Source organism: Dermochelys coriacea, chromosome 3, assembly GCF_009764565.3.
Source record: "Dermochelys coriacea isolate rDerCor1 chromosome 3, rDerCor1.pri.v4, whole genome shotgun sequence".
Taxonomy (NCBI): Eukaryota; Metazoa; Chordata; order Testudines; family Dermochelyidae; genus Dermochelys; species Dermochelys coriacea.
In genome coordinates, this window is record NC_050070.1 from 154,061,958 (window position 1) to 154,206,136 (window position 144,179).

At 44.1% G+C, this 144,179-nt stretch overlaps 1 protein-coding gene and 2 long non-coding RNA genes across 6 annotated transcripts; all 3 read right to left on the reverse strand.

Moving 5' to 3' along the window:
• Positions 1–4,866: 4,866 nt before the first annotated feature.
• Positions 4,867–21,351, reverse strand: LOC122459471. Its single transcript, XR_006280185.1, has 3 exons — positions 19,338–21,351; positions 9,193–9,198; positions 4,867–4,879 (listed from the first exon to the last, which is right to left on the reverse strand). It is a non-coding gene; the product is annotated as an uncharacterized LOC122459471 (long non-coding RNA).
• A 1,052-nt stretch (positions 21,352–22,403) lies between these two features.
• On the reverse strand, positions 22,404–66,872 carry MOCS1 (molybdenum cofactor synthesis 1). 4 transcript variants are annotated; one of them, XM_038394388.2, is made up of 11 exons: positions 66,506–66,872; positions 57,144–57,276; positions 56,560–56,727; positions 46,190–46,354; positions 38,618–38,679; positions 38,222–38,333; positions 36,775–36,887; positions 35,948–36,058; positions 33,758–33,878; positions 29,752–29,799; positions 22,404–25,001 (listed from the first exon to the last, which is right to left on the reverse strand). In XM_038394388.2, the coding sequence occupies exons 1-11, from the start codon at positions 66,641–66,643 to the stop codon at positions 24,094–24,096; spliced, it is 2,079 nt and encodes a 692-aa protein (XP_038250316.1). In that variant the 5' UTR covers positions 66,644–66,872; the 3' UTR covers positions 22,404–24,093. The 4 variants fall into 4 exon arrangements, with proteins under 4 accessions (XP_038250316.1, XP_043367554.1, XP_038250317.1 ...); XM_043511619.1 differs by lacking the exon at positions 66,506–66,872 and adding an exon at positions 66,024–66,086; XM_038394389.2 differs by lacking the exon at positions 66,506–66,872 and adding an exon at positions 65,645–65,885.
• LOC122459472 lies at positions 54,114–54,818 on the reverse strand. The gene is made up of 2 exons (XR_006280186.1): positions 54,705–54,818; positions 54,114–54,512 (listed from the first exon to the last, which is right to left on the reverse strand). It is a non-coding gene; the product is annotated as an uncharacterized LOC122459472 (long non-coding RNA).
• Positions 66,873–144,179: the final 77,307 nt, after the last annotated feature.

Consider the following 144,179-nt stretch of genomic DNA (forward strand, 5'->3'; position numbering starts at 1 on the left):
AGTCACAGCAACAGTCAGAGGATGGAGAAGGGAGTACAAGGCTTATGATCCAGGCCACGGGATCGCTTGCTTAGGTAAGCATCTTCTTGATGGCAATGACAAAGGCAAGGGAGTGACCCTAGCTAAAAGGACAGGGTCATCCCCAAGGGGGAGGAAGCTTTTCGGGATGGGGGTGGGGAAGACTGTGAGGGCAAGAGGCACAGAGGAGGGGGAGAAGAGAGAGTGGCACAGCAGCAGGGAGGGCAGAGGAAGAGACAAGCTGAATGGTGTGTCCTTCAAGGAGGAAAAAGAGTGAAAGGGGGAATAACTGGAAGATGCAGAAATGGAAAATTTTGAGGCCATTGCTTATAGCCAGAAGCTAGGGTTCTCACACCCTGCAACACTGAGAGCCTCCCTGGGGTTTGAGGGGGGGCATCTAATTTGCATTAAATGATTTCTCCCACTGAAATGCACGTGGCTGTCATTTGTTTGCACATAAACCCCCCTTGCTCTGAGAGGAGGAATGGCTTGTTGGCTAAACTCATCCTGAACGCTCTGGGCTACTTGGTAGGCCCCCTCTTCGTGTTTGGCTCCTTAGCTCTGGATCCATAACATAGTAACACAGTACCTTCCAACAGGAAACCTCAGGTGAGGCCCTGGGGCATTTCAAGCAACACATGGATGCTGGGCCTGCCACATCCAACAGTCAACTCCCTGCTATTGGCTCCTGCAGCTCTGCACCCACGCTGGTGGAAGCAGTTAGGATAATGACCCAGGGCTCCCAGCCAGGAGCAATCAGGAGCTAAAGGTTTCCACCAGGGAGATCTAGAAAAGGTCCACTGAGAGGACGCAGGTTCAGGCAGTGTCGTTAGCAGGGAGCAGACTAGAGCATGCACTCTGGGGCTAGCATTTTATATTCTGCTTGTTAAATGCCCTCTGGATTTCTGTGTTCAACTCACCCTGCCCTACCTGTTTTACAGTTGCAAGTACACAGGCAAGACTCTTTCCCAAGGTCACCCCAGAAGTGAGTGGCAGAGCTGGGACTAGAACCCAGCCTCCATGTCCCCCTTCTCTAACAGCTAGACAAGCCCTCTGTTTAGTTATAAAGGGCAAACCACATCTTTCTACTCAGTGGCCATCAAGCCTAGCAGGGCTTGTGTTCCAGCTGCTTTAGTTAAGTGCAGCATTGTCTATGTTACAGAAAGAGACACACACGTGTCTTGTTCCAACTGTGAGCATGGGCTGAAGCAGTCTGATATCTGGTGTGGGAGGGAAAGGACCTGGCACAGGAGCATCTTCCAGCCTCTTCTCCTTGTGGTGATGTCCCAGTCTCTTCTCTCCAGATCAGTGCAGAGGATGGAGGTAAGTGCTTCTGCCCCACAGGGGCTGTATACTGGAAATGAAATCAGACCCAGGCATGAGCTGTCCCAGTGGTTGTGGAGGAGGGGGTCTGTACACTAGCCAAGGGGCACTGGAATCTGTGCTGTCTTTCATTCTCCCTGCCTTTAGCCCCTGAGTCGCAGGTGGATCCCTTATCTTCAGAAGTGTAGAGGGTGCTATGGAGGTCGCTGGAAGAGACGGCTGAGTTCTTGGGAGCTGAGCTTGGGCCACGAAACAACATGACTAATGACTTTTTAAGGCTTGAACTGTGGTTTGAAGGCTGTTGCGCAAGATGATTTTCTTGTGGCAGTAACCAATGGGCATTTTGAAGTAGCTTTTTGCTGCTTTACTTTGAGATGTTTTTTCTCTGTTAGCCCCAGTTTGGGCAGAGCGATGTTGGGGAGGGAGTTGCTTTCCTTTGGTTGGTCCTGGCTCAATCTCCTCAATGTCTTCCTAGAAGGTAGTGGCAGATGTGAAGGTTGGGCTCTCCTGTGGTGTTATGTGACTATTTGCTGGCACCCATGTTCCTGTCCTGGGTATCTGGGCTGCTTGTCACTCAGTATCACAGCTGATGCCTCGGAGTTGGAGACCACTGGCTAACTGGGTCAGTGCAGGGGATCCCACGCGGGTTCTGTCTGGGCTGGAGCTTGGCTGGGGGAGGTCTGTCTAGAACAACAAAGGACACGGGCATTGAATACTTAAACATTAAAAGAAAAGAGCAGAACGTTTCTCTGGTGGATGTTGTGTTGGGGGGAAGGATGGTCCACTATTTAGGGTGCCAGTTTGGGGGACTTGGGTTCTAATCCACTCTGTCACAGACTGCCTGTGTGACCTTAGGAAAGTCACCTAATCTCTCTGTATTTCAGTTCCCTGTCTGTAAATTGGGGATAACAGCGCTGCCCTGCCTCAGAGGGATGTTGTAATGTATAAAGATGTGAGGTGCTCATACTACTGTCATGGGGGCCATATAGGTACCATAGAGCAGGGGTTCTCAAATGGGGGTTGTGACCCCTCAGGGGATCATGAAGTTATTACATGGGAGGGTCGCAAGCTCTCAGCCTCCACCCCCAAACTCTGCTTCACCTCTAGCATTTATAATAGTGTTAAATATTAAAAAAAAAATGTGTTTTTAATTTATAAGGGGGGGTCGCACTCAGAGGCTTGCTGTGTGAAAGGGGTCACTAATACAAAAGCTTGAGAACCACTGCTTTAGAGAGATGGAGAGCCCTGGAGCAGTGGTTCTCAACTGGAGATCTGGGGCCACGAGCCCTTTTAAGCAGGGCCCCGGAGCCCCGGCATCCCCTGCAGGCCTGAAGCCGGGAACCCATGGGTGGAGTTGGGTGTCATAGGGTGTTGCTCCCCCCTTCAAACTGCAGTGCCTTACCCAATGCTAGGCAGTCCTGCAGGCAGCTCCCCAACCTCCTCTCCCCCTTCCCCCAAGGCCTCGCCCCCTGGCAGCTCTGAGGCAGGAAGCTGGAGCGGGGCAGTGTCGGACAGCTGCTGCTCTGGCTGGTGCCATGGAGCGGGCAGCTGTGACATTCCCCTTCTCCTGCTGGTGCCCGGGGTTGCAGCTGCTTCTCAGCTCCCAGCCCCCTTTGGCTGCTCTCACAGCCAGTAAGAGCTACCAGGGTGGGGGGACCTGGCTTGGGGGCCATCAGAGCCCTTGGGGAGCAGCACAGAGCCCCTAGCTATGCCTCTCCCTGAATTCTGCGCTACCCCTTGCCCCCACACAGCCCCTAGCAACCCTCTACCTTCCCCCTGAGTTTACCCCCATCTGCACACAGCCCCTAGCTACCCCTTCCTGCACGCAGAGCTACCTCTTCCACCGGTGCACAGCCCTGAGCTACCCCTGCCTTGCCCCATGCCTGCTATGCCTGTGCCCCCGCCCCCTCCAGTCCGGAGCCCCGTCATTCCCCCAGCCTGGCCCTGGAGTTTTGATGGCGTGTTTGGGGGGAGCTCAGAAGGAAAAGGTTGAGAACCCCTGCCCTACAGGCTGAAACCCTCTCTGGTTTGTGTTTAATCTGCTATGTCCCTATATGCACAGAACAGGCAGCAGCCCTGCAACTCTTCCTAATGCTGCCCTGGAATGTGGCCAGTGAGGGGAGCTCAGCCTTTTAAACAGGGAGGAATTTAAGCACTATCTCACTGACCCACATGCCTTGAATGAGGCCCCTAGTCAGCCTTTGGGCTTGATTATACAACTCTTGGGTGGGGATGGGCAAGGATCCCATCTCCTGAGGCCCACTTGTTCAAGGCCTGTGGCTGGACATGGACACAGGAAGGAGACAGACCATGCCCCTGTTTCAGAGTCAGCATTACTGAAGTCACTGTCCCCTATTGTTTGCCTTAGGAGACCTCCCACGTAATAGCAAGATCTGGGCTTAACCCCCAGCTCTCCTCCCACCCCCATCCCAAAACACCCTTTTATTTTCAGGGTTTCTTCCAGACAGACGAGCCTGGCCTCTTCCTGCCCATTTTGGGCCAGGTTTCTGCCCAGGGGTTTGTGTGTGCTGGGTGTTAAGTGGAACTGAAAATCAAGCATCATAAATAATCCAACCATGACACTGCCAGCTTTGTCGACACTGGCTCAGCCCCATTCCTAAGCCTCTTTGAAAAGAAACATCAAGCAGGGCCCTCTAAAAGGGCTAGTCTTGCTGTGGTAAGGATAAATATTTGTGCTTCTCTCCCAGGGCCGATTTCTCCATGTGTTTAATTAATAAGGGGAAAGCTTAGCTCCAAAAGACCAGCTCCAAAAGCCCTTTCCAGCCATGATCAAAGGGTGCAACATAACATGAAGACAATGAGTTCCAGCTCACTTCCTGCATCTCCTGCCCAGAGCTGAGGGACCCCTTGCTGGGAGATGACACTGGTAGGGGGCCAATGGGGGCTTGACTTGTGCACTGAGATTCCTGTGCTACTGGAATCACTTAAAGCCGCAGCTGCAGAAAGAGGAGAGCATGAAAAGGCTGCAGGTGACAGCAAAGATGTGAGGCTTCTGGGTTTTCCAACCACACCTCACCTTGTGGGGTAAGGAAATGGGGCTGCACACCCGCCGCTGGCACCGTCATCCTAGGCTCACTAGTGTACCCAAGGGAGCACAGCAGCTCCCCTTCCGCTCCTACCCTACAGGCCTCTGCTTCTAAAGTCATACACTGTAGCATTAAAGTTTCCATGCTCTCTGCAGACATGTAGCTGGAATAAGGTGAGATACCCACCAATGCATGAGCTGGTCCCATTTCATCAACCAGAGGGCACTCTTGTTCACATGCCCCACCATTCTAGCCTGTTGTCTACAATTCAATCTATGGATTGCTGCTATTGTTGAGCAGCTGTATTGTGTTAGTGCCTAAAGCCCCCCTATCAAGCCATTTCTCCTCTCTTGCTCTTTCTCTCCCTACATCTTCTCTTCCCCTTTGGGTGTGGCTAATCTTCATACTAATCAGCAAGAGGGGTAGTTCCCAGGGGATCTGCGATCTCCTTTAGCACAGCTGCTGCAAATATAATGTGAAACAAGAAGTGCCTTGAGAACACTGGGTGAACAGTGCAGCCTGAGTAACGCTGCAGCATCAAATGCATTTAGCAGAAGTCAGTGTCTCCAGGTGGGAAGCAGCGGTTACTTTTTCAGGTATTGCTGATGGAAGAACCCTAGGGAGGGAGGGTGGCATCAGAACTTGTCCTGATTTTTTCCAATAGCTGTGACATCTAGCTATGCCCCCTGAAGACTGAAGTTAACAATGCACAGGCTTTCTTGGGAAACCTGGAGCCTGATCCATGGAATGCTGATGGGTCCCTTTCCTTGAGTGTCTCTGAAGGCCCTGAGCCTGCATGGGCCTACAGACATATAGAGAACTGGACCCTGGCCCTGAAACTAAAAAGAAATAGGGACTAATTTAAAATGAACACAAGGAAATGCCACTGTATTCAGCTGTGGGACTCACTGCTGCAGGATATTATTGAGGCAAATACTTAGAAATTGCTATAATGGATTTGCTATTTATATGAATAAAATAGCATCTCTAAGAATACTAGCTAGGGGAAAAAATCACAGATAAACAAGCCAGGCCCAGGAAGAAATATACTTCACAGCATATTATTATCCAGGTGCATGATATATGGAAGACTTTTATGCTTCCTGTGTGGCATTGAGTAGGGGTCACAGAGGAGTAGGTGGTGCACTGATCTGTCTTAATAGGGCAAATCCTATGCATTGTCTCATCCCTGCCAGGTTTTCAGGAATTGTCAGAGAAAGCATCACCCTGGGAAAGTGCACATAGAGTTGCCATTGGGATCATCCGAGTATATATGGATGCAGGCAGTGAATTACATACACTACACTAAAGCCCATCACTCTGTGGATGTGCATTGAAGAGGGTTGTGCTCTGTCCAGAAACCTGATCCTTGTCCCTATGAAGCTGAGAAAGACACAAGCATGTGCCTCACGATGGGTTTCAGGTGGTCCAAATAGCTTTGGCAACACCAGATTTGACTGGGTAGCAGGGATTTCATTAAAGACAGGGGAGACCTGCTGTCAGTCTGTTAGACATAGACTCTGGCTAGTCAGTAGATGTTGGGTTTGTAGGGACAGGCCCTATATTTTACTTTCCTTACAAATAGCAAAGTTACTGCTCCCCACCAATCCTTGCAATGATGTCATAGGGATAAGGGTGTCATCTGGCACTCCAGCTGTTTCCTGGGTTATTCCTTTCCCATCTCATCCCCACAGCCGTGCTCATACCTTTGGGCACTTTTGTCATTATGTAGCCTTGGGACAAGGGGTCAACATCCAGCTGGCATCTCTCAGCAGTCCTCTTGGCAGCTTACCTTGCAGCGTGATCAGCCGGGGGTGGGGGATGACCTTTGGCTATGACACAGGCTGAAAAAGCAACACGCACGTAGTGATAGGTCACAGCTTCAAACAGACCCGAGGAGCAATCCTAGCCTGGGACCTGTCATGCTCTCAGTGTGAGGGATGAAAATTGGGACCCTACTAAAACCCCAGTGCCATACATGGGGAAATAGTGTGCATTCAGTGATGTCAGTTACTCTTGTGTACATCAATAGAGTGACTCTGTCGTGACTATGGGAGTTAGCCACACTTTGTCCTCAAGGGCAGGTTACTAGGTTCATTCTTCTCAAGCCTCCAGTACTAGCCACTGCTAAAGACGGGATACTGGACTAGATGACCACTTGTCTGATGGTGTTTGGCAAGTCCTACGTTTGCATTACACCGCTATAACTGCGCTCGCAATGTGGCCCAATCTCCCTCTCAGCTCGGTGGGTGTCACATCGTGGTAGAATTTTCCCAATGCACGCAAGGAATGCTCCCATCCTCCTGGGATGGTGACCTCCTCCCTTCTTAGCTCCCCAGTTCCTTTCGAATCAATGAAGATCTCCCGGGCCATTGTGCCCCTGCCTGCCCCGCCCTCCCCCCAGCTTGGAAAGCCAAAGCTACCTCTGGAACCAAAGGGACTATGTAGGGTTTCACCACAAAAGCCATTCTCCAACTGTGCTGATATGAAGTTACAACCACAGCTGATTGTGGTTGCATCCTGGGGCACTTGCTCCATGCCAGCATCTGAGTCTCGGCACAGGGAGGCACCAGGAGGCACGTCCCAGCCTTGCAGTGGGGTCAAAAAGAGAAATTCCAAACCTGCAATCTTAGCCTCTCTCCTAAACAAGACTCCTTCTTTGTGAAGCAGTCACCAGCTCCCCATTAATCCCCATTAATCCCCTCCCAGCCAAGGTCCAGGGAGCCTGTCCAGCACAGCCCAAGCTTGCAGTGGGATGGGGGTGGGGGCAGGACAGGGATTGGGTCTGACATTAAAGCAGCTTTACCCTTTAATTTTTAACCCACCCCAAAGCTCTAAGTTCAAAAAACCCTCCAACCTTAAGTATCAGGAGATTGTACCCAGATCAATCCTGCAAAGCTCAGACCCAGCTCTATTTAGGACAGAAATCACTATAATTATGGTTGAATAGACCAATGAGCAAGTATCTCAGGTCCATACAAAGGGCAGAGCCCTTTCTGAGATGTCGTATGGGGAATGGAAGTTCCGCAGGGATTCTCTTAGTACCATCCTCTGCCTTTCTATGGCATATTCCATCAGCCTTTCAAAGTGCTTTACAAACGTTATTTAAGCTCTGCAGGACAAGCATGGCCATAGTATCTCTGTATCTCACAAACAATAATGGACTAATCTTCAAAATGCCCCAAGGTATTATCCCCATTGAACAGATGGGTAATCGAGGCACAGAAATGTAGACTCAAATTTGCAATCATGTCCTCAGTATTTGGGTGCCTGATATATCCTGCTCGGGGCTTGATTTGTCCAAGGTGCTGAGCCCCTGCCATGGCCGTGGGGAGCACTCCGAACTTCTGGAAATCACATCCTGGCTGTCGAAGGCCGAGCACCCAGGAAAATGAGGGACACTCAGTTAGTAGCTGCCTTCAAAAATGCAGATTTAAGTGAGGCAGGGCGGAACTGCAGTCCAGTTCTGCTGCGTCTCAGGCCAGTGTCTGAACCACAAGGCTCCCCGCCTCTTCCACATTGTGCGGTATCTACAACAAATGAAGCTGTGGACCTACATGCTCGTCTCCTCTACTCCACAGCCCTGATTCCCTCCCAAAGCAGGTCCAGCCTGTGCACTGAATGAGGTTGATGGGCAAAAATAGCACATGCTCAAATAGTTAATGACTGCTCATAACATGTATGCACAAAGGGACCAAGTGAAGGTTGCACAGGCAAGCTTTGCCTGGTATGTCCTATCTTTTGAGTACTTCCCCTGCCTCCAGCCAGTTGGTTCCTTTTTAGACTCTGCCTTATTCTATTCCCACTTTTCTCTTCTCCCCACTTCTCAATCTCTCAGCCCACCTCCCCTTCTCCCCCAGTCTCCATTTTGCCCTCCCTACCACTCACTATCTCTGGCCTATTTGTCATGGTCTCCTTGAAGCTGGATTGAGAACAGGCACTACAGTAGTCTCTAGTGGCTGGTAGTGGGAAGTACAGCTCCCCCATACATACACACACAGCTGGAAGTGTAAGGATCCCACTAGGTTGTGCAGAAGTGTGCCAGGGCTTGTGCAAGTGCCATTTAGGGTGACCAGATGTCCCAATTTTTGGAGCTTTTTCTTGTATAGGCACCTATTATCCTCCGCCCCCTGTCCCGATTTTTCATACTTGCTATCTGGTCACTCTAGTGCCACTGGAGACTTATGAGAGAAGCTGTGGAGTTTTAGCAGCAAGTTTTCCCCCTTCTGTGCATTTTTGTTTGGCAGAGGAAAATACAGCACCATCCCAATTGTCCATCGCTAGGATCATTAATGATCAGGAGGATGGCATGGATTGCACCCTCAGCAAGTTTGTAGATGACACTAAACTGGGAGGAGAGGTAGATATACAGAAGGGTAGGGCTAGGGTACAGAGGGACCTAGACAAATTAGAGGATTGGGCCAAAAGAAATCTGATGAGGTTCAACAAGGACAAGTGCAGAATCCTGCACTTAGGACGGAAGAATCCCATGCACCGCTACAGACTAGGGACCAAATGGCTAGGCAGCAGTTCTGCAGAAAAGGACTGAGGGGTTACAGTGGACGAGAAGCTGGATATGAGTCAACAGTGTGCCCTTGTTGCCAAGAAGGCCAATGACATTTTGGGTTGTATAAGTAGGGGCATTGCCAGCAGATCGAGGACATGATCGTTCCCCTCTATTCGACATTGGTGAGGCCTCATCTGGAGTACTGTGTCCAGTTTTGGGCTGCACACTACAAGAAGGACATGAAAAAATTGGAAAATGTCCAGTGGAGGGCAACAAAAATGATTAGGGGACTGGAACACATGACTTATGAGGAGAGGCTGAGGGAACTGGGATTGTTTAGTCTGCGGAAGAGAAGAATGAGGTGGGATTTGATAGCTGCTTTCAACTACCTGAAAGGGGGTTCCAAAGAGGATGGATCTAGACTGTTCTCAGTGGTAGCAAATGACAGAACGAGGAGTAATGGTCTCAAGTTGCAGTGGGGGAGGTTTAGGTTGGATATTAGGAAAAACTTTTTCACTAGGAGGGTGGTGAAGCACTGGAATGCGTTACGTAGGGAGGTGGTGGAATTTCCTTCCTTTGAAGTTTTTAAGGTCAGGCTTGACAAAGCCCTGGCTGGGATGATTTAGTTGGGGATTGGTCCTGCTTGAGCAGGGGGTTGGACTAGATGACCTCCTGAGGTCCCTCCCAACCCTGATATTCTATGATTCTATGACGTGGGAGTGAGGGGAGTGGCCATCAAATTCCGTCTTGATCCCTGCACAGGTCAGTTTCTGGTCTGAAACATGAAATCCCCTTGTCTGCAGTTGGTTGTAAAGTTCTTGAGCCAAACACTGCAGTGGTGGGGGAGGGCATGACGCCAGACGGTGAAACTGAAGATAAACAAAAGAAAAAAATAGACTGGCTCATTCTCATTGGCTAACAGAAAAATGCCCAAAGTAAACAGCTGGCATAAATGATGAAATGTAAATAAGGATTTTCTAATTATTTTGCTAATACTCATTTGAGGGGTTGTTAGTAACAGTGGAGGGACACTTAATTTCTTTTCTTTTTAAACAGTTAACCTGAAAGTCTCTTTGTAATGTAAATTAGCAAATTCAACTGTGCAACTAACAGAGCTAGATAGAGTCTGCTTTAAGGAAACCTGTATTATGGACATAGGAACTACAGAAAAGCCTTGGCTAGATTAGCTAGGAAACCACTGTCAGAAAAGTGGCATGTCCCGGTGAATTACAGACATGGTTTTTCCTGATTGTACTAAAACTCTGGGTCATCCAGTGCTTCATAAGTAACAGACCCATGGGGGACAAAATCCTCAAATGGTCTGTTGAGAAAGAAGCAATTGCTTCATATGCTTATCCTATGTTGGTTTCGTTACAGCAAGTTGGGATGTTTCTGCTTTTGAGGATGGTACTAACCAAAGCCCAGCTTTCAAAAAGGCTGTCTTTCTAATGCCACTCAGCAATAGAGGGCGTAGAGGGCTTTTCAGTCGGGATCGCCAACGGATTTCTGAGGAGGAGAAAAATTTCAGTGGAGGAGGCAGCAATGCTGCAAGCCTGCTTCCCAGCTCGCTGAGTGGGGCGCTCTGACTTGCTCCCTCCTCATTCCAGCCAGCTGGGTTTAATTTTAGAAACACAGAGCTATCTTGGGGCATCTTTTTCCATGGAATGCAAGTCTTTAAGTAAATAAATAACAGCTTTGTCGAGGTGGAATGGCTGCCGAAACCACATTGCATAACACTCAGCAGTGAGGCAAGCCCTGGTTCGCTTGCATGTGGAACTATTTTATACAGATACTTTGGCTGGACGGCCTTTCTCTCCCTCTCCTTTCACGACCCCTGCCTGCCCTTGTCCACACACACTCCCAAGCGTTCATTAATTAAATCCATAAACAACAGAATAACACCCTAGAGGGAGGGAAGAGAAAATCTGGCCCTCCAGATGGAGCTCTCTGGGGCAGATGTGAAAATCCATGATTCACCTGAGTCCCCATGGGTTGGCTCACTGTTACTGATGATGCTTTTGCAGAGTCTGTCATATCCGAGAATGATGCATTCTGGGGCATCTCTGGTGGACTATAAACATTACCCCAGGTAGTTTTTGTGGAATGTCCCCGCTAGCAGATTGGGTGAGGGCTTTCAGCACATATTCCTGTGCTCAGTTCTATCTGTGTTTCAAGGTACCGAATGTGCCTATCGACGCTTCTGTGTGTGTGTGTGTAGACAAATCCCAATGCAATCCACCATCTGAAGAATGGGAGCCCCCTTCACCCAGCCCGGAGCAAATAGAGGAGCTTTGCAATTCTGGCTTCATCAGATCAGCAGGTCAAGTGAATTGCAGAGCGTGGGGTACTTTTAAAGTGCTCAATCAGAGTGAGATCTAGAAGTGGACCCTCTGCTGAGAATACTGCAACCACGCCTCCTGCTTTCAAATCTGGGTCCTGTTAGTTTGAGTGCCTCATGCCAGATGTTGGGACTGGATGATAGGGGATGGATCACTCAATAATTGCCCTGTTCTCTTCATTCCCTCTCAAGCAGCTAGCATTGGCCACTGTTGGAAGACAGGATACTGGGCTAGAAGGACCATTGGTCTGACCCAGTATGGCCCTTCTTATGTTCTCATCTGATCTTATGTAGTTAAATAACCAACAGGCCAATTCAGTCCTGGAGTAAACTGGTAAAACTCCCATGGACCCTTGGTGGAGCTAGATCAGGGCTGAATTTGGCCCCAAATCTTTATTTGCTTATGTGGAATAACACACTGCAGGCTGCATGCTTAGAGTAAGAGAACTTCATGGCATGCAGGACTTGGACAGCCACGGTTGGACCTCCCCCTGTGCTATTCCTTACAATCACTCAGAGCCTCGCATCCTAGTCCAACCTGAAGCCAAAGATGCACTGCAGATCTCTTCCATCACACTTTCCTCAATGTGGGGATATTGGAGGTGATCATTTGTTACCTAGGCTTTGGGGCCACAACTCTAGATGATTCAGGACAAAGGACAGCAACTCCCTCACCATCAGATGCTTTCCCAGGATGTGGCTCGGCCCTGCTGGTTTAATTCTGTGGGGCCGGGTCCTTAGAGAGACTCCTAAAGTCTGCAGGATAGAAAAAGCCATGCAGAAATAACCAGGTGGGCAAGACTGCTGGCTATTCAGTTTGGTCCTGCTGTAGCACTGTATATGTGATCCCCTGCACTACAGCCACTTGGAAAATGCTACCAATGGCTGAGATCTTGCATGTATCTTTACATCCACAGTGTCCTGCACAACAATTATGCGTTCTTTGCCACGTGACAGGTGGGACAGGCAGCTCACAGGGCCGCCATGACACGTGGAGAGGTGGCTAGACCATCCCTGATCATGGCAGCATGATCAAGCTGTGGGGAAAGAGTCCCCAGAGATCTCCAGCATAGTTCAAATGTTTGTGGCTTGACAAATGTCATGCAATGAGTCTCCCTTCGTGAAGCGGCTGGACTGCTTGAATTGTTGCTGTTCTCGCCTTTATTAGTGTGAAGATTTCAAACTGGTATCTGAGCTCCCACGTTTCCTCTGCTGTGTCCTTTCTGACAGCCCAGAGCAGGACTGCTGCAAGCTATGGGGCCATTACTGAGCTGTTTTTTATCCAATCTGAAAACCAGTGCCAGCCGCCCCTTGGCTTTGCTGGGGGGGGGTCTAGCCTTCCTCCTGCTGGCTCTTGCTATGTGCCGCTGGGACGGGCTTGTCTTTTTCTTGCCCTTTACCTGACTTCATTCTGCCTTTCGCTTGGCTTCCCAGGCTTGCCTTCTCTTCACAGGCAACCAGTCCGCCCCCGCCTGCTCCCTGCCTCAGCGTAAAGCATTTGGCTCTGGCTGAGGCATTTTTCCAAATGTCAGTGACGTCTCCACTGGCTCCTCTCTTCTTTTTCCCAGTGGGACTAAGCCAGCGTTGCCCACGTTCTCTGTAAACTCAGAATCATGGAGGCCTTGGCCGCAGCTTGTCTTTTCCACTGAACCCAATTAAATTTCAGTTTTGGCAGAATGGAGCCTCTCCAACTGCCAGCTGCAATAGGAGAAACTTGGCTTTCAGGGCAGCAGAAATTATTCCCGTCACTCGGCTCTGCTTATTTCTTGGATTCGGCACAGAGGATGGCCCCAGGAGTTGATCTGCACAAGCCAAATGAGCCACACAGAGGTATAGCATTTCTATACAGCGTCACACGCAGGAAGGGGAAGGGCAGCTCACTGCAGGGTCAAGGCCGTGTTTGTGTGCGCACACTTTCTTTAGAAGACAGTAACTGAGGCTTGCATGGGGCTTTGCATCCAGAGAGGCTCGCATTCAAAATAGCTTTCTGGCGTTCAGGACAAGAAAGTGGCATTAATGAAACATTCAAACTGCACAGTTGAAATCACACTGAAGTAAAAGTTGCCTGCCAGGTCCTCAGCTGGTATAAATCTGCACATTGACATCAATGGGGCTATGCTACAGTTTACGCTGGCTAAGGACCTGGCCTATGGCTCCACCAATAGCGATTAATGCTGCGGCATTGCACGTGCTGTATATTTGATGGCACATCCTTTTCCAAACATAATAATACATTTAAGCCAACTCCCTTAAGTCCTTCCACCCAAAAAGTCATGCAGTCAAGCTCCTCTTAGTGTTGGAACCTGAAATTTTGCTTCCTCTAGCTTTGTGTCCTTTCAGTTGTGCACCCAGAAAGCTGTATTAACGTGTGCAGGAGGGAGTGTTTGTGCATGAAGAGGAAAAGAAAAAGATGTTTCTGGTCGTCCAAGGTATTAAGTACTTGTTTACTAACTGTGGCTCTGGGTTTAAGTGGGCACCTGGAAATTCGAGGGTAATCCCGAATGAGCATGTGCAGTAGAAAGAACATCATCTTCATTTGCTTTTCTGTTTTACTTTTGCGCCTCGTATCATGAAGGAGAAGCATCGCTAAAGCCATTAATTGCTAGTTCCCTCAAGGGATCTGAAACTCTTTGTCAAACAGTAATGAATGACGCCTCACAAAACTCCCAGGCAGTGGGAATTGTCCTCATGTCACCCATGAGGAAACAGAGGGTGTGTCGACACTCAACACTACGGCTGGGTCTGTGGGATCCAGGTGTGTGCACTCTGTGTTGCCTAACCTGTGCTTGAGCATCCACACTGCATTGTAAAAGTGGGGTCACAGGTGTTGGACCTAGGTATCTCAGCCATGGTAACGCTTCCATACAGCACTACGGCGACCTTCTGACTTGAGTTTGTGGCTTGACCTTAGGGTTGCTAGGTGTCCGGTTTTCGATTGGAACAACCAATTGAAAAGGGATCCTAGCGGCTCTGGTCAGCACTGCTGACCGGGCCGTTAAAAGTCCGATCGGTGGTGCAGCAGGGCTAAGGCCGTAGCTCCATGCGGCTCCCAGAAGCAGCGGCATGTCCCCTCTCCGGCTCCTACGCAGCCAGGTAGCTGTGTGTGCTGCCCTGTTCAGAGGCGCTGCCTTGCAACTCCTATGGGCTGTGGTTCCCAGCCAACGGGAGCTGCGAAGCTGGCACTTGGGGCAGGGGCATCATACAGAGCTCCCTGGCTGCATCTCCATGTAGGAGCAAGAAGGGGGACATGCCACTGCTTCTGGGAGCTGCTTGAGGTAATCGCTGCCCAGAGCCTGCACCCCTGACTGCCTCCTGTGTCCCTCCTCCCCAGCTCTGATGCTGAGCCTTCACCCCCCTGCACTCCAAATTCCTCATCCCCGTCCCACACCAGAGCCCTCACCGTCCTGCACCCCAACCCCCTGCTCCAGTGTGGAGCCCCCTCCCCTAACTTGAACCCCTCATTTCTGGCCCCACCCCAGAACCTTGCCTCAGCTGAGAGTCTCCTCCAATACTCTGAACCCCCCTCTGCTCCACCACCCCCAGCCCAGAGTCCTCTCCTGCACCCCAAACTCTTCATCTATGGCCCCACTCCAGATCCCGCACCCCAATCCACTGCCTCAGCCTGGAGTCCCCTTCTTCACCCTGAGCTCCTTATTTCTGCCCTCACCCCAACCCCCTGAGACAGCCTGGTGAAAATGAGTGAGAGAGAGGGGGGAGACCGAGTGAGCAGGGATGGAGTGGGCTGGGGGCGGGGCAAGGGAGTTCGGTTTTGTGCAAGTAGAAAGTTGGCAACCCTGCTTGACCTGTGTCTGCACAACAAAATGACAGGGCTTGGATCTGAGTTGCAGTGGGACTTGGGCTGTGACCCACCCCCTTAGCAGGGTCCAAGGACCTGAATGTTTGCTGACCTGAATTGGATTGATTTGTATGTGGACAGAAGGGGGGCTTGGGCTCAAATCTGAGTCAGAGTCCAGCCTTATTGTGCAGTATAGACATACCTAGAGCCCCAGTGAAATTAGGTGATTTGCCTAGGGCCAAGCAGAATGGCAGTGTCAACGTAGAGCCAGGATGTGAATCCAGACCTAAATCCCAGTCATGTTTATCAACTTCCTGATCTAGCTTGTGTAAGGTTTCATTAAGACCACACACGAGCATCCTGCAACTACCAATGCCACAAAACTCCAGTAGGTGGTGGTCTATCACTTACTCCAAACACCATCTTGTGCAACTATAGTCACCCTGTATCACTATCTGCCTTCTGCTTAGGTCCTCAGGATAGGTGTGTGCACAGAACATTAAGACACATCACTATACACTGAACTGAAATGTTTTTAAATGTGGTGCTGCCAGCAGGGAGGGACAGACGGAGGTAGAGTTGGCCAGCTGCTGATCTCAGTCAAAGACAGTAAGATGAGAAGTCTGTCGTGGTACGTGCTGTGCATACGTAGCTCACCAGTTCAACCAAACCCCTTTGCTGTCCCAGCCATGTGCCTCTCTCTAGGGCAGAGATTGCCAGCTATGTCTCGGGTTTGCAATGTGAAGATGATAGACGCACCAATTCCACTTTCATTTGTGACCTAAGGCCAGGCTTTGAACTAGTGTCTCCAGGAGCGGGGAAGATTAGTGTACTAGCCTACTGCAACCAGTAATTCCTCCAGCTACTTTTATGTTCCCTGAAACCTTAAGCCTCTCTTGGAACAAGGTTATGTTAAGTGGAGCGAAGTAAAACTGTTTCCATTTAACTAATTAGCAAGCCTATTTCCTGGCCAAAGCGCACACATCTGCAGCAGTTTCAAAACTGTCACAGGCCTGCATTACAGTCGCTGAGCCAGACAAAGGGAGCCACAAGCTATTTAAAGGCCAATGGTGGGGGTGGGAAGGAAGAGCCAGTTAAAACTAAATCTGGAGTAAAACTGCATTGACTGGAGTGGAGTTACCTCAGACTTACACTGGTGTGACTGAGAGCTGAATTTGGCCCTAAATGGCTTATCAGAGCCAAGATTTTCAAAAGCTACTAGTGATTGTGGGTGCCCGGCTTGAGCTATCGAAAAGGGACCTTATTTGGGGGGCAGAGGGGGAGATCCCCACTCTGAAAGTCAGGCCCCTTTAAGGCGCCTCAAGTTAGGCACCCACAAACAATAGTCACTGATGAAAATTTTGGCCAGTGATTTATAGCTCTCAGCGTCCATGTCACTGTCCAGCAGGAGAATGGTGGCTAGCTGGTTACCTGCCCCAAAGCTAAACCAGTCCTGAACAGAGAATACGACCAACGTGAAACAGAAAAGACAAGCTGGGGCAAGTATGCTCCTGCAACATGCTGTAGTGGACACCAGAGCCACTGCCACAAAACGTTCTCCATTTCCTGTGTCCACAGAAATGTGGGTTACGAGGGCTGCCACGATTCATCAGTTCAGTGAGACTTAAGTGGCATGAAAATCTAAACCCAGGCTAGGAACACACATTTTGGGGGTGGCTGTGGGGTGAGGCTGTGTCAATCTGTCAGCCTCTCAGAAACCTGGTCTTGGCTCATGAAGGAGATTTCAGAAACATTCGAAAGGGCAACCGGGCCACCAGAGAAGGTGTCAGATTGACTGTAAGAGCCTCAGAATTCTGGGAGAACGGTGAATGCTGGAGGGGAAGAGAAGCCAAAATCATGACACCTCCACACCTGCATTTCTGAATTCGATTCTGTAGTCCTCTTTTTTGCTCCTTATTCTCAGGTTCACTCAAGGGTGTGAGAATTGCCTCCTTTACATGATACCTTTTTGCAGGAGGAGCCTTTAGGAGTAAAACTGTGGAATTCCCCTCATTACATTTTCCCCAAGCTGTTCTTGTGAGGGGGAGCAGGCAGAGATTTACACCAACTTCACCCCACCCTCCCCCCCAACTAGCTGGAGCACAGTGCTCACAGGTCACCGACGATCTGCTGGTGGCACTGGACCATTTGGGTGGAGGCTTTGCCTTTTTGCACCACCGCTGGCAACGTGGCTTGGAGGGAGTCAGAGCTTCCCTCGGTCAGGAGATGGTCCCAGAAGCCCCTCACGGGGAAGTTCCCTAGCAGAGGAATTCAGTGCAGACGTTCCTACATCCTGAGGCTGTATTAACATTTGGGTGGATGTGTTGCTGGTGGCTCGGATGCCCATGTGCACCTCATCTGCAGATTCTGAGGGAGTGGCAGGGGGCTCTATGTGGTCTGGGGCAGTGGTGGGCAAGATCCCATCATGGGACTCTTCTGTTTACATGTTTATCCTAAGGGAGTGGTAGGGGCATCTCTAGCACTAAGCTTCGACTGGCTTTTCCCTTCACGCACTCAGCATCCTTATTTCTATTCAGGCCAAGTTCCAAACACTTTGTGCTGGATGCTGAGACCAAGGCAGTTTGGAGTTTACTAGCTTCATTTAAGGACAGGAACTTCACTCAGCCCTTTGTTTCAGTGCCATCCGCACTGTATGCCAGCAGGTCATTAATCAGCAGAGGAGGAAGGAGACTGCAATGGGATCAGATGAGAAAGGAGACTAGGGGAGGCAGAGAGGGTGTTTGCAGTTGTGAGTGAATTTAGTGCAGCTACAAAGGTGACAGAGGGCCAGCTCTGGAGCTTGAAGTCCTGTATTACCCCTCCTCTGTACAACACAGCAGTGTAAAATCCCTATTGCCCTGTCGTGGATGGGACTCTGCTAAGCATCAACCACTACTTAGCCATCTCAGAAGAGTGGTCTACTTGTTCGAGGGCCTATTTGTAAGGGTGATTGCTCTGATATGAGGCACCTGTGGATGTTGCAGGAAATGGACTGAGGCCACACTTGCTTCCCATTGGCCACCAAAACTACATAGCAGTGATTTTTGAAACTATGGATCTGGGCTGCATTATCAGTGAGCTGGAAGTGAATGGTCCTGTATCTCTTTCCAATAACTTTCTCTACCTGACACAGCAAGCTGAGTAGAGGTTCTATTCCCCATGCATGCGGGACTTACAGATTTTGGTGAATTACATGTGTAAGTTACTCACTTAACTCGTCTCCTTGTTTTCAAGGAGAACAGCTCTTCTCTGCTTCTGGGGCAGATGAAAAAGGTGAAGGGTAAATGAACCTCTTTTCAAACAGGAAATAGGAGGTTTGGGTGGGGCACAGAAGGATGGAAGAAATCAAATGACAACTGAAAGAGGTTATGGTGCTAAGGTTATGTGATTGCTCGGTTTTGGAACATCCACTTAGACATGGCTCAATTCTAAATATTTTTGTAAACTGACATTTCTTACAAGCATCGCCTAAGTAAGTTCTACGGGGAGAGATGAATAATTTCTCCGTATAAGGAATCACTGCCAATCACTGTCTGTCCAGTGTACTAACTTGTAACGTGGCACATGGGCAAACTCGGCTTGTTGAGCTAGAGAAAATTCAGAAGCGTCCGCTTCTCTTGAAGAGACCCTAACTGAACATTTTAAAAGGGATTTTAAGCTTAATATTGACAATGTTTGTTCAAAAAATAAACCTACACAAAGAGGCTCATTTCCATGACAATTAGTCTTTATTAAAAATGTATTGGAGCAAAATAAGCCTCTAAAATACTGACTCAGTTTACTTTGTGCGTTGGAGAACAGGTACAAACATCACACATACATTATTACCCAGTGTCCCTTGGCAACACATTCTCATAAAATAAATGAACTCTCATGTACTTAATTCAACATCTTATCTCTATCAGAATAACTGCAGAGTTCCAAGGCTTGGTTATGTAACAAGAAAATGTTATGGCACCACTATAGAGCCGAGCTGTCAATTTGCCCTCACTATTCAGATTAAGAGACAACCTTACAATCTCCCCTTTCTCCCCACCCCCGCTGCAGGAATTCTAGTGAAATTCAAAGTCTGTGTGCGGGGGTCCTGGCTTGTTAAATCAACTATTGCACTGCAGCAGATTTTCAGAAGCCAAGGAGCCATGTGTCCAACTGCACCATCAGTTCAGACTTAAACCTTCTTCTCTCTCACTGAATACAACTCCTCATTCCTCAACCCCTTGAAGCAGCACAGGTGTTTGGTTTTGTTTTTAAAACCTCATAGAACAGGCTGTATTTTTTTTTTTTTAAAAGATGTAAATGTAGGTGAACAAGGAGTCAACTTGGCTACAGCAGCAAAGCCAAAAGCAGAATGCAGGTAGGTGTCCTTTCCCTATTTAGGTCAGCCAATTCACTTCAGTCCTGACATGTAAGAAACCACTCTTTGGTTTTAAGGTTGCCTATCACCATGGTATCTAAGGCAAGATCCTCCTAGGATTTCAGCACCTAACTGCTACTGATGTCCATGGGAGTTAGGTGCCTAAATTCTTTTGAGGATCAGGGCCTAAATGTGGTATCTGTGCTTCCACGCCTCCTCCCCCAGCCCTGTAAGAGGGACTGCACAGGGCATCTTCTGTGCATTAACCAATATTCTTCTTAAACTAGCAGAGATTCTCTGCCACAATGGCAAGTAATCAGTATGGTCTGATGTAGCAATAGGACCTTGTGCAGAATTATCGTATTTGAGCACCCAGAGTGGGTGTTTGTATCTTTTCATTGCCTCAGTGCAGATCGAAGAGTCTCAGTCACATCTCACAGTAACTGTAAGAAAATCAAACAGATTAAATACCTGAAATGCTTTTTGATAAATGCCAATTCCCATACCGTATGGCTTTGCTAAGGAATTTGGTACTGGGGAGTTGCATACAGTATTAAAAAAAAACAAAACAAACAAACATTTGATGAGCTGATCATCTTAGGTGATCACTAGCTCAAAGATGTGAAAAACCCATGCCATTTTTGACTGGTGTGACACACGTGCAGATTGATTTAGTGGGAAGAAAGTTTTTCCTGTAAACACCCAGCTAAATTAAGAGTTTAATGTGAAAAGGGGGCAGTCAGACTGAAGCCACCAGCTCCTTAAATTCAGTGTTTAACCTAAAGCAGGATTATAAACTAGGCCAGCAAAGCAGAACGATAGAGGCCCAGATCAGTGCCAAAGCTTGAGACCTGAGCATTGTTGCTAATATTGGCCAGTGCTTCTCTACGAGGAAGACTCTTCCCCTTCATGGAGGTGTGTGGGATTGAGAGAAGCAGCCAAGGAACTAGCCAGGAATTCAGCACCCACTCAGTAGTTGAAACCCAGTGCAACCTGTAAGGGTCTAGCTCTACTGCACCTGGGAGTGAGCATCCCAGCCCAGGTCTACAGCCATGCTAGTGCACTAAAACTAGCTGAAAAGACATTGCTTTGCTTTGATGTTGCGACTTGGGTTGGAGGTCAGGCTCTCAAGTGTACCCCAGGGCAGAGCTGAGCTGCTGAGGCTACACAGCTCTTTTTAGCGTACTAGCACGAGTCTGTTGAGCCACGCTAGGAGGCTTGCGCCCAAGTGCAGTGTAGACATACCCATGAAGGGCTTAGATTCCCAATTCAACGGTGACCACTTCTTTTACACAGCTATATCACTTATCTACCATTAAGGTGTATTCAGGTAGAATTTTCCAAGAGGTGCTAATTATAAGCAGTCTTTAAATGAAAGGTCTGATCAATATAAACAAACACACTGCCAGATACTTCTATAGCAAAGGGTATTAGAACCAACTTGTGCCATCTGGTTCCACACGGGCACCCTATAAAGTCAACAGGATCCCATAAGCATATCTAGTGGTGGAATTTGGAACTTAGTGGTCATGGCAACGCTACTATTACTGGGATGTTGTGGACAACGGCTCACCAACAGAAAAATATATATTTCAAACTGCTAGCTATACCCAAACACGTAGCACGGCTTAAAATGCACAGCGACTCTATAGTGAACTCCAACGTGCTCCTTGGTGCTGGTGTGATGCTCTACCTGCAACTGAGTTAGTAAAGAAAAGGGGTTGGGAAGCAGAGTGATGGGTAATCAGGTGTATAGGAAAGAGAGGGGGTTAAAGTTTTAAATCTGACCCTGCCTTCCTAGTTTACTGCACTAAATCTGAGCTAATCTCCTTTGAAGGGACTTGAATGTGCTTGATGCTGTCATGTATAGTCTCACCACTGGATAAAATGTTTCTTGAAACAACTTTATTGTTGGTACAGCCTGCTCCCTAATAATCACAAAGCAAAGGAAAGAATTCTTTCAAGTAACTTGCAAAAAGCAAAGGAGTACTTGTGGCACCTTAGAGACTAACAAATTTATTAGAGCATAAGCTTTCGTGAGCTACATCCAATGAAGTGAGCTGTAGCTCACGAAAGCTTATGCTCTAATAAATTTGTTAGTCTCTAAGGTGCCACAAGTACTCCTTTGCTTTTTGCGAATACAGACTAACACGGCTGCTACTCTGAAACCTGTCATTCTTCAAGTAACTTGAAAGTTCTAGTTTAATAGGAAAGCAAGGTTAATAAGGCTGTTTTAAAAACTTCCTCTGTTGTGTGTATCAAAGGGGGGTGGTGACATTGGTATCCAAAGGGCAGGAAACATAAGCCACAGGAGCACACCATAAATTAAAGTTGGGGGCTCCTGGTCTTTGAGGTTTAGGTAAAGCTTTCAGGTTACTGTATAAAACCAAAATACCGCAGTGTGAGCAAGTTAAAACGAAGAGGTGTTAAAGAGTATTTGGGATAGCCACTTATTGGGTTGGTTTAAAGAAAAAAAAACATTACTGCTGAAGTATTCTTCAACACCGTGGATTGTAGGACTTCATTTTTAAACACAAGGTTTATAAACGGAAAGGCTGTTGGTCTGCCAAGATCTGAATTTAGGGTCTTTCTCCAACCATAGCACAGGGTGGCACTAGCCTGGAAGATGGCATAGAGAGCTGGAATCCCTGCTCTGCTGATGTGTTTGATCTCAACTATAGCAGGACAAAGAATCTTGAACTCAAGTTTTGAGAGTAAGGGAGAATTGTTTTTCAATTTAGACTGACAAATCAGTATATTTGACTATGTCTATTCCCTTCCACTCCAAAAACATGCAAAATTAACTCCTGCTTTTGAAGATCATCCTTAGCAAGGGAACCATTTCAAGTGCTGAGTGTTAACACTAAACGTTTAAAAATCATTACACATGCCAGCCCGTTGCCCAGGGTTCTCTCTCTCTCCGTTTGCCTTCTGGCTTTGAGCTTTTAGGATGGATTCAGATTGTACTTCCAAATTTTTTCTCTGCCACCAGAAGAAATAGGAACTTTCCTTTTTTAAAAAAAAAAAGAAAAAACAGAGATCCTTATCTAGCCACATGCCTTGAGAGGTTCAGGCTTTAATAACAAAAATAGCATAAGACTTGTAAAAGTGAAGTCCTTGATGTTGCAAAGACTGATTTTTCAGGCTTTTAAGTGCCTATTCCAATTTCCCAGCTCCTGGGTTCCTTTGACAAATCTTGAAGGATTTCCTCCCCTTCCCTGAGGCAGAGTCAACACAGCAAAGGGATGTTTATGACCCGTTTGCCAAAAGAATCAGCGAGTTCAGCAACAACAGCATTAATGATGCTCAAGACCTAGCTTGAGCTTCCTCTGCAGGCTGGATGCAAAGTCTATAGAAGCAGCAAGCATGAGACTAGGTTATCCCACGATAGCAGGGGCCACAAACTGCCATGGCAGGCATGTGGATTAAAAAAAAAAAAAATCAATCTGCTAGAGTTTGGTGGAAACTCAGCTGGATTTCAAGTCCCAGAAATAGAAAACGGGCCCAATTCTGCTCATGTTTTGGGGAGTTCTGTCCCTGACTTCCCTAAGGAGCAGGAGGTGGCCCTTAGGCACAGCCCATAAACTTGCTAGAGTACAAAAAACTTATGAAGTAGTTTAAACTGAGTCAGTCATTTGGCAGCCCATATTGGCTCTTTTGGGAAGCCTCTTCATGGCTACCCAGTTTTGGTCACGTTTCCTGCTGGTTGCTCTGGAGGGGGGTGGCACAGTAAGCTTTGATGTACTGCTGCAGGGCAACCCTTCAGGATGCTGCAAGGAAGGAGGTCTATTACCTTCTGGGAAGTAGCTTTGATGGACAGAGACTGATTTCAGAACTGGCCCGTAAGCATGCAGGGATATCTAATGAGTTGGTTATGACGGCAGGCACAAGTGAACTAAAGCAAAACAGTGCAGGGTGTGCAAATTACAGTTCCTCCTATCCCAGTAGCTATCTGCACTGAGGGGCATGATGCTGAATAAAATCAGGCCTATGCATGGGCTATTTGGCATCAGTCAACCAACATCTAATTTTCCATTCATGGACATAAGATCCCATCTTCTTGCTCTGGTAGTGATCGACCCACTTTGGACCCAAGCAGTTGTGAGGAGTGTGGCTAGGTGACTTTGAGCTGAATAATTCCAGCTGATGGGGCTCTGTACATTATTAAAATCTTTGCTCAATGGCCAGGACTCTAGAATGACTCCCCATTGTCTCCTTCTGAAGTTTCTTCCTAGTTCAAGTTTGGTGGGAAGAAAGGAGCAATTCTTAAGTCACAGTCATTGATCAAAGATACAATAAACTACTCCTAATTGTGTGTTCTTTATTTGCCAAGTGAATTCGATACTGATGAAGAGCGCCTGACTAAGCACTGGACGGGTTACAGCAGTCAGGCCAGCTTCCCTGACACCACCGGGCTGAAGGGCCTCAGTTTTGACCCATGGCAGTGAGATGAAAGTTTCCATGGCCTAACAGAACCCGAGGGTACTGGCAAAGGTGCTAAGTGTGGTGGTGGATGCCTGGGGAGACCTGTCCAGTAGGAGTTGAACAGAGGAGCACCAAACAGTGAGATGGCCTGACCGTTCAGACTAAGTCACATTCTTTTATAGGATACCTGATGCTGCCGTTTCCCCAGCCTGACTGCAGATATAGCACCAAAGCAGCCCGCGCCCTCAGTGCCCGCGTGGGGTTGCTCCTGTTACAGGATAAGTGCTATCCACGCTGGAAGTCTCCCCTCTGCCCTCCCGTCTTGCTCAGCAACTTCACTTCTTCGATGACTATGTTGTGAGTGACTGCTTTGCACATGTCATACACAGTCAGGGCAGCAAGGCTGGCAGCAGTCAGCGCTTCCATCTCCACGCCTGTCTTACCCTGGCTGTGGCAGAGCGCCTGGATCACCACAGCCCATCTGCTCTCGTCCAGGCTGAGAGAGATGTCCACCTGGCTCAGAGGGATGTTGTGGCACAGGGGAATCAGCTGGCTGGTCAGCTTGGCTCCCTGAATCCCTGCAATCTGAGCTACTGCGAGCACATCTCCTTTCTTCAGCTGGTTCTGCCGCACCATCCCAAATGCCTCCTCACCCAGACGAACCACAGCACTGGCAACAGCGGTCCTTTCAGAATCGGGCTTCTTTCCAACATCTATCATGGCTGCCCGCCCCTCTTGGTCAACGTGAGTCAGGCTGCCGGAGGGACTCCGTTCACTAGCGCACAAGCCAGAACCTATGGCTTTGGGGTAGGATCCTGGACCCTTTTCTTCTGACTGGTTTCCAGCAGCAGCCCCAGAGTGAGTGTCCACAGCAATTTGGCTGGTGTGCTGAATGGAAGGACTTCCTGTCCTAAGGCACTTTGTGTCCGAGCTAGAGCTCAAAATCTTTTGGAAGATGCAAATGCCGCGTGCCTGAGCTTGCAGAATTTCTGCTGTAAGCTGCTGTTGCTCTGAGCGAGATCCTGGCAAGGCGTGCTGTCCTGTAAACGTATTTTTCTTAAATGCTTTTCCCATCTGCTTGGATAAACTTGCTCTTAGCATTAGCCAGTGGCCAGGTCTATGGCCCCATTGCTTTGAACTTGGAGAATTCTGCACAGCATCTTGCAGTAGTGGGGTCGACTTCAATGCTGCCTCTGAAGAGGAGGATAAATAGAAATGAGACAAAAGCTATTGCTACTATCTGGAAGGATAAACTAAAATATATCTGAATTAGGATGCAGTCAGAGCATGGCTCCCACTTTTATATACTACACAGCCCTAGGAAGCTGGGAATTGAACTCCATTTCTTTACTAAAGTTCAGACCTCCCAATTCCCCATGCTCATAGGCTTCTTGTTGTATTGACTTGCTTACCAACACTGTGGCTGGATGCATAGTTATTGTAGGGTCAACCACAAGAGAGTACTTTGTTTTCAGTATTAAAAAACCATCAACATTTGAGAACAAGCAGCCAAGGAATTACCTGGACTTCATCTCTGGGGGAAAAAAAGGCGGGGGACAGGACTACCACCTTCCTCTTGTGACCGTGTGATTAAAAATGTCTTCCTCAACAATTCCAGGCTCATTTTTAAAAAACGAACAATTTTTCACTCCCTTCTTTGCCATCTCCTGCCCTCCAGCTCTGGCTGCTGCTCTCACCTTTTCCAGCATGCTGTTTAAAGTAGGATCATTTCACTTTCCAGATTTCTGCTCCTAGCTGCAGCCCTCAGAGGTCAGCTGGGCCAAGAAGCACCAGCTGCATTGCCTGCGAGTTCCTAGACAGATTCCATGCTGGGAACCTCCCTCATAGTCACTGAGCTCAGATTCCCTCATTGACACCTGTTACCTCTGCCCTGGCCAGGAGCTCTGCCAGCTCAGTTTGGAACTTTAAAATTCTTTTAAACTTTTAAATCCACTGGGAAGTAGCCCTCCTTGCCTCTCACACTAATCCCCCGACTCTGGCATTTTCACAGCGCCCACTGCCAAGCACCAAGACAGGTGCCTGTTACGTACACAATGGAAGTGATTCTCTTTATAATCCAAAGAGAAAGGAGGCAAAGAGGTAAGTAGTGGCCATGTCATAACCACCTGTTTTTGTTTTTTTAAAAAAGGAGATCTCCCTTATGCTCGTCACTATTCCTTTATGCGATACAGAGGGTCAGGAGAGCTTTGGAAGATCACAGATCAGCAAATCCCTTCCATAGCCCCTTGAAGCGGGACTCCTTTGGGAAATAGCAAGTTCAAGAGCTGTTCACAGAGGAGTCAGAACAGCTCTCACGGGTGAGACACATTGTGCTTCATCTTTCCTAAGGGAAAGGCAAGGTTCCTACCTACTTTCCTGCTTCCTGATAGAGTCCCAAGCACAGCATACAGTGCAAACGGCCCCTCACCACACTGTACTGGGTCTGTGGCCTTGGATTAGCAAAACCTTCAAACAGAAGATTGGTGTCTATTTAACCTCTTCCCTGCTCGGCTCAACAGCCTTGGCATTCAGCTAGCTCTGGGAGAGGCACTCTCTGAGCATCTTGGTTCAGCGCTAGAATTTAACTGTCCTTAGCTTTTAATCAAGACAATGGGCTAAATTCAGATATGGAGAAAGCAGAGGCCACACCCCTGGAGTTGTGCCCTCTTACACTAGGGCTGAATTTGTTTGTACATCTGTGGTATCACCGAGTGATGGAGGTGCTAAAAGAAAGATTCTAACAGGTAATTAACTAGGAGCAGTAGGGGTCATCAAGAACTCATTCACTAGCACTAATCCAATTTAAGAGGGAAACCTCATAAAATGGGGCCTACTGCCTGCAGCTCATCTTGTAATTGACACTGCACTAATGGTGCAACAGCATAGAGAAGCAGCTTGATTTTTTTATACAGGTCTTGGGACACCTTGAACCTTCCTTTAAAAAAAAAATCAAGAATTTAAAGGTAAGTGAGACCTTCAGTCCCTTTGCTGGCCTAAGCTCTGCAGGACTGAAGCTAAACTCATGCAGAGTGCCTGAACTACAGGGGAGAGGGGCTGTAAGAGGAGTTAAGAGCTCAATACCCAAGGACTGAAGCTGCTCAGGAGTGGAGCATCAATCAGTACATTTGGGGGGGCACATAACCAATTTCTGTTTAACTGGACGTTTTGAGTAGATAAGTGCAGAAGACACAGAGGTAAGTGAAAGCTGGATGAGGCACCTTGCACTCATGCAGTTTCAGGGTGCAGCATAAGCTGCCTCTTTTATACAAGTTTCCTTTAAATCCCACACAATAGTACCTCTGTCCTCACCCACATTGCTCACGTAACACAAAAAGGCAAAGAGCAAGACCATGAACTTCCATGCCTGTGATGGGTACAATGCACTAGTAACTTCCTACTGATGTAGATCAGCAGTGTTTTGCTTGTACCTTATTAGTAAATCTGCAAAGCTAAACTTGGTTTCATCACTGAAAAATTTCCAACTTGAAGATAAGAGGAGAAATATCCCATCACTAAGGTGAAGCTGGGACAACAGCCTATTCTTAATATTTCTATTAAGGAAAATAGTTACAGGACAGACCAAATTAAATAAAAGGGGGTCTAGACTTAGGTAATACAGAAAAGAAGATGGGTTTAGCTTACTAGGACAGCAAAAGCGATTAATCATTTCCATTGCATTAGATTTGATTAAATGAATTTCATGTTCTCTCTACCTCCTGCCTGTTCACACACTAGCTTTAATTGAATCCTGCAATTAAACACACAAAAATCAGGAAATCCCCCAATCTGCTTTCCATATGTATCCATGGTCTGCATGTCACACTGTGTCATCCTTGACTCAGCTCCGGTCATGAGACTACTGTTTATGCCAGTGGTTACTTTTAAAGATGGGGAAGAACAGGACAGACTAGTTACATGCAACGATAATAGAAGACTGCTATTCGAAAAGAAGTTGGATACATTCCCATCTCTGCATCCATACCTCCCACCCTTCTTCCTCCAAATGCCATTTTAAAATGAAAGAGAAGCCCCACAGACAGTTTATAAAGGACAGTGGATGTAGGTCTAGTTTGGGAGGTAAAATAGTTTTTCATTCCATTCAAAAAACCCAGCTCATCCTTATTTTGCAGCAGGTGAAACTGCTATAACTGTACCTGTTTCCCCCTTTTCTGGAACGTAGTAGAGCAACTCAGCCAAAGAACCAAGCAAACAGTGAGAGACCAGGAATAGTCTGCACAGTTCAAGCTGTTCACCTACAAACTCAATATGGCAGAATATAGCATGATATCAAAGAAATGAGAATTGGCAGAATCTTAAGTGAACCCTTTCTTCCAAGAGAAAGGCAAAAAACAATGAAAAAGCAAAAGACCAGATTAATAAGACACTCTCCAGAATCCATTTGCAGAGAGACTGAGTGGAGTTTACTGGAGTACTGATTAAAGGAACAGGTATTGCAAAAACAGACCCAGTGGAGATTTGCAAATCTAAGGAATGCTGCCTTCCCAGTGATACAATTGTCTATTCCCACTCCAGGTACTTGAAGTTGCCCATTCTTGTCAGCTTTGAGTTACCAAGTTATAATCATAATATGCACAATGGCTGATTTACTGCTTTGCTTGGAAGAGAAGAAGTGGGCTTGAAATAAAATGTTTTCCCCCTTGATACATCAGAGCTTCTTAGCAAGGAATAATGATACTTAGAGCACCTTCCATCCAAAGATCTCAAAATGCTTTTACAAATATTCACTAAGCAATCCACCCAACACCTTTCCACCCCTTCCTTAAAAATGGAGGGAGATACAGGCACAGAAAAGTCAAACCAACTTGGCCAGTGTCACATAAGAATCAGTAACACAGCAATGAATAAAACCCAGGAGACTTAGTTCTCTATTCTGACCACTAGACTATTTGATTAGAGGAATAAATGGTTTGAATTCTGTCCCCTCCGCCCCCCCGCCTTTGAATTAGAGCTGATTTGTGCTTGTGTCAATGCCAGAGAACTCTTGGGCAAGCATTCTAGCAAAGGGTGGGTTAGAAAATGCTGCGCTGGGGAAGACAAGGGAAAAAGAATAATAATGCACTCTTGTTGCTCCCCCCAGCCTTTAGTCCAGTTTAGTATAAGGCATTAGGGGTTCAGACATTCTGACACTATGGATGGGGGTGCTATATAAGTAGCAGACAGACACTAGGCTGCAATTAGCAAGTGGTATTCTCACCTCATGGCTTAGGCAAGTGAGTCCTCACACTGTTAACTCAATTAAATGCCAGGTTTTTGATACCCATTTGTCCAGATTCAGGGGATATGGGCAGGGAGGTGAAGGAGCAGGATTTTCTTCTGGTAGCTATGCCACACCACTTGAGCTCAGGGACCCCAGTAGCATGTCACCATAAAGGAATTCTACCCCAGCAACAAAGTGAAGCCTCCATCCTTCAAGTTTAATGTTTACGCTGTAATTTGTTCAATCTCTCAGCCAGATCCTGCTTTACAAGGATTTGCTTTACAAGGAGTGTTTACAACACTCAGAAGTACTGTAGTATCATTGTCTTGGTCTTGCTTAATGTGAAGGAAGCAAACAGGAGACATAGTACTAAAGGCCAAGACCTTAACATGCAACTTTGAAAGTCTCAACACATTTTTTTTTTAAAAGCTCAAAATGCAAGCCGTTGACAGCCATATAAATGATCCATTCCACATATGGCAGGATGACAGGTTGAAGCTGACAGACGAGTCACCAATTCTCTCCCCCCACACCCTTATTTTCTTTGAGAGACTGACTACATTTCTTAAAATCAGTTCATCTCTGCCTAAAGTGAAACAGAAATGTGTGCAGCTTAGGAAAAACAAACAAACAAAACCAAACCCCAACCCAACCCTTTCCACTCCCCAGAGATGTAAACCTAATAAAACCATGGCGTGTGTATTACGTACTGATTTGTCACCCACCGATCAGGATCATTGGCCGGTTCTTCATCTGGGAAATGTTAAACATGCCTAGAAATAAAATAATGTACATGTAAAAATTACTAGTTTTTTTTTTTTTAAAACCACACACACTAAGTAATTTATCTTATTCTATTTATTTTCTACTGCTGTCCTGGACCCCGTCATTCCTAACCTACACAGTAGGAAAAGGAGAGCCCGAAAAACTACCAAGAAAATACCATTTAACTCATTAAAATGTAAAATGGTCTGAGAACAATATCCAAGTGCCCAAGTCCAAAGCAGCCATCATACAGTGGAGCTTTTTCTCAGAAAGGCTCCTACAACCAGAATTACTCTCTGCATGTTACAGCAGTCACATAATTCAGACAGACTGGAGAAGGATGGTCCAATGGTTAGAGCACTAGCGCAGGACTTGGGATACCAAGGTTCGATTCCCTGCTCTGCCAGAAAACTTTCTATGTTATCTGGGCAAGTCACGTAGGCTCTCAGTGCCTCAATTCCCCATCTATAAACGTGGGGATAATAGTATTTATATGGCCTCCGAAGGGTTGCAACAACTACGTTAAAAGATTGAGAGACACTCTGTTACTATGGCGATGGGGGCCATTTAAGTACCTTAGACATACAGTCATATTTCAGCAGCAGAAATGAAATTTTGCTGTGTAGGTAAATAGGCTACACATATAACTACACATCTCCCAATACACCTGTACACCTTCCTGTACAAGGCAAGCGAATACCGAGAGGCCCCAGGATTGGTGGTACAGAGAGGAGCATTTGCCAACGATCTGCAGGCAGCAGGGAACACTGAGTTGGCATACGCTGATGACTTCAAATTGATCCGAGTAGTAGAAAAAGGATGCAGATGGAGGTACCGTTTAGATCAAGGGTCAGCAACCAGCAGAAGTGGTGTGCCGAGTCTTCATTTATTCACTTTAAGGTTTCGCGTGCCAGTAATACATTTTAACGTTTTTTAGAAGGTCTCTTTCTCTAAGTTTATATATTGTATAACTAAACTACTGTCGTATGTAAAGTAAACAAGGTTTTCAAAATGTTTAAGAAGCTTCATTTAAAAATTAAATTCAAATGCTGATCTTATGCCGCCGGCCTGCTCAGCCCGCTGCCAGCCTGGGGTTCCATTCACCTAGGCCGGCAGCAGGCTGAGCAGGGCCTGCAGCTAGGAGCCTGACTGGCAAGGGGCTGGCAGCCAGAACCCCAGACCGGCCACGGGCTGAGCAGGGCCGGTGGCCGGAACCCCAGACCGGCAGTAGGCTGAGCGGCTCAGCACGCTGCTGATCTGGGGTTCAGTCCGCTGGCTCCTGTCTGCCAGGGTACCGGCTGCCGGCCCTGCTCAGCCCACTGCCAGTCTGGGATCCCAGCCCTGCCCACAGAGGGGTACCTACCTTCTCCCTGGTTCTAGCCCATTCTCTTCCTCTCTTTCTCTGTACTGAGCTGAGGGTGGAGTGCACTGAGCACAGGGCTGGGGTGAAGGAGCAGGCTGGGGGTTGGGGTGTAGGGTCTGACCAGGAGCTAGAATGAGGGAGGTGGCTCAGGGTTGGGGTTTGGGTGTGGAATGCTTACCTGGGCAGTTCCCATTTGGTGCAAGGGGTGGGGGTGGGAATGTGGGGGGGCATGCAAGAGTCAGGACATGGGTGTGGGGGGTACTGGAATCAGGGCAGAGGGCTGGGGGTTTGGGCTAGGGTCACGGGGGTGCTCCCAGTCCCTGGCCCAAAGTGGCTCACAGTAGGGGGCTGGAGGGGATATTCCCTGATTCCACCCCCCTTCCCCAAGGCCCCATCCCCACCTCTTCTCCACCTCCTCCCCAGAGCAGTAAGCATGCTTCTCCCCCTCCCTCGCAAGGGCCATCAGCTGATCGGCAGCAGGGAGAGGAGAAGGGGCAGGAACCCAGCATGGAGGGGGGAGGGGGAAGCTTGCCTGCCCTGCAGCAGCAGCAGGCAGGACCAAGCTTCTTCACCCTGCCCGCACGGTGGGGCAGAGAAGAGCGGGCCGGGGCAGGCAGGATTTTTAATGGCACGCCGCTGCCTGCCGGGGTCTCGGCCTGGGTTCAGCAGCGGGCTGAGCGGGGCTAGTGGCTGGGACTCAGCAGGCAGCAGCGTGCCATTAAAAATCGGCTCGCGTGCCGTCTTTGGCACACGTGCCATAGGTTGCTGACCCCTGGTTTAGATTTACTGGACAGCATGGCAGCAGACCCAATTGTGTTTGGGTAAGAGTTGTGCACAGTGAAAATCAGTCTACGCTCATATACTGAGGAGTGCTGAATGTGTTGGATTCCTCCCAGGACATGAAGATTGTCTGCTCTGTGTACAGAGGCAGCCGGGTAAAAAAAGCATCAGAACGGTTGGGGATTGGAATGACAGAAGTTGGAAAACCTAGATTTACCCCCCTGAGAGAGCACTCAGCTTTGGTCGCCTCACCTGCAGATAGATTTACTAGGTCCAGAGAAGCATAATGACAACTGTTAGGGGCCTAGTGGGATTTACAAGAGAACTAAAGAGCCACTCAAAGTTAATGACAAATGTATTTAGAACAAAAAAGGAAATACTTCCTCCCAGCACAGAGTCAGTGTCTAGAATTCACTGTGCAGGAGTCACAGTTCCATATGGCAGCTGAATTTTTAAAGGCAGCTAGACAAGATTTGTGAATAAAATTATTTGCAAGTATGCCATCCGAGAGAAGAATCCAGTCTCCAGCATCAAGGTGTAAATGCATCACCACAGGGGTTATGAAACCATTCCCCATCCCTAGAGCAGTGCTGCAGAACCAGCTGTGTCTTAGCAGTTTCTCTCCACTTGCTCTGAAGAAGCAGTACTGGTCACAGTCAGAAACAAGAGATTGGACTAGATGGATCAGCAGCCTAGCTCTGGTATTTGTGCTCTTCATTTAATTCTAATGAGAAAATGTGGATCTCACAGAATGCTGCAAAGTGAAAAGGCAGGCAAGGGAAAAAGGTTTGCATCCATAACAAGAAGGTAGGTTGACCGCAAATTACAGGGTTGCCACTAGGGATGGTAATAACCAGACTGGAGAAGGGCCAGATATAAAAGGTGCCAGAGACAGAAAGTGGTTCTCCTGAAATAAGGCTGATGGCAGGAGAACAGCAAGAGGAGGCTGCTGGCTGACCTCCCCAAGCCAGAGGGCTGAAGGCAGGAGGAGCAGCAGAGGGAGTTGCCTGCTGGCTCAGAGCCACAGCCAAGGGCCAGAGAAGATCAAAGAAAAGGACAGCAGCAGATGGCTTTAGCCACTGGTCCCTGAGGAACAGTGAGAGGGCCAGAGGGAATGAGGGATGCTCCCCTGGCAAGGCTGCATAGAGAGGCCATGGGACTTCTTGCTAGAAAGTGCAGGGGTGCACCCCAGAAGGAAGAGTTGGGGGTGGCTGTCCTAGCAGAGGGACTGACGAGGAGCCTAGCTGTGACAGCAGACAGTGAGGCACAGTGCGAACAAGGACTATGTGCACTGCATATGGACTGTGTTTTGGGACTATCGTTATGGACTATGTTGTTGTAATCAACTGGCCCCAAGCAGAGGTGTTGTTTAAGCAGAGCCTGAAGTGGAAGCATTTGGGTTACTCAAGAGAGAAACTGAGGTGGGGGCCACTTACAGGACTGCCTCAAGGGGGCACCCGGGAGGAGGGCACTCATTTACAGCCACACTCAGTTCTATTTACAACCCCAGAAATCCACACAGTGGCTAGACAGCCTGGGTTCCAGCTCAAGAAGAAGGTAAGAAAGCTTCAGAAAAGTACCCAAACTTCAGAGTCATCTTGGAACATTGAGGTTGGCCTATCATCAATTGCCTCATTAAGACTAGTGGCAGATAATGCTCCTAATCAAGTGGGAACCTCAGAGTTTCCTCTCCTGAGTCACTATAATTCCACAGAATAGCTTTTCCCTCCCTGCTACCAGGTCTTGCGAATCATCCATCCTATTTTAGAAAAGGGCATCTTCTGTACTAACCCCTCATTATTACTTGTACGCAGTAAACATACCGGCATGCTGTTTCTTTTTTCTGCCCACTGCTGCTCCTATAATTTGAACCAATTCGTCCTCCGAAGCACCAGCCCGTAGGTGATCCCTCAAGGACACTTCTGAGTTCCCAAAAAGGCACACCTGCAATAAACCAAGGGGAGGACACACAGTGAATAAAGCCAGCTGGGAAACACTATTCTTATTACAACCAACTTCAGTATCCTGGGTGAAAATTGAGCAAAGCATTCAAATAAAAAGGCAGTGTCACTTCCCAGCCTCTGCAGGCTATGACACTGCTGTCTTTTCTCTGCATAGCTCCTTGCAGCGGTGAGGGTCTCTGAGTCGGCAGAGTAGGGAAGCTATGCAATTCCATACCCTTCCAAAACCTAAAAGGGTGGGTGGGGGGTGCACACAGACCTCTGAATGAACATGTGGGAGACAAACCCTACAGTACCCAGATCTCCAGGCTCATTTTCAAGGATGAACATTTCTAACTAATTTCTAGTGTTGAACTGTGGCACGGAACAGAATTAAATGGGATGGGCTGTAAAACTAGAAATTCACTGCAGTAATGGGTCTGGATGACTGACCACTGGATAACAGGGTTCAGTGGCCTGCAATGCACAAAATTCAACTCAGAACAGGTCCAACGTCTGGGAGCTGAACACTGTTTTGCTGTGAACCCAATAGGATCCAATACTACAGCAGTTTACCTGAACATCGGGCAGCAAAAAATCAACCTGGTCTATGGAAGAACAACACCTACAGTTCTTCTATCTCTAGTACTCCTAAAGCCACCAGCCAGCCATTGACTTTAGGAGTATATAGAATGGGACCATCTGGAAACACAGCAGACAGGCAGAGATATCGTGAGATTTTTTTCCCCTTCCTTCATCTCTCCTGCTGTTGTATGTCTTCTTGCACCATGGCAGGGCTGAGAGATGCCCCATCTGGTTCCCAGGGGTAATCCAGGAAGCAAGTATTCAAGCAGGAGGCTTTTTTAAAAAGTTCCACAGATACTGCTTCTCGATTTTAAAGTATATTGCAGCTGCTGAGAATGCACACAAGCTGATTTGATGCCAATACAAAGTTGCCATCTCCGTCATGGGATTATTTTGCTCCTGGGAAGTTGCTTTAGTACAATTGTGCCACCTCCAGCTAACTTAGAGGACACCTGCTCTTTTGCTCAGCAAAGGGTCCTGAACATTGACAAATGAATCTCACCATACAAGTATTGAAAGGTGTATGGAAAATGCATGGTTTTGACCAGGTTATTGCCGCTTACACATTATTTCTGTCAAAGTGTTTTTTTTTTTTAATTTGTTATTGTCACACAACACAAAAGATTGTTTGAAAGTAAAAATAAGGAATTTTATTCCCTCTGTTCACTTTCTACATTTGAAATCACTTGGTGTACAGTCAGTCTCACTGTGACCTCTAAACAGGCAGGATCACTGGTGTGTCAACATAGAACACACACTTTTTAAAAACAGAGAAAGGAAAATATGCAAATATAAAACCACAGAAGTTAGCAGGGGGACTCAGGCAGATGGACCCCAAACTTTTTTTTTTTTTTTTTAAATTTAAACTGACAAGATTTCACACTGACATCATTCTTTTAAATCAGAGTGCTGCACAATGGAGCAATTCTTTGGCCATCAATTCCTCTCCTTACATTGCAGTTTACAGTGTAGCTACAGTCTCCATCTGAATGCTCCTTCTTCTGTCCCTCTGACCACTCCCTTACATTCTATCCCTCTCTAAATCTCACCTTCATTTGCCTTCCCCTCTCCTCTCCACTACTACCTCTTCCATCTCCAACACCGTTCCATTTAAGAAAAGTAATTCAACCCCTTATTTCAGCTCTAAGGCTTGGTCTACACTAAGGGGAGGGCGGGGCGGTTGATCTAAGATACATAGACTTCAGCTACGCTATTCTCGTAGCTGAAATTGCGTATCTTAGATCAACTTAGTATCACTCACTTCGCATCCTCGCGGCGTGGGATTGACGGCCGCCGCTCCCCCGTCGACTCCACTTCCGCCTCTCGCCGTGGTGGAGTTCCAGAGTCGACGGCAGAGCGATCGGGGATCGATTTATCGTGTCTTGTGTAGATAAATCGATCCCCAATAGATCGATCGCTACCCGCTGATCCGGCGGGTAGCGTAGACATGGCCTAAGTCGGTGAAGGGCCTCTTGTTTCATTGCCTACCTTCAGGTTCCCATCTGCAGTTATCCTCAGCCGATTGCAGGATCCACAGAAGTGCTCTGACATGGAGGTAATAAAGCTGATCTGCCCCTGGAAATCTGGTACCTGGTAAGCCTGAAGCAGCCCCAGGACAGAAGAATAGATCAGGGTGGATAAAAGTCAATGATATTTACATGTTTTAAATGGATTTGTGATTTAAATTAGGTACATTTTCCTTTTGAAAAATAAACCTGGTTAAAATTAAATCTGAAACAACAGCCCGTGTTATGGCCTAAACTTATTTTATATTAAAATGATTTAAATAAACAAAAACATTGCATCAATGACTGCTCCTCAACTTTTAATGAGTCTAAAGGGTGCCTGTTTTGGTTCTCTTTTCTTTTATTATATACCGAATCAGGGGAGATTAAACACCTGTCACCTCTAGATCCCAGGTTTGAATCAAGACTAAGATGGGAATAAAGATATGGCTAGAGAATACAGGTTTAGTATTCCTCATACCTTGGAAACTCCTATGAATGACAACCAGATCCCTCTCTTTGGATACGCCCCAAAAATAAGCCCCGATGTGTCTCCCCCACTGACACTCACACCTGACAGACAAGTAATTGGTAGGTGCCTGATATTTCCATGGAAAAAGTTAATGACTGTTGCTCACTGAGGCTGTGTGCATGCAGTTTGATCGATGATCTTGGGATTATTACATATGTGGCTAAGGAGCATTTTGCCACATGCTAATCCTCTTTGGTCTAGCCATTCCAAATATAAGTTGTTGTGCACTTTGCTGAAGCACTGGGTCTCCCTTCATAGTGTTCTTAGCCTGTACCCACCTTGGCTGTGCTGGAGGCCTCACAAGGCAGCTTCTCCAAGTCAGGCCATCTCTGCCTGACTGTATCCAGCATCTCCTTATAGCTCACCATCTTCTTGAAGTTCCACTTGTTGCCTAGGTTTGAAATCAGCACAAATTTTGCCACTGGGAGTTTTTAAGTAGGAATGAACAGAAAGTCCTTTTACATAGATTTCAAATCGCCCCTTTCAACACCCAAACCGTGAAGACCTGTATTGACCCCTCTAGACTATAGCAATCTCAGACAAGTTCTAGCAACCCTTGTCTCCTTGGGTAAGAGGAAGCAGTGAACTGAACCAACCTGGACTTGTCAGGAGGGGCAAAGGTCTGAAGAGAGACAATCAGAACAACTGTGTCCAAGTGACAACACGGGTCCTAGCTGAGTACTCTGCGTCTGCTAGCTCTGGCACAGATTTGTGGCTTCTACCCTTGTGCTAGCACAGTTTAATGCAGAAGCTGAAGATTAAGCTATTCCATGTTGGAATAGCTTGGGAAAATGGCCCCAGTTTTCCAAAAATGGGAATGGAAGGGGGAGATCAAGATCGATCTTTCTGGAAAGAGTTAGCAGGAAAAGTGCACCCCAACAAAGAGCAATATTGATACCGTGAGCACTGAGGACACTTTCTTTCTGGAGCATGGGAAGCAAAGAGGCTAGAATCCTGGGTTCTTGAAGGGCAACAGGAGTATGTCTACACAGGAAACAAAAACCCATAGTTGGCCCGTGCCAGCCAATTTGGGCTCATGGGGCTCGGGCTGAGGGCTGTTTCATTGCTGTGTAGACTTCTGGGCTCAAGATAGAGACTGAGCTCTGGGACCCTCCACCCCATAGTGTCCTAGAGCCTGGGCTCCAGCCTGAGCCCGGAAGTCTACACAACAATGACACAGCCCTGCGGCCCGAGCCTGAATTGGCTGGGTCTGGCCAGCCACGGGGTTTTTCTTTGCTGTGTAGACGTACCCCATGTCTCAACTCACCATAAGCAAAACAGCCCACTCTATGGACAGCTACAGTGATAGAAAACAGATGGGGGAAGGGAGCTAAAGGAGTTTCACAGGCAGAGCATGTCTTAGAACCTGATACCATTCCATTCCCAGGAGATTTCCCCTGCAGAAAAGGCATCTCCAATATACTACAAGCCAGATTCTCCTTCAGTCCCTGGCCGTTGCAGGGCACCCAACCTCCTACCCACTACATGCTGACCTGCCATCCACTTGCCCTGCGTACTTGGTCCCAGCAGTGAAAACTACAATGGCTACTTTACCCAAAGCTTCTCTTAGGTTTAAAATAGGGGTTCAGGCACCCTGCAGCAGACAATCAACACAATTAGGTTTCAGAAAAGAAGCCCAAATAGTGAAGACTTGTCAGCCACATTCGCTCCCCCCCCCGAGAGAAGGCAAAACTGCACGGGCAGTTACAGACCAGGAGTACTCACCGTCGAAGGGCATGTATTCAATGAACCGCACGTTGAGCGGCTGGTTCTTTGTGAGCGCCACGAAGTCCAACAGCTCATCCTCATTGAGGCCTCTCATCACTACACAGTTCACCTGGAGGGAGAGAAGGAGCCTGAACCCATTGTGCAGAGAGCCTGGTGTTTCCATGTAAGATTGCAATGCCCTGAGGCTCTGAATGGAAAATGGTGGAGTCAGCTACACATGGTGAAGAGGTGGGATCACCCTTATGTCCTGCGATGCTACTGGAAATTTTTTTTTTTTAATATTTACAAAAATTGCCAACCTCTGAAGGAAACTCCCCCCCCCCCCCCACAGCTGAAGTATCAAGTCAGAATAAAACACAGGATTCAAGGGCACTACACAACAAATGATCTTACCTTAACAGGATTGTACCCCAGTTCAGTGGCTTTGTTGATTCCTTCCATTACTTTATGAAAACCTAAAATTGAACAAGAATTAAGTCTTAACAAAAATTAAGATGAACAAGTCAGAATCAGACAAAAAGATGGCAGAGACAAAACAGCTTGGTCCAGTAGACGTAGACTTTTGTTCCATCTCCAACTCTGCTACAGACGTAGTGTGACCTTCGGCAAGTCACTTGCAGCCAGATTTTTGAAGGTATTTGGGTGCCCAAAAAATGCAATGTTGCTTAGTGGCTTGTGGAAATCCCCTTGGCACGTTTTTTGGCACCCAATACCTTCAAAAAATCAGGCCCTTAACTTCTCCATGTTTCAGCTTGGCCCGGCACTACCCCCAGTCTCGCCAAAGTGGGAGAGAGTCTATAAAAAGTGCTCCCAGATTTAATGGGGAAAAAACCCAACTAAATAATTGCTAAAAGAGGCCATCCGGAAAGGTGTCTGTTGCATTTTTGCCTCGGCTAAGGCTGCAGCATGGCACTCTCTGAAAATGGAACACTCTGCAACGAGCTGCTACATGAATCAAGAAATGGACAAAACCACCAAAATTCCCAACTCGCCCTTCACCACAGATTTATATCAGCTCCTGGAAAAGCTAATGGCTTTGACTTTGGTTTTAAGGTGACAGGTGACTTTTCATGGCATCCTCATTTTATGAATCATTTGACCCGTCAGTTTGATGGGCACACTGAAAGAGAGCTTTTAGGAAACCAGCTCAGCTTGGCCTTTGACCTTCTGGAAAGGACAAGACAAGAATCAGAAACTGCAGTAACTTCAGCAAGAGAAGTCTTTAGCCTCATCCTCTCATATTGCATCTCCCACCTCCAGACAGAAAGTCCACTCAATACTTATTCTTCCTAATTGCCAAGCAGCTAGACAATTCAGGAGTCCAAGGGCCTTGGAGAAATCTGAACTCCTTTCCCATTCTCCCTGCAACCCCACCCCAAGTGATAATCCAGTTTCTCTGTTAAAGTTAGGAAGAGACCTAGCAGCAAAAAGTTGTTCCTTGCTGTGAATAGGTGGCCACAACGCGAATCATCGTCCGTCTATTTCCTAGGGGACACGTGTTCACATCAAAAACCACATCAGAATTAACACTAAGTGTCCCTCCCCATTGGCAGTCCAGGTAGTGGTGCCAGAGTGAGCCATGGAGACTGAACTCCTATGGGACCACTGCTGTAGGAAGAGAAGAGGGTTTCATACACACCAAGTATTGTAAGCTCTTTGGGGCAAGGCCTGATCTTTGTTCTAGGTTTGTACAGTGTCCAGCACAATGGGGTCCTGGTCTGTGGGGTTGGGAAGCACCCAGCACACTGTGGATGCTACTGGAAATAAGAAAGTGCCTTTCTGTCTCCAGGGCTGCCCGTCCAGTGCCTTTCTCCAGTACATCTGTGCAAAGAATGCCACGAACATGATCAGGGAGCTGGGAGCTTGAACCCATCTGCTCCCTGGCTAGTTCAGAGTGGGCACACCAAACACGGGTGCACAAGAGGGAAGCAGAGGATGCCAGTCCCATTGATCTTTTCTGACCCACAACTACAGCTCCTTTAATGCCAGCCCTGCAAAACAGAAGGATGAAAGTGGGATGCAGGGGTGAAGAGCACAGAGCTAATAAACTAGAGAACTGATGCCAACATCAGCTGCTTGAATTCAGAACCCGTTTGCTTTCTCCTCCTCACAAGAGTGTTTGCTTTGCTGGCACCTAGGAAGCCCATGACATCAGCGGTGGGTTTTATTCTCATTAAGCAAGCTGCAGACTAAACATGGCTGGGGAAATCCTAACGCACTGCTGTAAACATGTCCCAGAGTCCCGAACAGCGACTGGGAAGCCCAGCAACCTTTGGGAAGGACTGAATGGAGAGGGAATAGTGCGACTTAGGCAGTGCCAAAAGGTGACCTTTAATTGCACACCCCCCCGCCCTCGAGGCCAATCATCAAAACACAGCCCCAAACAGCAGATCAAAGACACCAGGCACACACGAGTCCATGCACGCTTGGACTCAGCCGGGTAGGGAGGATCTGAGGAGGGTTACAGCTTGTGATGCATAAACAATTATTCTTCTCAATTCCTCCTCTTATTCCCAGCCACACATACTCAGTCCCACAGACTCTCCAAGGCAGGGTCCTATCCAGGGAAATGTTTATGCTCTCAGCTGGGATTCTACCTCCCAGATTTCATCCCTGCAGGAGAAGTAGTTTGAAGCCACAAGTTCAAGGATGTGATTGTGGGAGGCTGTCTCATCGCCTCCAGGGGTGATCTGAAAAAGCGAGGCAAGTTGTAAACTCATTTCGACCATCAGCATCGAAGTGCAGGTATTCTCTCCTGGCTCATTCCATAGGGTGTGGAGGGCAGGAAGGAGCTGAGGCACCATGTTCCTCATTTTCATGCATCTAAGTTACTTACGTGGCCCCTGTTTTTGAAGTATCAGAGCATCTCAAAATCTTCAGTGCATTTATCCTCCCTATCTCTGTGAGGTAGGGCTGTACTATTATCTCCATGTTCCCGAAAGGAAACTGAAGGCAGACAGATTAAGGCCCAGATCCTCAAGAGGTATTTAGGTGCCTAATTCATATTAAAATCAATGGGAGTTTGGTGTCTAAATACCCTTGAGGATCTGGGCCTAAGTGACTTTCCCAAAAAGTCACACAGGAAATCTATGGCAGAGCAGGGAATTGAACCCAGGTCTCCCGAGTCACAGGTCAACATCCCAACCACTGCACAATCCTCCCTCCCTAATGTACAAGTTTATTCCTCGAAAACAACGAGGAGTCCTTGTGGAACCTTAGAGACTAACAAATTTATTTGGGCATAAGCTTTTGTGGGCTAAAGCCCACTTCATCAGATACATGGAGTAGAAAATACAGTAGGCAGGTATAAATACACAGCACATGAAAAGATGGGAGTTGCCTTACTGAGTTGAGGGTCAGTGCTAAGAGGCCAATTCAATTAGGGTGGATGTGGCCCATTTCCAACAGTTGACAAGAAAGGGTGAATATCAACAGAGGGAAAAAGAAAAGGAGGACTTGTGGCACCTTAGAGATTAACAAATTTATCTGAGCATAAGCTTTCGTGAGCTACAGCTCACTTCATGCGTCCGATGAAGTGAGCTGTAGTTCACAAAAGCTTATGCTCAAATAAATTTGTTAGTCTCCAAGATGCCACAAGTCCTCTTCTTTTTGCAGATACAGACTAACATGGCTGCTACTCTGAAACAGAGGGAAAATTACCTTTGTAGTGCTAACAAGGCCAATTCAATCATGGTGGATATGGCCCATGATTTATGGTTTATTCCTCAGACTCCCACAGTATAAGCACTGTAAAAGTTCCCAGGCAATAGGATTACTAAGCCTTGAAAACCCCCCTGAGCCTATAGAACCAAAACCTTTTGTCTGGATTCCCACCCAACCCAACCCAACCCCCCCCCCCCGTAAAATAAGCCCTAAAGTGTCTTCCCCACCATGCTTTCATATTATAACTCAATTCATCCCTATGACAAAAATCTTCCATTCACTATAAAACTTGGTCTAAAGACATGCAAAAGTACTTTTTTTTTTTTTTAAATAAAATGGATGAAACTAATCACCCACTTTTGGAGTTACTGGTTTCACCCTATTTCTCCTTCACCCAAAGTCTTAGACAACTAATAATTTTATTAAAACCCATGGGAATTTCCCCATCTCTCCCTTGCACCTTTGGGCTCAGCAGCACTCTCTAGATTCCCTTTCTGTGGTTAAAAGACTCCCCCCCCCCTTTTCTTCCGAAGAACATACATAATTACGTCTTTCCCTTAACAAGTTTTAGTGAGATGCAGTTTATAAGCAGCACGTTGCTAATGACTCCCAATCAGATATCCAGAGCTGCTGAAGCTGCAGGATCAGGTTTGTCCCTTCAATAGGCGAGAAGGAACACATTTCCCCACAAGTCCCTGAAACTGGCTAGTCTTTAAGTGCAGGTAGTGAAAAGCAAAGAGTGGACAGGACTCCCAGCTGTGCCCTGGGACAGCCAGGTATTTTCCTGCACTATCTACCATGAGGCAACCACACCAGTGACATTCCCTAGATGAGAAAGTTAAAGAGGCAATGTTCATTTGTGTGAGAGCTGTATCCAAACAGTGAATTTCCTCATCATGAGCCAGATGATTAACCAAATATGCAGAGTGAGAGAGACCGACCACCTTTCTTCACCCGTCATAGACATGGAACATGCCACACTCTAGGTTTAATCTGGTTTGTGAAACCATGGCTCCATGGCCAAGTGCTCAGTACCTTACAGTTACCTTTCTCTATAACCCTGCAGAGTTTTAAATAGCTTGTTCTTGACTTACTGGTATTGCAGCACCATCTTGTGGCTAAGGGGAGACATTGTCTCTAAGGTTTCAGAGTAGCAGCTGATGAAGTGAGCTGTAGCTCACGAAAGCTTATGCTCAAATAAATTTGTTAGTCTCTAAGGTGCCACAAGTACTCCTTTTCTTATTGTCCCTAAGCTAGCAGGTTCACAGACACTGAGCGGTTTTTTGGTTTTTTTGCATTCAAAAAACATAAGTGAAAACAGATTTTTTCCCAACATGAAATTCACCAAACCTGAAAATTGGGTTGAACTTCATGTTGAGCATTGAGGTTCATTTAAAAGGAACTTTTAACATATCACCACCATCACATTTTGTATTTGTTGTTGTCCTAGGTCTCTGAAATTTACATTTGGATTCACTAGCTAGAAAAAAAAAAAGTTATAGGACTCATACCGCCTCATCAGTGACCTCATGCTCTGTTTATCCACATTAAAAAGTACAGGATGGACAGCAGTACAAACTACACACACAACACCAACATAGAATGACAAATGTAGGACTGGAAGGGACCTCAATAGGTCATCTAGTCTAGTGCAGTTCCCTATGCTGAGGCAAGACTAAGTATGATCTAGATTGTTTCTAGACCATCCATGACAGGTGTTTGTCTAACCTGTTTTTAAAAACCGCCAATGATGGAGCTTCCACAACCTCCTTATGTAATTTGTCCCGGTGCTCAGCTATCATTATAGTTAGAAAGTCTTTCCTAATGTCTAACCTAAATCTTCCTTGCTGTAATTTAAGCCCATTAAGTCTTCTCCTGTCCTCAGTAGATAAAGAGAACAACTTATCTTTATCTAAACTTCCTCTTTACAATCTTTTATGTACTTGAAAACTTATGATCCCTCTGAGTTTCTCTTCTGCAGACTAAAACCCAGTTTTTTCAATCTTTCCTTACGGATCATGTTTTCTAGACCTTTAATCATTTTTGTTACTCTCCGACTTTCTCCAATTTGTCCACATTTTTCCTGAAGTGTGGTGCCCGAAACAGGACACGGTATCCAGCAGAAGCCTTATCAGTGCTGAGTGGAAGCATTACTTCTCATGGCTTGCTTACACCACTCCTGCTAACACATACCAGAATAAAGTTTTGCTTTTTTTGCAACAGTATTACATTTCTGACTTGTATTTAGTTTGTGATCAACTATAACCGCCAGAACCTTTTCTGCTGTGCCACTATAGCATTTCAAGTGTACTAAAGTAACATTTACATCTCCCCTCCCACCCCCCATCCACAAGGCTTGTTACACTGTCAAAGAAGAAGATTAGGTTGGTTTGACATGATTTGTTCTTGACAAATCCATGTTGATGGTTACTTATTACCCTATCATCTTCTAGGTGCTTACAAATTGATTGATTATTTGTTCCATTATCTTTATGGAAGTTAAGCTGACTGGTCTGTAATTCCTTGAGTTGTTCTTATTCCCCTTTTTACAAATGGGTACTCTATTTGCCCTTTTCCAGGCCCTCTGTGATCACTCCCATCCTCCACAAATTCTCAAAGATAGTGGCTAATAATGACTCAGATCTCTTCAGCCAGTTCCTTAGGTATTTTAGGATGTATTTCATCAGACCCTGCAGACTTCAAGACATCTAATTTGTCAAAGAAATTCTTAACTTATTTCCCTATTTTAGCCTCAGATCCTACCCAACTCACACTGATGTTCACTTTGCTAACATTTTTGGTGAAAACGAACAAAAAAAGGCATTTAACACTTCAGCCATTGCTGCATTTCCTGTTGCCTTTCCCACCTTGTTGGGTAATGAGCCAGCTCTGTTCTTGGTCTTCCTCTTGCTTCTAATGTTTTTGCAAAATGTTTTCTTGTTACCCTTTATGTCCCTAGCTAGTTTAATCTCTTCTATTTGTACATGCTTGTGTTTGTTTAAAAATATTTATCCTTTGTAATTTGACCTAGTTTCCACTTTCATATGACTTATTATTTATTATTATTATTATTTATTATTAAAGTTTCAGGTCATTGAAGATCTCCTGGTTAAGTCAGGGTGGTCTCTTACCATACTGTCTATGTTTCTCCACAATGAGATAGTTTGCTCTTGTGCCCATAAAAATGTCTCACTACATATTTAAACATGCCTCAAGCCTGACCAGGAGAGACCACTTCTACTGCTGACAGCAAGTTTCAGTCTTTGTGGTCTATTTAGTCCTTGGCTTCTCTGCTGGAAATGCCAACAAGGTTCCAAATAGTGCCAGTTCTGAAGCTAATTTCAATGCAGGATATTTGTCGACTAGGAACTGGACTGAACCATTAACTCATTTCACAGGCCACCAGGACATACCTGAAGGAGTCAACAGAAGCAGTATAGTAAGCCATATGGGGACATTTTAAATTGGTTGCTTAAGACACAAGGACCCATCAAATGGGCAATCTTAAGCAGGATTCACCGTAGGAAGTGTGTGGAAGGGCTTGTACTCCAAGGAAAACAAATGTTGAGAGTTGAAGAACAAATATCAGTACAAGAAGTAGAGCTGGTGTATCGCAGGCAAGTCATGGACCAACCTGGTACACAGTGAATATATTCTGTATTCATCAGCATCCAGTATTCGGGTATAATAGATTCTGAACCTGGGAGTCACAAATGGGTTTCAGTGACTCATGACCATCTTCTTTTTCTTTATGGTTAGACAGGCGAGGAGGAGGGGTTGTCACAAAAAACAAAAACAAAAAAAATGGTGTCAGTTGTAACCTGTGGTTATGGCAAGGAGTAGGTTGACCACCAATGATCTGGATGAATCATTTTCAGTTTTTGTGGGTGGCAAGGGAACAATCTGGCAGCCATTCATGCCTTCATTTGATTATTAATGGTGGGCAATTGGTTTCAGGATATTGTTTCTGTTTTTGGCTGAAAGTGTTCAACAGGAGAACATTGTAGAGATGAGAATTGACAAATGTAGTTATGAGACCTCCTATCTCAAGCTGTTATTCACACGTGTTCTTTATTCCATTCATTCTCATGAAAAGGGGTTTTGCCTGTGAAAGAAGGCTGAGTAGAAGGGAAAAGGCTATCAAACTCAAGCCCAGTGTAGATATTTTAGGCTGGTCTTAAGGAAGGGAATCTCACTTCTCTACCAGTAGAAGTTTGAAAGAGACTGGCTGAACAAACAGGGATATAAAAAGATGGACAATGTTACCCTATAACCAGCGAGATGTTATTTGAATTTCTGTACCTTTCCTCCGGACGATGAACTCAAATTTGGCTGGAACCAGAGTATCCAAGCTGATGTTAATGGCATCCAGCCCCGCCTCCTTCAGCCGTGGCAGCAGCCTAGCTAAATTGATCCCGTTGGTTGTGACAGCAATGGTTTGTAGCCCTTCTAGCTTGTACAGCTGAGCTAGGAAACAGCAGGGAAAAGGAGAGTGTTTAATAGCCAGAATTCAACCACAAGATGCACGGGAACCTCTAGAGAACATTCTAAATCACTAAGGAAAGGAACATACACAACGGTGGGGAAGAGAAAGTTATTTTCACATGAATGCAGCCAAGAGCCCAAATCCCTCCATCCACCAAGGCCCTTCACCCACTTACCAATTCACTAGATAAGATAGTCAGAGAGGGGAGCTCACCCCATACCAAACAACCAGCACATGTTTCTGTACCTCATTCTCTATGGAGCTGCACTTACTAGATTAATAGAGTACAGCGCAAGTCAGCTTCAAATGGTATTAAAGAAGCTAAAATGTGGCAAGCAGCAGCGATTCCAAGAACTTCATCAAAACGCTCTGGCTATAGATTAACTGTGTTCTATATGTATTACAGCAAACGAGTACTTTAATGTTGAAGGAAGCCTCATTCAGACTCATTTAAATGACTCATTTAACCTAGTCTGTTTCCCAGCTGTCCAGTTCCAAAAGCTGAATCCAACGCTAATGGGTCAGTCACTAACCACCGCTTTCTTGGGGCCCCGACTGGATCCAGATACTGAACTGCTTGCACTTATAGAGCATCTTTTGTCCTAAAGGCTTGAACACCATAGCATATCATTCACTGAAAATTGCTTCACCCCCCCTGAAACGCAACCACATCTCTGGGGAGAAAGTGGCAGCTACTTTAGCAGCTCAAAGCAACATTATACAAGCAATTTAAGATTACAGCATGTTTTGCTAGCTGTCACCAAAAACTGTACAGGGAATTTAAGAAGGCAAAGAGACACTCGGGTGGCACAGCTTAAAGGCTGAAATCTTCAAAGTTCATCATTAGTATTAATACAAGCATCGCTAGTCTGAGTGATCAAACAGTGCTAATGCAAGACCCACAAGGGGACAGCTATTAAAAAAAAAAAAAAAACACAAGAGGAAAGACTAGTTCGAGTCTCAGAAACAGCAGCATCCCCCCCAAAAACGGATGTGTAGAAATACTTGCAGGGTTCTGAGACATGGCTAATCTTCAATTTAGAGCTACACAGTTCCAACATTAGTACCAGTCCTAGGAGCTTCACGGTGACTACTGGTTAGCTCAAAGGGTCTACGGTAAAAAGGCTGCCACATGGGTGAGGAAACAGAGGTGCTAATTCCAACTGCCCCTCGCCAGGAAGTTGTAGAACATTACCCATTGTCTCACTTGATGAGGTTTAGTATCCAACCTGCCCCTCAACCTGAATGTAATGAGGCTTTTTCCAAACTTGGCAATGCTGTCCCACCAATGGGGCTCACATGACACCAAAACCAGCCTGAAACATCTGCACAGCTGAGTTAAATGCAGGAGGTTGTTATTGGGAATTTGGCAGCAAACTTACTATGAAATTAAAAATTGAATTTCCTGTAGTACTCCAGTTTCTTCTTCTTTCTTTCCTTAGACTTCCTTTCACTCCCTCTCTTTATAGTGGTATTTTTAAGCCTTAGTGTGTTTAGAGTTTGTCTGAAACACTAGAACCATTTTATAGTGAAGTCATCTACTTACTCTGCATAGAGAAAGACTTGCTAAGCAAAGGATTTACCTAACTGGGATTGCAACCTGAAAACGGTGATGCACTGGGATCACTTGGGATTGCTATTCTGTTTCACTACAACCCTATTCACTGTGTGTGGTTTCCACTGTATTTAAGTTATGTCATTTTGATTAGTAAAAGTGTTCAGCTTATACTTCTCCAAAAACCATCCTTTTCTCGCCTCCTTAAAGCGTAGGTCAGCTATAAGAAGTGACTGTGTAAAAGTGGCATCTTATTCAGTAGGTTTAGTCCCTTGGGCTCTGTTTATCTTAGACTCTTTCTGGGAGTCTCCCACCCATTGCATTATCAATAGAGGGAGGGTTAGTGTGGACAGGGTATGGGCACTTTTATCATCATGGCATCTAACACTGCTTGGAGCAGTTCTACTAAAAGCATAGTGGTAAAAAAGCAGGTGGCCATCTGGTCCCCATCTACTCAAGCACTCCCACCACTGCTACCTCAAACAGAGCTTCATCTTTAGTGTTCCTCAAATTGTTTACTGTACACAAGCCCTATCTGTATTCGGATACACATCTGCCTATTTAAGGTGCAAAAATAAATGGTTTCCTGCCTTACATGTCTGTTAGCTCTAGGATTGAGCACTAGATTCTATTTTGGTTCCTCATGGAGCTAGCGTGCTAACACTGGAACGTAGCTGTGGCAATGCAAGCGGAGGGAGGGGTTATCCGGCCTGCATTTATACCTAGAGCCTCTGACGGGCATGCACTCGGGGCCCCTCGCTGCTCCTGCCCCGTTTGAGGCAGTGGCCACGTTCTATTTTGAGCCCGTTAGCTCGATGAGACCTAGTATGAGTATGTCTCATCGAGCTGGGAATAAATACTTCAATGCGCTTCCCTTAGGGTATTTGGGACTGAGGTTGTGGCTTACAAGACGCATACCCAGTACTCAGGTTTCAGAGTAGCAGCCATGTTAGTCTGTATTCGCAAAAAGAAAAGGAGTACTTGTGGCACCTTAGAGACTAAAATTTATTAGAGCATAAGCTTTCGTGAGCTACAGCTCACTTCATCGGATGCATTCGATGAAGTGAGCTGTAGCTCACGAAAGCTTATGCTCTAATAAATTTGTTAGTCTCTAAGGTGCCACAGATATCCAGAACTGTGAATGTTGGAAGCAGAGGGACAACAGCAATGTTCTTTAAGAACCAACTTTCTCTTCCCTTTCCTTTCCTGATATCTCAAACCTTTCCCATACATCAGGAGTGAGCTACCAGAGAAGGGGTGGCCATTGTTGTGGGAGAAGCACTAGCTAACACCACAGTCCATTTGCCAGTAGGGGAAATGTGCTGTGCTTCCAGCCTGGAGAAGAACGTACATCAATGTAAATGCTTTGCTTGCCCATCAGCTGTCCTCAGAACACACATCAACCACCAAGCTTCCAGCAACAGAGAAACAACAGGAGTCACTACAGATGTCACTGCTGGAAAGATGTTGTAAATACAGGTTTAAGCAGAGTACAATCAGACTTTCACGCTGCAGCCTGAACGAGGTGGATTCCAGCAGTAAACTATTATGGCACCAGCTGAATTTAGCCAATTAGAGCAGAATGTGGTTCTTATCAGTGCCTCTTTCTTTGTGTAATGGATACACAACTAGACAATTCACTGGAGACTCTAATGGAGGGCACAATATTGCAAAGTGTAGTAAACAGACTGGACAGAACCCAGAGATGAGAAATTAGAGATGGGAGAACTAATCCTTAGTGTCTGTAGTTATTCACCACGACCAGCCACTATCCTTGCCTGCTTGTTTATTTGTGCAGGCTAAGCAGTAAAATATTTGCAGTTATCTTGCGCCACGCTGCACTGTTTGACCAGTAAACTCAGTAGCAATTAGAGAGAGATTTCATATACAAACATGTGCTGCTGGATTAAGTCTGCTTTTATGCCTCCTGTAATCACTTCAGCAAACGACAAACCAGGAGCTACATACATACAAATAAAGCCAAATGGCAAAATGACCAAATGGAGTGGGAAAGAAGATCAGACTACCTAACTCAGGAGTCTGAGGTGGAAGTGCAGCATTTAGCTTTAAATAAAAAATGACAACCACTTTTATGTTTGTTGCCCCTTTATGGTCAGAACATTCTCTCTGAAAATGGCACATTCTCTTTTGATGGCTCCCTACCCTCCTAATGATAAGTTTAAAGGTGCAATTTCCTAGCAAAATGCAATCCAGTATCTAATAATAAAACAAAACAAAGGAACCGCTCAAAGTTCTTTCTACCTCAAAGCAAAGGTCATAGTTGATTTTCAGCCACTGGATGGGAAGATCACCAGTATTAAAGATAATGCAACTGAGACACAGTTGATTTGGTTTTGCAGGACTAAATTGTTTGGAAAACATTTAGATGCATTGAATAATGCATTTATTTGTCTGTAAAGTGCCATGCACTCTTATGGGGCTGTGTGAATAAGGCAACTCTTTATTTTGCAAAATCTCCAACCATAACCCCATACAGTCCTCAGCATCAGCTTGGAGATCCTCAGGGGGAAATATTAGTAAAAAAGCTGCACAAACCTCTTAGCAGCTTAAAGAAAAATCCTCCCCTCGCACCCCTCAACAGTATTTTAAAAAGGTGTTTCTAACAAATCGGAATGCAGAACAGTCCTTTGGAGTATCTTGCATGTTTGTATGCCAGCACGCTCCAGGACAGCAACAATCAGACCAAAGTACATGCCTGCTAAATTTAATTGTCGCTGCAGTCAGCTAAGGGGGTTGGGAAGAGGAGAGGGTGTACACAAGCATATATATAAATGTACTAATACATTTCAAACTATAAACAGCCTTGTAAATGTCACTAAGACCTGCCCAGACTAATTGCATTATTTCTATAAATATCAAGGTATTTCAAAGAGGAAAAAGCTATCAAAAAAGCCAAAGACAAACAACCAAAATAAGGAGTAGACTAAACATGAGGCATTAACAAAATATTAAATTTTTTTTTATATAAATAAAGGGAAGAGACAAAGGTTCTGTTTTCAATGAGACCCATAAAAATAATTGCTTAAGAGACGTATAATTGTTTGATGACCCAAAATGTGTTTGTTTTTTTTGGACAAGTCTTATTGCAGGGATCCTGCTATTGGCCAGCAGAGCTACCAGCATAGTCCCTCTTAGGCAAGTTCCCCCCTGTTCTAAGTTTTGATAAAAAATACTCTGCACTGCACCAATTCCTGCTCTAGGAGCCCTGTGGCTCTCTCTCCCGACACTTCCCACAAAAGGACCAACAGCCAATGAATGACTGGGACGGATACACCGGTGTTCACACCTTGCCCACTATTATAATAATCTTGGTACAAGTCTTGTAAGGTATAATTTGTAAACTCATAATTTGCTAATCAGTATTGTCCTAGTAGGATAGGTGTGGCAAATTTGTATGAAGTTATAAGATTCCTCTGTATGGTGTTAACACATATTCCAGACCCCACCACCCAGGCCAAACAGAAACTGGCAAACAGGTCTGTCTCAAACAAAAGAATGACGCTCTGCTTAATTTGCATTTAAGCGGTTAACAGAGTCATCAAGCAGGAAGGGAAGACAAAGGAAGTTCAAACACCTTGAAAAAACAGCAGAGAACATCCTTCTACATATTCTTTGATTTCTGGTTCTTAGCTGAAAATGTTTTTCTAAAAGGAACTGATGCTATAAAAAGGAAGGACGAACAGCCCAAGAGAGTCCTCTCTCTCTGCCTATCGCATTCACTTTCCCCGAAGAGACAAAGGAAGCATGAGTTGGCCTCTGGGGGAAGGGTCCCGACATAAAGAATTTGGTCAGTAACACTGCTGAAAGCATGTGGTGAGAAAACGTTCTTTGAATCTAACGTAGTTTGTTAAGTTAGGCATCAATAAATGTTTTCTCTATTTTTTTTTTGGTAATCATTTCTGGCTTGGATGCCTCATTACTTGTACTCATTTAAAATCTCTCTTTGTAGTTAGTCAACTTGTTTTATCTAATCCAGTGTGTTCATGCTGAAGTGTCTGGGTAACTCTATTTGGAGTAACAAGTTGGGTGCATATTATTCCCTTAAAGGAATAATGGACGTAACATATTTGCACTGTCCAGGAGGGGGCTGGGCAGTACAGGTCATACATTTCTGGGGGGGGGGGGGAAGATCTGAGACTGGGGATGTATTGGGGTCACCTTGCAGCATAACCACCGCTGATAAGAGCCAAGGTGTGGCTGGCTGCAGGCCACACACAGACATAGCTGGGCGTGATTTGCATGTTGGAGGCTGTTTGTGAGCAGTTCAGACTGGAGGCTACAGCAGAAAGGTGCTGTAAAGGGCAGCCTAGGTTACAGGGTGAGGGTGACACAGCTACTCATTAGTATGGATTGGCCCCGGGATGTCACACTGAGTAAAGGAAGTTTTAGTGTTAGGGATGTCTGTCCACTAGGAACTGAGCTGAGACACCACTCCCTTCTCCCACAAGCTAATTTCGCAAGTCTGGTCTACACTAGGATTTTACATCTCTCAGTGGTGTAAAAAATCCATACCCCTGAGAGACGTAACTATGCCATTCTCACCCCCGGTGTAGACAGAGCTAGGCAGAGAGCTACTGCCTCTTGGAGAGGGGATTACCTATGCTGATGGGAGAATCCCCCCCGTCAGCATAGGTAGGGTCCACACTGAAGAGCTACAGCATTTTAAGTGTAGACATACTGACAGAGACCACTTAACAGCCATCAGATTAGATATAAATTTTCTATTATATATATATTTGATACAAATCTAGGGAGCCTTGGCTGACCTAGGGAAGACAGACTCTATACTTAGGGCCCTACCAAATTCAGGATCCATTTTGATCAATTTCATGCCTGAGCGTTTTTTTAGATCGGTCAATTTCACATTTTCAGATGTTTCGAACTGAAATTTCACAGTGTTGTAACAGTGGGGGTCCCAACCCAACAGGTACCCGGAGGTGGGTCTGATCTCCCCCCACTCTCCCCAGAGCAGCCATGCAGGGGGAAGGAAAAGTCCTGTTCCTCCCCCGCCTGGCTGGGACTTGCAGCTAGGAGCCTCCCCTGCCTCCCACCCCAGCTGGGGCACTCTGAGCAGCACAGGGGAGATCAGATTTCATGGGGAAGGGCTTATTTCACAGTCCATGACACTTTTTCACAGCTGTGAAATTGGTAGGGCCTCATCTATACCACATTTACTAGTCACCTCAGGGACTTGTGCTCAAAGCAGGCAAAAGGACATGACATAACCTACAGTAAATTGTAGCTGCTGACTCATGGTGTACGAGTTTCTAAATAATCTGAAGAGTTGCAGCAGGCCTGTAGATAAAGAGATTAAAGAACCTAGTTTCCCCATGTTGGCTTCAAGCCAAATTATTGCAGCGGGGAAAAAAAGAAAAAAGTACAGACCCAGAGTCTTAGCAGAACATGCTACTGATTATTCCTCTATCTCTTAGAGACTTTTACTATTAGCAGATATATTGCACTTTATATAGAGAGAACATTTATTCAATGAAAAACTAAGCTAACTTCAGAGCACCAGGATCGCCAAACACCCTAAGCACTGCATGCTGCTTAAGGAAAGCTTCGCAGGCAGGTGAGTCATGACTAGGATTTGCAAGGTGCCTTAAAGTACAGTGAGACACAAAAAGGGTTTAAAAATCCAAAATAATTAGGAGTGTTTTCATAGGTTCAGTTAAGAAACATAAATATTTCCCCGCAATGCTGGAAACAAAACAGCACTGTACTAACACATGAAATCCAAAAAGTGAATTAACGAGAGGCAGTGAAATGGACCAAATTGGTTTCATTGTCCAGTTCGAATGAAAAACACCATCAATGATTAAACACAGACTATTACAAATGGCAAAATTCAGAAATGTAAACCATGTCTAACAGGTAAGGGTATATTATAAATGATAATCTTGCAAAGTCCACTTTAAGATACTAATTCCAAATCTATGTCTGCAGGACATGATTTATGCTTCAGTTAAAAGGGCAATAATTGAAATTTACACTCCCTTAAAGACAGATATTTATCTAACACCAGTCACTGGTGGTTTTACACAGTTGTGTTCTATTACATTCCGATTATTACTGGGTTTCTATTTCTAATCACACTGGAGTTAATGTGAATAGTGCTCCACTAATTCGTAAAACATTTACTTATTTATTGCAATTAACAGGACTACACACTAGGAGTTTATTGATTAACTGAATGCAAGGCTTTCCCACGTTATGTGTCTAACAACTTCTAAAAGAGGAGTTATTTTCCAGCACCACTGAACAGTTAAACTGTTTTCAAACAGTGTCACAGCACACAATGCTCCATACAGGAAAATGCAGACTGGTGCTAATCCAGTCTGGTTGCCTTCATCTGTAGGGCTAGTCACTTCCCCATCCACAACTCTGTTCTCAAACTGCTGCAGTAATGGTGCCTCTGGCACGTCCCTTGGAAGTCTGGAGAAAATACAGCAGTGGACCTGTGTTGCCTCAGTGAAAGCTCCCTCCATTGTTAATTACAAGCCCTTTATTTGGGGACCGTGTCTTTAGGTGCCAGACACATGCACAGCAAATTACAGGACAACCTATAAGAAGAAGAAAAAAATGCATATGTGTAGACCCCTGAATTCTCTAGGTTTTCAACTCACCCTAGGAGAATAAGCCACGCAAATACAAGGCCCAAGACACCAATGAGTTAATCCAATAGTACAATCACCGAACATTCAGTACCATTAACACAAATGGCCCCAACCTGCCCCATTCGCCCCGACACAAACCAAAATGATCACTCGGGTTCACAGATCAGCTACAGCAAGTGAAGTGCACAGGCAGAAAGCTTGAGTGCAAACCACATTCTGAATCCATCCTCCAGCAGCACAGACAACTCTTACAGGATTACGCCATTGCAATCATGGATGCAAAATGAGGCTTCTACCCCTCCACTACCAAGGTCAGCACGGCTATTTTGCATAGCGAACTGGTTAATTCATCCAGACTGCATAGCCCAAATATCTGACACAAGCACCAAGCATGGGGAAGAGCAGTCAGCATATTTTGCTGATAAGATAAGTTGAAAATGTATGGAACACACTGGACCAAACGAAACTGCACTCAAACTAGACTCTGTTACCCATCCTGACACAGTTTGGCCCCATCACACAGAACAAACTTAAGCAGCCCTAAAAAATGTTAGAGACACAACCTGTGAAATGGATCCATGCCCTACCCAGCTTATAAAAGCCAGCGAAGAACAACTATGCCCGCTCTCAATGGAAATAATCAATGTCTCCTTCAGACAAGCACACCTACAAAACTCTTTGAAAAAGAGTTTGCCCAATGCTCAAGAAGCCATCACTGGACCCTGAAGATCTCCCCAACAACCATCTGGTCTCCAGCCTCCCCTTCCTAGACAAAATAACTGAAGGAGCAGTAACCACCAAGCTCCAATAACCACACATGACATGGGCCAACATCCTGGATGTCTCACAATCAGGGCTCAACACAGAGACAGTTCCATTCGCACTAAATGACATTAAGGCCATGGACACAAGACTTCCATGTTCACACTGCTGGACCTTTTTGCTGCCTTTGACACAGAGGACCACTTACTAACCCAGCTATATGATGTAGCAGGAGTAGGTGGCCCAAGACTACAGTGATTCCATTCATTCCTCTCCCGTAGACTGAATGGCAATAGGCAATTGCCCCTGCCCCACTCCAAAGGCACTCATCTGCGGAGTCCCATGGGGATCCATACTATTCCCTCTGTTATTTTCAATATCTACATAAGCCCACTGGGATTTAGTCAGACCCTCTGGACTCAGCAGACAACGGGGTGCCCATTGCACTCAACTACATCTCTCATTCTCAAGTGGTGGAACCACTGCCACTAACAAGATGTCAGAATGTCTTGTGGGGGGGAATGGGGGCAGAAATCAGCTCCTGGATGAAGTGCAGCTGGCTCAAGCTGAATCGAGGCAAGATGGATACGACACCTAGTCAGAAAGTGGAAATGCTCTGAAGAACTAGCAGAGACAGTGTCTCCACCTGCCACTGAAGGCAGACAGCTCCCATTTGTCAGACAGGCACAAAGCCTCAGTCCCTACTTGACTCCTCAATATGCTGGGCTGATCAGGTAGCACCAGTATCTAAAAAATGCCTTCTTTTACCTGCAGCTTGCTATGAAATTTCTTCCCTTCCTCCTGGATGAGAACCTGCCCGCAGCGACCCATGCATGTGTCACCTCCAGGCTGGACTGCTGGAATTCAGTCTCTGAAACTGAACATGAAGACAATGCACAGGATTCGGCTGGTACAGGATGTGACGTGGAAGAAGCCCCATCATTTGGGAGATTTAAAAACAGAACGGTGCAAAGCACTGGAAGTTTGCTGTACGCAATAACCCCATATTGCATGTATTTGGTAGGGTGCAGAGGGAGATGGTGTTTGCAGATGGAAGAGACTATTCGTGAACATTTTATTACACGAATAGGGTTCTCAGATCATGATAGGGAACATTCCCTCAGAGCATAGCCCACATGCCATGCTACTCAATTTGATTAGGCCAAGACATCTTTGTGCTGCATGATTTGTGGCGCTGTTAAAGGAGGAGAAAGCCAGATCAGAAACTTACCCACAATATCAACCACGTCAGGCCGGATGAGTGGTTCTCCACCAGTCAATCGGATCTTGTCCACACCTTCCTTCACAAAGAGCCTGGCAAGGGTGATTATCTCCTGGGTAGTGAGCAGCTCTGATTTAGGGGTCAGTTGAACTCCCTCTTCTGGCATACAGTACTGACCTGAATGAGCAATCAAGAAATACATGGGCAAATGGAAGGTTCCTTGCCAGTGGCTGATCCAACACTGTACTTGGATGCACTTTGCATAGCAACTGCCTGTAATTGCCAATTGTTCTGCCTTGCAGAAATACAGCTAGCAAGAACAGAGTCAAACTAGCAATCCATGGACAAGGCGGCGGCCTAATTCCTAAAACAACTTTACACCTACTTGACAGGTCTGTAAATAAAGTTTGCCACTTAAGTCTGGAGGGAGGCCAACCCATGGCAAAAGTATGGGTGTTGCCAAATCAGTATTTTTCACGCAAAAAGTTTATTGAAATTTTTTTCCCCAGCTCGAGTTCCTACAGGTGGGCCACCATATCCTGTAGAGTACATGAACCTCACTGTGACATGGAGAAAGAAGAAGACAGACTTACATCTGAGGTTGCATTTCTCAGTCAGGGAGATCCGCAAGTAGTTGTGCTGACGGCCAAATCTGTCAGTCAGGAAAGCAGAGAAAGGGGCAGCATGTTCAGTTAGGAAACCTTTTCTTCGTGTGCTTGGCAATTCCTGAAGAGAAAAAGCAACAAAACAAGGGGTAGCTGTTTTCATCTTCAAAGCACTGTACAAATGTTAACTGAGTCTAAACTTCACAGGGAAATAATCATCCACATTTTATGGAAGGGGAAAACAGAGACACACAGAAACCACGTGATTCTGACCAAGACCAAAAAGCGAGTCTCAGTGGAACAGCTAAGGAGTTCCAGGGGTTTCCTGACTCTTATCCCCTGCTTAATTCCATTGCATCACGCTGCATATTTAAGATAAAGGGGGAGGAACCATATTAAAGTTAGCCACTTTGTGCAGCAGTTGCTGTAGGCCTTCTCTGCAAAGCATTTTGCATGGACAGTTTGATTCTTGAAATCTATAAAGACAGAGGGAAAGATATACACCCAAAATAGTCAGCAAGACGCCCTCATTGTGGTCCTCAAATTGATCAACCTGGGCATGAGCCTTCCAGGCATTTTGCTGCCTAGCAGAAGAACTAAAAGTTAGAACTCACAGTACATCACTAGCCTTCTGCCTGTGAAAGTTCAAGAATGAGGCAAAAGGCCCTGTCCAATGTAAGAACAAATTGGGCCACTTTGAACAGTTCTTTAAATCTGTGGGCAACAGACATATTTAGTATGGTTTTCCAGCTTGAATTGTGTTTGAAGCCTTGTGCTGTGGACACGGCTCGGCTAACATGATTCCCAGGTGAAAGGCTCTGTGTAACTAGTCAGGGAGGGCAGTGCTAAAACCCCTAATAGTAATATGACAGCGTTTTAAGTAAGGTTGTAACTAACACAATGCTGTTCACCTCTCCTTGTGTGTGCCTAAAAGTGCTAGAAGCACAACACATTTGGGACTAGTTATTCCAGGTTGCAACACTATCTGAAATTCCTGCTTCACGCTCCTGCATGCATAGAGCCCTGGGTGGATACATCTGCATCTGTATCTTATCTGCAAAAATGGTCCGGGGATATCTGCAGATTTGCAGCGCTCTATGCATGTGTAATTAAAGGAAGTAAACCACCAGCAAGGGAAGGGGGTCAGAGAACTGTACAACAGGGGTCAAATGTGGGGAGAGCTAATAAGAGACTCCCAGGCCTGGGTGGGATAGGCAAATCTAAGTTTCAAACCAGTGCTGCTCAAGACACAAACCATATCAAGCAGCAGCTAACAAAGCTGGGGGGGGGAAAGGGGGGGAAGAAGAACCACCACCACCCAAGTAGGATGCCAACCTTCTAGGATTGCCTGAAGCCTCCAGGAATTAAAGATTATATCAGGGGATGAAACCTCCAGGAATACATCCAACCAAAACTAGCAACCCTACACAATGTTTAGTGCACTAGAGTTAAAGTTTAGCAGCAGCCCACGGGCCACCGCTTTACTTACTGGGCCATTAAGAGAAGCTGATGCTTGATTAAAAACATCTTAGTTATAAATAATTCTGCATCTCATCCCTTTCACAGAGGGGTGCTGGTAGGAAATCATGCTGTCAGCTGCTTCCAAACGTCAGCAGCTGCTGCTGCTGCTGGCTCCTTAATCAGTGTCATAACCCCCTACTTATGAAGCACTGACCATCCTCACAGCATGAGGCAAGGACTCCACTCTGGAGATCAACTACAGACCAGTGGTCCAGCAAAACATCCCTAAGAATGGGGGTATTAGAGAGTTAAAGGAAAGTTTGTCTTTTATCTATTTCCAAGTAAGGAAATTGCAACCACTGATCCTCAGAATGGATTGACCTCATTTCTTAGCTACTTGGGGAACAAATCCAGACTTGTTTGTGGATGGCGATTAAAACTTTAGAAAAGCACTCCAGAAATAGTTATTTTAAAAGCAGAGAGAGTGTCAACATCTAAAAAAAATACATTCAAGCGATAGAACAGATCATTCCAAGAGCAAACTAATTAAGAAAGAGCTATTTGCCAAACTTTGTTTCTGCTGACGCCTGCAGGTTCAACACACATTGTGTGAAAGACTAGAATGCTTTTTCTAAGAGGCTCAAACTACACTTGTATGCCTCAGAAATGCAGGCATGTTTACAGTCATCTAGATTATATGGCTGGATTCTAAACTATTATACCAGCATAAATCTGGACATCACTGAAATCAATGGAGTTACACTGGTGCATATCCGGAGTAAGTAAGAGCAGGTTGTGTTGTACAGGCTTCAGAACTCTGTGGGATTCCCTCTCCACTTCACAATAACACAATATCCTCATTAATTTTATTTCTAAATCTTTCTGTTCTTGAATAAACCTATTAATGGCGCCTATCAAGCTTGTGCCTGGTTTTCTCCCCACCCAATATGTCAAGTTTAAACACACCTTTGAGTTAGAGTAAGACTATATAAAGGACCTCTCCACTCATATTCCCTGTGGCCACTCTCCATTTCCCTCTCCTCTACCTCCTATCCCATGGTCTATTAGATCATTCAAGCCTCTGGCTAAAGAAACAGCTACTGTGAAAAAATTTGAGAGTGAAACCACAATTTGACACACAAACTGAAATCCATGGTCTGCTATTAACACAGAGAGCTGAGCCTGAGGTTTGAGACCCTGAAGTAAGACAGGGTGACTGCAGCCAGTTCGCTCCCTGCCTTTGGGCTAATCCCTAACCACTTCCCATGTGAGACTACTCCTAAGCAGCATGCTTCAGTATATTAGCAAGTCTGGATAGACAACTGCCTCAAAAAGCTTTACACCTTTAAGGTTTGAACAAGCACGCTCAGATGGACCCCAAAGCTGAAGTCTTGGATGCACTCTTGAGACCACAAGATGTACATTTTTCAAGTAGTTCTTCAATCTCACTCTACTGAAAGCTACCAAGCTTTGCCTACTGATTATATCTCTCTACTCCCAGCTCTGCCATTAACCTGTGGGGTGCGGTGCAAGTTATTTAACCCCACTGTACTTCCACTTCCCCACCTGTAAAACAGGGAGAATACTAGTTAACCACTTTTATAAGTGTTTTCAGAGGCTCAAATTAGAGGAGCTATAGAAGTGGTTTTTGTTTGTTTTTTTAAAAAATACCTATATGCTCTTATCTGGTGGTAGATGCTCACATTTCTCCATTTATATTAATCACAATTATATTAAGATTTTATGGAGACCAATTGAATAATTACGATAGACATTGATCAGTCACTACATGAAAGGAACAAAATAAGGTTAGAATAATGGGAGGAGGGGTGTGAGATGCAGTGGAAATGGTTCTTAAAAATGCAATGCATTTTGTTTCTATTAATGCACTTCAGACACAGCATCATAAAATTATTTAAGGAGACAGGTTTTGTGTTAGCAAGTTAAAGAAAAAAGGACTATTTTAAATCCTGTGACTACAGTGGCCAGTTCCAGACTTTCTAGCTATCCTTGTTAGGTTATAACGGGTAAGGGGTTAAAGTTAACGATCTGACTGTAAACCCCAACGTTAAATGAGTGACCGGATCGGCGGGTAGTGATTGATCTATTGGGGATCGATTTATCGTGTCTAGTGTAGATAAATCGATCCCCGATCGCTCTGCCGTCAACTCCAGAACTCTACCAGGGCGAGAGTTGGAAACGGAGTCGACAGGGGAGCAGCGGCTGTTGATCCCGCACCGTGAGGACGCAAAGTAAGAGATTCTAAGTCGATCTAAGATACGCAACTTCAGCTATGAGAATAGCATAGCTGAAGTCAACGTATCTTAGATCGATTCCCCCACCCCCCACTGTAGACCAGGCCTTTGTGCGCTACTGGAAGAAGCTCAGATACTGCGTTGATGGGCATGGTATAAAAACCTACACAGAAGAGCTATTCAAAGTTGCTGCTGAAAAAGCTCTAGAACTGCTCTGCCCGCACAGGTTGCATGCCAGAAGGTCAAGTGTAGAGGTGTACTGGTGAAGCAAGGATGCACAGTCCTGCCCACATTATGCCTGGCTCTAGCCAGCAGCATTAGTCACTCCATAGTTTAAACAAGGGAGCCCTAGCACTATGTTTAGAGATATTTACACTATTTTCCATACTCTAGATACAGCTAAGCCTATTCCCCCTCAGAAGTTTTTTTTTGGAGAAGATTTTCTGTGTGCTACTCCTGTAGGTGGGAGACAGGTAGAAGATGCGCTCCCTGAACAGCCTGGAGCTGTTTTTTGAGCTGGGTGCCTTGCCAGCAGCCGGAACTGGGCGGCCGGAGAACAGCGAAGGCAGAGCGGAGAGCGGTGTCTGGGCACCCAGCTCTGAAGGGAGTAAGAAAATGTCACTGGTTGCAAATGACAGATGGCCGCTCTTCAAAGTTTCTTCAGTTAAATTATAGAGGGGAAAGTTCCATGGCCTCCAAGTACTCACTTGTGACGGGTGGTCTCTCTTTAGAGGTGGCTGCTAAGGCAGGTTTTACTGTAGTTTTATACATCTTTTAGCTATTTAAACATACTTTTTGAAACAAACCAAGATCTGCTTCCTTAATTGTATTTTTCTTCAGTTGCTTAAAATGGTTTGTTATTGTAATGTTGCTTGAGCGCTAGAAGCTGCTTGTAATTTAAAAGCAAATGCATTGATGCTTTTGCTTTTTCTACAAACTAAAAATAAAACAGAAGTCCTAGTTATTAGTCATGACAATCTCTCATTATAACCTTAGAATCTGTAAAAAAATCTCCACCAGAAGCATGCAAAAGCTGGTGTAACACAAGGTTATAAAAGATTGACAACTTAAAAGTGAATGAAGAGAAGAAAGCTTACTACCCAGGGCTTTCCCCAGTGAAAGTATGACTCCAACTGTTCCTCTCCCTCTGCCCAAGTGATGCAAACAGATTCACCACTAACTCATGTCATATGGATCTGCAGACTCATGTCGATATGGTCCCTCTAAAAGTATTCTTGGAAATAATTAACAATCTTTGCTTGGTACGTAGCAGACAGGCTTCTGTAAAACAGAGATCATGTTTTCATCCTAACTGCTAGAACTTCCTATTCATTAGCTTGTTGTCATATCCTTATACTGGGATACAGTTTAGGGGACTGGTAATGGGAGGAGTCATAAGAACGGCCATACTTGGTCAGACCCAAATGCCCATCTAGCCCAGTATCTTGTCTTCTGACAGTGGCCAATGCCAGGTGCCTCAGAGGGAATAAACAGAACGGGTAATCATCAAGTGATCCATCCTTAGCTACCTACGTTTCCAGGTCAATCCAACCTAAGTTGGTGCTGACAGCAAGTTCCCACTAATTGTTATTCACAGACATGTGAGATGAGCTTGGTAGTTCTCATTCCAGTTTCTACTGGGACTGTTGTCTACATTACCAAAAAACCAAAACCAAAAAACCCCACACCTCTTTAGTTGGCACTCACTGGCATTATCAATAGCCTCAGTAGAAAGGCCAAAGATTAAATGGTTATGGGCCCTGAACTATTTTCATCCCACCTGAAAGGTCAGTTGAGGCACACTGATGGGGGGAGCTGGGGGAGCCTGTTCTGCTACTGACTGTACGGCTACCTGATCTGTGAACAAAGGACTTCAGACTCCTGGACTGTCAATCTGACACTTTATATTAGCACTAAGATGTTTAGAAGATCACACTGAATAGTTTAATATATATACATATTAAATAAACAGCTATTACTGTAACTCTCCGTGACAGGGCATCAAGCCTCCGGATGTGTCAATCAGATTGTGCTTTCTAGAGTAATTTTTCCACAAATATAAAAAAATTAAAAAAGTTATCACCAGAAATATTAACACCCATTAGGAATATCGCAAGATGGCCTAGTGCAGGGGTTCTCAAACTTCATTGCACCATGACCCCGTTCTGACAACAAAAATTACTACATGACCCTAGGAGCAGGGACTGAAGCCTGAGCCTGCCTGAGCCCTGCCATCTTGATGGGGGTGCCAAAACCTGAGCCCTACCCCCCAGGTGGAGTGGGAGCAAAGACAAAGCTCAAGGGGTTCAGCCCCAGGCAGGGGGCCAGTAACCTGAGCCCTGCCACCCAGGGCTGAAGCCCTCAGACATTCTTCACTTCACTTTCCAGACACAATGAAGATTTAACAGAGTTCTCTGTGAGACTAACAAAAAAATGATCAAGTGTTTGTCTTGACAAATCACTAAATAGGCATTTGTAGAGGATTTTGCTGGGGGTGAACAAACAAGCATGACTGGTCTAAAAAAAGCCATCCAAACCCAGAGGGAGCGAGGCTACGGAGCAGCATAGGGGCAGGGCTTGCACCATCATGCTGCATGTGGGGGCAGTGCTTGGCCCAAGGAAAGAAAAAAAAAGCCCAGAGAAAAAGCGGCCCCCAAGTTAACTGTAAAACCCCATGGGCTACAAGTAAGTAAAAATTGCCACCGGGTCTTTAAAAAGTAAGCCCATCATCGCTTATTTGGAGCTACTTAGGCAACCCTATGGTGGGCCTGTGTAAGATACAGCAGGCCACAAGTGCTGCATGCTATAGCCTCACCCAACACATCCCACCCACAACACTCCTCTTCATTCCTCATGCAAAAAGCAAAGGAACACCACAGATCTGCAACATGTACTGTGTGTAACATCTCATTCCGGTGCCACGAGTAGGTAGTATTCGGGGGATAATTCCTCCTTCATTTAGGTGGATGGCAGAAAGGAGCCCCATATTCAAACCCTACCGAGGGGCATGCCAAGTGGCAAACGTGATCATATTTAGAATATCTGCATAATCTATAGCAAGCAGCATCTGATTCTGGTGACCAATCTGAGTGCTTATTTTGTGGAAGGAACTTGGAAAGAATATCCCTCCTGCCATTTGACCCCGGAAGGGAGAAAGAAGAAAGGGGGATACAGAACCCCATTTTACATGGAATATCGGGCATAGATTGGCTGCTTAAGTCACAGGGGGATTCAGATGACATTTTAGACCACAATACAGCTGCCACCATCATACACATAAAAGTCACAGATCTACCCAACACATATCCCAAGTGCTCTTCCATTCTTGCAAGCAAAAAAAAAAAAAAAAAGTGATTGACAATATTCTGCTTTGAAACCTGCAAAGCAGCATTCAAAAGAGCAAGGTATTCCAGACTGAGCAATTTTAAAAATGCAGTCTCTAGGACGGCAATTTTAGACTTAAAGCTCTGCTTGTGGTCACATAATTTAACAAGTCTACTATGTGACCCATCGAAAACCAAACCACCATTTTTCTAACTTATTGAGCCAATTTTACTGACATGTAAGTTGTTTACTGTCAGTTTGATTTCTTGTAAAAAAGTATTAAATTCACCATCAGTTTAAAAATATTACTGGACTTCCAGTAATCCAGAAACCAGCACCAGAACCTTGTCCCAGTCTGTTTTTTGCTCGTTAAGGGGTTGCCATGTGAGAGAGTGTAATCAATAAATCATGTAAAACTTGTGATTATTTTGTATGTCAAGTCCTATTTTTTGCAGATGTGTGCCAGACACTTACACTCTGCATGTTTCTGTTGTGCCCTTCCACCCCCAGTTTGGCACCGAGGAGGTGGAATTAATTTTTGAGGCATCTAACAGTTAAATTGGGAGCAGCCTAGTTAGGATAATGTTTTTGCTGAGGAAATTCAGTTTCAAGACAGCTGTGCAAAGTAAACAAACAGCCTTCCTACTAGGAAGTCCACATAACCTCTTGGGTTACATCCAGTTGATCATCAGATGACCAACTTCAACAAAGAGAGCCACTTCTGGCATTTACAGATAATGTGCTTTTGAATAGTGTACAATATACCCAGAATGGAAAAACATTTTTGCTGAATGACCTGTTCACTACAAAATGGATAAAAGAGATGAAATTTCACTATTACTAAACAAAAGAATAATATACTGTAATTAAGAAATAAGTATTATTATTACACTTGAGACAAAAAACAGCCGGTAATAGGGGGAGAGGAGGTATTACTGCTTAAAGTTAACACATCCAGGTTGAACATTTTAAAATGCACAGAATTCCTTACTAGTAACATGGTAGATTATAAATACTGAAAGAATTTAAAAAAAAATCTAATTTACTTTTCACCACATATATCATTTAACTATCTGTTTTTTTCTCATTTTGGACAAGTGAGAAATTCAGTTTCACTATTGTTTTCAGTCAATTTCAGTTCCAATGCTAGGATATTATAATTGCAATTACTCCAGAGGAATATTTAAACAGAAACCAGAAAATGTTGAATGAAACCAAATTTAAAGCAGTAGTACGTTACTAAACACAACACTTAAGTCTGGAGCTTCAACTGTATGACATTATTTCCAATTATAAAAGGTTACTTGTACAGAGGTTTTAAAAAGTCACCCTTTAAACACAGGCCTCCGCTTTGAATAAACTCACACTTATGATAATAGAGAACATTATTCTTAGATATTTCCCCAATTTTTTAAAAAACAGTTAAGATTAGAGGGATACAGTTTTCACCTTCATTCCCAGCTGTGAACTGCCATGTGGCACTGTTGTCCCCTATTAGCCAGCTGCCACATTCCAGTCCAGATGTGGTTACATTTCACTGGTGAGAGCAAGGATTTCTGTACATGATATTTCTGTAAAGCACTTTAGGATCTCTCAAGCAGGAAAAAAAGTGCTTCTAAAACCAAGACCATCAGTGTTCAAACGGTAGTTGCCCATCTCAGTATTAAGGAGACAGAAAAGACACAACAGGAGCTCCTTTAACAGATTTTTTTAAAATTATCTACAGTCCACCCATTTTTTCCTTCCTTCTAGATAGCTACTTTGAGTGGAAAGCTGACTGTGCAACTCAGCTTTCCAAGAAAGACAGATTTAGCAGCCTGCAGCTCACCACGATAGGCATTTTCACAAGGCTACCTCCTCCATACAGATACCCAAGGTCTCCGGGCACATTCTGTAAGAGCAAATGATTGTGCCAATATCTTGTTTAAAAGCCCCCACCTCCCTGCTGCTCAGCTGTTGACCCCCCCCCCCGCACTTCGCCCCAGAGAAGTGTTAGTCAGTGTTAATTGCTATGTAAAGTATGACACCCCCCTTCCCCAAAGCTAGGTAACCCCTACCCTCCAGAACACCCTCTTCCTTGGCACCCTCCCCCTAAATAACTATCGCCCCACTCTCCTCTATGCACATCATCCCCAGGGGCGGGCACCCATCTGATCCCCAAATCTAGTCACCCTCTGGCCCCCTCTCCCTAGCTAACTCCCTCCTCCCCAGCTGCCTCCCACAACCTCCCGACTGAGCCAGACACCTGCTCGCCTACCCGACTCCCCCGTGGGCTCCCATTAACCCCCCGGGCTGCTGCCCGCCACTCACCTGAGCCGGGGCGGGAGCAGCCACAAGCGCTTGCTGCTGCTGCCGCCGCACAGAAGCCCCGGAGCTGCAGCCCCTGCCCGGCCGGGCGCGGAGGGGCCCCCGCAGGAGACACCCGCGAACCCCCTGCGCCGCTGCCATAGGCCCTGACGGAGCCGACAGCTACGGGGCAGCTCACGCCGCTTCTGCCCCGGACAGCCTCCGCGGCTGTCGGCCTGAGTCACGTGGGGGCGGGGCCCCCCCAACCAGCCAATCGCAATGCGGGGACGGCTGAGGTCGACCGTGCGGCATGCTGGGAGTTGTAGTTCCTCACCCGCTTCGGGGACGCAGGTGGCTCCAGGCTGAATCCATAGGGAAGGATCGCTGTGTAGCTGGCAGGGGAGGATTAATCCTAGGCGCCGTGCTCAGGCAGCTCAGCCGGTCCTTGGCCTCCTGACGCCTGCTGTTACAGTTAACAGAGGAAGAGCAAATGAAGTTAACGGGGAAGAGGGGGTTGGTTTTTTTATTAAATTACAAACAAACAGTGCCATGCACCAGCAAAAGAGAACTGGGGCAGGGACATTTGGTCCTGCTCATGAATCACATCCTCCACCGCAGATCTAATGGCAGGAACAAGGCCTTTAGTTACTTTGTAAAGATGTCAAGAGAATGCCCGAAAGAAATAAAAACAAAAAAACACTTTTTTTTTTTTTTTTTTTTTTTTTAGTAATCTTAGATTTTCAGGTTTTTTCTGCCTTGTGTTTCCTCAGAACACCTGAAGAACTGGCAGGGATTTTGACATCAGAAATACCGTTGCAAAATGAACAAAAGGATTTTTATTTGGACTGTTTAAAAGTTTGTTTTTGCCAATTTTTGGTTAGCTCAAGTGTATGAGAAACATTTGCAAGAAAAGATATTTTTGTTAAAGATTCAAAGTCTTCAGAAGGACTGAGAAATCTCCCAGTCCATTTCTCTGGGTCCTCCAAGGAGTTCTCTAGCAAAAACAGGGAAAACAAAACATTACATACTCAGTACTTCTAAATTTTAAAAAAATTAAATAAAAACCTTTAATGTTGGAGATTGACAGGTAATCATGCTTCCATTTTGCTTTATAAAGCACACTTTTGATCCAATTGATAGCAATATGCTAGTTCAGTTGATGGTAATATGCTGGTACCTTTCATTCCTACTTTTGTTTTTCTTGAATATAATATTGCAACACAGACATCTTGTATATATGCAAAAATTGAACAGTAGGTCTCTACTAACTGTGGTCCAAATCCTATTTTCAGTTATCAAAAGCTTAAACCCCCATCATTTGAGCTAAAAAGGCAACATGTTTAGTTATGATTAAGCAGCCGGCTGTTACAGTCACTGTTCAATTAAGCAAACAAATATTTTCAATAATAATGATGTTTAATTAAAAAACTGTTTGGTGTTGTATGCAACTGCAGAAAGGTAAATGAGCAAGTTATGGTTTACCTAATCACCAACAGTTTTGTGAATTCTTTCCATGGTGCCTCTACTTTCCTCTCCCTTTTGGTGGCTACACCTCTGCATGTGCTAAACTGTACTTATATCCATAGTCCCATTGATTTTGATGGGATTGTGCATGTTAGAAAAGTTAAGCATATGTATTAATGTTTGCAGGATTAAGGCCGTAGGCCTTGTCTACATGGGAAAGTATTTCCTGTTGTACAAGTATAGTCTTCCTACATAAGTGTGTCTTTTTTCAGTCTAGCTTAAACTCCCTCCGAAGCAACATTCAAACAAAAAGAAAAAAGCCCTTCTTATACTGGATCAAAAGTGTTCGCAAGTGAGTTATACCAGCACAAATATATTAGCTCAAAAATCACACCTTAGCTTATACCAAATAGACTTTTCTGGCTTGCCAGGGCCTCAGACAGACTGTTTTCCTTGTGACTCTCAATGGCTTTCCAAATTCCCAGTGCTCAGTACGGAATTGAAGGTGTGAGGTTTGCATCTTCTTCCCATGATGCTGTGTTATGTTGTGCCCTCACATTGTAACCACAAGTTATGATGTCTTGATACAATATCATGTCACTGCAAGGCATGATATTGATCCATTTACTGTAGGATGAATAGCCAATCCTTAACATTCAGGACAGTTGCCTTATTTCAACAGATGGGAATCCTTGTAGAAATTTTTCTGTATCACCAGGCTTTCAGTTATATGAACGGCTGTGTAGTGTGTGTGACTTATCTCCTGCATCTATTGGTTCTAAAGCCTTGAACCCAAGGAATGTGATTCTTGTTTCAGTTCTGACCTACATGGAGTCTGATAGATTACCCCCTTCTTAATTTAGTTATTTCTTTTGTTTTGAGTTTTGGCTGAATTCTTATTTAACCCATTAAGCACACAGCAGAACTCAGCCAAGCGATTTCTGGTTGCACATTCACAGATGAATTACACTCTTGGTACACTGAGACATTTTGCACCTTGCACTGTGCCATCCAGATAAATCAATGTGTTAGTCAAGATATATTACAACCCACATGAACATTTGAAGGGCAGAGTCCATGGATCAATGTACTTTATAAGCCCTTACGAGGAAATACAAGAATAAAAAAAAAAGATTGGCTGGTCCTATCTGTTATCTTTTTCCATACATGATGAGTAAACAAAATTCTTTAAATCCAAGTGTTTTTATTTGAGTAAGAGAACAACAAAAGAATATAAAGTCTCCAGAAGAGAGGACAGAGTTTGTGTACATCTGGCAGTCAGCATTATGTTCCGAGTACAGAATGGCTGCTGAATTCTGCACACTGGGAGAGTGCTTAGAAATCAAAATTGGAGTACACAGACAACAAAAACATTGCAGTGTCACAGTTTAATAACACCCCACTATGGTGTCTCTGGATCTAAAACAGCATTGGATAATGTTCAAATGGCAAAGAAATGGGTGACTCATATTCATGGAGATCCAGCTGTGTTACTTTCCTGCCAGTTGTCCCCTTTACACATTCAGCTTCTGGTTTTTGGTTTATTTGTTTTCCCCACCAAGCATAATGCCTGGACTCAAGCAACACCTAAAACATCTGGAGCCTGTCTGTAGCATGTAGAAGCTGGACAGGAGACCACAGCAGTTAGAGATAGAACAGACTCTCTGACTATTGAGTCTATTTCCCTGCAAGGGTGGAATACAGTAGAGGACATATCAGATTCTAAACTGGAACTGTAACCTGCCAGCAACTTCAACAATCCCTTAAAGAAACAGTGTCACTTTATTAGAGATTCAGTATCAAACACTGGCTCGTATGTAAAATATGACTGGGTTACTTATGACATCTCTGTTGTACATGGATTTCATAGCATTCTTCACTGCAAAGCAAACCACAGAGTTACTGTTCTGATCTACACTACAGGTGCAGTAGGGTTAATTGGCATCAGCATAGAGAATACTAAAGAACTGATACTGCATGGACTTTTGTAATTATAGTTTGCTTCCTCCACTCGAGAAAAGTGTGATAGCCTCTCTGGGGGACTTTATTTTATAGCAGGCACAGGGATAATGTCCGCTGTTCTCGAAGTGCTGCCATAGGGAGTCACAAAAGCACATTTCAGCAAAGGACACGGATGGGGTAGGATTTTGCAAGACCCCCCCCCCATTATCTTCCCTTTGAGCTCGGATGGGGGAAAGCTCATAGCCCTCTTCCCCTCCCCTTTGTCTCCTCTGCTCCTGCCCTTTATTCTTGTGTTGTTTCCCTGCTGAGCTCCTCTGTGGGCCTGAATCTCCTCTCACTTACACCGGGGTAAATCAGGAGTAATTCTGCTGCACTCAGAGTTATACTGGTATAAAGCCAATGTAAATGAGAAAGAAACAGGCTCTGATTGCAATAACCATTGAACGTCAGTGAATCCGACTACCATCCCACACTCTGAAACGGAAATTACCTTTGCTTTTGCCCATTTTTATAAGTGGGAGTGAGACAGAGGGTGAGAGACAACAGAAAGGGTACAGGAGAGAAATGGGGAGAGGAGAAAATGAGGAGAGAAAACAGGGCCAGGAACTTTCTTACCTGGACTAGGCTTCTCATTTATGCAGAACCATTTCCTTCTTTTCCAGGTTATCTCCCTGGAAAGGGCATGAGAAGGCCCCTTCCTCACTGATAACACAATGATGCATATAGGATCCCAGTTCAGCGCTATCTGCACCTTTGACTTCTCTCAGTCTCACTGAGTGCATCCGCTCCAGGTGACAAGCCCTGTGCCTTCACTTCTCTGGGGGTGGAATTCCATGATTCTCCAACTCTTTAGGGGTGGGTGCCTGAGGTGCAGGATCCCATGTACCAACGGTGATTGCTCAGCAGGCCCAACTGAATTAGGGTGTCCTGCAAGACTTCCTTTCAGGAACACAGAGGCATACAACTGATTTTTTTTCAAAGTGCAAAGCCATGCAGTCTGTGTCTTTCTCTCCCCTGAGCTCCAGGGTTCAGTTTTATCCACTCCAAAGTTCTTTGCTGTAGTTTTCTGCCTGGATATCCCCTGTTTTGTACCAAGTCAGTGGTGTTGAAGTCAGCATGGTCAGAGGTCAATTTCAAAGGGATTGACACCTGTTTTCTCCTTTTCTATATCCACAAATGGGGAATATCAAGAGTTATTGTCCACTTTCTGGCCTATCCGCTTTCTACTTCTGTTGGAATTAACTCATGGAACTATAGTCGCAACCATACAACAACAAACAAATGAACAGCCGGACATACTATATTTTATAAAATATTACAGACAACTTTTGCATTCTTCATCTAGGGATGATAGTGTAAGTAAATTATAATGCTCCTCCCTCACACCTAACATCACAATGTCTCCACAGACCATCCTGGATTTTCACCAGGTGTACAAGAATTGGACATGTCCAGGTATGAATAAAGTCTTATCTACATCACAAATTGTAACTGTGTCGTAACTGACTTGTAGTAGGAAGAGAGCCTGAAACATAAGCCCTTGTATCAGAGGCCTGGTATGAGGCAGGACCTGCTCACAGAATCCAGCAAGAACAGGCCTGATATTGCAAAAACACACATTCCTAAGAAGTGCTAAGCACAGAGTACTCATGCAAACATCCCGATTATCAAGTGGTACCAGAACACCCCAATATCAGGGATGGTACAAAAACATTTTCCAAGAATTACAGAAACACACTGACCCCTCCTAGAAGATAAGGTCAGGATGACAGTACATAATAAAAATGTTTTAATCGAACAAACATGTATAAGGTGATAACTAGCCATGTTAGGGGCCAGTGACTAACTATGTCAGAGGCAGAAATAACTTGTTTATATCAGGGTATAAAAAGGTATCTCAGAAGAAGTATCTTTGTTTAGCCGAGGGAGGAATGGAAAGTCCTGCCATTCACTAGGCTGCATCCATTGTCATGGGCATACATGTCTTAGTATCCTTGTAGAGTCTGCCAGGTGCTATTACTGTGCTTTGTCAACAATAAACATGGCCTGGCGCCTTCATATCTTAATGGATCTTGTGGTCATCGGGTGGTTTGCTCGAGGTCTGCTGTGCCGGCTGACTGCGCAGAGCTGGGGCAGCACACAGGGAGAACACACACATGCAGCCAAACATCTAACCACATGACTCACCACATTGATTGCATTTATGGGTAGGATCTTAGTATAGGCAAGCAGGGGTTTGTTTGTGTGTGCTTTCCTTTTTTAGGGGTGTTTCAGGTTGAAAGGTGATCTTGTTTCGCTATCTGTTAAAGCACTTGCCGTTCCCCTCTCAGGGCAGGTGAAATTGTAATACCAAATACAAAATCCAGAAAGTTATTCAGTATTCAAAGTATTAAAAAAGTTGCAAAAGGAAAAAGAACCAAAAAATCAGTGCATTCCAATGGGCTGCTGGCAGCTTTAGTTTTTGCAGATATTTATAGCAAAAGGGCAGATTTTTGCAGATGCTGAAAGACACTTCTGCATTTCAGCATTCCACATCCTGTTCCCTCTTGCTCACTCCAGTTTCAGTTTTAATAACTCACAAAAAAGATCTGATCAGTGCAGTCAAATATTACTGATTTTGGGCAATCAGGTCTTGCAAAAGAATGCTAACAAGGAACTTTTTGCCAGTTGACTATATGCTCTTTCTCTGCTCCTCCTGTCACCCTCCCTCTGACCAGTTTCTGAGTGACACTTCCAAACACGATGGGCAAACTATAATGTCTAGTTAAAGTTCTTTGTGTTTCCAATCAGGGGCTCAATTCTCTACTCCCTTGCACCTTGTGCAGGCATAAACACCAATGCAAAATGGGTCCCAGACACTGAGATTCTAAAGTGATAGCATTTTACATCTTCTTTGCATTCACTTTTCACAAATATAGCAAATGACTAAATACACTACACAGTCATGGAGAATCAGGCCTCAAGACATTAGAGACAGTCATGACTGAGGGAATGTCTACACTGCAATGTAAGCCCAGGGTTAGTGGGACTTGAGTCAACTGACCCATGTTAGGGGATCATGGCCTTGAGCATCTACATTGTAGTTAAACCCTAAATTAAGATTTTTTTTAACCTGTGCTCAACCTAGGGCTCTGGTGTCCACACTGCAATGAGCAGCCCTGAGTCAAAGTAACCATATCCCATGGTCACTAGCATCCCCCACCCCGAAATGCGGTCACTCAAGCTCTAGGACCATGGTACATTCTAGGTTTCAGAGTAGCAGCCATGTTAGTCTGTATTCGCAAAAAGAAAAGGAGTACTTGTGGCACCTTAGAGACTAACAAATTTATTAGAGCATAAGCTTTCGTGAGCGAAAGCTTATGCTCTAATAAATTTGTTAGTCTCTAAGGTGCCACAAGTACTCCTTTTCTTTTTGCGGGTACATTCTAGGAAAACTTTACTGCCCGCCCTGCACATTACAAAGAAGCAGCTTGATTTGCAAAAGGCTTGATGGGTTTGCTCTCCATTGCAAACCCAGGAGGCTCTTATAGTGTGCTTGCAGATCTAGGATCAGAAGAGAATGGGTTAACACTGACCTGAGCTGCTGCTGTTCTGCAAGCGGGGGGATGGGGAGGCTTCCGTTTTATATAGAGTAGATTCAATAGAGTGGATTGCAGGCGATTGAGGAAGTTGTCCCATGGAACTGTCAGATACTTCCAGCTGACTCCTGGAACCTGCAGCAACACTGCAAAGCAATAGGGCTTGGATCCTGGCTTGAGCTTGGGCCCTCCAGCCCTGCATGGTCCTGGGACCCTGGGTCTGAGTACTGGATTAGTGCAATTGCAGTTTAGATGCAAGAGGGGTTAGCTTTGAGCCTGGGCTCAAGCTTACATTGCAGCGTAGACATACCCCAAGAACCAGAAATTGCCGAGACCCGACATCGACAGTCCCTTTCTGACCCCAGGCAAGTCACTGAGGGTATATCTACAGTAAGAAAAGGAGTACTTGTGGCACCTTAGAGACTCACAAATTTATTAGAGCATAAGCTTTCGTGAGCTACAGCTCACTTAGCTCACGAAAGCTTATGCTCTAATAAATTTGTTAGTCTCTAAGGTGCCACAAGTACTCCTTTTCTTTTTGCGAATACAGACTAACACGGCTGCTACTCTGAAACCTATATCTACATTGCAATTAAAACCCCACAGCTGGCCCATGCCAGCTGACTCAGGCTCATGGGGCTCAATCTAAGGGACTGTTTAATTGTGGGTTAGACATTCTGGCTGGGGCTGTAGCCCAAGTTCCAGGGCCCTCCACCTTGCAGGGTCCTAGAGCCCAGGCTCCAGCCCCAGCTCACACGTCTACACCACAATTAAATAGCCCCTTAGCCTGAGCCTGGGCCAGCTATGGGTTTTTAACTGTGGTGCAGACATATCCATAGTACAACATTTTAAAAAGTTCCACTACTGATTTGGCTGCCAAACTTGAGAGACCTTAGGTTTATTTTTCAGGGTAGCTGAGATCCTGCAGCTCCCATTGACTTCAGTTGTAACTGTCATACCTGGCTAACTGCCTGGCCTTTGAAACTCTTTGCAAGTACTTGAGAATGGGTTAATTTCACAAAAGAGGAATGCACATAGGGCAGTTCCCTATCACTACAGGCAACTTTTGCCTAGACCCATATTTCCTTTGGACTAAGGTACCATAGGGTAATTAGAAGTCCATGGCAAGGTAAGTAAGGTACAAGCCTCTGGAATCTGGTTTATCACCCAATTATTTTAGTTTTAAAACCTTATAAACGTGAAATTAAAAATAATGAAAATTAGTTTTAAATAAATTGGGCCCAGTTCAGCCATTGACTTGAATGTGGGTACACTGGAGATTTGTTCTATCCATTACCTAAACATTTCCTGAGCAAATACCAATACCTATCACTTATACAGGGCTTTTCACTTTCAAAGCACTGTCACATAACATCTCAAGTGCCCTGAGAAACAAATATCATTAGCCCCATTTTATGGTTGTGGAGACTAAGTAATTTGCCCAAGGGCACAAGTCAGGCGGTGAAAAACTACCTGGTGGCATCAACTCTGGAAAAAAGTGAGCAGACCAGGTAGCTGGTATAAAGGCTCATCACCCTCCTGTTTTTCCTAACATCCCCTGCCATTTCAGAAATCTAGTTGCATATCCCTGATAACATTTTAAGAATTCTCTCAGCAAAACAAATTTGAGCTGAACAGTTTTTGTGTTGTTGTTACTTGTTTGCTTCTTTTTGGGCATGGGGAGAACAACTTTTATCTTAGTGAAATCTCCTGCTTCAAAAGCTATTGTTTGGCAAGCAGCCCTGGCCTGTCAGTCTGCATCTCACTCTCCCTCTGTGTCCTTCATCTCTCCGAGCGCGATACTTTTGCATGCAATTCATGTGGAAGGAAAGGTCTAGCTGAGCTCTGCTGTCACATACACTGTGGCAGGGAAGAGAGGGAATGAAGGGAGAGTATAGAAGGGGAAAGGAAAAGGAGACATTTATTGTCTTTTGGTGTCAGCCATCAGTTTACAAAGCTGCTGTTGAAGCCAATCAGAATGATCAAAAAGCCCAGAGCTGACCAACCCTGAACTTTGAGATATGTGACACCCAGATCAGATTAGTGCCATTCATCCTCAAAGATTCCAGAGTTCTCTACACAGGGATCACTTCACCCGCAGAACTGCAGCCACCTCTGGGATGGAACGTGGCAGCTGTTTAACAGGGCTCAACAGCTCTATTTAAGGAAGTGAAGAAAATTATTGTATCCAGTTCAAACCCCAGAGTGACTTTAGGCAGACAGGATGGAGTTACTGTTAGGTAGCACCTAGACTTCCAAGTTGAAGTCAATATGGTTAGATGATAGCATTTCTGTTTGATAGGGTTTAAAAAAAAAAAAAAAAGCATAGACAACTACATTCAACACCCTCTCCCAACTTCAACCCCTCCAAAAAAGAAAACAACCCCCCTATGGTAAAGAATATTAATGTTGCAAAATCAAAGACTCAAAAATTAGTAAATGGCAGAATTAAGATTGTCCATATGTGGTCCCCTTGCACATATACACCCTCCACTCCTCTTACCCCTCTCATCCCTCCCTCTTCGTCTACCCTCTTCTACCTTCTGCCCACCTCTGCCTCTGTTCTCCCTTTCTGGCTCCTACTCCTAATCTTCTTCCACAAGCATGCTTCTAATTTTCCTTGGGGGTGCTCAACCCCCGCTCAGCACCAGACGCCGTCCCACCCCCACCCCACCTCTTCCCACCCCGCTTTTTCCCCCACCCCGTTCTGCCCCTTCCCCCGAGCACGCCCAATCCCCGCTCCTCCCTCTCCCTCCTAGCACCTCTTGTACGCCACGGCATACAGGAGGTGCTAGGAGGGAGGGGGAAGGAGTTGATCTGCAGGGCCGCAGGCGGGCAGGAGTGGTGGGGGGAGGGCAGGGAGCGTGGCTGCCGGTGTGTGCTAAGCTGGAGCACCCACGGAGTCAGTGCCCATGAAACGAGGTGTGTGGTTGACCAGTCAGTTCATAACTCTAGTGTTCATAACGCTGAGGTTCTACTGTACCATATTTGTGTGGCAGTGACATGATATCTTTTAATTTCCAGTCCCCCTGCTTTAACAACTAGACACGCTCCCTACCAGCTGGGCCCAGAACATAGATTTCTTAACTCTCATTTCTCTGAATTAGGAGTGCAGAGACAGAGCGGTGGATCTGGGGCTGGAACAGTCTGGAGCTGGGTGCGGTGAGCAGCTGGGGAGACCGAGGGGGACCCTGGGCAGCGGGCCCAGCGCAGGGAGATGCCTTAGCCAAGAGGCTCTGCAGGCCAGGCTTGGATCGTAACCCCGACAGATGGGGGCGACACTGGGAAGAAGGATCCCACCAATTAGAGCCTGAGAGCGTGTGGCCACCACCAGAGCAAGTGTCCAACCCACAGCATCCCTACAGCACAGCCAGGGCCTGAGCAGGGGGCCTGGGACTTCCAAGGAACAGACTGTGAACTGCCCTGACATTCCAGAGACGCTGTTTGTGATGTTCCCTGCCACAGAGCAGGGCGATGTGTTTCCTTTAACCGTTCCCAATTTTCCTTTTTCTTTTTAAAATTAATTGTTGATTAAATAACTCGCATTTGCTTTAACTTGTATGTAATGGTCAAAGTGCCCAGTGCAGAGAGAGTACCCTGGAGTAGGGACACCCTAGCCCCTGTCCTAGGTGATCACAGCAGGGTTGGGGGTCAAGCCCCCGAGGAATCCTGGGCCCAGCCTTGTTGGGGTTACGAGGACTCTGCCAGACAGGAGAGTGGAAGGGGAGTCCTCAAGGGCAGGGAGGCCACAGGGTAAAGGAAGTGGGAGCGAGGACTCAGATCCTTTCTCTAGCCCACTTCATCAGGTTAGCGCAGAAGCCAGGAAAGTTCCCCACAAGAGCGGGACTATTCCCCCGCTTATATCTGTATGGAGGCCAACTAGCTTCTGTAACACAGAAGCTCTGAGAGAGGTCATCTGCTGGCCCCTCTGTTGATTTGACTCTCGAGCATTTTATGGCCTGTGAAACAGTGGAGAGATCAGAGGTAGGATCCTCACAGCTGATCAGACATGCTGTCAGGGATAAGCAATTGCAGAGATGAGAAAGAATTAAGTCAGCTGCTGAGGTGATGTCTTGCAGTGACACTTACAGCAGATTGTGTCTTTTCATTGCATGACAAACCACGTCTTTACCTTTTATTTTTATAGTTCACCAGTAAATTTGCTACTCAGAAAAGAGAGACTAAAGGCAGTGGCTTGAGGAAGGCAAAGAGACATACAGACAGATTTTGATCTTGGTTATTATTTGTTTTACAGTAATGCCTAGAGGGCCCAATTCAGTAATATACTTAATACTAAACTTTACGCGTGAGGAGTCCTATTGCTTCAACGTGACTTCTCTGTTGTTTTTAAAGTTAGGGATGTGCTCAATACCTTGCTACATAGGGGCCTGAGTTTGGGGCCCCATTGTGCTGGACACTGAATAAATAGATAGTCCCTTCCCTGAAGGGACTACAGTCTAAATAGTCAATGTGGACAAAGGGGTGGGAGTGTAAACAGACTCAGAGAGGACAAACAGCAGGTCAGTGGTATAGAACCCACATATCCTGAGCCTCCAGCCAGTATCCTAGCCACAGAGTTATTCTGGATTCACCCTGGTGTAAACATGCTCTAAATTTGGTCCATAGGGCCAGATACCATGGAAGTTATATTTTTGCACAGGTCTGCAATAGAGCTATGGAATTTGTGTTCTGTGGGAAATAGTGACATTTTGAAACTTGTTTTGGTTCTGAATTGGAACAAAGAGAGTCAACATTTTGAAATTTACTACAGAATGGATATTCAGAAAAATTTCCTCATGGAAACATCAAAATATTTCATTTCAGTAACATCAGAACACTTACTATAATACAAAGTATTAAATCTATTATTAAAGATACCGTATGGAAATATATCAAAATAAATAGTGTAGCATAATGGAAAAGGCTAAATTAATTTCAACAAAATGATAAAGTTGAAACTAAACATTTTTATCTTATTGAAGCTAAATGTTTAAGACTATCACTGGAAAGTTAAAACGATTTGTTTCAATAGTCTCTCACTGAAAATTTGTTAAAATCATCCTATTGCCACACAATGTTTTGATTTTCACAAAACTGCATTTTCTGAGGTGTTGAATTTTCCCCCCACCAGTAGTGCTAGCCTGTATCCCAGGGGAACCAGGCCATTTTAGGTCTTGGGCCAGCTGCTAATACAATTGCTGTTTGAAAGGGCACACAGGGTCATTTTCTTATAGGAAATAAGCTTTAAGTGCCCAATAAACCATTGCCTTGCCCTGCACCTGATGCCACCAGTTGTAGTCACTTTGCACTAGTGTCATGAGGTTCAAGGCAACCCTGCGTTGGGCTCTATGGCTCCAATACTGTTCCTGTTAGTGGAATGTTTTGGTACTGGCCTCAGTGGAAGCAGGATCTGCCCCAACCTCTCTCTGTACCCTTGACTGGATACTGATGCCAAGGCTTAAGACAATTTAACAAAGACTTTGCACAGTCCAGGTGGCAGATTGAGGGCATTGACAATCAGAAGGTGCAAAAAAAACCAACAGCCCCACTATTCTAAAAATGGATTTTGATGCGATGTGAACAAAAACACAAACACAAAGCCACCCAGCCCCGCCACCTTTTTGTAATTCTAGCACTCTGTGCAACCTGTCTCTACTCAACGTCCCAAATGATAACAAGTCCTGAGGCTGAAGCACGGGTTAAAAGTACTGTCTCGCTGCTACCACCTCTCTTTCTATTCTTCACATTGTCACATTCTCCAAACACATGTATGTGTGGGTAAAAAGGAAGAGACATTTAGGAGCTTAGAATACATCATTACAAAGCAGCGGGAGAGAGCTTTGTCTAATGGACTGGATACAGGCCAAAGAGCCAGGCAGCTTGGGTTCTTGTTCTAGTACAGCTGCTTGTCCACTGTGTATCTGAAGCAAGACACTTTGTCTGTAAGCCTGGTTCCTCTCCTTCCTTCAGTTTAATTAGCTTTTGGGCACAGGGACTATGTATTGTGTCCAGTACAGTGGGGGCTTCAGGCACCACTGTCATCTGAGTAATAATAAGCAGAAGCACCAACTGAGCTTTTTTAATAGCAGGATGTGCTGAAAGGCTGCACTTGCTGGGTGGTGTCTGCCACTTATGCTAGCAGGTCGGCAGCAGAGAAGGTGTCTCTACTATTATTGTTGTCAAACTGCACCATTTCCCAGGCACAACCACATCTGTTCACTTTCAGTTTGGATTCTGCACATTGCAGCTATTTAGAGCTGGGGACAGGATGGTAGGGCTATCAGCTCACCTGCATTTGGAAGGCGACACTGCAAACTCACAGCCAAAATATTGACAGGTTTCAGAGTAGCAGCCGTGTTAGTCTGTATTCGCAAAAAGAAAAGGAGTACTTGTGGCACCTTAGAGACTAACAAATTTATTAGAACATAAGCTTTCGTGAGCTACAGCTCACTTCATCGGATCACTTCATTGCAATGCATCCGATGAAGTGAGCTGTAGCTCACGAAAGCTTATGCTCTAATAAATTTGTTAGTCTCTAAGGTGCCACAAGTACTCCTTTTCTTTTTAAGAATATCAGAGGAACAGTGGGGGGTGGGGTGGGGGGGAGAAATACCATGGGGAAATAGTTTTACTTTGTGTAATGACTCATCCATTCCCAGTCTCTATTCAAGCCTAAGTTAATTGTATCCAGTTTGCAAATTAATTCCAATTCAGCAGTCTCTCGTTGAAGTCTGTTTTTGAAGCTTTTTTGTTGAAGGATAGCCACCCTCAGGTCTGTGATCGAGTGACCACAGAGATTGAAGTGTTCTCCAACTGGTTTTTGAATGTTATAATTCTTGATGTCTGATTTGTGTCCATTTATTCTTTTACGTAGAGACTGTCCAGTTTGGCCAATGTACATGGCAGAGGGGCATTGCTGGCACATGATGGCATATATCACATTGGTAGATGCGTAGGTGAACGAGCCTCTGATAGTGTGGCTGATGTGATTAGGCCCTATGATGGTATCCCCTGAATAGATATGTGGACAGAGTTGGCAATGGGCTTTGTTGCAAGGATAGGTTCCTGGGTTAGTGGTTCTGTTGTGTGGTTGCTGGTGAGTATTTGCTTCAGATTGGGGGGCTGTCTGTAAGCAAGGACTGGCCCTTGAAATCATGGTGGAATTCCTATCCAGGTATCCTGATAGCAAAGGCTAGTACTAGATGAGTCAAAGGAAGATATAAACTTCCCATAATGCAGCCAGCCAGTTGGGCATTGGTTTATGGGCCTCATCCAAAGCCCATTAAAGGCAGGAAAAGATTCTTATTTACTTCAGTGAGCTTTGAATCAGGCCCCATGTATATAGTATGATAAGTGGAACTGGAACTGGAGACAGAAAGCTAGGTTTCAGGATGGACCTCGTTTGATGTGGCACTACAGGCTCAGGAATGCAAGCTGGGGACTGGCTATTACCACCCAAACAGCACCTCAAAGCAGAAAACTGGTCTCTCAGCATGCTTAATAAAGATCTTTCCTACAACTTTGCTTGCCACGTCACTTACTAATTAAACACCATGTGAGGGGAGGTATGGGAGGAATTCCTTCTTGAACATTGTGGCAATCTTCTAGGTCTGAAGCATGAGATTTGACATTCTGGGATCATGGCCGCTCTTCCTCTCACTTTCCTCTTCCCTCTGGTTCCAATAAGTCCTGAAATAAATGTTTGGAATCCCAAAATGACAGAGGTGTGTGAGGGAGCTAATGACATGGGGAAAAGCACATTTCTAACTGTCAGCGAGCTGTCATTCCAACCTCTCTGCACTGACTTTGATGATGACATGGTGAGAAAAGGTTCTGTTGTTTATAGGTCTCTCTCAAAGTGATTTCGCGTGATGACTGAAGTGAATCTTGCACCACTGTCCACAGAAGGAGAAGGAAAGTGACATGCCTAAAAAGTCATCTTTAAGGAAAAAACTCCTCTGAACTCCACTTTCTGCAAGTGCACATACAGAAAGCATAACTGTCAAATTTCCATTGTTCCACCAAATGCAATAATGTCTTCTTTGGTGAAACAAAGAATCACTCATAAAGACCTTTCGTGAATGTTGCCTCTGCTCTGTTGCCCTGGTTCTAACTGTATCCTGGGCCCCTGAGTTCATGCAATATGCATTTTGTAAGTGTCAGATATCACATCTCCTATGCTGGTTTCTGGGAAGTGTATTAAGTGCAGCTAAGGTTCTCTATGTGTACACTGTTGTGTCTCCAACATCCTTAGTACATTACTAGCCTCTCTCTCTCCTTGTAGCGGATTGTAGTTTAGAATTTGCATATGTCCGTATGTTGTGTTCTCACTTCAAATACTTCACTGCTATTTTCTTGTTAAGAGGAGGGGAGAATCAAAGGCAGTAACTCAGCACACATGATCAGCCTTATAATGTTAAAATTTGTGTATATAGCTGAGCTCATGAACAACCCTGTGATAATAAATTAGGGTACATAACTGAGTGCTCAGGACTAACCCTATAGTAACAGATCTGTGTCATCAGCAGAACACTCAAAACCAAGCCTACAATAACAAAGCCAGCATATGCAGCCAGTAGGGGGGAGCTGTAGGTCAGATTAGAGGTCAATTGATAGAGCTAGTGTGGGAGTCCCCTGCACCTCTAGCTAATGGTTTTAGCTCTCTGTTTTGCAGGTACTAAATTAACTCCCAGGGTTTTTTTTTTTTTTAAATTAAAAAGAAAATCAAGTATTTACAGCTAGATGGAGCCATTGACCTGTCAATCCAAACCAAAAAAAAAAAAAATCTATTATGTTCTATCAAGGGACCTTCATTCCAGATTCATTCCATGCAGGGTTCAGGAAAACTTTTTAAAAACACCATAAGAGAGGCTGATGCCATTGGGCTGATGCCCAAATTAAAAAAAAAAATAGAAGTAACAGACCCTCCCACAAAAACCCCTCACCATGGCTAAACAACAGAGTAAAAGAGGCATGTAGCAATGCGATGACTCACTGGTGTGGCCCTTCCTGCTGATCATCTTGCGAATTAGGCCTCCACAGGCCAGTGTCTCACCTGCTGCTGGCCCCCGTGTCCCTCCCAGACCCCAGTGTCCCTCTATGTCAGGGTTCTGCCCCCAGCAGTAACCCACAATCTGGGTCTCCCCTCCCAGGGGAACCCCCATCCCTCTATCCCCACCTTGCCTCAGTGGCTACTGCCAGTCACTATCTAGCCCCCGTTCACTGGGGCAGACTGCAGTCTGTAAACCACTCATCATCAGCAAGGAGGGTTTGGACCTGCTGCCTTTGCCTAAAGCTGGGCTGCCTCTCTGCAACCCCAGTACCTGCTTTGGGGGGTTCTCCAGGCTGGAGCTCCCCAGGTCTTTCCCCAGTCCTGCTCCCAGGCAGCTAGGTCCTTCTCTCTCTGCAACTAAAGAGAGAGTTTCCCTGGTGCCTGGCTCACAGTTTATAGGGCCAGCTGTGGCCTGGTTGAGGCGTGGCCCCAATTGTGGCTGCTTCCCCAATCAGCCTAGCCTATTGGCTTCCCAGGGCTGTTTTAACCCCTTCAGGACCAGAGTGGGTGACCACTCCGCTACAAGGCAGTTAGAGACAAAATAATAAATAATAATAATAATAACTTTTAAAAATTGGAAGTCAAATCCTTGTGAGGAAAATAGAAAGGAACAATCTCTGGCAAACCAAATGGAAAAGTATAATTAGTCAGGCCAAAAAAGAATGTGAAGATTAACTAGCAAAAGACACAAAAACTAACAGTAATTTTTTAAAGTACATCAGAAGCAGGAAGCCTGACGAACCGAGGGGCCACTGGATGATCGAGGTGCTCAAGGAAGACAAGGCCTTTGGGGAGAAGCTGAATGAATTCTCTGCACTGGACTTCACTGCAGAGAATGTGGGGGAGATTCTCACACTTAAAGCATTCTTTTTAGGTGACAAATCTGAGGAACTGTCCCAGATTGAGGGGTAAATAGAGGAGGTTTGGGAACAAATTGGTAAACTGAACAGTAATAAGTTGACAGGACCAAATGGCATTCACCCAAGAGTTCTGAAGAAACTCAGGTATGAAGCTGTAGAACTAGGGCTTGTCTTTAGGCACCAGAGCAGCTGCACTGCTGTAGCGCTTTAATGAAAATGCCCCTATGCTGACAGGAGAGCTTCTCCCATCGGTGTAGTTAATCCACCTCCCCAAGAGGCAGTAGCTATAATGATGAGAGAAGCTCTTCCATCGACATAGCACTGTCTACACAGGGGTTAGGTTGATATAACTATATTGCTCAGAGGGTATGGATTTTTCACACCTCTGAGTGACGTAGTTATACCGATATAGGTCTGTAGCATAGACCTGGCCCTACTAACCGTGGTATGTAACCTATTGCTTAAATCAGCATCTGTACCAGATGACTGGTGGATAGCTAATATAATGCTGATTTTTAGAAAAGGCTCCTGAGGCAATCCTGGCAACTAAAGGCCAGTAAGACTAATTTCAGTACCAAACAAACTGGTTAAAACTGTAGTAAAGAACAGAATTATCAGACACAAAGAGGAATACAATATGTTGGGGAACAGTCGACATGGCTTTTGTAAAGGGAAATCATGCCTCACGAATCTACTAGAATTCTTTGAAGGTAACAACAAACATGTGGACAAGGGTGATCCAGTGGATATAGTGTACTTAGACTTTCAAAAAGCCTTTGGCAAGGTCCCTCATCAAAGGCTCTTAAGTAAAACAAGTAGTTTTGGGATAAGAGGGAAGGTCCGTTCATAAATCAGTAATGGTTAAAAATAGGAAAACAAAGGATAGGAATAAATGGTCAGTTTTCACAGTAGAGAGAGGTAAATAGCAGGGTGCCCAAATGATTTGTACTGGGACCAGTGCTGTTCAACATATTCATAAATTATCTGGAAAAAGGGTAAACAGTGAGATGGCAAAGTTTACAGATGATGCTAAATTACTCAAGATAGTTAAGTCTAAAGCTGACTGTGAAGAGTTACAAAGGGATATCACAAAACTGACTGGGCAAGAAAATGGCAGATGAAATTCAATGCTGATAAATGCAAAGCAATGCACATTGGAAAAAATAATCCCAACTATACATACAAAATGGGGTCTAAATTAGCTGTTACCACTCAAGGAAGATATCATGGAGTCACTGTGGATAGTTCTCTGAAAACATCTGCTCAATGAGCAGCGGCTGTCAAAAAAGCTAACAGACTGTTAGGAACCATTAGGAAGGGGATAGATAATAAGACAGAAAATACCATAATGCCACTAAATAAATCCGTAGTACTCCCTTGGATACTGCATGAAGTTTTGGTTGCCTGATATCAAAAAAGATATATTAGAATTGGAAAAGGTACAGAGAAGGGCAAAAAAAAAAAACAATTAAGGATATGGAACAGCTTCCATATGAGGAGAGATTTTAAAAGACTGGGGCTGTTCAGCTTAGAAAAGAGACAACTAAGACGGGATGTGATAGAGACCTATAAAATCATGAATGGTGTGGAAAAAGTGAACAGGGAAGTGCTATTTACCCCTTCACCTAACACAAGAATCAGGGGTCACCCAATGAAATTAAGAGGCAGCAAGTTTAAAACAAACAAAAGGAAGTACTTCTTCACACAATGCATGGTCAACCCATGGAACTCATTGCCAAGGGATGTTGTAAATGCCAAAAGTATAGCTGGGTTCAAAAAAGAATTAGATACATTCATGGAGGATAGGCTATTAGCCAAGATGGTCAGGAATGCAACCCCATGCTTTGGGTGTCCCTAAACCTTTGACTGGCAGAAGCTGGGACTGGACAATGCAGGGGTGAATCACTCAATAATTGCCCTGCTCTTTTCATTCCCTCTGAAGCATCTGGTACCAGCCAGTCAGAAGACAGGATACGGGGGTAGCTGCACCATTGGTCTAACCCAGAATGGCCTTTCTTATGTTCTTAGATGTGTGCACTGGGCTCAGAACTGTGGCTTTGCCATTAATAGCAATAATAGTCACCCAGTTCTACAGCTACTGTTCTATTGCTCCTCCGATTCCTCCAAAAGAGAAGAAGAAAGACCAAGTAAAGAAGGAGCAAATATTGTGCCACAAAATTCCCCAGAGCAATCTCATTTAGCTTGAGAAAAATCATAAAATGCTACGTGTATAAAGCTTGGCCATCAGGTGGGGTGTTTTGTCACCCATCCTGAAATAACTGGGACTGTCTCTGTTGGAGTCTTTCCTATGTTCTGTAACAACAATCTGGATTTCCATGCAGGGCTTAAATTCTCAAGAGTATTTCCAAGGCCCTCCTCAGGAGGCACCAAGGCTCAAGGGCTTCAGCCCCATGGGAGGTGCCGCGGCTTGGGACTTCAGCTCCTCGGGAGGTGGGCTCTGGGCTTCTGCCCCATGGGTTTAAAAATATTTATCGAAGCTCCATTCCGCACAACTCCGGCTGAATTTAAGCCCTGTTTCCAGGTTTATTTTAAGTGTCTTTAATTAAGCACACAACAATATGATGCACCTGCCATTGTGCACTGATGCACTGTCACAGCGTGATCACATTTGCATCACTCACAATGCAGTATCACAAATTTTGACTTGGAAAAATAAAATCTGAAAAGTGGAAACCCTATTACTGTAAGGCTGATTTTGAGATAGAGATACTGTCAATCCTAACTTTGAGACTACATCCTTCCCATCAATGAGTTCTCCAGTGTTAAGAGAAGCTGAATTTTGTTCAGGTCTGGAAATAACTCATTTCATGAATGAATCGTAGTGAGCACGAATCTTTTACAGATTGGTTTATCTATAAGATAACTTTGTTCCAAACCTTGGGAATTGACTGCTGAGAATGTGTGCATGTATTATGTCCTCTTAAGCATTTATCTGGCTGACAGTCTGGAAAACGCCAATGTTCAAAGCATTAATAATGTGGGAGAGTTATATGAAGATGAACAGAGCTACATAGAGCTCCCATGAGATATGCTTAGAAAAAGCCATGAGAAAGATAGGCCCATCTGTTTTTATCAAAACTTCTAATGTTCACTTATGAGACAAGTCAAGGCAAGAAACCCAAAATAGGCAGCTAATGGATGACATAATATATCACTAGGTATTTGTAATGACTCTGTCATACTGTGTTGGGGTTCTAGTAAGTGACACCATAAATCTTGAATTGTAAAAGGGGTAAAGCTTGAATTGCCAGAACGTCGGGATGGAATTGCAATCTTAATTTATGTACATTTTTGTGGTGCATTATCTAATACTGTTACACACATGAGAGAGATCCTTGTTCATGCTAGGCTTTAAAAGGTAATGCAATGAATTGTTACATTTCTCTTACTTATTTCTTCAGAAATCAATCATACCAAGATCTGGAACAAAATTATCCATTCAGATCACCTATGCAAATGTGTACATCCAGACTGGCTGTAGGGAATTCCATGACAGTGATTGATCTTATTAGAGTAAGTAAAGAATAGGTTTTTTGGGTCTTTAGCTTTACCTTTAGCCTTGCTAGCTTTTGGTGTGAGCCTCTCAGATCTCAAAAGTTAAGCAGTGGTGGGCTAAGGCTGTACTTGTATGGATAATCTTTAAGGAACATCTAGGTACTGTAAGATATGGTGCTGATGATTCAGTAGGTGACAATTCTCCCTGAGTTAGCACTGATGATGTGAAATACCATAATGTGGGAGATGCTACTTTTGTTTTTAAAATCCAACATCTGTAATGTAATGTTTATATTGCAGAAGCTCTCAGGGGCCCCATTGTGCTATATGAATATGTATGAAAATTGGGGCCCTCTCTCAAAAAAGCTTACAGTCTAAAACAAAGGTCATGATGTCTTGTGGTTGTCAAAGAAGCGATAGCATTTGCCAGAAGAGCAGGCATGTTAGTCATGATATCCTGGCTGACTTACAACTTTCTGAAGCAGATAGAATGATAATATGGAGATACCTTAGGCGGCGCTCCATCTCACATCCAGAAATAAATAAATAAAATGTTACGCTGAATGCATATTAGGTCAGGAAGGCTCTGTGCTATAGAAATGGAGATTCTGGTACCCATAGACAGCTGGAAACAGGAAGGAAGGTTGGGGTCCTTTGAACTTTTCTGCTGGCTCTGCCCTGTTATTACAGATGTTCTGGATCCAAAGGAGGGATGGTACTAAGACTGTTAGCATTCGGTTGTTTGATTTCTGGTTTTACCAATAATACAAAAAACCAAAACACATACCCCCTAAAAAAATACCCCCACCTTCTTCATTTTCTCTCCTGCATGAGAGGTACTAAAGACAGACCAGCTCAAAATACATGATGACCAAGACACTGCTATATGGTGGTCAGATAACTTGGCAACTAGTGATGACTGTGGTATAAATGCCAGACAGACTGAGACATGACCTCCAGGCTTTCTTTTGGAAATTAAGCACCATCCCCTTACCCTGAATTGCGCTACATTTGATAATGGCAGCTAAAAAGAGGGTAGGTCAATAGTGGAAAAGCTAATGCTGACCTTAAATAAATGAATGCAAGGCATTTGGGAGAAGCTGGATGAACAGATGCCCAAATTATATAGCTGTAGGGCTATGAGTAGGGAGGAATGGATAGCACTGATGTGTCCAAATCACAGAGCTTTCATAATGACAGGTTTCAGAGTAGTAGCCATGTTAGTCTGTATTCGCAAAAAGAAAAGGAGTACTTGTGGCACCTTAGAGACTAACAAATTTATTTGAGCATAAGCTTTCGTGAGCTACAGCTCACTTCATCAGATGAATTCAGTGGAAAATACAGTGGGGAGATGATTTATATACACAGAGAACATGAAACAATGGGTGTTACCATACGCACTGTAAGGAGAGTGACCACTTAAGATGAGCTATTACCAGCAGGAGGGGAGGGGTAGAGGAAGAAAACCTTTTGTAGTGATAATCAAGGTGGGCCATTTCCAGCTGTTGACAAGAACATATGAGGAACAGTGGGGAGTGGGGGGAGGGGGGAATAACATGGGGAAATAGATTTACTTTGTGTAATGACCCATCCACTCCCAGTCTCTATTCAAGCCTAAGTTAATTGTATCCAGTTTGCAAATTAATTCCAATTCAGCAGTCTCTCGTTGGAGTCTGTTTTTGAAGTTTTTTTGTTGAAGGATAGCCACTCTTAGGTCTGTAATCGAGTGACCAGAGAGACTGAAGTGTTCTCCAACTGGTTTTTGAATGTTATAATTCTTGATGTCTGATTTGTGTCCATTTATTCTTTTATGTAGAGACTGTCCAGTTTGACCAATGTACATGGCAGAGAGGCTTTGCTGGCACATGATAGCATATATCACATTTGTAGATGCGCAGGTGAACGAGCCTCTGATAGTGTGGCTGATGTGATTAGGCCCTATGATGGTGTCCCCTGAATAGATATGTGGACAGAGTTGGCAACGGGCTTTGTTGCAAGGATAGGTTCCTGGGTTAGTGGTTCTGTTGTGTGGTGTGTGGTTGCTGGTGAGTATTTGCTTCAGGTTGGGGGGGGGGCTGTCTGTAAGCAAGGACTGGCCTGTCTCCCAAGATCTGTGAGAGTGATGGGTCGTCCTTCAGGATAGGTTGTAGATCCTCGATGATGCGTTGGAGAGGTTTTAGTTGGGGGCTGAAGGTGATGGCTAGTGGCATTCTGTTATTTTCTTTGTTGGGCCTGTCCTGTAGTAGGTGACTTCTGGGTACTCTTTCATAACTGTCTCTACGTAAATTAAAGTATGATGGTTACCTTGTTCCTTCACTTATGTATACGTCCCTTCCTTCCTTATGATTTGTAGCCCCATCCTACCCTTCCCAATATGCCATGGAACCATAGAAAGGAGAGCTTTATTATCACTGGTCATCCAGTCTATAGTGTGGAAATAATGACCATTGGCATATCTCTTCTTTTCAGGAGGTGCAAGCTTCAATCCTAGGGTTGGAGGAGCTGTTGTGTTTGTTTTGTGTTCCAGGTTTTTACTTGTTTCTTGTTGACATTTTTCTTTCTTACAGCAATCTTTGCAGTGGAAATATGTATAGAGCAACTGCTGTGTTTTGTTTAGTTGTGTGCTTTTCTCAGTCAAAACTCCTTGAACATAAATGAATGACTAGTGCCATGATAAACTCCATTATCCTTATCACAGGGAACTAGCTTCTGCTAGTACTGTTACTCCCTGACAAGAAATACCCTCTTATGGTACTTATTGTAACTCATTGCCCATTTGCACATATTATTGCTTAGTGACGGCCAAATCCTACAGTCCTTGCTCCGGCAAAACGTATACTGAATTCTGTAGGAGCGTTACCTGATTAAGGGCTGTGTAGGAATGAAATGATCCGGGCTCAGATCTCAAAAGTATTTAGGTGCCCAACTCGTATTGTTTTAATGTAGCACTGTAACTCCTTGCCCAATAGCAATGCAAGGCATAATACACTGTTACTCAGTTTGATCACTTCCCAGCATTACTACATGGGCAGATTTTGGGAATTTTTTCCATCGGTTACTGATGGCTTTTTATAATGCAATTTCTTTGGATTGTCACTTGCAAGCTCTATGTCTGTACATATGTAAAAAGTAGGGCTGTCAAGTGATTTACAAACACAAAATACAAAGTGTACAGTGCTCACTTTATATTTTTTATTACAAATATTTGCATTGCAAAAAACAAAATATTTTTCAATTCACCTCATACAAGTACTCTAGTGCACTCTCTTTATCATGAAAGTTGAACTTACAAATGCAGAATTATGTACAAAAATCTGCATTCAAAAATAAAACAGTCCATTCAGTCCTACTTCATCCAATCGCTCAGACAAACAAGTTTGGTTACAATTTGCAGGAGACAATGCTGTCCGCTTCTTGTTTACAATGTCACCTGAAAGTGAGAATAGGCGTTTGCATGGCACTGTTGTAGCTGACTTTGTAAGACATTTACATGCCAGATGTGCTAAAGATTCATATGTCACTTCATGCTTCAATCAGCATTCCCAAGGACATGCATCCATGCTGATATGGGTTATGCTCAATAACTATCCAAGGCAGAACGGACCGACGCATGTTCATTTTCATTATCGGAGTCAGATGCCACCAGCAGAAGGTTGATTTTCTTTTTTGGTGGTTCAAGTTCTGTAGTTTTCACATCTGAGTGTTGTTCTTTTAAGACTTCTGAAAGCATGTGCCACACCTTGTCTCTCTCAGATTTTGGATGGCACTTCAGATTCTTAAACCTTGGGTCGAGTGCTGGAGCTATTTTTAGAAATCTCACCTTGGTACCTTCTTTGTGTTTTGTCATATCTGCTGTGAAAGAGTTCTTAAAACGAACATGTGCTGGGTCATCATCTGAGACTGCTATAACATGAAATACATGGCAGAATGCAGGTAAAACAGAACAGGAGACATACAATTTTCCCCCAAGTAGTTCAGTCACAAATTTAATTAATGCATTTTTTTTTGTTTTTTTAAAAACAAGCATCATCAGCGTGGAAGCATGTCCTCTGGAATGGTGGCTGAAGCATGAAGGGGCATAAGAATGTTTAGCATATCTGGGATGTAAATACCTTGCAACACCGTCTACAAAAGTGCCATGCGAATGCCTGGTCTCACTTTCAGGTGACATTGTAAATAAGAAGCAGGCAGCAGTATCTCCCGTAAATGTAAACGAACTTGCTTGTCTTAGTGATTGGCCGAAGAAGGAGGACTGAGTGGACTTGTAGGCTCTAAAGTTTTACATTGTTTTGTTTTTGAGTGCAGTTATGTAACAAAAATCTGCATTTGTAAGCTACACTTTCATGATAAAGAGATTGCACTACAGTACTTGTAGGAGGTGACTTGAAAAATAGTATTTCTTTTATCACTCTTACAGTGCAAATATTTGTAATAAAAATATAAAGTGAGCCTTGTACACTTTGTATTCTGTGCTGTAATAGAAATCAATATACTTGAAAATGTAGAAAAAGATCCAAAAATATTTAATAAATTACAATTGGTATTCTATTGTATAACAATGTGATTAATCACAATTAATTTTTTTAATCATGATTAACTCCAAAAAAAAAAGTAATCGCATACGCTAACTGTGATTAATTGACAGCCCTGTAAAGAGTTAAGACAAAGTGTGCCAGTAGATGGCACGCCAGAATATGTAGCATCACTGATTGATTGTGTAGAACCAGTAACTTTTTTTTGTTGTTACCATGCACTGCAAAAGACTTCCCCTGTGTGGCTCTTTACATCAGCTTTTAATATGGTATCGGAAGTAAAAGCGGTTTTTATTTTTTTATTTTTTGTGGTGACGAATCCGAGGCACTAAGCCACTTTGGCTGCAAACAACATTCTGCTCCCTGCTACAATGCAGATGCAGGGGGATATCTAAAAACTGGAGAGTCTTCAAGGCCTCATGGATTTATGTATATGAAGAACTCAAGCATACCTTTGTGACAGTTAAAAAAAATCTTTGGATTATTGGGAAATGGAGCCCTTAAATATAATAGCAGTCTGTGACATTGAATACTGCCAAGCTCTGTTTTCCTGGCATGGAATTCCAGAGACTGTTCTTGCAGGTAATGAATCTCACTATGCCGGTTGGGAAACTTCACAGTTTACAGAATCAGTAGAATCTGAACATATCACAGGCTCTCTGCACCGTGGCCGGTCTAATGGCAAAAGAGAAGCCACTGTCGAAACTGCCAAGAAACTATTTAGAAAAGTCAAATGAAGGTAACAAAGATGGTGAACTGCATTACTGGACTGGAGAAATACACTTAAAAAAAAAAGGCATAGGTAGCAGCCCTGTACAGCATCTCGTGTCACCCATCACACAGACTCCACTGCCTATAGAAAATAAACTTCTGAAGCCAGCAGTAGTGGAAAAGGTGACAGAACAAATGACTCTGTGGTGACAGCAAGCCAAATACTACTATGACAGAGGAACCAGAGAGCTCCTGGACAGCCAGAGACAGTACTACCAGCACCTGACAGAGACAAGAGATGGAGGGCAAGGACAGGTATGCAAAGACTAAAGGTCACCTCCAGTAAGTGAAAGGACAACTCTACTGTCTCAATGGTTATTTTCTGACAAAAGCCAACACATAGTAGTTTAAATGAGGCCCATCATGCGGATGAAGACACAGCGGGAAATGGCAATGAAAGGACTTCATCTATTAAGGACTTCCATGAGATGGCAAAGCAGATGCCAGAAAGTTTAGCAGCCCAGAAATCTCAGGAGGGCAATCAGAGCCACATAGAATGGAAAAGCAGGAAAACTGCCTAGTAATTTCAAAGCCTGTGTAATTAATCAATTCATAATTTTCCATTATTGGTAGAGACATTATGAGAGTTCTGAATGGTGTATGTGTGTGTATCTATCTAAATAGAATAGAAAAAGTGCCAGTAGATGGTGGTCAAGACTATGTAGCACTGTTTAGGGGTTTGGAGGACCAATAAAGTTTGCTGTGGTAAAGTGCTGCAAATGGCTTCCTTTGTGCTCTTTACACCAGTTCTTAACAGAAGTAGGAGGGTCTTAGTTATCCATGAAAATAAAATTTTTTGCCAAGATTGAGACCATCCCACATAGGCAAAACATGTGCGAGTGTATTCCTCTTGGAAAGTTTGATTTTTGTAATGATCAGAATTACCTTCAAATCTGTTATTTCCACAGTGCTCAGGTGACTCATCCCTATTTCCTGTATATGGCTTGGAGCTCAGCTGTGAAAGCAGCTTCAGGAGTTGCTCCAGTCTTAAGTATCTAGGCTGCGTATGTACATGGAAAAAAAATTGTGTGTCACAAGAGTGTGTGGGATTAAGGGAGGCAACATTGCCTCATGGATATAGCATTGCACAGGGATATAGAACATGTGGGTTCTATTCCAGGCTCTGCCACTGTCCTGCTGGTGGTCTTGAGCAAGTCCCTGCCCTCTGTGCCTCAGTTTCCCCATCTGTAAAATGGGGATAATGATACTGACTTCCTTTATAAAAAGTGCTTTGAGATCTACTGATGAAAAATGGTGTACAAGAGCTAGAGATTATTATAGGTTTCACAGTAGCAGCTGTGTTAGTCTGTATCTGCAAAAAGAAAAGGAGGACTTGTGGCACCTTAGAGACTAACAAATTTATTTGAGCATAAGCTTTCTTGAGCTACAGCTCACTTCATCGGATGCATGCAGTGGAAAATACATTAGGGGGATTTTATATACACAGAACATGAAACAATGGGTGTTACCATACACACTGTAAGGAGAGTGATCGGGTAAGGTGAGCTATTACTAGCAGGAGAGAACAAAAAAACCAAAACCAAAACCCTTTGTAGTGAAAATAAAGGTGGAAATGGCCCACCTTGATCATCACTACAGAAGGGTATTTCCCCCCCACTGCTGGTAATAGCTCACCTTACCTGACCACTCTCCTTACAGTGTGTATGGTAACATCCATTGTTTCATGTTCTCTGTGTATATAAAATTCCCCTACTGTATTTTCCACTGCATGCATCTGATGAAGTGAGCTGTAGCTCAAGAAAGCTTATGCTCAAATAAATTAGAAATTATTATGTCAGCTACTACAAAAATGTTTTTTTTAAATGTACCCACCCACAATTGATATAGTAGTTTGTTTTATCCAAAAGGTTTGACTGAAATAAAGATGGGCTTGTAACTGGAGGACAAACCCCTGAATTGGAGGTGTTTGGCTCCAGAGCTCAAGATCAAATCCGAAATGCAAAAGCTATCATAGATTCAAAGCACAGCCTCCACCTGTCCCCTCACCCTGGGGGTTTTCAGAAAGCACTGGCAGGCCACTGTCCCACCCACTTTACTGGCACCTTCAGGGAGGCTGCCAGGTTGAAATGCTGAGCACCTTAGTCTTACTGGGCCTTCTGGGCTGATTCCTTCCACTGATGCCTGAGCTGCTAAAGAACTTGCAAAGCCTCTAGGATTTGTAAAACAGCTGCAACATTTCAGGAGCCTGTTCAAAATTGCCTTCCTCTTTTAAAAAAAAAAAAAAAATCTTTCCAGACTTCTTTATGAACTCTCCCTCTTGCCTCCCTCCATCTAGAATCTGTCTCTTTAACCCATCTGTCAAGGTTCCTTCCCCACTCTGAACTCTAGGGTGGAGATGTGAGGACCTGCATGAAAGATCTCCTAAGCTTATTCTTACCAGCTTAGGTTAAAAACTTCCTCAAGGTACAAACTTTGCCTTGTCCTTGAACTCTATGCTGCCACCACCAAGTGTGTTAAAGAAAGAACAGGGAAAGAGCCCACTTGGAGACGTCTTCCCCAGGATAGTGTGTAGGGATTGGGGGGATATTTTGGGGGAAGGCTTGATAAAAATCCTCACCAATTTGCATAGGTGAACACAGACCCAAACCCTTAGATCTTAAGAACAATGAAAAAGCAATCAGGTTCTTAAAAGAATTTTAATGAAAGAAAAGATAAAAATCACCTCTGTAAAAATCAGGATGGTAAATACCTTACAGGGTAATAAGATTCAAAACATAGAGAATCCCTCTAGGCAAAACCTTAAGTTACAAAAAGACACAAAAACAGGAATATACATTCCATTCAGCACAACTTATTTACCAGCCATTTAAACAAAAGGAAATCTAACGCATTTCTAGCTAGCTTACTTACTTATGTGTGGTGAAGGCTGACCTTTCCTTGGCAGATTCATCTAGCGGTACCTGCCAGTACCCCTTGGTTAAGTCCAAGGTAGAGATGAACTGGGCCTGTCCCAGTTTCTCCAATAGTTCATCTGTGCGTGGCATTGGATAGTTGTCTGGGCGAGTTACAGCATTTAGCTTAAGATAGTCCATGCAAAAATGTACCTCCCCATCTGGTTTGGGAACTAGATCCACTGGAGATGCCCATGCACTGCCAGAGACGTGGATTACCCTCATCTGTAGCATATCCTAGATCTCCCGTTCTATAGCAGTTTTAGCTTGAGGAGACACCTGGAAAGGTTGGGCTCTAATTGGGTGAGCATTACCTGTGTCAATGGAGTGGTATGTCCATTCAGTCAGTCCTGGGGTGGCTAAGAACGTCGGCGGGACAATAAGGTGTCTGGAGTGTTCCTTGGGGTGTAGTTGGGGCCTTGGGCTGCCCCTGGTAGTATGGTGTGGTCTGAGGTTGTTCCCTTCTGGTATCCGCTCCAACTGTGACCAGGGTGGTTTCTCTCTCCTCCCTCCACCCATTTTGTTCCGGTTTGCTCTGCCTGTCTGGCGGTCTGGGACTGCTCGTATTGATCAGCATAAGCAAGACTTTCTTGCCGAGTTCATTTTCTTATCCCATAAACACTGTTTTATATCCTCCTTGGATATATTCAGGAATTGCTCCCGAGTCATCAAATCACACATTCCTTCAAAGCTAATTACACCCCTTCCTTTGACCCATTATGTAACAGATCCTTTGTCTGGTTTATATAAGCCCCATTACTTAGTCCAGGTCCTCTCTTAAGGGATCTAAATTTTACTCCGTAAGTTTCAGGTGTAACTTGAAATTGTTTTAAAACCAAATCCTTGAATTTATTATAGTCAGAAGCCTCATCAATAGGCATCTTATTGAATATGTCCAGAGCCCTTCCAGTCAATTTTGCGACCAATGTGGTCATCTTGTGAGCTTCAGGAATTTTATGGAGAGTGCACAGTCTTTCAAAAGGTGAGAAAATATTCAGCAATATCACTGGATTCATCATACAGTGGACATAGTCGCTCCCATTTGTGGATTGTTGGGTAAGGATTGTTAGGGTTATCCGGTATATTCTGCTGAGCCTTTGCCATCTCCAGTGCATGCTTCCTCTTTTTTCTTTTCCTCCAGTTCTTCTTCCCTTGGCTCCATTTCTTTATCCTTTGCCTCCATAGCTCTCCTGTGGGCAGCCTCTAGGGCTTTTTCTGCTTTGTTCGCTGCCTCCAGTCTGGTTAACTCCAGTTTGTGTTGTGCCTGTCCTAGCCTCTCTGTTTTAACTTACTTTACACCCAAGAGTTAGAAAGAAAGCCACAAAATAAAACCAAAAAAAAAACAAACTTGGCTTGTAAAATTTTGCAGTGCTGTAATGTGATACCTATGTTCTCCAATTTTTTTTTTTAAAAAAGGAACAAAACTTTTTCTGTAGGCTGAGAATAGCTAACACCTCTGTCTCCAAGCAAATAGACAGAAACCCCCCTACCTGCTCTTAGCTTAAACAAACAAAAAAACCCCAACCTATTCAGGTCTGTGAAAAACTTGTGAATTTCCCTGCAGGAGGTTTACTACCCTGCCTTTAGGTAGAGAAAACTCCAGCTCAAAAAAGAAGAATCTATTTGTAAAAAAACAAAAAACACTAATACTTCTGTCTCCAGGCACAGAGACAGAATCTACAGCTGCAATCCTCTTTTACAAAACCTTTTAAAATCCTGCTGTGCTTCTGGTTCAAAATGATCCCCCAAAAAAATCTCAGAATGATCCCACCGCTCTGCCACCATGTCAAGGTTGCTTCCCCACTCTGAACTCTAGGGTGGAGATGTGGGAACTTGCATGAAAGACCCCCTAAGCTTATTCTTAACAGCTTAGGTTACAAATTTCCCCAAGGTACAAACTTTGCCTTGTCCTTGAACCCTATGCTGCCACCACCAAGCATGTTAAAGAAAGAACAGGGGAAAGAGCCCACTTGGAGACATCTTCCCCCAAAATATCCCCCCCAATCCCTACACCCCCTTTCCTGGGGAAGGCTTGATAAAAATCCTCACCAATTTGTACAGGTGAACATAGACCCTTGGATCTTAAGAACAATGAAAAAGCAATCAGGTTCTTAAAAGAATTTTAATGAAAAAAGAATCACCTCTGTAAAATCAGGATGGTAAATACCTTACAGGGTAATCATATTCAAAACCGAGAATCCCTCTAGGCAAAACCTTAAGTTACAAAAAGACACAAAAACAGGAATATACATTCCATACAGCACAGCTTATTTTACCAGCCATTAAACAAAAGGAAATTGAATGCATTTCTAGCTAGCTTACTTACTAACAATTGTAAGGCTGCATTCCTGATCTGTTCCCGGCAAAAGCATCACACAAACAGACAGACCCTTTGTTCCCCCCACCCTCCAGCTTTGAAAGCATCTTGTCTCCTCATTGGTCATTTTGGTCAGGTGCCAGCAAGGTTCTTAGCTTCTTAACCCTTTACAGGTGAAAGGGTTTTGCCTCTGTTTAGGAGGGATTTTATAGCACTGTATACAGAAAGGGGTTACCCTTTCATTTATTTTTAGGACACCATCTCACCACTTTTAGTGCAAGAGCCATCTCCTCCACAGCCCCAGCCCTCTGAAACAGACTTACCATCTCTCTCATCAGCTGAAAATGCATCTTTTCTCACCAGGCTCTTATTTTCTGCCTCCTTCTGCTGTGATTGAAGATGGTAAAGTGCTTTGAGATAGAGTTTTACATGACAGACACTCCAAAGGATCACCTTATATTGTATTCTATTGATTCATCAACTGCTTGCCCACCCTATCCTTAATGTACACTATTGAGTTTCTTTCCTTTCAAAATGCCATGAGTTAAAAAGTGAGAATACCTGCCTTTTAAAACCCTGGTGCTTATGGGTTTTAAATGAGGCACTTCACATTAGTCAGACATACAAGAGTTGTCTTGTGTTTATGGGGAAAAGTAGCATCATCCGAAAATGTTTTAAAAACATAATACCCCAATGCAGTGCATCGTGGGTAAAAACAGAATTCAAACCACTGACACTTTGGAGCGACACTAATAAAAGACGACACTTATCTCCCATCATGTAGCCCACTCTGTTAGAACCCATCAAAAATTGTTTGTGTCTCCCAATCCCCATTAAAACAAACAAAAGAAACAATAGCTGTGTTCTGGCATCCTTATTTTCTCCACATGTCTCGTGAAAGTGACGTCCTGCATTACTCATCTCGGCACATTACCTTTTGTTCTGCTCTCACAAGTTGCATCGTTATGTTAAATTCTCAGGGATTGGCACACCATGTGATTGCAATAATAAGCAAATATTTTATTTATAAGCGTGGCAAAAGCATATACGCGATATCATCTCAGCGGGGCTAGTTCACTTCATCTGTTTCTGTTTAATGCTGAAGTTTTGTTTCCTCCCCCCCTCTGCTTTTGGCAGCTCCTTCTAATCACTTTCTCTTTCACCTTAATCCGAGCAGAACACACAGGTGCCCATAATAGGGTTATCAGAAGCAGTGGTATGCATTTTATCATCATTCATTACTGATAGTGTTTGGCTTTTAGAATCATTATCAAAACAAGAAGCCTGTTCGACATGGCTTACGTCAGGCTCAAGGCAAGGGGGAATCTTTGCAAGTTCCCCACTCCTCATCTTGTGGTACAGCACTTTGACACACCATGGAGCTCTCGATTATACCTCATTTGGGACTTGCAGCAGTCTCTTCGACCTATGGTGTTATGAGCGAGGTTATGGGTTGAGTTAAAAACCTCACGAGGCTGAAGGTAAACTTTTCCTTCAATTAATGGAACTTTCAGAATCAGCCCCCACCTAAGACAACAGGAATATGTGAGCCTGCTCAGAAGGTTTTCCAGAATATTGCTTTGGGATGGGGGTATATACACGTGTGTGAAGGCGGAATAGAGAAAAATGAACAACCGGGAAAGAGAGAGAGAGAGAGAGAGAGAGAGAGAGAGACTGAAGGCTAATCCTAGAAGAAACCAGGGGAGAGGTTTTTTGGTTCAGGGATGCAGCCTGAAATGAGTGCTTTTGAAGTTGTAGGCAAAAGAAGCCTTTTTCCACTACTTGATTCCATCTGTGTTCAGAGAAACAGGATTTTGTACATTCTTTGTAAACACACACAATGGTATCAAAGAATTATTGGACTATGACCAATTTCTTTTCCCAACTACATGCTTGACTCTGAATATTTGACTAGCCTGTTGAGTCAAAAGGGTTAATAGTACTTGTGAGGATAAAGATTAAGTGATCAGATATTACTGTAATAGGAGTCACAACACCCTTCTGAGATAGAGCAGCGCTATTATCCCCATTTTAGGGATGGGAAACTAACATACAAAGAGTGACTTGCACAAGGTGTGTCAGGCACTCTGATGGAGCAGGGAGTTGAATCTGGGTCTCCAAGATCTAAGCTAGGGCCCTAGCCACTGGACCATCCTTCCCTTCCAAGCCAAGTTCCATACACAGCTCCCCCTGTGACTAAGTGGAGCATACAAAATTTCAGGGAGATCAGCTAAGTAGGTGGGTGGCTGTGAAAATCAAGCTTATAATGGGAAGCTAGCTTCAGCTTTAACTCTCTGCCACCCCACAATACACATCAAGGTTAGTAGGATCAAAATTGGGTCAATCTATTTTATATGAGTTTGCAAAATCTATGTATTTCTTTACTAGTCTGATAGTTTTGTTAATGATTTCCATACTCTTTGCCTTGAAATAAAAGTGTCAGGCACACTGTATAGCACAGAGGATACGTTTCATGTTTGAGAGTTCAAGAGGTTATCAAACTCAACCCCCCTCCCCCGCAACATAACTTTATTGTCCTTTTAAAATGAAAACTTCACACTTTTTCCTCTCTCTCATGCAGATGTCAGAGCTTGATGTCCAGCATCTGTAACCAGATGATGGCCTCCGTATCAAGGGAGGCTAAGCATTGTAAACTGCTCTCCAGACGTGTGGGCACTCTTCCACCACATGAGTTATTGTCTGTGATGCTGCCCCACCGTCACAGCATGGGGAGGAAACCAAGTCAAGCTGGTGCATGGCCACAGCAACTCTGGAGAACACAGAAGCCAGCTGTTGAGCCTGGTCCAAGATGTACGATCAAGGAGACAAGTGCAGTGATGGACTCCTGAATTTGCTTACTGTGTTAGACTCTTTCCCACGGATGCTTCCTCTCTGTAAGGACATAATTTTCAGCTCCCTTGCGGTGCTGATCATCCATGCATGCTAAAGGGCCAGTAGCACTCTTGTCTGAGACTGTGTAAGTAAAGTCGTAGCAAAGAGATCAGATATGGGGTCACAACCTGAACCAAAAGAGTGTGATTCTTCCCTCAACTATAAGCAGACCTTTGAGTGGGTGCAGCATGTTGTTGCCCATCTGAGAATGGGGCATCAGTCAACTGAAGATATAACAGGTTGGTTCCATCTGTTGCAGTTCTCCAAGCAGACTTAACCGTAATGGCAATTCATCACACATACAGACTGGAGACTAGTGTATAGTTCAGACAGCCACAGCTTCAACATAATGTGTTTAGTCACTCAGTCCATGCCTTGTGCAGTTGGAATGCACCATCACAGTGTTCCAGGTGGGCCTTTCTGATGAAATACAACGGCTCTGTGTCCCTATTCCAGGTAGTAAATAAAAAGGAACTACACTAAAGGGAAAACTTATGTCTTTCTATCTTAATATCATCCATTTTATTCTGTGTTAATCACTCAGTGCCTCAGTTAATTATGACTCATATTTAACACCAGGTTGTTAAACTCATGCTGTTTTATGCCCTTTTGGACCAAAATCTAGCCTCTGTTAGTCATTCCATCACACTGTGCAAAAAATGCATGAATTCAATACCAGTTACCCTACCCTTAGATAAAGAAATAAGTGTTTATTATGTCAGTAATATGGAAGATTACGAGCTTGTTTCTGCTCTCACACACTCTACAATTGGTATAAAACACAAGCAATTCCAAAGACATTAATAGAGTAACTAGTGTTAAACCAATGTGAGATCAGAATGAAGTACTAGCTACTACCATTTTCTAAGCAGGTCCCAATTCCACAATACTTTGCGGTCCTATTCGTTGTCACCATGAGCCAAAGGCATCCCAGGTGTAACTACTTCAGTAGAGTTTAGAACACTCTGTATTACCAAGATAAACACACTTACAAAGGTAATATCTAGCAATTTGCAAAACCACCAATTATGGACCACTGTGCTCAGGTTCAAAAGAAGGTTTTGTAAAGATTTCAATATTAGCGTTCATTTGAATCAGAGAGTAGTAAATTCACAGAATGTTGGGGTGGAGAAACCAAGCCTCCACTAGAACTGCAATTACAGACACTGATTCAGAAAGATACTTACCCACATTAGTAACTTTAAGTATAGGAGAAGGCCCACTGATGTCAACTTTCTGAACCAGGTCCACAATACATAACTCATAATGAAATAAAAGTTTTTGCCTTCTCTATTGTACCATTAATTCTATTCCAAACAAACTGATTCAGTAAAGAACTTAAGCCTATGATTTTTGTCCCATTGAAGTCAATGAGATTTAAGCACATATTTAAAGTGAAACATGGTCCTAAATGCTTTGCTGATCCTGGGCCAAGGTCCATCTGCATTGCCCACTTATCTGCCCAATGGAAAAAAGTCACATAGTTAAGGTATTTTTATTTGATTGTCATGGTTTAAGTAAGTTTTAAGATTCCTTCCATTATTGCAGTGGCTGGGGCCATTTGTGGGTGTTTAGGTTTAACCCTTCAATTGTCAGACTGTGCAGTGCACTGAAAGAAAAAGGAAACCAAGTGGATCCTTATATCCCATCTCACAGGGAAAGTATCCCAGAAAACCTCCTACTCCTACTTTGCCCAAGCACAATATCTGGGGTGGGGGGTGACTTTTCTGGAAGAAACCATGGCCCTGAACAATAATCTTTCTGCAGCCAGTAGAGAAATATATTATTGTCTAGAGCAGTGTCTAGCTGGTCTCTAGTGCACTGTAGATCTGCTGTATGTATTTTTGTGGGTTCAATTTTTATTGACACATAATATCAAGCAGGCTGTCTGAAAAACACAGCACCTTCATTCACATGGTAAGGAAATAGGCTCTCAAATGATTCATTAGCCTTCTTCCAGCCCCCCAGGGGAAACCTATGTATTAATCACATCAGAAAGAATATTTGTGGACATTAAAAGAAAGGAGATGAAGGAGGAGGGGGCAGTATAGCCCAGTAGCTAGGGCTTGAGACTCTGGAGACCTGGGTTAGTCCTGACTTTTCCTGCTGGGCAACCTTGTGAAAGTGATTTTAACCACTGTGCTTCAGTTTCCCCATCCGTAAAACAGTAAAAAGGATGTAAATATCATTATCAAAGCACTTTGGCCCAGATTTGTAAAGGTATTTAGATGTTGCAGTACTCACCGTGGGAATGCCTAAATAATTTAGGAGCCCAACTAATTTTCAAAAGGGATTTAGGCACTTAGGAGCCTAAAACACTTGAAAAGGGGATTTAGGTGTTGTTACTTTCAGCATCACAAACTTTATATATCTTTAAAAATGTGGGTCTTTGAGATCTACTGGGGAAGAGCACTATATAAGAGCTTGTTATTATTATTTGGTGGGAGGAATGGGAGGAAATTTGATAAGCTACACATACAAGACAATCAACAGTTTCCTGATCCAGCCTAAAACATATGACTTGGGGAGCAGTCCTATGAGTGTTGGGCAGTGTAAGGAAAACTTGGCTCCCCACTCTGCCCATCTGTTTCAGGCAGGACAGGGAACACTGCCAGACTAATATTCTAGTAGGAAAGGCAAGAAGGTAGCTTACGACTAGATGAACTAGGGCAAAGGGTTATAGCTAGATAATTAAGGAGAGAAAGTGTAAAGAATCCTAATGCTGAGTACAGTGGACACAACTGTTACACATATTACATAAATGCAGGGAGCCGTCATCCCTCAGCTCTAAAAAGCATAAGCCTTTACGAGCTGACTTAAAGGAAAGCTCTTGTAGGTTATGCTCTCCATATGCCAGGTGCTGGAGGGAGACATCCTTCACTCACAGATGCAAAGGCAAGACATTACAGTAGTGGTGGGTAGGGAGACCACTGAGGACTCCCAGCCCCTATGCACATGGAGCGGAATGATGGAGTTTCCTCAGTGGATTTGAGCCAAAATAAAGCTGCTATCCATTACACCCTAAATGGAATTTCATTTATTTTCATCTCAGAGTCCTGGATTTTCCTGACACACTTTGGAGCTCTGCTCTCAGGTTAAGATGTCAGTGAAAGACATTGATGACATTATAAGTAGTGCAATCAAGCAAACAGATTTCCCTTTGTTTGTCTGAATTACAGTGATGTATCAATTCCTGCATTTCATGGGTTTTAATATGCCATGAATCAGGCAGCACTGGTTCTGCAGAATGCTTATTTATCCTGTGCGATAACAATACATTGCATTTCTATTGAGATGTGCATCTGAGGCTCGCAGAGAGCTGGCAAATGCTAAGCCATTACATATCACAGCATGTATCATCCCTGTGAGGTAGATATTATTAATTACATCCTGCTTCCTGAGTGGGGGGGGGGGGAAAGAGGTTAAAATGACTCATTTGGAAGGTAACATGGCAAGACAGTGGCCTAAATGGGAATAGAACTGAGCAGTTCTGATGCCCAGTCCCCCTAGCTCTAGCCCCTGGACAAAACCTCTCCTAACTTCTGATGGTTTCTAAAAGATACAGAATAATATTAAAATAATCATCCAACTGTCTGATAAAATAAGAGGGAAAAAGAAAGAAGTTTTAGTGAGTGGATGAACTTGTTACACTTTGGAATGACACTGGAATTCTGAACCTGGGCTGAACAGAATCTTTGTTCAATGGACCCTATGGCCAGTTTCCATTCTAGAGAGTCATTAGTTCCGGTTCTCTGTGAAAGAGAAAGACAGAGGGAAGCAGAGTCTGTACAACTCCCCTAGAGGATAAAGTTGGAGCACCTAACTTCTGATGGAGCGGGGCCATTGAAATCTGGAACTGGTCCACTTGCCTTTCATCAGGCACTGTCACTCAGCCGACAAGCCCAGCCGAAGCCTCTTTAGATTCTGCCATGGGGTCTTATTAGACCGTCTCCCTTTGGTGCAGGATCATTTTATGATCCCGCACTGTGTGTTCTTATCCACAGTTCTATATATTCCAGAGACATCAAAGAAAGTCAGAAATCCACACAAACATTTATGCCTGTAAGCATGTAGGACTCACCCTGAGGCGCCTCCTGCTGGTGTCCTGGGAATTAGCTCTACTTCCAGCCTTGGAGCACCCTCTGCAGGCTGGTGTCCCATTTACGCTGGGCTCCCATGTCCCTCCTGGACCCGGTGCCCTTGTACGCTGGGGTGCTGCCCCCTGGCAGTAACCCCTCACTTGCAGGGTCTCCCCTTCCCAGGGAACCCCCACTACCTATCCCACCTCAGTCGTAGGCTACTGCCAGTCACCAGGTAGCCCCCATGCCCTGGGGCAGACTGCAGCATAAGCCACTCATCACAGGCAAGGTTGGGTTTGGACCTGCTGCCTCTGTCTAACCTTAAGCTGTCCCCTACAATCCCAGTACCTGTTAGGCCTAATACTAGGCTGCAGCCTAGGGCTTTCCTGGCTGGAGCTCCCTCAGCTCCTCAGGCCCTTCCCCAGCCCTGCACCAATCTGGGTACTCTGCTTAGATCCCTCCCTCCCCTAAAGCTAGAGAGAGTCTCTTGAGCTTTAGCCCCGCAGCCCCTTTATAGGGCCAGCTGAGTCTGTTTGGGGCGTGGCCACAGCTGAGGCTGCCTCCCACTCAGCCCAGCCTAAGAGTCCCGACCCCTGGCCCTCTCCAAGGGCTGGCTTTTAACTCCTTTGGGCCGGGAGTGGGTAACCACCCCGCTACAATGCCATTAAAAGAAAACAAAAACCAAAAAAACCCAACCAACCAACCAAAAACACCCAAGACAATTTCTTTATTGAAGATATGGGTCCTGATTAGCCATGAAGATCTGAGGCCGTTTCCAATTCCATCCGTTGCTGGGACTGCAGCGGCAGCAGAAGAGACCTAGATCAGCTTCAAAAAGAACAAAAACAAACTAAGTTTTGAGAAAAACTACACTTCTCTTGATTCCCAAGGATTCGGGGCCCTAATTGGGAGAACACTTTTTGTTATTAGATATTTAGCATTTACTGGTATGCAATGCTTTATATGCTTAGAGTGCTTGACAGATATTATCTAACAACGCTGACGTGAAATTGTTATCCTTGAAGCGAGGAGTCACTGCCAGAGCTCCTCCTTGTGGCGGGATATGGTATGGTGGTCTCTCCCCATTCTGGTACGCCTTGCCGACAGCCATGTTGATCCTCCGGTGGTCCACCACTTCCCATGAGTTGGCCCTCCAGCCAGGTCACGATTTATTTCCTCACCCCTTCTGAGATAACAAAAGTCCAATTAAAAGTCCCAAAACTCCCAGCACAAAAGATCCTTCTGTGTCCTTTGGACTGTTCCTCAGCCCATTCTTGAGACGTCGTCTTCAGCCCCGCCCTGGGCTCTGTAGTCCTTACTTTGGGCTTGTATGCCCCTTCCTGGGGGCTGGTAGGGAAACTCCATCCAACCCTCTGCTTTGGGTCTAGCCCAGGGACTCTGTATTAAGCAGCTAGGTCTGCTCCTTTAGATTTACTGTTGTTTCCCTGAGCCACTTCCTATCTCCAGGCCCCATGTGCAGCTTCCCTGCAGACTGTGTTTAACACACCCTCTGCTCTGGTTCCCGGGCCCCTGGCTTCTCCTTAGACCCATCTAGTTCCTGTCTCTCCTGGAACACCAATCTTTCAGGTCTGCTGCTCAGTGCAATGCCCCCTTTTCAAAGCCCACCACCAGGGTTAATTCCATCCCTGTAGCTTTCTGCAGTCTGCCTTCCCCAAGCCCCTCTCAGAGATAGGAAACTCCCTACCTCCTCTCACTGGGATTTCTTTGCTCTGGATAATCCCAGGAAGTGAGAGCAGACTCTCTCTCTGCAGTTCTCAACTTCCTCTGTTTATAGTCCTCTCTCAGCTTCTCCCTTTCTGGACTTCATCCTCAGGTAAGCCTAGCTCTCATTCCAGATGCAGCCTGGTAGTTTATTTGGCCTCCTCAGGCCTACCTTAACCCTTCTGGAGCCTGTGTGGCATACATGCTCTATCACATATCTCCATTTCACAGATGGGCAAACTGAGTTATGAAATGGGATGCCACTCACTCAAGACCCAAAGGGAAGCAGTCAGTGGCAGAGCAAGGATTAGAACCCAGGAGCTTCCAAGTCTTCATTCACTGTCATCCTCCTAGGCCATCCTACCTCTAATAAAGGAATCAACTAGGGCTGGCACAAATGGTGAGAAAGAGCACACAAGGAATTTCCCTACCTCTTGTGCCCCCTGTGGAGGGGACAGCTGAAGCTTTTCTGCTCACCTGAGTGCTGGGACTTCTTCCTGCTAGTGCCCACAGGGAGTACTAGTCAACTAAATAGGCCAGGGAGAAGAAGGAAAGAAGTGGGGCACATAAGTAAGGGATTGTAGAAGGAGTTAGGAGAACAGTGGAAGGAAATTTCCTGTTAAACAGGAGGAAAGGACGGGGGGGGGGCAGGAAATACCTACGACCCATAGAAAGGAAGTTTACAATGGCTTTCTGAGAGAATTTAAGCATACACTTACAATTCACTTTCTGTGGATATTTGTCCTTGCAGTGTTCAACTGCACACGCATTCCTGGAAAGCTGAACACAAAAGAGTCCCCAGAAATGTAACACAAAAGAATCAAACCAAGGATGAATATTCATGGGGATTTTTCTGAAGCATTCACCCAGCTCTCTGTGACATGAAAAGAAATTGCTTCTTGTCTGGGCTCACCAAGAGCCCCTCAGCTGCTTCCTTACACTGCAGTTACAAGGAGAGGGCTCCTGAAGTTGTAGCAAAAATGTGATTTGTCTGCCTTGTTTCCATCCATCCTTGTTTATTCTTTATACCCTCTAACTTGTTCTTAAATCACTTGATCTTCCTTAAGTAGCTTTCCAGGGATCAAATCATGCCTTTCAATAGAAGTCTCCATCTCCAGCATCATTTCTCCCCCTAACCTATGATATGTATCTTTTGATCCCTTTACATTGCTGCTACCTGAAATTTTTTTCTCTTGAAGTGCATTCAGTCTGCCCTGTCTGTTCAATGTTGCTGTTTCTCTGCGATATCTTCAATCAGTAGAAAGGCTGATCATTGATGTCTGAATAAGCTTGGGCCCATTATTTCTTTCCCCTCTCCCCTTGCTGCTTTTTAACATTGTGGAGAACAGTCTCTAGCATGGGATGGCTTAAACTGCAATATTTAAATGAAATAACAATTCCCTTTCAAGGCACACTGTTGTAACCCTCTAGATATCATCCCAGATGTCACCAGATAGCAGATCATGGTTGCTTGAAAGATTGTTGAACTGTGGGGCTAGAAGTCTGATTTGCCAAAAGCACAGGCCCGGAAAAAGGGAAGCTCAAGAGCTGCTAGTAACATGGCACACATTTGAACAATTGTGATCCCAACCAGTGAGAATCAAAGGCAGAATCCTTTGATTGCTTCTTAACATTATGAAGCAATAGCCTGTGTTTGGAGGATGAGTGGGGTTTTTGAAGGGGGTGCATGTAACTGAGGCAGCTATGCTCAACCTGCAATAATTTTGTCATTGGGAGACTGTTTATTATCAGAGTCAGCAGTATTTTGTTCTGCAATAGCTTCACTTTTAATGTGTGCCATTAAATCACACAAGCAAATTGCATGATGGGCAGAATTCAGCATCATGCCTCATGTCATCCTAATCATAGTACCACCCTGGCACTACTACATCCCACTGAGGTGCAATCTGCTGCCCACATGAACCAGCGGCACTCCATGAATGGATGCAGAGCAGTCCCTGTTCTCCTCCAGCCTGTTGTGTTTGCAGCTGCAGTTTCACAGGTATAATAAAGGTATGGCACATATGAGAGCTAGTAAGAGACTGATCTTTTCTCCCTGACTCCCAGTCACATGATATTGATTATGGTTGGAAAAGGTTAAACCCCTGTTACATAGCAATGATCATTATCCACTGACTCCAGGAGCTACTGTTACCACAAAATTCAGCCAGGAATGCAGTTTCTCCTCTGAACCACTAGATGCCTCTGAGAGCTCTCTAGTCAGTGTTTGCCTCTGATCATTCAAACTGTTACAAGGGAAAAAAGCAAAAGATATTAGATAAGTCATGAGAAAAATAGTGTCCTGGCATTTGGGGTATATTTTAAAGATTAAAACAGTAACTGCTGCATAAATGTATTCAATTCAAAGGCTGACAGAAAAGCACTATACATATTAGGGAATTTATCAATAATCGGTGATCTGTGTAACAATGATGAAAGATTGTTCCCTGGGGCCATGCTGATAGAAGCCAAGAAATTAATATTACAGAGATGGAAAATAATCTCCTGATTATCCAAAATAATAGATAGTTCTGCAGCATCAGTGAGAAACTTAGATGCTCTAGCAAAGCTATCCTTCAAATTGCAGAACACCCCAGAGACAGTTAATACACGCTAAGCCAAATTCTGCTCTCAGGTATGCTGGTGTAAATCTGGAGTAACTCCACTGACTTCAGTGGAGATACTCTAGATTTACATTAGTGTAAGTGAGAGCAGGATTTGGCCCCGTGTGTCTAAATAACCCAAATGATTAATATTCTCACATACTCAATAAGAGCTCAATCCTGCAAAGTACTGAGCATTTTGGTCTTGCTTCCGCAAAGCATTTAAGAACATAGTTATTTTTAATCAAGTGCATAGTCCCATTAATTTCGTGGGAGCATGCATGTACTTAAAGGTAAGCACGGGCTTACTGTGCTTTGCTCTATCAGGGCCAGATTGCTCAGCAATTAGCAGGATCAAGCAGTAAGGCTCTGAATCAGCAAGGTACTTAAGCAGGTGCATAATTTAACCATGTAAGTAAGTTTATTGGCATCAATGGGACTCATCAGGTGCTCAAAGTTAAGTTCCTGGTTAAGTACTTTGCTGAATCGAGGCCTGAGGACTTGATCTAAACCTCACTGAAGTCAATAGATATTTTTGCACTGATTTCAATCAGCTGTGGATCAAGTGTTATGTATTCCTGATAAAGGAATACATTTAATCAATTAGGATATACAAAATATATATTTAAGTTCCTGGGGCCAGGTCCTCAGCTGGTGTAAATGGGCATAGCTTCATTGACTTTAATTGAGTTATTCCAATTTATGCCACCTCAGGTTCTGGCCATATATATTGTTTAGTGATGATATTTTTCCACTTGTAGTATATGACAGCTTCTCTCCAAGGACCTCAATGTTCTTTACATTTTGGATCAGCATCACTATCCCCATTGTAGAGAAGGGTTAACAGAGGCATGGAAAGGTTTCATGACTTGCCCAAAGCCACACAGGGAATCAGTGGAGAAGACAGGGAAAAAATCCAAGTATCTGGACTCGCAGCCTCCTGCTTTAACCACTACTTCCCACTACCTTATTGGTATCCTTACTTGAGCTCCCCTCCTTCTCTCTTTCTGGTGCTATACAGAGCTCTCTTGAACTGTTTGGAGGATCCCAACATCAGGATACTGCAGGTGAGAGCAGTGGTTTATAATAAATAATGTTTCCTCCCTCTGAACTGTCTGCTGCTTGGCTCTACAAATGCAATCATTCTGTAGCTAAGGAGTGGTTTTGTCCCCCCTTTCTATTTTTCTCCTTTACGATATTTTACCACAGTGTTTTCCTGGGTTTGCAGCTTCAGGGCCTTTGTGTGTCTTCACCTCCTGAAGGAATTTCACAAATAAATCATGGGTGAGGAGTTCTTGGAATTACCCAGAGCAAGAAAGACTCAAAAAGAGGCAAGCAGGGAATCCTTTACATACATATTTTATAACTCCTACTACTTTTGAGTCGGTTTAGAAGAACCTATGCTCTAGACCAATGATTTTCAACCTCTTTTCATTTGCAGACACCCTAAAAGATTTCAAATGGAGGTATGGACCCCTTTGGAAATTCAACCTGTGGTCCACGGACCCCTGCCATAGAATCTTAGACTGAAAACTAACTGAACAGAATTCAGCTATAAATGTTGCATATGCTTAGCACAGCATTTGATGCTGTGTGAAAAAGGGAGCTAAACTCTGGGCTTCTGTGGTAACAAGAACACTTTCTGGTTTTGACCTTGTAGATAGGGGGAATCACATACATTTTATTGATCAGAAAAATAGAATGCCTTTTTCTGGGATCTGAAACTTTATTTTCATAGTTGTTAAGAGCCTGTGAACCACAGGTGGAAAACCACTGCTCTAGACACAATTTATATGTGCAATCACTGGAATTGCACATGCACTTATAATAATTGTGTATGCAAATTATGTATATGTACAGCCACACCGACTACTTTTGAACATCTGACCTTGTTACTTTCATTCCTTGCCCTCAAAATAGCGAAGTGGAGACTTGCATCTTTGTTTTTTAAAATGTAACTTGTATACAATGTATTGCCTTTTTTGGGCTAAATATATTGAAGTTAGAGTCTATGGAAAGTGCTTCATTGATTTGGGAGCTGCTTTGACTGTTGATTACTTTTATGTACACCGTGGAAAAGACTGATGGACATAAATACATCAGTTCATTCTGTTGTCTGTGTAGTTAATAAAATAAATCGAAATACATCTTGAAAACATCCACTCACTTCATCTTACACATTCAACTTCCCAACAGATACATGTAGTGAAGTTTAGAAGGTCTAACATCTATATCCTACCATGCATGCAGTATAAAATATGCACTACACACACACACACACACAAAGGGTCTACTTTTCTGATATTGTAGGTTTGTAAACACACCACGAATGTTCATGTAAATCAGATATCAGTTCAACTGGGCACAGCTTACCCTTGGTGTGTACAACTCCCCAATGTGCAAATTCACAGATTAAACATGCAACTGAAGATGCATTGTGTGTTTCCGGGTACATGCCTAAACTATCTATCTGGCCCACAGAGTATAGTACATACAACATAGTGAGTGATTTATGTTGCACATATACGCTTACAGAGATGAGTTGGAGAAAATTTTTTCCTTATGGCATATGCATTGAATACCCACTCCTTGTTGCTCTCTTTATTGATTTGTAGATAAGGAAGTAGTTGGCACAAGTTGCTGTCACAGAAAAGAATATGCTTAGGTGTACTAAGTCTTGTAGTTCTCCTGTCATTGGCAGTAGCATAAGGACAATTTGTGTTTCAAACCAAGCTGTAATACACTTCCTAGCCCTGGCAAGTTCTCAGAGTCAGGGTTCCATGGCAGCAAGTCCGATGGTAAAGAGAACCTCTGAGTCACACTATTGGAGATGTTGATCTCTACCGTAGTGAGAAGGTACCAGAACAGAAGGATGGGGGAAAGGGAGAATGGCTTGGCTGAGAGCACTGAGCTCCCAGTAATCTATGTCAGTCAAAAATGATGAGGTTCCAAATCTGGGCCTTCAGCAAGGCCGGGACAGTGCAGAGGAGGCTGGGCTAGGAGATGTTTTTGTAATGCACATGAGCAGTGGAATGCAGCATTGGAGAATCAGGTCACGGCCTTTAGCTGACAAATGGGTTTTCAGAGTTTTGGATAGAGAGATGTCATCAATTTCTCAGAGAGTTCTTCTCGCGTGAATTTGAATGTGGTAAGAATCTCCCAGATTGGGACTATTTCAGTCACAGGCAGAGGTTAGATTAGCTCAGTTTCATTTCCCTCACACTGTTCTTGTCACACCTATCCCTCAGGTCCCAGGGAGTCTCTCTTCCTGCTGCTGTGACCACATGTTCCACCTCTCTCCAACTACCCCTTCATCTCCCAGCTGCCACAGAATGCTAGGGAACTGTCAGAGTCCAATAGTCATCCCTCTGCCTGCTAAAGGGGCATCACCCAAAACAGTCTGCTTCATGTTTAAATAGCAATGCCATGCAATAAACAGTGCTAGGCAAGTGCAACCCTCACCATTCACGAGGACTGACAGTGCTAAAAGCATGAGCCTCTACCTCAGGAGCTAAAGGTGTGCAAAGGGGTCCCACTCCCTGCAAGTGAGCCTCCTTGTAGGTCTTGCCGAGTTTAGCTCTTGCCTGGTCTGGTGCCCCCTTCTGTTGGCTGGTCACACTGTGGCCAGCCTGCCTCCCTCCCTCTCTCTCTCTAAGACTCAGCATGCTCCATCTTCATGAAGTGGCCTTCTAGCCAGGTTTCTATGAAGTCCCCCCTTCCAAAGTAACAAACTCCCACTGGGCAAGCTGTCCATATGCCATCTCAGGAGATCTTCTGTCCCAACTCCAGGTTTTGTGTTACTTTGCCAGTGGCTGGTGGGAGAATCCTGGCCCACCCACTTTTCCGGGTTCCAGCCCAGGGCCCTATGACTACTAACCTAGGCCTGCTCAGTCTCAGACCCTGTTGCTGTTTCCCCAGGCTCCTTCCTACTACACTTATCTGTCTCCTTGTCTATCACCACCAGAGATTCCTCTGCTCCCTGTGGCTGCTTCATCCTTCTTAGTCTCTTGCCAGACTTCCCAGTCCAGGGCAAGACTCCCAGGGCGTATGCTCCCCTAGATCACCTCCTTGTCCCTGGCCTACTCCCTTTCCCTCTGGGTAGTAGCAGTAGATTTCTTCCCTGCAGCCTCTTCATGCTCTCACTTCCTGGTTTATAATCCTATTCCAGCTCCTCTCCCAGCTGGGATTCATCTGCAATTAGTGTTTATCAAGCCCTGGCTTTCCTCCAGGTGCATCATATGAGGTTAATTGGCCTCTTCTGCCCCATGTTAACTGCCTCTGGGCTTGTGGGGAGTGAACACCCCTTCACAAGGAGTAATTCCCTTAATGGTCCCCCAGACTTGGTTGGGTTCTGGGTTCAGTAGCTCCTCCCTAGGCTGGGGGAGGAGCTATTAGCAGTGCTCAAAAGAACTCCCTTAATGGATAGCTAGAGTAAACTCTTATTCTCATATGTAAACCAGCCACTAGAGGAGGACAAAGACTCCCACTTTTCCAGGATCAGACAGCACCATGGAATGTTCATTTATCAATGGAAGGTTTTGCCTGGCCCTCTCCAGACTTTGAAAAGGCAGCTGCAGTTTTCAGGGCTATTCAGACTGCTCACACCTGGCACCCCCTGGTGAGCAGCCACCTTGTTTACTCAGGTGTTCCTTTTCTGCAATTTGGAAACCTTGCCCATTGAGGAGCAAAGGGCAAACCTTGGTTCTGTTTGTTTAGAGAGGGACAGCATTGTTTGAGTCTGGGACAAAGATCAACTAGAAGCCAAAACAGAATCTCACATGAGATGCTTTCTGGTGAGAAGGAATGGTCTGGTTTCTACTTCAGCGCTAACCCTGCTGAATGAATGATCTGTGTGATGCTTTATTGACTTTCATATGCAGAAAGTGAGACAGAATCTCAGACTATTGGGATCTTGAAGATACCAAGATTCCAAGGACAGAAGGGACCATTGTGGTCATCTAATCTGGCCTTCTGTATAACATAGGCATAGATTTCATGTAGTGATTCCTGTAACAAGCCCAGTAACTTGTAAAAGAGCGGGAAAGGGGACTCCATGCAACTGCTTTATTAAATGTGATATACACAAACCACACTGTAAAGGATTCAGTGTAAAGGATTCAGTCCATTGATCCACATAGCAGAACATCCGGATAATCTATTCACTGTGTCCCATTTCCATTTTCTCTCTGTGCCCTTTGCCTATGTGTCTCTTTTCAAAGTCCATAATAATCATCTTCATCATCCCGTTTAAACACCCACATTAACTGAACTCCAGGGAGCAATTTATTTAAATGAAATGTCCCTGTAATTATTTTAATTAACCCCCCCAAAAACCTTTGTTTGATTACATTGAAAAACTCATATTAGAAATTAGTGTTAAATGAGGTTAAAGTAAATGGTCCTGGATTGACTGATGAATAATGTCTCCTCTTTATTCACAGAGCAGGGAGAGTAGTACTGAAAGCTCTGCTCATGCCACATTCCAGGCACTTTGCTGGTTGTGTTGCTGGGTTTTCAAAAGGGCTTGATTAGATTATAACCATTTGTAGCCTTGCATGATGAGCAAATCTGGCTTCAGGGTTACATCTGTGATGTCCTCTCCTAAGTACAGCAGTGAAGCATTGACACCAGGCTGTGGCTGGTCCCCTGCGTGGATGCATAGGAGTGGAGGGAAGCAAAGAGCGCTCTGCCCTTTCACACCCCTCCCAGGGGCTAGCCACAGATGCAAGACAAAGGGCTGGGCAGGGTTATTGCCTCTGTAGGTGCTAGTCTCTCCAAAGGGAGAGGGGAGGAAGCAGAGCCAACCCTTCTCTGCACTAGCTGGTAGAGCTGGCTGAGGAGGGCAGTATAGGTTGTTCCCTGTACATTCTAAGGGGTGGTTCAGCAGCTGTGCTCCCAGGAATTCCAGGACCAGGAGGGTGGTGAAGGACTGGAATGGGTTATCTAGGGAGGTGGTGGAATCTCCATCCTTACAGGTTTTTAAGGCCCGGCTTGACAAAGCCTTGGCTGGGATGATTTAGTTGGTGTGGGTCCTGCTTTGAGCAGGGGATTGGACTAGATGGCCTCCTGAGGTCTCTTCCAACCCATAGAATATTCTATGATTCTAAGCAATTGGTATCTCCCAGAACTCCCCTTAGGGTGGTGCATCTTCAGCCTGGTCCTTAGTCAGAGTAGTGCTCTAATATATAAGATGTTCTTAAGCTGGGTGTACAAAGCTGATTCCTTCCCTCCTTTTAAAGCATTAAGTACTGGCCAGTGCTGGAAGCAAAATATCAGTCTACCTTGACCAATGATTTGAGCTGGTATGGCCCAATCCTCTCTTCAAACCTGATCTGGGTTAGAGGGGAGTTCAGGCCCATTCAGTTCTTGTTCTCTCTGCTGACACTGCCAGTTAAAACTAGATGTGATGTATACAAAGCCTTTGGGGGTCATTATTTGAAAAGTGCTGTATAAGAGCCAAGTAATCGTATTATTCCATCAGCCCAGTAGGAATGGGACTGAGAGACACCCACTAATTTCCCATTGGCCACTGAACAGCCACCAGATAGTTATAGCTTTTGATACAATCAACCCAGGTGATATTTGAAGCAGCACTCAGTCCTCTAGGTCATCCAGTTCCTCCATATTTAAGCATTTGTAAGCTCTGCTAACTTTTTCTGAGGCCTGGTCCACACCTAGCTACATTGCCCAGGACTGTGAACAATTTTACACCCTGTGTAACATAATTAGGTTGACCTAACCTCCACTGTAGATGCAGCTAGGTCGATGGAAGAATTTTTCTATTGACCTATGTACTGCTTCTCAGAGAGATGAATTAGTTACATTGACGGAAAAACCCTGCCGCCGATGTAGAAAGCCTCTATGCTACAAGCACTACTCTGGCACAGTTGCAGCACCGTAGCTGGGCCGCTGTAGACAAGACATATCTGGAGGCACCACGATCCATCTGGATGGTGGCTTCTTAAATGGATTTCCTTTTACATCTACTGGGCTAGATAACATTTCTCATCAATACTGCTCCCAAAGGGGTCCATGAAGAGAGAGAAATGATCTTTAGTGTTTTATTCTGTCTTCTTGGGGAGACATTTCTCAGCTACATCCAACTTGTCCCCTCCTCACTACAGTAGCTGCATCACACAATTCACATCAGTGCTGTGGCTGTCCCCTCTGCCCTCTCTCAAGGCAAGATATAGGCCCTGATTGAAATGGGCTTAAAAGCGCCTGACATTTTTCTTGCCATGGCTCCATGATGACTAAGATGAAGAGAAGCACCACTCTCTCCCCACGAGTTTCCCTGCAGGCTACAGCGTCGTGCTGATCTCTTCTTCTTGTTGCTTGGCACATTCAGACAGGAGGCTTTGGGCCACGGCTCCAGAGGGAGGCATCGCTAAGAAATGTCAAGGAAGCAAGGTCATTCACTGCTCTGCTTTTCTTCTTAACGTCTTCACTCGGGCTTCCGAGGAAGATTTTCCACCGTTGTTTAACCCACTTGTTCCTTCCATCCTGACATCACACCAATACTGTTCTCAGCTGGTAATAGCTGCACACCTCACATTTCCTGCACCCTCCTTAAGGCTGCACTGACTAGTAGGTTAGGCCCAGTAAATAAATAACAGGGGGCATGGGCCAAATCTTCACACTTCTTGGGGACTTCCACAGGGATCAGAGGGGAGAACCCTCCCCACTGCAAGTCCATAGCAGTCCCAGTTCTGACATGGTTGGAATCTTCAGTGGGCATCTGCGCCTGGCCCCTGCAGAGGTGTGGAGGGTGGGACAGGGAGCAACTACGCCTTAAATGTGTCGATAAAACAGTCTAAATATACCTGAATGGTATAAAGCTCAAGGGAACAAAGGAGTTATCTAGGGTGACTTTAAGGGGGTAGAAGTAGGCGAGATAGCCCCCCTAAATGTCTCTTTTCTTAATTCATCCTATCAGGAAGCCTGTGGAATAGTTACCTGGGGAACTGGTGGAAGTTCCATTGCTTGGGACATCGAAAAAACCATCCAGACAAAGGACTATCAAACATACTCTATGAAATCATCATGCGTAGCCGTAGCATGGTTATGGACTAGGACCTAGTCACTGGTGGCCTGTTTTTCAAAGGTACCGAGCACCTGCAGCTCCCATTGACTTCCATAAGATTTGTGGGTACTCGGACACTTCTGAAAATGACTCTATCTGTCCCTTCGTGGACCTTTCCCATTGATGTTTCTGTGATCTCTAGTTTGCATTGCTCAGCCCAAGAGGTTTATTGCTGGTACTGGCTGCAGTGGGCCATAGCATGTTCTTTGCTGTGCTGATGGCCCATTGGCACATTGTCATTTCAGAGGATGACAAACTGTGCATCAGTGGAAGTACCAGGCACCTCATGCATGAAGCACCTTAGCAGTTGCTTGTGTGTCCGTCTGCAGCTTACAGATCTGTCACAAACAGAAGGGTGAGTGGGTTGCAAAGCTGCGTAAGGAGTGGACCATTTTGAGTGAATGACAAGCAGCATTGCTCATCTTGTTAGTGAAATGGTTGCTCTCTCTCTCCCATTGGGGGATGGCACATCCTGCAGCCCCAGTGACACTGGGACTCTGGTTAAATATTTAAATTTAATTTACCAGAGCACCAGAGCAGCAGGGGAAAATGCAAATTATGTTTTATACAGAAATTATTTGCTGGAATGCAGGTAAATTTTTAATTGGTCAGATCCTTACCCCCCCTCCCCCCCACCCCCCGTTGGACATCATCTCATCTCCAACCTGCATTTTTAATGCCCTTTTAATTTGCTTGAGTGATAGGGTAAAAGGAGAGTGGCTGGAGGAGGAGGAGGAAGAAAAGAAAGGGATTCTGGCTGTATTATTTCTGCTCCTGGGTGGAGAGCAGCCGGGGCATCAGCATGTTCTTGCCCCTTCCAGCCCCCCAAAACCTTACAACGCTCTGCTACACTTCTACACCCAGCACATTTGGCCTCCACCTCTTTGTGGACCCGACACTATGTATTTCCCCCCTGCATGCAAACAAAAAGTAAATCTAAAGCACAGCCAATAAATGTAAAACCATTATGAGCTGGGCCAATTTTCTGGCTATTTAAAATATATGGCACTGACGCACTACACTGTAATGCATGTGGATAGAGAAAGCTGGATTTACTATGTCGTGCTATACCTTTTAAATTTCAGAACGAGGCAACTCCTTACATCTATCTTAGGTCCTGCTACACCATTGCATCACCAGACACTGAGAATGGTGCAGACTGCCTAGTGACTGGTTTTAATAATGGGGCATTTTTATTAGTTAAAATATTTCAATGGGAACTACAGAGCCTTGAATTAAATAAATAAAATGTGAATTAAGGGGCTACCATAACTAATTGATTGAACCAGATATCTCCATGTATCCACCTGTTTCCTCTAATGTCTAACATATAGGTGTTCATACTAGCTCATTACACTGATATCTGAGCATCTGCATGGTGGAATTAGTGCCCTGTGTGCTGTGAAAACCCAGGTGATGCTTCAGTTTGCGATTAAATAGAATTACCATATCATTTCCTTCCTCATATTTCCAATGCATTGCCAAAGGCAATCTGTTGCAAAACAGAGCCGCGTGCTGCAATGTACGGTAGGCAGGGAGATACTGATAAGATGTGAATGCCTAGGAGGGGGAAAATGGTTTTTGGGAAACAACTAGGAGCAAGGGGTGAAACTGATCTAAAGAAAACTTAAATTGAATATGAGGAAAAACACCAGTGAAGTGTGGTAGACTGTGGAATTAGCAGATTCTTTCTGAAGAGGTCATTATTAGATGTTCCAAAGGAAAATGCAACGTTCCTTCTGATGAGAAATTATGGGCTAGCCTGCTTGCAAAATAAATTTCTTTCTAACCCAAGGAGTATGTGCTGGGTTTATGCTCTGATGCTGGAAGGTTAATTATGTTCCTTATATTTTGTGTACCCTGTCAAATATAAATGTGGATGGTCTCATTCATATGACCATCTAATCCTCTTTTTAATCCTACTACAGTCTTGATTTCAGTGACTTACTTGTGGCAGAGAGTTCCACAGGTTAACTATAAATTGTGTTGAAATTTATTTCCAATTAACTTGTTGCCTTTCACTGGATCATGGATCACTTCCTGGAAGAAATTCCATCACTGTGTTAACCAAGACTTCAGCATGTCTGCAGAATAGACTGCAAAATATATTTAGATCATAGATTCTAACTCAGCACAGGTCAGCTGAGACCAAAGTTCTATTCTAATGTTTGTACAGTGGCTTTATGAAATGAGTCAGTTGATGGCTTTCAGACTTGATACTAGAGCTAAGAGAAAATCAGAATTTCCATCTGGTGGGAAATTTGTATATTTCAATATTTCTCCCACTCCCACCTGAATTCAAGTAAAAAGTTGAAATATCAAATGGTTTCATGGAACATTTCATTTCAGAACTTTTGGTAGAAATGAAACATTTTGATATTACCAAAGAGGAATGTTTCATTTTGCTTTGTTGAACTGACTGCAAATGAAACATTAGCAGTCGGATCAACATTAAATTGGGTTTCGCTGTCGTGCCACTTGGGAGCTGTAGTTTTAGGTATCATGTCCCTATTCTATCCTATGGGTCAGGCACCCTGGCCAGTCTACATCTCAATTTTGCAGAAACTGCATTTTCCATTGAAAAATAATTGACAGAAGATTCCCAACTAGATTTCTATCTTCATCACTTAAGAGGCCATCATAATTTTCACTAATTGTCACCCCTGTTGGCAGTTTCAGCAAAGATGCTGGAGATTGAATGGCTATGAATGATGAACTATTCTCTCGCCCTTAGCGATGATCTCTTTGGGTCTGGGCCGAGGTACATTGGCAGGGCAGTATGAAGGAAAAAGCATATTCAAGTGACTGGATAAGCAGAACAGCATATGCAAGCCCAACATTCAGTTGTCTTGTCAGACAGGGTGAAATGAGGGAAGAAGTGCAAGATTGCAGAATTGTAAGTTGATGACAGAATGTATCACTTTTGGGAGCCATTTCATGCAGAGATAAGTAAATATTAGTTTGATAGAAAATACAGAGAAACCATCAAAAAAGCGATAAAAGGACTGAAAGATGAGACAGAGGGAGCTAAATTTATATAGTGTAGAGAAGAAGAAAAACAGCTAGAGGAGGCGTGGTCAGTCTATACATGCATTCACCAGAACGATATATAAATGTTTGCAGTATGAAATCATGAAGACAAGTTGATGGAAGACACTATGCAGGCTACTGTAAAATACTACAAATCAATAATGGAATATGTTGATGATCATAGTGCGTCTGCGATTCTAATATCCCCTGAAGTCTCCATCTTCATTTGTTTTCTTCTGCACTTCTTTGGATCTGAGAGACATGGCTATAACCACAACATGAAATCTGGCTGTGTCACAGGGTTCACTACTCACCACTGGGGTGACTCCTAGTGGCTCATCTGGGGATTTGCTCTCAACCAGTCTCCTTTTGGTTGTTTACCTGTGGCCACTCTCCTTTCCGTCCCCCCCACTCCAGACTCAGGCTACTCCCTCTTTGTGACCTAGGATGTTCCCACTTCACAGGTTGGCCCACCAGCCATGTCCCTACAGTCCTCCTCTTTTGAGGTAAAGTCCCACCGGACAAACTGTCTCAGACAGTCTTCTTAACCACTGCAGTCTGTGCCACTTTCTCAGTAGCCAATAGGGGAACTTGGGCCTGCCTACTAATCTGGGTTCCAGCCCAGGGACCCTGTGTCCAGCAGCTATGGTCCATTTACTCCCAGACCCTGTCACCGTCTCCCTGGACCTCTTCCTACCTTTCTTCCCTATTTTATGGCCCCCATCTGGTTTACCACTGGAGCTTCCTCTGCATCTACTCTACCCCCTCTTGGGTTCTTGCCAGAGCCTGCATTCCCAGGTCGAATCCCAGGGCTCACTCTCCCTAGAACTCTTTGTCTCTTGCCAATTCCCCCATTCCCTAGGGAGTGACTGTAGAATTCTTTCCTTGGCAGCAAGATAGGGAGGTGGGTGAAGTGCCATCACTGCAGAGGTTGAAGAAACGGGTAAGTGAGACATTAGTGAATATGATGGAGTGTCTAGTTCTGCAGAACATCTGGGTTCAGACTGTGTGGTGCCAGTGGTCTTCTTCTGGCTCCTACAAGCTATTACTGTACATGCAAAAAAAAGACATCAAGGTAATGTAAAGATTGCACAGTTAAGCATTCAACATTCATGAAGTGTAAAAGTTGACATTGTGAATGCACAGATTCCTGTAGCCTTCTCACTGGCCATGCAGCAAACAGGTATCTTTTCCTCCAAGCCTGAACTTCCACAAAAATTGTTATCTCAGAGGATGTCCTAAGTTCACCTTTCAACCAATGTAAGTTCACGTGTCACCCCCATTATAGATTTACAGATATTAAGGCCATATTCTCTCATTTGAGCTTTCTATGGCCTGTGCTCTACAAATTTCACTTGGTAATTCCTGCATTAAACCAAGCTACAGCATATCTTCATAACACAGGGCAGTACTAGAAATATCATGAATGTGCATTCGGGGAAGTTCAGAAGTCATGAATGTCCTCAGAAAGAAACCCTAAGTAGCATTCAACGCTAGAACAGGACTTACTGTGCAGCAATGATGTACAACATTAATATCGACCAAGATCTCTCCTCCCTAACCGTAGTGTCTCCCATTTTGGATCCACCCTATTTGTTCTGACAGATGTCTGTCTTTATTAGATCTGTCATAACTGCAGAAGCTCAGTAGCTGAATACTTTCCCCTACTTCAAGATGATCAAACATGACCATTCTTAGGAATACATGAGATTCCACAATGAAAGCAGAGTGCTGGTCCATCTATGGGATGGTCTGCCCTAGATCCAAAAAGCCAACATGAACCTGGATAATTGTGCAACTATACCATGGAGGACTGGGTGGAGAATTCCTTTCCAACCCCCACAAGTACTCAACTTCTGGCTTGAAGCATGAAGATGGGAAGCCCTCATAATAACTGACCCAATTTCTATGTCTACAAACTATTCAGACCGGCACCAACCATCTTCAATTTCCCTATCAGTCTTCGTCATGATTTCTAAGCTACAGTTCATGCTTAGCTGCTGGCCCAATTGTATAATGGCCTCCATTCTCCACAGTGGAGCGCCTTCAAATACAATTTACTTTGAATCAGTGTGCAATTACATATGACTATTTCTCTTGCTGCACACTTTGGTGGAAACCTAAAAGTAATTTTCCTATGGCACAGCTGCAGCTGAAGACTCCAGACAAAAGGCATCAGAGCTTTCTTTAAAAAAAAAGTTAAATCTTTAAAGACACTACTCTTTAATAATTTCTCTAGCTCTACTGATACGTTGATCTTCAGAGGGAAGTGCTGCTTTTTTTGTTAAAGCTGGGGTTGAATGATATTTTCATGGATTTTAATTTTATGTACAAAGACACGGCATCAAATTGAGGAGGGCACAATATAGAAAATGGATGCCAACTGTGAAAGTTCTTACAGGAGTGACAGGCAGCAGGATAAATGGCCAAACTGTCAAGAATAGAGGACTTCCTGTGCTAATTTTAAATTTAAAGAAGAAAATGCCAAACTTCAGATAATGTCAATTTCCCCATCTCTATCACTTATCTAATAGTACTTTGTTTCTAAGGCAGTACTTCTGAGACCAGAATTTGCCTTCTCTCTGCTGGATTTTTGAAGTATGCTAAACTTTCAGTTTCTAATGGATTCAGACCACATATCTTGTCCAGCAATCTGCCAATTTTGCACAATTTTAATCTGAGGATGGGTGTCTCTTCAGCATCCATATCAAAACCTCATATGATGAATACATCAGGGGGCTTTTTCCCAAATACAGAACAGAAATCTTTACTGAACATTTCTGCATTACTAATGCCAATTCTACCACTTCCATCTAGTAATGGACCAATACCATTATTAGGATTCCTTTTATTCCTAATACTTAAAATCTTCCTTTTATTTCCTTAACTCTGCTGACCATAGGTTACTCCTTGTGAGCTTGTGCTTCCCTTTACTAATTTTCTATGATTCAATTTTCTATATTGAAATAATTGAACACCTAATAAGGGACTCAATTAATAAAGAAGTTAAGGAAGGTAATACAATTAATGCCAATCAACATTAATTTATGGAAAACATATTTTATCAGTCTAACTTCTCTTTTTGATGCCATTACATGTTTAGTTGACAAGGGTATTAATGTTGATTATTCTTATTAGTATTTATTATTTGTATTGCAGTAGTATCTAGAAGCCCTAGTCAAGGACTAGAATGCCACTGTACTAGGGAGCTGTACAAACAGAGGGAAAAAAAAGACAGTCCAATACATTTAGACTTTGGTAGGGCATTTGACTTGGTACCACACAACATTTTGATTAAGAAACTAGCATGATACAAAAACATCATATGTAACAAAATGGCCAATGTTGGTATGGTGGGTCCCACACTTTTCTTCATCAGGAGGGACTAGGACATCACCCTTGGCCCCTGCTCTTGGGGTACCAAAGGCCCCACTAGGGGCCCAGGAAAGTTGTAAAGAGAAGCAGGGAAGGGGTCTGGGTTTGCTCCTCACTCTGAGTCTCACCCCTACAGGTTTCTTAGCCTCTTCTGCCTTGGGTAGGGGTACCCTCGGTCCTTGATGATGGGGTAGGGTCTCTCTTCCTCAAGCTCTGTGGGCTTTCAATTATCAGCAACACACCTCTAAAGTCCAGTCCTCTCTCCTTCCTCATACACCCTGTGTGCCTGAAGCAGGGTTTTTTATTAGGTTCCTGACAGGGTCTTAATTGACTACAGGTGCTCCAATTAATCTGTAGCAGCCCACCCTAGTCTACAGGGAACCACACCTTATTTAGCCTAGGCCTTATATATCTCCCTCTCCCTGCTATATCATACATGAAATGGATTAAAAATTGGCTAACTGTTAGATCTCAAACTATAATTGTAAACAGGGTACCATCAATGAGTGGGTGTGGTTCTAGTGGGGTCTAGCAGGAATCTGTTCTTGGCCCTACATTATTTAACATTTTTAAACATGAAAAAAATAATGGAAGAAAACATAAAACCATTACTGTAAAGTTTGTAGATGACACAAATATTGGGAGAGTGGTAAAGAAGAGGTTATAAGCATTAAGGGTTGAGGAAAAACTCTTTTCTGATTGTACAATTATATTCAGGAAGGACTGAATTTGGGATTTGCAGCACTAAAGGTACAGGCTGCTACCACTTGAGCTGAAGGAGAATCTCCTCTTAATAGTGGCAGTAGTAGATTCTTATCCTCTTAGGTAGGCTAGCCACTAGACTGGGAGACAACAGTTAGCTAGTCTGTTGTAACTGCATTTGTGCTTTATTTCTTTTGAATTATTTCATCATCTGGGAAGATATGGGACCAAAGTCAGTCCTCTCATAAACAGATGCCACTTTCCTTCAAGTCTGGGAGAGCTGAATTTTGTCCTAAAGTGCCAATGATAATGAGATGAAAAATACCAGAGCAAGTCCTGATGTATTTAACCATAAATCCTGCCGAATCACTGTCAAAAAGAAGCTGGATCCTATGAGCCAAATATCTTTAGCTGAGGGCTTCTGTTGTGGTACAGCTTGATAAGGGAGACATGCTGTATGCTCTCCCAAGCAGCCAGCAGACTTAATACAGTGGCAAGACTGCAAGATAAAATTAGTGAATGCTTAAAAGAAGAAGAAAGTCCAGCATGATGCAGGGGAAGGATCATGATGTGAATAATAATGCAACCTGCCAGGGGAGACAGAGGCAGGGAGAGTGACAGCCTGTTACACACTTCTTGATGCTCTTTGGAGCACTGAACCAGGTCAGTAGCCTCCATTAAAGGTATGTCTACACAGCAATTGGACACAGGCGGCTGGCCTATGCTAGCTGATTTAGGCTCGTGAGGCTAGAGCTAAGGGGCTATTTAACCACAATGTAGATGTTTGGGTTTGGGCTGCAGCCCGAGCTCTGGGACCTTCCCACCTTGCAGGGTCCTAGAACCCAGGCTCTAGTCTTATAGTCGGAGCCCAACGAGCCTGAGTCAGCTGACATGAGCCAGCCACAGGCTTTTAATTGCAGTGCAGACATACCCTAAGGCCTTTTGCCAAAATTCAGGACCAGGTGGTGAAAGCAATCTTGCACTGCAGACAACAGACACAATTTGGTAACTCACACACATTCTTAGGGAGCTGGGATTAGACTTCTGGTCCATCAGCTCCAAGGAGGCAGGTTTTTAACACTCTGTCTTACATAGTTCTAACAGCAGATCCCTTAGCCACACTGTGGGCCAGTTGCTAAAAAGCAACAGCACAGACACATACATAGCACATTACATATTTCTTCTGCAACCAGTAGGTCGGCAATGCTTGTCCTGAGCTCTAGGGGCTCACGGGAATTTAAATCTGCTATTGGGCACCACTCTGTAACAGCTCCATATTTCTCATTCTCCTGAGAAGATGTTGCAGCCAGAGAGGGCGCTCAAATTATTCCAGTGACATGGCCAACACCCATCTGGAATGGTGGAAATTACTAGTCCCAGGATGAAGGCCCTGGTAGCTGGCAGCAGGGCATTCTGGATAAGGGGTCTGCATCTCTTCAGCATCTACCAGAAATATATTAAATCACCAACCTGGCCATGCTCAGAAAGAATTGCAAGATGCACTTCTATGTCTGGGCTTCCAGCTGCTCCTAAGCTATGAACTCCTAGTCTTTTAGCCACTTGGCCAAACCCACCTCCTTTGCCTGAAAGCTGTGTGACATAGCAGAGAAGTATGCTGATTTTTTTTCTGTTCCTAGTTGTAATTCAATTTCTTAATGACCTAATGTCAGTTATATAAAATGAATCCAGATATGGTGATAAGTGCCTTATAAATGCTTGTAATGATAATTCAGATCATGATGTTCTTCATGAAGCTTTTATAGTATATAAACCAGAAACTCAGGTGAGTAACAAAAATGACAGTATTTACATATATGACTCATAATTAGCAGATACACAGATTTTTTTTAGAAGAACTGGGCACATGTATTAACTTCTCTTTCCAAATCTCCCTCCCAGTCATCTGCCCCCTCGGCCACCTAAGACAAACCAAAAAACAATCCCCCAGTTCATTTTATGAAGGCAATCCTCATATATTTTAATGTATTTTAAACAGTTCTACTCTAGTCACCTTATTTAGTGGCTTTATCATCAAAAGGAGGTCTTGCTGTTAAGGGTTCTGAACCTTAACAGCCTCAGTTCCTGGTTCTACTACAGATCTTGGGCAAGTCACTTAATGCCTGAGGTCCCCATCTGTAAAACAGGGATAATATTACTTCCCTTCTCCCATCCTTTGTGTCTCTTGTCCATGTAGACTGTAAGGTTTTGGGAGATATGCACTGACCACGTCTATAGTACGCGTATTTACTGCATCTAGAAAAAATAAGGCCTCTAGGCACTAAGGTATGCAAACAATAATACTCTGAACTGAAGGATGATCTGTATAGGTCAGAAAGGGGTTCAGTCACCTTAGCTTTTTCAGTCCTTGGTCTCTCCCCACACATAGGGCAGTTTTGATGATGGATTCTATGCTAAGAACCCCAACCTATGGGAAATTGCACTGAGACACCATCTCCTTCCCTTTCTTTTGGGCTGTAGAGGAGCTCCCCATGGAGTTATGCCATAACTCATGTCCTCTCATAATTGGAATTTAACCTGAATAGAAGTAGGAATTTATCCCTCCAACTCCCGCCCAGTTTTGGCAGTTGCATTCTCACACTGGGCAGCCCTAATGGTTGTCCTGGAGGCTTTCAGAACCTACTGTTAGCCCCAAAGATGATGGGCCCGATTCTCCTTTACACTAATGTTCTGAGCAATGTATTGGGCCCTTTAAGGAGGTTAAATTACATTTACACTAACTTTAAGGCACCCTTCCCCTGCTGCAGCGGGGTAAAGGGGCACGGTTGTAAATATGAATTGGAACTGATGTGGGCTCAATCACTGTGAATTAGTCCGTAACAATGCACAACAGTGGAACATGTTGCAAACAGGTGCAGCTCATTCTGCCTCTGGAGAATTTACACTGTTCTAGGATTGGCAGAACTGTTACGATGTATCTGCTGCCTTTCGCCCTCCCAATCCCTAGCATCCATGGCTCCATCTGAGAGTGAATTCTGCAGTCTTTTATTTTGTAGGCGAATGGCCCTTAGGAAGCCAGCCTGAGGTTGCGTCGGAGGAGCTCAGATTATATGTGGAAAACACCATTTTAGTGAACATTTCTGATATTCATATAATATGAGTATCTTACACAATGTCATGCCTGCACCAGATCCTGCCAGCATGGCAATGGGTGAGGGCTTAGAGGTCACAATTCAATGGGAAAATGCTGCTGTGGGCTTTATATATGATAGGCGCTGCAGTTCTCCTTCTATAAAACGGGGCTAAGAATAGCCCCACATGCGTTGTTGTGAAGATAAACTAATTATTACTAATGAACCACTTAGAGACTACAGTGATGTGCCCCAGAATAGCTCCAGTTGTTTCCCCATACCCCTGTTCCCCTCACTGGCTTGCAGTCTCAGTCTCCTTGCTCTATCCCCTCAGCTTCTTGTCCCCAATTTCCTTTCCCAGCCAGTCCCGGTCTTCCCCCTCTTACCAGCCTCCAGTTCCACTTCCCTGCCCACAGGCTCCTTGTCCCAATCTACTACTTCTCCCCACACACTGGTCCAGTTCTGGTCCCTGCTATATTCCTCCACATTGCCTGAGTGCCAGAAGTGCGGGCATGGAGAGTACAGGAGAGACAGGGTCCCTGCTCTCAGTTCTGATGCCCACCCCCACCCCACCAGCAACAGCTGGGAGCTGAAATTGCAGGGGGAGTCCTGCTTGGCCCCTGTTGCCCTGGGCTGGAGTGTATTGCTCAGTGAGAGAGAATCTTCGGAGTTTAGCTGTGAAGCTCCAACAAGTCTCTACCGAGCATGTGTGAACTGAGATTTTTTTCAAAGGCTTATAGCATGGCTAAATGGAGGCGCTTTATTATGGGACCATATTTAGGTGTCCTGCTTGAAATGCTGCTTCCTGACTATGAGGGTCCCAGTTTGAGACTTTGCTGCACACACAACAAATCTGACCACTAGATGTGGACTCCATTCACTGGTTAAATTCATTTTAAGGTCGGGCCACCTGTAGGTGCTTAAGAGGTGAACACACTTCAGCAACCTGCCCAGCAATTATTGTTTCTTTTGCTGTAATAATTAGAAATCAAAACCAGAACATAAGCTGTCTTGGAAAAATAATAAATGTCACAGATGCTGAGCATAAAAGTTCTGATTTAATCCCAGAGAGGAATTGGTAAAATTTCTTCATCTGTGTTCTGCCTATCATAGATACCAAAGTACCTCTGCTTAGCAAAAAAATGATTGCTATGGTGGCTACCTAGCCACCCCTCTCTCTGGCTTATTACAGCTTAATGCAACTGTCAGCTAGTGCTTAGAAATTAGATACCATTCTACACTGTTATCCTGGTTCCGAATAGAGACCCAGGAGTATAAGTCACCTCTTCACTGAACGTAGTGTAGACTGTTTTGAAGTCTGATTATCTCCCTCCTCATTAAAATAACCCCACTGAAGTCATCGACGAGGAACCAGTGCAGGGCACGTGACTTGATTAAACAGTGGCAATGTGTCACATGAAAGCCTTGACCTTGTCTGCTATAGTAGAGGCTGAAGGGCCATCTGGCATAATAGGTGCTAAGTATACATATAGCCAGCTACCAATGAGACCAATCCTGGGTCCCATGACACCTTCTTAACTGGATGGCTAGGAATTGCCTCAGGTTACAAAAAAGCAGCAAGGTGGCATGTGAAGACATGACTGGGGGTGTGACTGGAACACTGCTGTGCTCTAATATCCCTGGCTGCCAGAACAAGCCTTCGGGGATGTTGGTAACTGTGCCCATCTTTGAGTGTAAGTAAGGATGCAGCCACCTTCCCCATGGGGCCCCGTGGCCAGACTAAAGCATCTCAATTAGTGTCTGGGGACATACAGGTCAGGCAAGTCACAGAGCATATCAGGTTACTCCCAAACATTGTACCAGAATGAGGCTTGGGAACTGTTCTGATTTTTATCCTAGACTTTGTAATTGCAATAGCTACTGTTTGTAGAAAGAATCTCCAGTGGCTCAGAGATCCCTGGATTTCTTGCCTTCTACCCTTCATTGTGATGAAGTGGGGAGAGGGGAAAAGAGAAGGGAAGAAAATAGAGTTAACTGTTATTGGGAGCTTATCTCCTGCAATGTAGTCCACACTGGCAGTTTACCAATGTGTACTACGGCCAAACGGGCCTTAACACTGGAATGGGTGATTTAATTAGTGCTATGCTCCCATTTATAATTGAATTTCTGTTAGTTCAAGCTGAAGCTAGATTTCATAATAAAAAAAATGTTACCAAAAAATCCTGTGGGAATTTTCCTGGTAAATTAACATTGTGGACTTTGATGAAGTGTTGCTTTTAATAGACTGTGGTATTTGGAAAGAATCTAAATCAAGGCAATAGCGTTAAAGTCCCATAAATGTCAGTGCCACATGATAATAAATCTGAATGCAAGGAGGACGAAGAGCTGTTGGATCGGGTCTGAGAAAACTGAACAATCTGGATGATTCAGTTCTCCAAATCTGTCTCAGTGGCAAAGAAGTGGCAACAGGCAGAAGGGATGTTGCATTTGAGCTGGGCAGGAAACTGGTTTCCCATCTAATGAGAATTGTGAAGATGTTGGTCATTTTTTTCTGTCCCAGATCAGGGTGAAAAGCTGAAATCTCAAACATTTTGCAAACTGACAAACCAAAGAGCATTTCAAATCGGATCATTCAAAACCTTTTGTTGTGATAAATATGAAATATGGTTTCTGTTTTGACCTTTTTAATTTTTTTGTTCACATTTTTTTTACTATCAATTAACTTCAATTTCAAACAGTCATTTTGACCCTATAATGGAACTTTTAAATTTAGAAAACATCAAACTAGGATGTTATGACAATTTTGAAACTCTTTTTTTCAAAATTATTTTGAAATGGGAAATTCATTGAAACTGATCCTTTTCTGCTAATAGTTTAGGTTTAAATAAATTGCGTTTTTCTGACAAAAAAAGGAGCATTTTTTAAAAAAAAATTCCCAACCAGCTGAAATTTTCACTCTTCTCCTGCTGGGCCTGATCCTGTGAGGTGCTGAATGGGCACTGCCAGCTTTCAAATCTTTGCAGGATCAACTGTTTTGTTTGTTTCTTTCCTGCCCATACCTGTGATTGGTAAAGGACAGGGGCTAACTTATAGGTTTATAGAACAATAAATCACTACAGAATAATTGCAGCAAAACAAACTCTGATGTTACTCATGAACACCAACAAATGCATCTCAGGTGGGGTGTGGGGGTGTGTGTGAAAAACTTCACTCGAATGCAGAATAATAAAGAGGTAGCAGTTGGGTGGGAAGCTGGTGTCCAGCAATCATTTCTAAACAAACACCCAGGCAAAAGCAGAATGTGTTTACCCTTAGTATCTGAAGATGAATGCTGAGAACACAAGGTCTCCTGGTTTGTTTCTTAACCCTGACATAAACTGAGAATAAGAAAAAGGCATCTTTATTTTTAACCCTCAGAAGAATCTGACAGCCCCCATGTTAGCTCACTTGAGCCCACAGAAACATTGTTAACTATATTATCTAATGTTTCTATAGGATCACACATCTGCATGACTCTTAACAGATGGAGAGAAAGACAAAGTCTCTGCCCCAAGGAACTTACAAAGGGATCAACCCAATCTTCATTAGAATCAATGGAAAGACTCCCATTGATTTCAGTGGGAGTTGGGAGGGTAAATAAACATACCGAAAGAAGATGGGGAAAATGTGCCATGTGAAACCGTATAATTCTAAATTGTATAGTTCTGGCACATTGCTTGTAGGCCACGTCAGGTTTGCTCCCATCATTTCTATTTGTTTTGCACCAGTGATTCTTCATTGGAGTTTTCCTGGCACAAACGCTTGAGGAGAGCAAATTTCAAAGTCGCACTACCATGGACAGTGGTTTACCTCACAATTTAGTCTGAAGAGGACCAGATTCTTGGGACAGGGAGCTGTCTTTTTATATGTCTGTGAAGTACCATGTCCAGGTATAATGCTGTATTACACTTACAAGGGAAAGGTTGCTATTAGGCCAGTGGCTTAGTACTATGCTCTGCACTCTGCTATGTGGGAGTTGCTGTTTTAATTTTCAGTTCCTTGACACCACATTGGCCTGGGCCAGGAGTGATGAAGGCACATTGCTTAACTTTCAGGGGAAAGGGTAATACCCTGTCTTATTCAACAGCACTCTTGAGGTCAATGGATCAGCTCCAGAAGGAATCCTGTCTTATACTTTTGTGAAGGTGGTGGATGCAACACAGGGTGGGAGTAAGGGGATAGAAGCAAAGAGGGCTTTAATGCCTCCTTCAATCCCCCTTCTCCAGAAATATTGAAAACCAAACTCTATCAGTACTGGACTCCTGTTTGAAGGAAGGAGTTTTCAAAGGATCAAGTCAGTTTCTTGCCCTCCTGTGTCTTTCTGCCTCAGCATTTGTATCATGCTCATCACCATGGAACTGGCATGCTTATCTTAGAGTTGTATACATCATGCTGGCAGCATGGAGCACATGGGATTAGGTATGAGAGGCAGCCATTCAGACTCATTTTGGGTTGCCTCCAGCCTTGGGAAGATTCAGTACCATAAATTGTCACATGCAATTTCATCAGAGTGAATTATTATGTCTCTTTCTGGGCAAGGGAAAGGAGGAGATAGGGTGGAGAGGGCTCTGGTGAATTTGCATTAACTGTTAACTTTTCACATGGAATCTCTTTTTTAAGCCTCTGGAGTGTGACCAAGATGAAAGCACACAGATGGCCATGATAACAGGAGGTCAGGTGCTTTTATCTCCTTGCTTATTTTATTAGACTAGTTTTATTTGAAAGGGGAAATGGGAGCTGTTGGCTGTTTTATTTTGAAGAACAGAGGATCTTGGAGCATTCACAGACTGATCCATGCTGTGCTGGGTATTAAAATAAATAACCTCACCCCAAGGTCTATTGTTGCTTCTTTGCTGCCTAATGTACCCAGTATGATGGGGCTAAATGCATATCTCCAGTGCTGTCCCACTTGCCTAACACAGAGCCACTGAACTCATGCCATTCTAAGGCACACAGGCACTTCAAGGAACACCACTGCCTTCTACTGCCATGCGGGGACATCAATGTAATCCAGCGGACAGGGGGTTAACAAAATATTAAAAGGTGGATTTAAGCTGGCAGAAGCCAGGAAATTCAAGGTTAATTATGTAACAACCTCTGTGTGATGGGGCTTACAGGCCCCACACTAAACCAGAACAAGGCATGGGGCAGTACTGGGCCAAGAAGGGCTTCCCCTCAGCCGCTGCAGGGTATACGCCAGGTGGAGGGACAGTTTAAAAGTGGTAGCCTAGGGCAGGGGGAAGGAGTTACAGGCTACAACAGCAAGTCAGGCTGACTTCTGGAGCTGTGGGAACAATGGCTCAAAAATAGGCTAAGGTTTCTAACTATCAGAGGAGTGAAGTTCTGTAACCACCTTCCAAGGGGAGTAGTCGGGGAAGAAAACCTAACTGGCTTGAAGACTCAGCTTGATAAATTTATGGAGGGGGTGATAGGACGGGATTGCTTATGATGGCATGTGGTCCATCAGCAACTGCCAGTAGCAAAAATCCCCAACAGCTGGACAGAGGACAATAGATGGGGAGGGCTCTGAGTTACTACAGAGAATTCTTTCCAAGGTATCTGCCTGGTGGGTCTTGCCCACATGCTATGGGTCTGATTACCATGTTTGGGGTCAGGAAGGAATTTTCCCCTAGATCAGATTGGCAGAGACCCTGGAGGTTTTTCTGCCTTCCTCTACAGCATGGGGAATGGGTCACTTGCAGGTTTAAACTAATGTAAGTGGTGAATTCTCTATAAATTGAAGTCTTTAAACCACGATTTGAGGACTTCAGTAACTCAGCCAGAGGTTAGGCGTTCATTTCAGGAGTGGATGGGTGAGGTTCTGTGGCCTGCAATGTGCAGGAGGTCAGACTAGGTGATCACAATGGTCCCTTCTGACCTTAGAGACTGTGAGTCTATGAGACTACAGCATTGGAAAGGTCACTCTGGAAGTGATGATGCATATTTTGCCCAATCCTCTTTTGCGTTGGGAACCTAAAAGAGCCCTTGAAAAAGGGGACACTGTCAGACTACACTGATACTTCAAAGACTGTGATCGTAGCCCAAACAGAGGAGCCATAGCCTGGCAGGAAGTGACCCAGGAGGGAGTGTAACTTGGTGTGAACCGAGTAGTCTGGGAACTGCAACATTCCTTTAGCAGCCTGGTTCGGGACCTGGTGGAATGAGAGGGCCCCAGGTCCCCTTCCCTACCCCCCTCCCATCTGTTGTGATAGAACGCCAAGGGGAGAAGAAGGGATACAGCAGAGGGAGAGGCCTGCTGTATACATCCGAGCAGGGCCCCATCTAGGACAAGTAGACTGAAGAGAACTGCAGAGCCACTGCCTGACCACTCGGCCAGCTGGTTATTGGATTGACCCGCTACACTCAGTCATATCTAAGATGGTAGAAGGTGCTGGCTAGTTTAGGTCTGACTTTCAGTGGCAGATCCTCAGCTTGTGTAAATCATGATTTACTCCACAGAGGATCTGGCTGTCAGTGTCAAATTCTCTTCTTCCTTCCCTTCCACCAACCTTACTCCTGAGATATGTTCCAGTGGTAGGATCTATATAGGGTTAATCCTGTGCTCTTCCCCTATTGTGGGCGGTGTCTCCGGACCAATGCTTCCTAAAAGTGCAACCTGAGCTTCCCTCTCTGTGCCTCAGGTCAATAAAATCCTCACTTGTGTAGCTTCAGGTGACCTACTGAAGTTCTTCATCGAACACAACACCACCAGAACTGAATCTGGAAAAGGAGACTCTCTGTTAGCTCCGCCGCATCACCTGTTAGCCTTATGGAAATGGATACAGCTGGCATATGCGCTGATGCTGCACCCAAACAGTAGCACCCCATCTTTTCTCTCTATGCTGCTCCCTTGCACTGTACCCTTTTGGATACTGGGAGACAGGTGATACACTGTACCAAGCAGACCATACCACCAGCATGCAAAGTCTTTGTTAGCGACACCAATGTCACATGCTAATTCAAGTCATGTTACGGTGAGTTCTCCCAGCACCTGGCAGCAAATTTGCTCACTTAAAATTTTATAGCTGAATCTTTTATGAAAACTAATTAACATTTTGCCACCTCGATGAGCAAGTCAATTCTATTAGAGCACCTTCATCTTCAGTGGCGGGGCTGAAGCGGAAATTATGTGGTGTTCTGCTATATGGTCATATGAGAGCCTTATAAATAATGAAACCTCAAATACTAATATTTTAATATATATATAAAGCCTTGCTTAGTATTCTGTTACACTACTGACATTAGTATGCTTCAAAATTCCTTTATAAACACTACCCGAGTATTTATATTCTATTTCTCAAGTTGAGCAGTCTGCTTTGCTTTATCAAATGTGTTTGGGTAAGCAACCCCCAAACTAAGTATTTTTCTTTTTGTTCTATTGTTTGTCTGTCTTTCCTATTTAGATTCCAATCTCTTTAGGGCAGGAGCTGGGTCTTCTGCCATGTATATACCGTGCTTGTCACATGGGGTCATGATCCTGACTAGGGCTTCTGAGCCCTGACACAATAAAATAATTATGAATACTTAATAATAGTTATAAACACAGGCATCACTAAGAGGTTAGCAATCAGTGAGTGGCAACACTCAGAAAGCTCTGAGACACAGGTCAGGTAGAATAATGGGTTTAGAAATTACATAGCACTTGTTGTCTATCAGTCTCAAAATGTTGTACAAAAATAGGTAAGAATCATTATACTCATTTTGCAGACAGGGAAAATGAGGCAAAGAGAGGTTAAGTGACTTGCCCAATGTCACACAATGAGTCTGTAGAAGACCCAGGAATAGAATCCAGGAATTCTGTTTGATTCCATTTTTTCCCCCCAATAAGGATAGCCAAAACATCAAAAGTTTATCTGTAGATGGTCAAAAAGGTCAATATTTTCACCCCCAAAAAATCCTCCATATTTTGGTGGAAATTCAAAACGTTGATGAAAAATTTCACCAAAATGTTGAAAGTTTTTGAGTAACTGTTTATCTGAATTACCCACATACCTTTCACCTGAGCTGGAATTCGTACAAAGCCAGCCTACCTCTCTGTATTTCAGTGCTTCCATTTTGAGATGAAACCTGAAAATGCTGAGGTTCAGCAATCTGAAAGACCCCAGGAAAGCAGCTAACTTGGTCTAAATCTGGGGGCAAAGTTTACAGAGTTAAAGAAGGGGGGGGGGAGAGAGGGACAAATCTTAATTCAGCCAAACCAGTTTGCCCATCCCTGATTTGAATCAAGTGGAATGTGATGGAAATGTAATAAATAGTCAATACCTGTATTACATTCCCTTAGTTCTTGTAAATGGTTTGCATTTTATTCTGTGCCTTGAAACCTAAATCTAAATTCAAAAAACTATTGAATGATTCAGAGACCTTAGGGACTGTAAAATGGGAAAAATGATTCAGCAGAAAAAAAATATAGCTGTTGCATCATCAGGGTATTTTTCTCAAGGGATAGTAAGAAAGTAAAATAACATAAACAGAAAACTCCACTGCTTTTGATTTGACCCTGGACCTTCCCAAATGCATGCTCTTCCCCTGAGCACACAAGCAAGAGGAAGGGAATCTGGGTTAAAGCTAATCCCTGGTTCAGTGAAGTGTCATTGCTCCATCACAGACATAACTGTTTACAGTGGTGTACACAAGGAGACAGAGCTGTGCTGGGTGGTTTAATCACAGGACTGGGAATGAGGCAATCTGGGTTCCATTTCTAGCTCTGCCAATGACTTTCTGAGCAACCTCTGCCATGTCACTTGCTGTCCCATGCTTCACTTTTGTCACTTGGAACATGGGCATCGTAATACCTGTGTTGCAGGGGATGTTGTGAGCTTCACTAATTATTTTCAAAGGGGTTTATGATCCTTGGTTGGATGGCACAATGGACGTGCAAAATATATGATCATAGTAGTTCAGGCCTTGAAAAATTAATTATTCCACTTTTTATTATTCCCTATGTTTGCTGTGCTATTTCTTTTCTTGAATTGAGGGTTCAGATAATGATCCCTGTTCATCTTCACCTCCTTTCAGGTAACACTCCCCCCTCTCCCCTGCACGATCTTAGCACTCCTGTTTAATTTGGAGGTCAGATGTCACTGCTAAAAGAGTCAGAGTTCTCTTTTCTTTTTAAAGTGCATTTGGTGCAGGTAAATGATGCCAGATTGATAGCGGTGGGGATTGACTCATCTACATATCCTTAGGACAGGGGCAGAATGGACAGTGTCAGTGTCTATTTCCCCCCAACATAAACACATCTCCCACCAAAATGCCTTCCTCAGCCTTGGATTGCAGGAAGCACCTCTGGAGATGAGGAAGCAGGTCTGTTTCCATGGTTTAGTCTGTCCTTGATGCTAGTGCTGACACACAACAGTAAACCAGTTTACTAATCCTGGTCATGATGGGGTTTCTCTGATGTGGGCATTGATTCAGTAGTTAGTGGATTGAGATCAGTAAGTACATTTTAGTGAATGATCATGACTAGATGAAGGTTGATCAGTGGCTAAATGACATGGACCTGATTTGAATTGGTGACTGGAGGCTGAAAGTCTAATCCCCCAAACTGTCTAATTCCCTGGGAGTCTCATTTTTCTAAAAGAGCAGCTAGAGAAGAAAAATAGCTGTCATCTGCACACAGGAGGAAAGAGACTAAAGGTCAGCAAAGAAAGATGCCTCAAATAACGCCCCCCAAAAGAGGAACAGCTCATCTTATTTTAAAAGCCAAAATGAATGAAGAGTCAAAGTAAATCTCTGTTAATTCTTTTGAAAAGCCACTTGAGGGCTTGTTAGGATGAAATCAGCATTAGCTCTATCTCGAGGGTTCCTCCACATACTCTTCCAGTGACAGAAAACCCTGATCTTCCTCTCACTTACCCCAATGTAAATTAACAATAACTCCACTGGAGTCGAGGGTGGAGTGGGGTGGGGGGTGGGGGTGTCAGCTAATGTAAATTGGCAGAGTTCTACTTCAGTCAATGGAGCTATGCCAATATACTCCAGCAGAGGATCTGGCCCAGTGGAGTCATACTGATGTAAATTAGAAAAGAATCAGACTCATTGTTTTTACTGGGAGCATTTCTATGCTCCTGCTCCTCCTGTTTAGAGATGATCTGAGTTCCTGTCCTCTATTGGGATGGTTGGAGGGGGAAGAAGCCATGAAATAGTCTTAGTAACTATTTCCACACCTTCAGACCTATGAAACTGGAACTAGTGTGGTCGCCCCTGCAGTCAAGACATAAGTAGGCCCCAGGGGAGTTGGCATCCTGTCTCATTCCTCCTCTTCCACCAGGGAGCCTTGCTCCTCATGCTAAAGACAGTTTGACAGCTCTGCTTGAACTTACCATGCAGGGGGTCTTCTGGGTGCGATTCCCACCCTCCTCTGGCCACCCTTCTACACTTTGTTCTTTACCAGTCTTCGTCCTGGAGTACTAACAAGAAAAAAACTGGCTGATGCCTGCTGAGGTGATCTGTGAACCAGCTCTCACATCTGACCACACAGCTCTTTGAAAGAAACAAATGCTTTTAATAATACTGTGTGTGCACAGACAGGTTGGATCTGCTGGAGTCTGGTGCTTTTGCAATGAAAACAGAGATACATCTGGAAGCTGAGCCGGAGTGAGCAGAGAGAGAGGGGAGTTTATTTTCCAAATGAAGATGAATCAATTCACATTTGTATTCATTTCAGGTAGGGCTGTCAATTAATCCCAGTTAATGCATGTGATTAATGCAAAACAAATTAACTAGATTAAAAAAATTGTTGTGATTAATCAGTTTTAATCGCACTGTTAAACAATATTAGAATATAAATTTACATTTATTATAAATATTTTAGATGTTTTTCTACATTTTAAAATATATTGATTTAAATTACAACACAGAATACAAAGTGTACAGTGGTTACTTTACATTATTATTTTTATTACAAATATTTGCACTGTAATATGAAATAGCATTTTTCAATTAATCTCATACAAGTCCACTCAGTCCTACTGCTTGTTCAGCCAACTTCCATGACAAACAAGTTTGTTTACATTTTTGGGCGATAATGCTGCCCACTTCTTATCTAAAATGTCACCTGAAAGTGAGAACAGGCATTCGAATGCCACTGTTGTAGCCAGCGTTGCAAGGTATTTATGCGCAGGACATGCTAAACGTTTATATGCCCCTTCATGCTTCAACTTGCAGGCTCTAAAGCTTTACTTTGTTTTGTTTTTGAGTACAGTTACATTAAAAAAAATCTACATTTATAAGCTGCACTTTCACGATAAAGAAACTGCACTACAGTACTTGTATGAGGTGAACCGAAAAATACTATTTCTTTGGTTTATCTTTTGTACAGTGCAAATATTTGTAATAAAAATAATAATATAAAGTGAGCCATGTACACTTTGTATTCTGTGTTGTAACTGAAATCAAGATATTTGACAATGTAGAAAAACATCCAGAATATTTGTAATAAATTTAAATTGGTATTCTATTATTGTTTAGCAGTATGATTAAACCTGCGATTAATCACAGCTATTTTTTTAATATCACAATTGTTTGCAATTTTTTAAAATAATTTGACAGCCCTAATGTAAAGACAACGAATGGGTAAATCAACATCACAGTGTGCTCATCAGTGATCCCTGTGAATAGTTGGTATTCTCAGCCTGCTAGTACCGAAACACAGTCTACACCCACTCTAGAGTGGCAAAAGTCTCCCATTTCCTGGAGTTCAACTTTATTAACACAAAATAAATAACATGAGCCCAATCCTTCTTCCCTTTCTTGGCTATTTCTAGGGCTCTAGCTCCAGGACTGCTAAATCCCAGACCACAGATTCCTCTCGCTCTAAGGAACCACTCACACCTCACTTACATCCATTGCGGAGTTAAGAAGCATCTCCTACAGCATAGCTCAATTAGCATCTTCCTTGCAAACAAGACTGACAAAAAAGAACCCAGCCATCCTGCTGCAATCACATTTCCAGAGCGAACACAAAAGCAGCACATTTTGGAAACAATAGGTCATCCTGACCAGTTCTCTAACCTGTGCTTATTGTGATAGCTTCATGAGATACATATACATAGTCACAAGGATCCCTGAAGTCACTTTCTCACCAGCATCCTGCAGTGCAATATAAGCAATATAGTGCAGGGAAACTTATGTGATACTGATACTTGTGGGAGTCCTGGAAGTCATACAAATGTACTTTATCTTATCGCAGAACCCTAAACACAATATAATTCAGGAAGGTTCAACCTAACCTTGCAAATAGTGTCACTGAATAATATTAATTTCAGCTGATTTTGTCAGAGGTTGGAGTTCATTTTGAGAATTATTAAAAAATTAAATTTAGGGAATTCTGATGTCAATGGCATAGTATATTTTTGCAAATACTACAAAACAAAACAAAAAAATCCCAGGGCTATTCATTCACATTTTAAATGAATTTGCTTTGGCTGGGATCCCACCCCTTCTCTCCTCCTATATTTCTAAAAAAGGAGCTTATGAGCAGGAGGGATGTTTGTGGAAACACTGTAGTTTATGTGAATGTTGCAGAAGTGATTTTGATTGCATAGTCATGCATATTTACAGCAGAAACCTGATTCCAAGAGTCACATTCATCCAATCAAGGAACGGATAGAAATCACATGATCTAAAAAGCAGTTGTTTGTGAATAAGCAATGGACCAAGAATTATCCTGAATGACAAACATAGTCAAGAAAATAGTGATTTTCCTCATGGACAATTTGCAAACAACAACAACAACAAAAAACAGAAAACCCATTGAATACAATATTCACTCAATAACCTAGCTTCCTCCATCTGAGTTCCAATACAACCCCATTACAATGGTATGTGAGTGCCTCCTAAACTTATGAAGTATACACAGAAAGATATATTTCTCTTTTTTCCAGCTAGGACTGAACTTTATTTTGCAGGTTTTGTTTGGTTTGGGGTTTTTTAGTAGTGTTATTGTGGAAAGACTGGATTGAAGAAGTGGGTCTACATTTTTCTCTGGGGATGCTGAGACTGATCTCTTTCGGGAATGAGTTCCATATTTTTGGGCCAGTTGCTGAGAAAGCTCTGTGGCCTGCACATACAAATCCCATACTTGAGGTTGACAGTTGTATTGTTCCAGCTATTCTGGGAGGTCATGATCACACAGAGTGAGGCAATTTCTCAGTTATCTTGGGCCAAACTTCTGGAAGATTTTGAGGATGAGGACCAAAACTCTGAATAATTTATAATGCATTTTGGGATGAATGGTGGTATAGAAATGGGAGAAATTATTACTGCCCTTAGATGGTGACAGGTTTCAGAGTGGTAACCATGTTAGTCTGTATCAGCAAAAAGAACGAGGAGTACTTGTGGAACCTTAAAAACTAACAAATTTATTTGGGCATAGCTTTCGTGGGCTAAACCCACTTCACCAGTTGCTGAAGTGGGTTTAGCCCACAAAAGCTTATGCCCAAAGAAATTTGTTAGTCTCTAAGGTGCCACAAGTACTACTCATTCTTTTTACTGCCCTTAGTAGAGCAGATGATGCCTTCTGGAAAAATGAACATTCATTTTAGAGACAAGTTAGTTATTATTTTCAGATGAACTAGGGTTATTTGCATGAAAACAGGATCTTTGTTTCGTACCAGTTTATCTCTATCAGATGCTTATTCCTCACCTGAGGTCATAATTCTCCATGAGAATTAATCATAACTACCTCTAGAGCAACTGATGTGGTATTTGGAAGATGAGGGAAAAAACACATCTTAATTTAATTAACACTTGAAAGTACACTGGAAGTATTACAAATGCCAGTGCGACAAAGAAATCATAAAAGGGATCCAGAGGATAGAAATATGGATAGGAAATATCATGCAAGCTAATTTAGCTGGTGAATAATCATTCAAATCTAAGATATTCAATTCAAGGGCGATACATGGAAAGCAGCAATGCTAAAAGACATTGAGATGACCATGGACAGCAAATTAGATGAGCTTACAATTAGATATAGTGGCAAAAAGTCAATGCAGTTTGAATGTGGGTTGCATATCACATCATCATATCCTGGTCGTCTCTACATGGCACTAGTGAAACAACAATTATAATATAATATCATATTCAGTTCTGGAGATGGCAATACCAAAAAGAGGTCACTAGGTTGGCTCAGGTATAAGTTTAGAAACTACTGTGACACGCTGGCACCCCAATATTCACCACTGTCATGTAATTAGGATATGTTTTGTACAAAGTATGTCTTGTGAGGTATCATTCTAAAAGTCTTGATCTGCTAGACAGTAATATCTCATTGGATTGTATGTGCTATCATTGTATGTGAAGTTATGAAGTTTGGCTATGTACGTGTTACTGAAACTTATTGTGAGGTTGAAAGCACCCACAATGGCCTTTCAGGTACAACAGTAAAAAGGCCAAACAATGCTAATGGCTTATTGAGGAAATGCACACAAGCACAAGGATTAACCCAGAGATGTGTATAATAGAAACCTCTCAGAGATAGCGCTACACAATGGGAATTGTTTGACCCAGGTCACAGCAAAAGAGCTTTCCAGTAAGTGGGAAGAAGATATAAAGGGAGGGAAATGATGTCATGGGGGGAACCTCAGTCCCCCTACAACAACACACCTGGAAACACCTGAGGAACAAGACTGAACTGGGGGAATTGATGGTCCCAGGCTAGAGGGATTTCTACCCTGTGTATGAAAACCTGGAAAACCCAAGCTGCAGAGCCAAGGCAGTTTGTGCCATAAGAATCTGCCAGCCTGTTTATTGCTCAGGGTGAGGATTTGCTAATTTATAACCTGCCTATCTAGTGTGTTACATTCAGTTTGTGGTTTTGTTTATTTACTAGGTAATCTGCTTTGATCTGTTTGCTATCACTTATAATCATTTAAAGTCTACCCTTTTGTAGTTAATAAACTTATTTTTATGTTTTCATCTAAACCAGTGAGCTTTGACAGGAGTGCTTGGGGAAAATCTCTACTTGGTTACCACAAGTGTGCATTGTTCTCTTCACATTGAGGGAGAGATGGACCAGGTATTAAACCCATATACTGGCCAGATTTGACCAGACCAGGGCAGTACTGCTCTGGGGTCCCAGGCTGGGAAGCTGGTGGTTAGAGTGCCTGTGTGTAACTGCAGCTGGGTGTGTCCCTACCTGTGTGAATGCTGGTGAAAGTGCAGGCTGGAGGGCTTTGCAGCTTGCCACAGCAGTACAGTGTGAGAGGGAGCCCAGGCTTATGGGTCAGAGGGCTCAGTAGAACCCCAGTTCCAGGTGGCACCCTGGGGTGGGGGGGACCCATCACAACTACATCACTTAAAAAGCTGGGAATCCTCCTCTATCTCATTCACTCCTCAAATCCAGACTATGACCAAATCTTGCTATGCAGTGGTATCTGTTGTCTGCCATTGAGGTGTCGGAGTGTCTACCATATGGTTCACTGCTGGGTGGCACTCTCATCCCCAGCCAGAAAGAGGATATGTAGCAGTAGTTATTGGTTTGTCTGTTGGGTTGTTTTGTTGTTATTGCTGAGGGAAAGATAAAGCAAGGAGATGGATGTTTGGGAGATTGGTCTAAAAGCAGTGAGATTCCCGGTAATTCGGGATTCTTCAGTTTCATACTCACAGGGCAGCCACCAAGAAAGCCCTGTCTCTAGTTCTCACCAGACTTACTCTGACTGTGGGCAGCTCCATTGTTCTTGAAGAATGTAGCTGCCATGGAAGATACTACAGTGATGAGGAAGGTAGAGAACCTATGCAGAGTCGAAGAACCTATTATTTCTTTTGCTATAGTTTCATCATATTATTTCAAGTTATGGCCCCTTGGACCATTCTAGAAAATTCTCACTCCTCCATATTAATAACACCCTCCAAATACCAGCAGACAATCATCACATCCCCAGCTTCTGTCACCATTTTTATTGGGAAATTCAGCAGTGGTTGTTTTATCATCACAGGTTTGATTAATGTTTGCACAGCACTTCGAGATCCTTGGATTGAAGTCCCTATAGAAATGCAAAGCGTGATTGTCCTTCGTGGTCCGTACCTTATAATGTGTCCAAGTACTATACTCCCTCCTGTCTCTTCTGCACTCTCTGATGATGCCATCATGAAATAGTCCCTTTCAACCAATAAAAATGGTCTGCTGCAGAATGTCATCATAAAGAAGGGAGGGGAGTAAGGTACAAAATCATTAGCATTGCAGTTATAAAGATCACGATAAATAGCCCTAGGAAACTGATGTACAACATGATGTCAAGATGGATTATAATATATAATAGCTGCTGGTATTGCCATTTGCTTATAAGGACACTGTCTAATTTTGTTAATGTTCTTGTCTTTCAAGTTTGTTTAATGTTGAAGTCCTCTTTAAAATTAACATTAAAGAAACCCACAAAAGAAAAGTCACATGCACACACAGAATAAAACCTGACAGTACATTATGCATGGAGTGTGAGCTCTGAGTTGTTAATTTCCTGGCTTTTTGTCAGTTGAAATCAATCCTTCAGATTATTTAAATATGTAGGATTTGTGTGTGTGTGTGTGTGTGTGTCATGCTGATGTAAATGGGGTGTAGGCTGTAAAACAACATGTTCCTTAGAGCAGCGATAAATAAGTCCAGGCAGATCTGCTTTGAAATAAGGGCACCAAAATGGATGATTTCCCAAGATGTCAGAGATAAGCAGCTGTTAAAGTGCATTTAGCATTCACGTGCTGACCACTATCCTGTCCCTCTGTTGTTAAATTAATGCGGTAGTGGTCATTAGTACAAAAGGCTTTGTGGAACAGGGGATGCACATGTCGGCGTATTTCTAATTAAGGGGCCTTAGAGAAGCCATTGTTTGCTTCTCTGCTTTTGTCCTCTGTCTTAGATGGAGGAGGTGGAAGCTAAACAACTCTGTCCAATTTTTAAACCCAATGGGTGCTCACTTTTCCAGCCACATAGGCTCCCCTGACACAGAAGTTGACTTTCAGTTAGTAAAATGAGGTACCAAGAGGCTAAAGGACAGGCCTATGGTCACAAGATAAATGAAAGGCAGAGCTGAAATAGAATTCAGGTCTCCTTGTACAGGGATATGTTTGCAAACCAGTAAAGTGCCTGAAACCACTATGGCTTATTGCTAAAAGCAGCCAAGTCAGCAGGCCGTAAAGTGCCATGTAGCAAACTCAACCTTGAC

Bases quoted from the DNA above. Each gene is read 5' to 3' on its own strand.
- MOCS1 (XM_038394388.2), bottom strand. From the start codon at position 66,643: ATGGCAGCGGCGCAGGGGGTTCGCGGGTGTCTCCTGCGGGGGCCCCTC. The intron at 38,680-46,189 runs GTACAGAAATTC...GTTCAATTTTAG, and splicing joins GTTCATCGTCCGGAGGAAAG to GTTTTCATAAAGTAATGGAA. The intron at 36,888-38,221 runs GTGAGTACTCCT...TTTCAAACCTAG, and splicing joins TGAATACATGCCCTTCGACG to GCAACAAGTGGAACTTCAAG.